We start from the raw sequence: 144,179 nt of genomic DNA on the forward strand, positions 1-144,179 counted from the left end.
AATTGCATACCCATTGCTGGAGACCAGTCCCTCAATGTGCAGTTTCTGTTGTTACTTCTGAAACACTAGTGAGAAATCTGGTCTGCGCTTAAATCAGTGGGGGATGTCCTGGCATCCAGATCTGTCCAGTTCTTGAGCCAGATCTTTATCTCAAAGGGGTTCAAACGCACCACTAAACAGTTCTGAATGCAGTGTAATGTGTTACACAGCACTTTACATTTCTCAATGTCTTGCAATGGAGATGACACATGCTGTAAAGCATTAGGTTTATGTGGTTTTGCCAAGAGGGCAAGGGTGTGCAGAGACATTAATGGAAAGGACGTGTGCTCACCGTACGGGTGTATTCATGGTTGCTTGCTCTCTGGATGAGTTCATCCTTGCCTTCTCCAGAAGAGAGTATGTGCTAAGCATTTCTTCAGGCTAAGTTTTTCACATTACAAATGGTAGTTGGCATTATCTCACCCGACACACAGGTTTCAAGACACAAGCTGTCAGAACAAACTGGAGTGGTTTGTGTCTGGAAGATGAGCACCAGGAAGTATCTGTCTGTTATGGTTTGGTCCCTGAACATGGCTGACAAACCCTTAATCTCAGCATTCCCTACTGACTACCTCAAGTGGTTGTTCTCTGTTCATTGCCTGTTTGAAACTCCTCCGAAGGCATCTTTAGTGGTGCCGTTAGTGGTATGGAGGAGTCGGACTCTTAATTATTATTCTCTGTTAGGCATCTAGGGCTCTAAGATCCTCACTAGTATCCTCCATGCATGTTAAGGCATTTATTCTTGAAAGCAAATGAAAATTTTCTGGGCTCAAGTTTGAAAAAAAAAAACCAACGGAATTTGTATTTTCACTTTTTTTTTTTTTAGTTTAATCTAAAATTACTTAATTTGTTAAGAACATGTCTGTACAGCTCCCTCAGGCACCAGGATAATCATGTATGTTTTAGGTTTGCCATATCTGTGGCTGAGAGGTGCAGGGTAACCCCCAGGCCATCTCCCTCATGAATGGTGTTTGCATTGCCGTAGCACCTCATGGCGTTGTTGCCGCCAGCTCACACATTTCCAGTGTGCTACCAAACTGTCCTCTTCCATGAACCACACCAAACTGACCACAAACTGGGGAGCTTTTCCCCCGTTTTCACACAAACTTATGTTTTCTGACAGTTCTCACTGTAGGCCATTGCTTGGCCTATTCAAAGTGGAACAGTGTGCAAGAAAAGCTTTGAAAAGGGAAGTTGCATGATATGAAGCCTGCAGTTCTCTGGCTTCTCCCCTCCCCGTTGATTGACACACGCACACAGACACACACAAATAAAACAAAACCACCTAATTATCTCCTTTATATGCAGTAACTACCTAGTTTGTGGCCAAACCACAGTGCTGGTGCAGACACACACTAACTCCTGCTGCACAGGCCTGCTTGGCTCCGAGGAGGCTCATTAGCTGGGGCTTGGTGCTGGCTGTGCAGGGCTGGAGAAGCTCGGGGGGCATTGCACCCTGTGCCAGGGCCAACAGAAAGCTCCGCTAGCATGGGCTGCAAAAACAGCCTGTGCTGGAGCTAGGGGGATCCCAGACACCAGATCCATTGGGGAACAGCCAGGAGGTCCTAAGTGGGATCTGGAAACTGTTGACAAAATAATATTTCTGTCTAGAATATCATAAGCATCCTATTACAATGAATAACAGAAAATTGACTTTACTCCCACTATTCTCTCCAGCTCATCTGCCCGATGAGTATTTTAGTTGCAAATTACCAAGGACAGGATCCTTGTCTTCTTCCCTTTCCATTTACTACTCCTTACACTGACCCGTACAGACATGTCACGGCATGTGGCAATTGCCTTCTTTCAGTCAGGTACCAAACCTTTAAGTGTGATCTAGGTTGCAAAATCTGGAGGGAGAGAAACCTCAGATTTACAACTACCTTCACATGCTTCATACAGTTTTTGGGCTATTTTTATGCTCATAACTCACTGAGTCACTTTTTATGGGGAAAAAAAGAAAAAAAACAAAACAAAACAAAACACCAAAAACCTGATTATGCAATTAAAGACAAAGCCACTGAAAATAAGGTCACAATACTACTTTTCCACAAGAACCCCCTGATTGGTGAACAAGGTGGCTGAACGGGATCTGCTTGAAAGAGTCCCATGGGATAAGGCCCTGGAGGGTAGAGGGTCCACGGAAGCTGGTTGATATTCAAGGATCACCTCCTCCAAGTCCAAGAGTGATGCATGCCAAGCAGCAAGAAGTCAGGCAAAAATGCCAGGAGGCCTACATGGATGGACAAGGAGCTCGTGGCAAATCTCAGACACACACACACAAAAAAAAAAGCCTAGAGAAGGCAGAAGCATGGCCAGGTAACCTGGGGAGGAATACTGAGACACTGTCTGTACATGAAGAGGCAAGTTAGGAAAGCCAAAGCCTGACTGAAATTGAATCTGGTGAAGGAGTCAAGGGCAACAGGAATGGCTTCTCTAAGTTTAATTAGGGAAAATGTGGGCCTGCTGCTGAAGGTGGCAGGGGTCCTGGTGACACAGGACATGGCAAAGGCTGACATGCCAAATGCCTTCTTTGCTCAGTCTTTAACAGTAAGACTGGCTTTCAGAAGTCCAAGGACCTGGAGAAGGCTCTTTTCATTTTGTAGTTTGCTGCTAAAAAAGGCTGCAGGTGAGAGAGGAAAAAGGACCTCCAGCTGCTAGTTGAAGTGCTGGCCTTTGAGTATGTACCAGAGAAAATTTGGTTCTCTGCTGCTCGACTTGAGGTACAAGCTAGAAACTTTAGGTTCAGATTTTTTTTTGCAGGCTCGCATCATCTCCCAAAAAATTACAGAAGGAAAACAGTGACGTTTAGTGTATGGCTTTTGTAGCTCAGCCAAACCCTTACAGAATTTGTGTGACAAATGAAAAATACAATGTTGGCCTTAGGGTTGTGTCCTTGCCAAATTTCAAAGATTAACTACATAAATGTGAAGCATGTATGTGTGGCTCAAAGCAAGTCACACAAACCTTCATTCACATAATAGAAATTGTCAAGCTGTCTAAGTATACAGATTGCTGCCAGATTTTCCTTAATTTTTCCTCGTCTTGTGGCAAACTGTAATCCTTAATAATAATGGTTGTTATAATGGTATTAACTATCTCATTTTATCCTAATAGTTCTGAATTACTTTAACTGATGATGTGATTACATTCCATGCAGTCACATCTGTAAATGCACAGATCTTGACTACTTTGGTCAAGGAGCCCTTTAGCAGGGACTATTTCAGAAGTGTTTGTCATGGCTCTAACATTCTTCCTAGCATCACGACAGACGCGGGGTTCCCAATTTCTGTCTAAGCTAGCAGCTCTCTGTTCTTGCTTATCAGTCCTTCCACAAAAACTGCACAGAGATTCCAGTTGTGTGAGTTATGGTAAGGGTCAATCTCATTTGTGTAATAACCAGCCAAGAAGTAGTGATTAAAGTACCTTGTCAGCTAGAGTGCTAGGAAGAACAGCCATTCATGAAAGATCATGTCCCTGCAATTTTTGGCTTTTGAAACGAATCTGTCAGATGTGTTTTATACAAGGTAATGTCAAGCCACTCTTTACCTCCAGCGCTTTCTAGTTCAATACAGTGTTATGCTCCAGGAACACAGGGTGAACTGTGAGTGTTTGAGTGAATACGTACCCAATTAAAAGCAAATTGACAGTCACAGTTCACAGGGAATAATTCCATTTTAAACACCAGGTGTCACTGCAGTATACTCCTGACTGCATACCAAGCTCCTGTTTGCTTAAAGCTTGGCTTTCAAGCACTGTCAAAGACGAGAGGAGAACAAAGATGCTCCTACTTTCTTTTCCCAAGTGCCTGCATGCAGCTACATGGTTAGCCAGAATCTGGGCAAATCATTCAATATTTCAACCAGCCACATTTGTAGTTCTACACAGTAGTCTTCAAAGCTGAAGCTAGCCATTGTAATATAACTATTTTATCGCTAAGAGCAACTGTTTGGAATTAATATGTATATATATGTGTGTGTGTGTATCTGTGCTACAGTTCTCTTGATGAGAATAATGTATGCATTTCTTAGAATAGCCTGTATTGGGTAATGTTCAGGAAGTTAGTTCATTAATAAATTGTATCAAGTTATGTATTTTGCAGTTTTTCTGGTTCGTGAACAAATGTTGACCAAAAGGCAATCTATTTAAACTACCAGTTACTGAATAATTTTGCATGTTTTCCTTATTTTTACAAGTCTTCTATTTGACATATAAGCTTATATCTTTCAATACTAAAATACCTTTTCACAGATTAAAGAGATACTAATTGTCTGCGTGAGTGCAATTTTGCAGGCTCCTAGCTCAGTATAACTAATCCGTGGCTGCACTGTGAATTTTCCAGGAACCTGTTCATCAGTAATAGTTGGTATTAAATGGGTAAAGCTGCTTTTCTCTCATCTGTAATTAAAGATAATGAGGGGAAAGGTGCAACTCATGGAGAATGTGAGTCCCAGCAGGCTATGCACCACTTCATCCTCATGCTCTAGTGTGCAAAGAAGCCTTGCTCCAGTGAAATGCTTCAAAGATGACATTTCCTTGTGTTATTTAGGTGCAGAATACAGACTTGTGTTATGTATTCAGCTGTGGTCCTAGTTCAGCTGCCTCTGAAATGTTTCAGTGTGTTCACAAAGGAGAGTCTTGCCATTGACAGAGCAGTGTTGCAAATGGCGGGGGAACGTTACCTGGAGAGCACCTTTAGCAAAGCAAAAGGAAACAAATTCTATGACAATTTCTGAAAATAACCCATAAAGCTAGTACTTGCAGCTTTTTCTTTAAAAATGCCGAAAGCTGCACAACTTTTAAAGGCTCAGACCAATATTTTTACCTGCATTAAAGAGCACAGTGCCGCTGTATTCATAGGAGTTCCAGCTTTACTCTGCAGTCAATTTAAAATTTGTGCAGTGCATCTTGAATGTTGACAGGATTGTGGCTTTGGGGGGAATAAGGTGCTATATAACGCAAGAAGATTTAAAAGTTCATTTCAGATAATGAAATCAGCACAAAATGCCTGGAACAAATAAAATTCTGTCAAATAATGCAGATTTTAGGACATACAAAAGCAAGTTTCTACAAGGACTAAATAAAACATTTGTTAAGAAAAACAAACTAACAGAAAGGAAGGCACAAATTGAAAAAAAAGGACAAAGCTTCTTTATTGTGTTTTATTCTTTCTGTCTGGCTACTGAATTTATATAGCGTTTTCAATTTTTTGCAGGATTTTTAAATTAAACTAATTTCATTGCAATGTACCATTTCCCATTTGACATCATTTACAAGGATTTCCATTAAATTCAAAAGTTATTTGCAAATATATTAACTGGAGAAAATGGCAAAGCCTATTTCAAAAGCTTTCAGAGAATACAGTACAGAATCTTAGTAATTTTTTCCCCATATAAACAAGTAAATATTAGGATACTACTGTACATAAATAAAAGCTGTATTTTATATTATTGACTTATGTTCTTACTTTTAGATAACTGCCTCATACATTTAAGTAACATTTTCTTTTCTTTTTCTTTTTTTTTTTTTTTTTTGCCCTGACATATTTACATAAAACTTGTCTACATTTACAGTAAATAACCATAATTACCTACTGTGCTTTCAGCAGCCAAAAGCCGAATTGGCTAGAAACATCAGATGAAGATTCTTAGAATAATGGTATGACTAAATTACATCAACTTGTGTATATTACTACAAAATGTTGAAAGGAATTTCATGGCATTTATCAATTTAAAAAATGCAACTTAGTCTTGGATCTGAGCTGCACTCACTGTAGTATAAGCCCTGCAATTACAGCCAAGCTACAATTTATGGAACATACATTCTGCAAAACTACAGTATTTTGGGTCTACAGTGCTGTTAATAAACCATATTGATTTCAGAAAGGTAGCAAGCCAAATAACCAATCGTGTAGCAAACAAGCCTCAGCAGTGCCAGCTTGGAAGTCTGCATGCACTGACTCCAGGTTTATATATTACAGTCACTTCTCTGAACTGCTCTCGCTACCCTACAGATCTGAACCGCACAGTTCCTTCAACTGTATCCACTCCGAGACAGCCAGAGACAGTTCTAATCCTCTCTTTTCAGAAGATCATGCTGGGTTAGAGGATGTTTTGAAGTTCTTCAGTGACCAGAAAATCAAATAGTTGTCCAAAAAACAGAATTTGTTGCTAAAACGTTACTTAGGAGAACATTGCTAGAAAACCTTTTTACTGATAAACATTTTTTTCCATTATAAAACAACGGTTAAAATAAATGAAAGTGTCTGTAATTACAAATACTTATCCACTATGTTCTAAGTAGGCAATGTTCCATGCATACAGCAATTTTGTGCTGAAGCTCCTTCAGCACCCAATTTAAAGTGAATCCTACTGAGGCAGGAGTTAATAACAGCTATTGGAGATAATTATCCATATACCAGACTCTGTATTGTTTGTTGTTCCTATGGAAGTCATATCAATTCACTAACATAAAGAAAGAAAATTCACTCACTGAAAATACAAACAAAAATACGTTAGCACCAACCAAACATGTCCTAAACTTTTAGGGTCTAATCCTGCACTCTTATCTCATGCAAATTATTACTTTTAAATAAGATAACCCCAGTTTTGATTTTTTATTTTTTATTTTTTGCTAAAAAACCTCTGTGGAAGTCCAAATCTGCACGTGAATGATGGTACTTACATTAGTGCACTCACCTTTGCCCATTTGGGGTTTATCATAGAGCAAAAGCATGTATTTATAATTTATTTTCCTTTCATTTATGGTGCACAGAGGCTTGATAAAAGATCAGGAAACCTACATGACAGTGGGGCAAAGAGGGCTTGACCCTTCCTCTCTGGGCTAAGGGAATACTGAGAAGAGTAAACAGTTCCACCCACTCTCTTGTGCAATTCTCTGCTCCTTGTCCCTTGACTGCAATCTCCTCTACAATAAAACCTTTATGACTAGGTAGTCTGTTGAGATGGGTGAAGCACAAATGAAACTTAGCTACTTTTCCTCTGGCCTCTCTTTTCCTAGTTGCTGCAGTAGGCTGTACCTGGTCTGCCCTGACAGTACATGCTCCTCTCTGGGCTGCAGCTGACTCTTGGCACAACCTCAGTCTAGCAACACCAGGCAGACTGAAGAGGAGCAGCTCACACACTTCAAAGCTCAGGGGGTTGGGACTGGGAAGCCAAGGGCCATTCCTAAGTTTGTCGTCGCCACAGAACTGAGACAGGCCCTGAACGAAGGTGGTCCATGTGGAGCCATGAGTGATCCAGATGCTCATTTCAGGTCTGAAATAGTCACACAGGTAGGACGTTCGGAGGAGGCTGGTTACGTGACCATTCTCAAGCAGCCTCAGAGATAAAGACCAAGTTTAGTATCCTCTTCAATGTGAAAAAGGGGGTTCTTGTGCTCTTAAGGATTTTTTACTAATGTAAAAAACAAAACCAAAACCAAACAGTTCATCTCTTACTGTACATCTTTCCATGTCAGCTGAGTGTTTCCAAGCTATGGAACTTTTTGCCTTGAGAGAAAGTGAAGATCTCCACAGAAGTCTGCAAGACAGGATCTGATTTCCCCAAAATGTGTGACTTCAGAGCACAAGTCCAGGCTTCTAAACCCTGTTCAGAACTGTTAAGTGATGCAGTTTCTGTGCCCGCTGGACAGTGGCCAGGTGCTGTATTTCATCAAGGACAAAAAAGAGAACCAAGATGGTGATGGTTGAGCGTGACAGGGAGGAGCAGTTACATAAATAAGAGGATAGTCCAAATCCAACCTATGCTGAAAGTTAAAACATGAACACCTTTTCATAGACATTAGGAAGTCAAAACACCAGTGGTGCCTTTTTTTTTCTTTTTTTTTTTTTTTCTTTTTTTTTTTTTCCCCATAAGTAATAAGATTCATAAGGCTTTAGAACAATACAAGATTAAAATCGCAAAGTTGGTAACATTGTCTTGTAGTGAAAGGGAGGCATCTTGAAAGTTAAACCAAAGCATTTTAAAGTCATGTTTTACATACTTTGTAAATCTAAGCAGGTTGTTGCATTATCTTAATTATGAGAAACAACACAGCTGCCTTCTAAACTGAACAAAGATCTCATTTTATATTTTCAGTAACAAACGTTCTAGTTAAAATTATACAATTGAATTTGCAGAGACAGAAAACTTGCCAGACTGTTATTATAACAATAAATGAACGCAACAAATGAAAGACAAATTTAGAAATGTGTATGGCAAGAGAGTACCACATACGGTAGACAAGTTGCCGTGCAGTAACAGTGAGCATTTTTACCTTTATGGAGACATCTTTACTTTAGGCACTTTGCTGTTGTGGTTGTAGTGACTGTCCTTCTGTCCAGTCTGAGACAGAAGATGTCCAGAAAACAAACCCCACAGCTCAAAAAATCAGAACTAAGCTTTGTGTTGCCTATAGATTGGGCAGGCCAATGGATACATAATACAAGATACTCCATGCATTTGCTATGCAAATTGTGGTGCCATATGAGCAGGTCCAACCAAGTGTAGAGCATGGAGATGTTCTAGTGATTCTGCCTACAACATCTCATCATTTAGAGTCAGGTTAAATATATCTACATTGTGTAGACCCTCTCTTGCTGACCTATGGCTTACATGTAAAGTAAATTTAATCAATGGAACCTTATATCACAATAAGCTTTCAACTTTCTGTTGTCCATAGGAAAAGAACAGTGTCTGGTGTATGTGATACCCTAATGCACTACTGGAAAATTACTACCTAGGCAACTAATTTGTTTAACACCTTTTGTTGAGGATATATGAATGCTGAGCATGGGATCTTTCATATCGACCCAACTACACAGGGTTCTCCCTCCTTGGAGAAAAGGAACACCCTGCTTTTATCTCTGTGATGCTTCATCCATAGCTCTTATTCTCAGCATAATCCTCAACACAATGATAACTGGCTAGCTAGCAGGGGATATAAAAATACTTTTTTTTTTTTCCTTCTCTTTTTTTTCTTTTTTTTTTTTTCTTTTAAGGTTGAGATCTGCTCTGGCAATGTCTTCAGCCATGATCATCCCAAAAGACAGATACAAATGAACTTCAGCACCAGGGTATGAAATCATATTAACAGCAATTATGCTTCCTGCTCCAAGGAAGAGATTTGCCCTTGAGAGTCTTCAGCATGCTACCCCAGGAGCAGCCATCAGGTTGAGCATCTTTTGCATTCGCCCAGTTCTCAACAGACCACACACACCAAGTTGCTTGTGAGGCACATACAAGCCTTATTCAGGCACGTTGCAACCTAAATAAATAACGCTCATCTGAACTAACTGCTAATTAACCAAATATCCTCTTTGGAATTTGGCCCAAATTAAAATGTTTGTTGCAGAAATAGATTTCTTACAGTCATCTTGCAAACAAATGCATATACACAATTGGAGACAGAAGAACGTCCTTGAGGAGCCAAGTGTCTAGCTGCTCTCAAGCCAATGCACTTGGCCTGAATGGCTGCTTCTGAATGCTATCGCCCAACCCAGGCTTGTTACACGTGATGGCTCCATTCTGGCTCTTTGTAGGGTGAAGAAGAAACAGGGAAGCCCTGTCAGACTTTTGCAGTCAGAGCATCACAGTTAACGCTCAGTTCTGTGAAGCAGAAAATGCTAGAGAGAACACTTTATGTCACAACTTTACACGTCAGCTTTCAGAAAGCACATTGAAACCATTTATCCAGCATCTTATAAAAGCACCATTGAAAGGTTGAACAGAGAGCACCGTGTACACAGAATTTTTATCAAGACAACCGAGAGGAGCTGTTCAGGGAGCCATGGAGAAGTACACAGCCCAGAAGAATCCCCACAAGATGGATTCCTCGGAGGCACAATACACGAGGGCTTGGAGAACAAGGCAGCTGACCCTCAGCCAGTCGCTATTGCGGGACAGCCCAGCTTTGGGTGACTGATGCATCTGAATCCCAGCACCCACTCCTCTTTTGCCATTCCCCTCATCCCCCCACCCCGTGCAGCCTGCTACATGTAAGCAAGCCTGTAATTGGTACTAATACAAAGACTGAAGCTACCAATTGTTCACAGCTGACATGGACACAGATCACCACCTCCCTGAATGCTCACTGTTGAAAAACGTAGGTTCTTCAAAAGAAGATTGATCATGCTTATTGCAAAGCTTAGTTATCGTAGCTACAGTACTGGGCTTTCTAGAGGAACTTTGTAAGAGACTATTGCTAAACTGAGGCTAATTGAGGTCCAGTATGTTTGATGTGTCTTTATAAAGCTGCTACCAACTGTTTCCAAAGCTGTTTCCCCTGCAGATAAATGGGGGGAACACTCTTTCTAGTTTTGTGTCAAACGAACAGGATGGAAAAAAGAGTATGGAAGTACTAACTACTTAGTAAAAAGGCACTATAGCTGATCTAGCTGTGGTAACTAGGTACATGCCTGTGTACAAATATCCTTAAAATTTATTTTGCTCTGTGACTGAGCAAGAAATTCTGAGCTCGTCATGGTAGAAAGGGACACTACTGGCTTCAAGATGTGGCTAGAAATCCCATGGGAGATGGATTCAGGTAAGAGATGTCCAAACTGCATTTCCTATTTCTACCAGTTCCCAGAAGGGAATAAGAAAAGACCTTTTCAATAGTGTAGTTACAGAGATGTTGCAGCTGTACGTGGCTTTACTATGGCAATGTGAAGTGCGATCTTCTTATACAGTTGTGCTAACAAATGGAGGTAAAGAAATAAGTCTGTGAAGTTGCCCCAGAGAAGATCATCAGGTAACAAATAATTCATTCTGGATGTTGACATTTATTTACGGGTGTGGTGAAAGAGAAACAAATAGCAGTGATGAGACAAGTAGAAGAGACTCCCCTTTCTTTATAGCAAAAATAATGTATTTGGAGATTGCTGCTGGGAAAGTATTTCCAGTGTATTAGTGAAAAGGAAGCATTGGCAACAGTCGTAAAAGAACAGATCTTACTTCCGGAAAGAGGGAACTAAAACAGAAGCTTATTTTTTTTTGTCAAGTGATGTTAATTACTCATTTAAGAACCTTGGACTGAATTCTAAAATATTCTTCTATAGCATTAGACTGCATAGTGGAGATTGTAGGGGAGTTATCACACTGCCCCCTTCACATGTCCTTGTTCAGGAGGGCAATTCCTTTTTTTTTGGCTCCCAAGAGCCCAGCGTCAGGAGGTCTCAGAGGGTGAGGGCAGGTGCTAACATCACAAGCAGCAATCTGGAATCTGAACGCCTTCCCCACCAGGCTGAGGGTCTGGTGGGCTGGAAGCAGATCCCTGCTGCGATGACTTCAGAGAAGACTGTCATGGTCAAAGCCCCTGAATGTGGCAAGGGACAGAATGGGGATGGCAGCTTGCACTAAACACTCTGTAATAAATACTGGCTGCATTACTGTGTCATCTGTCAAGAGATGGAGGTGGAGAGCTTGAGGAGATGCAGATAAAGCACACATCTCCATCTCGTGACTGACAGAGTGGTAGAAGGAAAAGGTTAAGCTCCTGTTTGTAACATCTGAGATCAATTCACATAAGAAGGAAATAAAACACTGATTTCAGACCCTGTCCACCACTCAAGAATTGTCTTTGCTACAGCAGCTGCTCTGCAGAGGTTGTGAGCAGCCCGAGAGTGGCCGAAACGGGAAGGAACGTGCCAGCACCATGGCACTGCAGGCTGCACACCAGCGCCCGGTGCCAGGCTGTGTGAGACAGACTGAGACAGCAACAAAAAAAAGACAGGGGGGCGGATTTCACTGTGAAAAAGGGAAGTCTGGGGTCCCAACAGGGATCAGAAAGGAAGGAAGGAGCTGAGTCTGACATCCCTTCCTCCAGTCCAGCACTCCTGGTTCTGCTCCGAAAGACAGCAAAGTGCCACCAGGCAGTCCTTCTTCTTCCTTTGGCTCCCTGATCTTGGCATCTTTTAGAGTGATGCTTGATTTTCTTCTTTTGCAGCTTAAAATTTTGCAATCTGGAGTTCAATGTTTTTCTTTGCTATCATTAACTGCTATTATTTTTTGATTTTTAAACTGATCTTGAAATTGCATCTGGTGAACCTGACAAGCCTCATGTTGCTACTGTTTCTCCATAAGCAGTCATCCATGTAATGAGTAAGACAGCCCTTAAGGGATAACTGCATCCTGAGATGTGTTTGGGAACCTCAGGAGTTGTGTATGTCTCCCACTGAGCTGCAGGAGTCAGACTGAGGACGACATACATAAACGAGTACACCTGAGCACGGAGCAGGCAGCAAGCACACAGTTAAACCTCCAGAAATTCTCCAAACTCAGCACAGAAGATCTTGTGATACGTGAGGCATTTTATCTTTGGCCTTAAACAGCATGAAGTAGAAGGAGAGAACAGTCAAAGGTGAACTTCATGAATTCACATTTGAGGGAACACTGCAAGGGGAGGAAGACCAAAGTCAGCTATAAAAAGCACTGCAGCAAAGTGGAAGAAAAGTCTTTGCTGCGGCCGTGAAAGCATGGCAGCACGGTCAAGATAGCTGCAGACTGGTCTGTCTGAGCTGCTTTTCCTTGCAGGAAGAGAGCCCCGGCTCAAGCGTGCTCCACGGCTGCGCGAGGTCAGGCTCCACAAAGCTTCGGTCACTCTGTGGGCAGTTTGCAGGCGAGCACTGCTCCTCAGAGCCATGCTCCTTACAGGCTATGCCCATAAACCAGTACACTTCTTTTAGTTGTAGGTATTTCTAACAAATGTGTGTACCCAGGACTGTGTTTGCCCTATACAGTACCAAGTACCGTTGTGTGCTGGCCAGTGATCTGAGAAGGACTCAATCTGATATATCAAACCTCAGCACCAACTGAGCTGAAGCTAAACCCATTCTGGGCTGCTATGCAATGAGCCAATCTCAGTTTACGTACTGTTTTTGCATTAACTACTCTTCAAGCACATGCCAATATTATGTATGTGAATGTTATCTGAATGCTACCAAGTTTGGACCGTAGTTTGTCCTTGTTTACAAATCACGTGTATGTGTGTATGCATAGGGACACATGCACAGATGTACACATAAGTGTGTACAAAGGCATATAATGAAATGCCTGTTCTCTACTGTTGGACTGTTCTTGTATTATTGTAGTATTCATCATTGCACTATTCTTGAAGAAAACACGAGTATCAGTCCAGTACCTGCTTATTTCATCTACATACTGTACTTTGTTTTCACCAGTAACAGAATAACATGGTATCTTTGGAAAGACAGTGGCTTTCAAACTGCTTGTTGGAGCCCCAGGAACTTTGTGGTCTCCCTCAGCTATGACTCTCCTGCTTCTTTTGGCAGAGGAACAAGGATGACCAGTGGCAATCCCAGAAGAAATCCACTCTCTCTTCTGCCTCTTTTTTGCCTTTTTCTTTCACACAGACTCCATTATTTTAAGCTTAAAAACAGCAAGGCATGGTCCACATCCCTGTTTAAGAAGATTAAAAAAAATATAGCAGTTGTTCATTTACGTACATCTAAAATAGGAAGAAGATTTAAAGGAAAAACAAATAAAACCCAAGGAAAGAATGGGATTCCTCTGGTTACATAAAGCAGTAAGGTAATCTACAAAAACCTCAAAGATTAAAAATATGTTGCAAAAATGAAAAATATCATCCACTCAACACAATACAGAAATTTTCCTATATAATACAATAGATAAACATATTAAAATATTTTAAGTCTTTAAAAAGGGCAAAATTCTTTAAAAGATGACTCAACACTATTATGGTTAGACTAAACATTATGCCAACACATTCATTTGTACAACTTCTTGCAACATGACAGTTGTCTAGTGTGTGTATGTGTAGGTATGTGTGCACACAGGAGGAACACAGTGAGACCACTAAGAGTGTCACTTGCCATTTAAAAGCAGTATTTCACAAATAATTAAATGAAAAACCCTACAAATACCAGTACACATCTCAAATACTGCAAGTCACATTCTACAGCCCCAACATTAAAAAAAAAAAAAAAAGAAAAAAGAAAGAAAAAAGCATACAGAATTAATTCAAGTACCTTTGGGGTAGGTCTGTTGTGAAGTGAAGTAACTGTTATTTGCACTTTAGTTGTAATGACAGTGGAAAGGACACACCGATATCCTGCCTCCATCTCAACCCCACCTGGCTGCAAGGACTCACAGTCCCAGCAGGCTGACTTACAGCACGCTCCCAAAGACGCAGAGGTTAGCACACCTTCCCCAGCCCTGCAAAGTCAGTCTGAGGAGAGGTGTGACGGTCTGTGAGTTGCTCCACGAAGTGGATGCCCGAACTCGAATGAAGAACGATTCTTCAAAAATACGTTGAAGAAAATGACATAAAATAATATTCTAGAATGAAAAGCTAGCTTTGTGTAAAGGCAGTCTTTTTGGTATGGGATCCTATCAGGATGACAAACACAGCACTCCTTCCCAAATTCTGACCATCTTGGAACTAACAATAAAAAGGTAACAATAAAAAATAAGTTTTCCTGTGAGCCTCCATCCACCACCCAGAACAACCCCATGGATATCACACCCAGGCTGAAGCATGCATGGCTTCTTCACAACTTCTATTCTGTACTTAGCTTTGTTCCTCAAAATAAGAAGCGATTCCCTCTTCTTGTCTCACATGTTCCTTTGAAAACACCAGCAGATAAGATAAAGGCTGAAATCTGGCTGCCAGAGTAGTTAAAGTCTGGTGACATCCCTGTGGTGCTGCAAGTCCCCTATGCTCTCATAGTCATTCTCTCCCGAAAGAGCAGTGTGGTTTGTGTTAGGCACAGACAAGGTCCTGTCTTCTTCTTGGCTCACTGCCTGGATAGCTTCATAGTCAGGCTCCAGCTCCCCGTTGGGTCTGTCTGCTGACTGAGGCACAGTGGTAGTACTGAGGGTGTTTTCAAAGTCCTTCACGCTTGCATAGAGGCCACTGCAAACAGACGGGGACCTCTGAGATGCAATTTCTTGAATACACGTGTAAGGAGAATCCAGTGCCTTGATGGCCTGTCCTGGCTTGCTCACTGAAGAGTACATGGCTGAGATCTAGGAAAAGGAGACACCCGCTGAGTGTTTAAGCATGGCATAAAGCTTGGGTGCCAGTTTGTCCCCCTCCCGCCATGAGTATATTGAAAGACAGGACCTTCCAATAAATACATATCCTTTCTTACAAAATTGCTTTTCTTGCATGCATTTATACATTTATTATTTCCTTCAAAAAAAGAATGATGACATTTAGAAAAGTAAAAGTTACTTGAATATAAATCCCTGCAGGCAAATCAGATCCAGGACTGGCTTTGTGAGCAGGAGCTCTTGCAAGCTTTGCTATGGTACTGGAGCCAACTTGGGCTGAATGAGACAGGTATCAAAGTGATGATCAGGTTTAGCTGCTGGAATGCAAAAGGATGCTGCCTGACCTTTGCTCTTTCATTTTAATGGTAGCAGCTACCCTCCAGCTTTTACAGACACTGCAATAGGACAGCAGTTATTTGTTGGTTTTATAGGTGCAACCAAGGAGGGACCAAGACGTGAAGAGAACATTAAAAAACAGGAGGAAAATCAGAAACCAGCAAATAGTCAGTGCTGGCCCTGATATGCAAGGTCTGTTCCTTTGGCTAGCCTGTAACTGAGCTGCACCTCAGTCACTGCCTATCAGAACTGAAGACCAGAGACTGGTTGCTGCAAACACAAGAAGGAGCAGGAATTTCTCTCCTTCTGGCTCCACGTGGGGTGGGGTAGAACAGCGAACCCTCAACAATGGTAGAAAAACCTTCCCAAAAGTAAATTTCTAATGGCACAAATCATATAAACAGTATTCTAGAAAAGCACTCAGAGGAGGTGGTATGCCCAAACCACTGCACAAAGGTGGCCCTTCATGAAGGAGAAGCACACGTCCATGAGTCCCTGTTCTCCTGGCTGGTGCCCAGTGCATCCTGACTCCCTCTGTCAGTCGATGTGCATAACTTCCCTCTCGTGGGCCACAAGGCTGAAATTCTTTGCTTTGCTTCTCTGGTACCTACCATCGTAATTGCCATACAGCTCCTCTGCTACATTTGAAGTCTTTCCCAAGCATGCAAGACCACCATGGATTTGTATCAAATTGCACAGAAGCACTGGATATGGTCACAAGCAATCTTATTTCTGTTTCACTTTTCTATCTCTGTTTCAATCTCCTCAATTTCTTTGACTAACAAACATTTAAAAGGACAGTTTATGTTCCAGTGCTTTCATTGTGCTTCAGAGCCCTGTACACTTTGAATGGGAAAGGTAGGGCACATTTCAAACTTCTTAAGTAGAACTTGGCAATTAAACCAAGGAACTGCCCTAATGATCAGCTAATTGTGGTCTCTCATTATTTTTAGACACATTTTTTTAAGCCTATTGGCCTGACAGAGCCATATGCTAGAATACTTCTATTCAGAAATTTATAAATACTTCTGTTTCACAAATATGACAGTGCAAACTCTGTACAGAAAAACTTCAGCTTTCATTTTCCCTTCAGACAATTTTCACCTTTCTTAGATCCTGCTTAATCATGCAGAGCTTATGCTAATTTCTGCCTGAAAAAAGGTCTCTAGATAGTTATTGAATTTCATGCAAGAAACCTACCTCGTCTTCTGTAAGAGATGGATCTTCCTCCCGAGACTTGTAAGACATCGAACTATGCCTCTGTAAAAAAGGAAGAAAGAAAGAAAAAAAAAAAAGGCTCATTACCAGTCAACAGCGTGGAACCTACAACAAAACCCTCACATTATAATCAATACATTGTATTTTATGGTCATTTGCTCACTAGTTCCATTTTATGGAGCTAATATCCAGCGTACATCTCTGGAGATAACAGCCCTGAGGTTAGTAGAGCTTTTTAATGTATCTGCTCTTGTGCTGACCTAAAAGGGGCAAAAATAATGTAATAGTTAAACCAAACTCTGCTGCACTCTATCCCTACCTTTAAACTTCCAGTGAAGTAAAAAAAGTGTCTGCAGAGGCTTTTGAACAATTAAAAGTGAGGTGCTGTGAAACACTAGCCGGCCTTCTGCTTGATCTTCAGATACAATCCTAGATTACAAAAGAACTGCACTGAACTGGAGCCTTCCTTACGATTACTGTCCTTCCTTCACTGGGCTCTGGAAGCTCTGCAAGGCAGCTATATTCTCCTCCACCACGAAACGTAGCAACTACTCAGAGGTGCACTCACAACCTTCAAAGCCATGCATATGGAAATGACCCACTTCAATGCACCCTGAGAGGGGAACCTAAATTGTCAAAGCATTTGTCTGGATCTGGTTCATGTGTCAAAGTTACTAAAGGATGGAGGGCTTGGTTTCATGTCAAGTCTAACTTCAAGCATGCAAAGCATAAGGCAAAGCATATGGATCATGAAACTTTGGGGAAAACCATTTTACCACTACAAAGAATGTCTTAGGTTCAGCAAGTTTGCCAATGACACCAAGCTGTGTGGTGTGACTGACATGCTGGAGGGAAGGGATGCCATCCAGAGGGACCTGGACAGGCTCCAGAGGTGGGCCTGTGCAAACCTCATGAGGAGCAACAAGGCCAAGTGCAAGGTCCCGCGTCTGGGCTGGGACAATCCCAAGCACAAATACAGGCTGGGTGGAGAATGGATTGAGAGCAGCCCTGAGGAGAAGGACCTGGGGGTGTTGGTGGATGAGAAGCTCAACATGAGCTGGCAATGTGTGCTTGCAGCCCAGAAAGCCAACCGCATCCTGGGCTGCATCAAAAGCACCATGGCCAGCAGGGTGAAGGAGATGATTGTCCTCCTCTGCTCTGCTCTCGTGAGGCCCCACCTGGAGCCCTGCGTTCAGCTCTGGGGCTCCCAGCACAAGAAGGATGTGGGGCTGTTAGAATGAGTCCAGTCGAGGGCCATGAGGATGTTCAGAGGGCTGGAGCACCTCTCCTGTGAAGACAGGCTGAGGGAGCTGGGGTTGTTCAGCCTGGAGAAGAGAAGGCTCTGGGGAGACCTTACAGCGGCCTACCAGTACCTAAAGAGGCCCTGCAGGAAAGCTGGGGAGGGACTCTGTCAAGAGGTGTAGTGATAGGACAAGGGGGAATGGCTTTAAACTAAAGATATCAGGAAGAAGTCCTTCACTCAGAGGGTGGTGAGGCCCTGGCACAGGCTGCCCAGAAGCTGTGGATGCCCCATCCCTGGAAGTGCTCAAGGCCAGGCTGGATGGGGCTTTGAGCAACCTGGTCTAGTGGGAAGTGTCCCTGCCCATGGCAGTGGGTTTGGAAATAGGTGGTCTTTAAGTTCCCTTCCAACCCAAACCATTCTGTGATTCTGTGACTTTTATGGCAGTCAGAACCCTGGCTACCTCACAGCAGACATGCGAGTCCTCCCCACCAGGGCAAGCAGACTTTACTGAACTCCTGCTCCACACTTAGGAGTTTTCTGCAATTTTTCCATTTAAAATATTTCAGACCTCCTCCAGTACAGACCAAGATGGAGAAGTAGAGCTATTTTTAGCAGAGCCAATTAAATATTGCTTCCAGAAACATATGAGATACACAAGAGACTCATTACAACAGATTCCTTCCTACTTTCACTTTTCTTGGTGGTTTAATTCTGAAAAATTCCAAAATTCAGGCTCCTCATGCAGGTCTGAGGAAGACTCTGACCCAAAGCACTCTGATGTCTGCTCCTGGTGGGGCTTCCTTCTGGCCTAACATCTCTCTTACTTCTGTCTCACTGGCTGGAGAATGTACTCTTTAACCTGTGGTTTTCTTACTCACCAATTAAAAAAAAGAAGTTCAAATGCATTTTGGCATAGCCCTTTATTGAATCTGCTATACTACAGGTGCTCAGTTTATTTGTTCTTGTTTGCAGGATATGTTTTGTCTTGAGGAATAAGTTACTAGTGTCAACTTTGGCCAGTAAAACAAATATGTGCTAGAAAAAATCTGCAGTGATGTAATTTTCTCTAATCGGTATGTTTGTGAGCACCATGTGTCAGGATCCCTTCTATCGTTTCCCTATCCAGTATTGAGAAATACCCCCAAGTGCTAACAGACCTGTTCTTGTTTCCCTGGTACGCAGCATTCTTCTAAATGTGGAACCCGTGACACATTGATTTTGAAGGATACAGAAGAAAATACTTGCTCCTAAACAACTTGTACCTAGCAATTTTATAAATTACGTTTGAAGCCTCAACACAAACAGAACATGTCCTTATTTTCTTTCCACTTTCTTTTTGTTCCTCAACAGCACTGGAGTTTTTGCTCGTTGGCTTGGCTGTCGCTCCTGACTCAGGCACCAGAACAAGAACACCATTCTCCTCTGGTGCATTTGCAAGAGGTGCTTTGCCCGTCCTCAGGCTGTGCAAGTCTGAAACCAGATGGGCAGCAGCCAAATGTACACACAGAGAGCATTTCTACCAGTGTTCCCGGGTTTGCTCACTCTGGAAAGGCCTGGGTGAAAAAGAGGATCTGTACTGCCTTTCCTGCTTAAAAAAGAACTAAAGAAAAAGTATTTTGCCTCTCTAGTTTTATTAGAAGAGCTACACCCAAGTTTTTCCAGCTCACAAAGGCCTGTAAGAGGCCTTGTGCTATTAAATTCACCTTTCTTCATCAAAACCTTCCAAAGGCATTTTCTGGGTCACGGTCAATAACCAACTTGGATAACAAATTTTCACCTGTTCATGACATGTCTGGCCCCAGAAGCGATCCATTATCCCTGCACCAACTGCCCAGCAATGCTGCAGTGGGGAACGCTGACCAGGCAACATGCTTCTTCTGCATCCAGCAGGCATTACCCAGGGGCACACCTCTGCTGGTAATGAAACAGTGCCAGGCACAACCAGTGGCACCACAGCTGCTCTTCATGCTGTTAAATTCTGGAGCAGACTCTAGTTTGGCCAACCTTGCTCCTTCCCAAACATGACGGGAAGCAAGAAGAGACACCTATGGAGTCTGTTTAACTAAAAGAGTTACAAATATAAAATACATTTCCATAAACATCTTGTTCTTGGTTGCCACGTCTGAAAAAACAGGCATTGCTGTGCATTGTGTGAAGAAGCAGAATAGAGGGAAGAATTATCATCACCACAACAGAGAAACAATCCCACAACCACCTCCACATACAATGCTGACAATAATGACATTTATATATTCAATCAATTACCATTTCCAACTCTGCTGCAGCTGTAGCTCTCAAGGACAGGACAGGCACACGCCTTGATGCATAATGCATGTACCTAGCAGAGGACTTTGGAACGAGCTGACGCTGCCGAGGCTTAACTCAGGATGCCTTTAGCTCTGAATAAATTTTAATTAGACAAACACCTTTTTTTTTCTGGCACTTAGGGGACTGCATGTGTCATTTCTTGATTAATCCTTCAAAACCTGAACCATTTTAATCAATTCCCAGTCCTTGCAGTCACTGACATTGTATACACGGTGTACTGGGGAGCTACTGAGCAGCAAATGCATTTCCTTTGTAGCAGTGATGGGGAAATACAATGATTTTCTGGAAGTCTTTTCACACCTGGTAGGGAAAATGTCATTAGTACTGAAAGCTGTTTCTCTAAAAGATTAATTAGAAATTACATGTGGCCTGAATTTGGGGGGAGGGAAGCGTTGATGGATTATTATCGACAGACATATCTTAATTTTCTACCTAACAAGCTCATTATTTTTAAGAATGTGCACTGAGGAGCCTGGATGAACAATTTTTAGATTTCGAGTAGCCTTCCCTTTGTTCATATTGATTCTCTAGAGCTTTATAAATTACATGGTTAATCAATTATTTAACAAGGTATTTTTCTGCCCTCTACCTGGATTACTGAAGTACTTCAAACAAGAGAACAAACAGAAGCAAGTAACAATACCTCAGCTTTCCTATGACTTTTCAGGTAAATATTTACATTAAAATGTTGCATCACGCCTAAAGATTTTTGGAAATTTTTGTCAATACCTAATATTATTTCACAACTCAGACTCCAAAATTATATTAACCTGTTAAAATCACAGTTCTTTCCTTCACAATTACAAATTATTTCAACTAGTTCTGAAAAATGTGAACTCAACAATTTGTGACAACTCTGTGCAATAATTCAAAAGTATTCTTGCAATTAATTCTAGTGAAAAACTAAGACTAGTAAAACAACTTGTTGAAAATGTTATCGCTCTGTTTTTCAAGGATTTCACCACTAATTTGTCCTTAGGCTAGGAGAAAGAATAAGCTGTTGAGAAAACATAACTTTTGGCTGTGATTTCACCAGGTAGAAGTTCATTACTTTATTCATGTGTGACAAACAGAATTCAACAAGTATAAAATCTACAGGTTGATAAAGTCTTTGCAGCTTTTATGGCTGGCTTAATGGAGATATTTAGTTTAGTGCTTATTATTTTGTGATCCTTTTTACGTGGGAATTGCTGAATATCAGCTACAAGAGCAAAAGCAGATCTTATGTTTTAAAAGTCTACAATTGCAATCCCTCTCCCTCTTTTTCTGTCCCTATTATCTCCTACAGAGGGAGACCAGATAAGGCTTTGAGCAGTTAAGTTGAAGTGGCCCAACAGAAGAGGCACATCTAAAGCTAAGGCATCTACCAAAAATGCCTCACTCTTTGTTCCACTAATTCAGGTTTTACTAGAAAAAAAACAAGGGCGAGATTTTGAACAATATGTGGTTGTTAACAAAAGCACTGGATACCTATTGTAATTGCTCCTACGAGTATAATATCATTAAATAAAGAAGCAGAGGCTTCCTATGTAATTTCCGGATAATGTTTGAGAAAAGCTTTAAGAACAGCGTGCTGCAAGGATCCTACACATAGGTTCCAACAATATGAATACATGCTTTTACTGAAGAGTAATGCTGTACCATGCATTTTCGTATTTCTGTGTTTTACAGTCTTGCATCAATTTGAGTGTTTATTTTTTTTTCTGTTTCTTGCCATTTTTTAGTTATTCAAAAAATATTCCTCTGCCCTGTGTGTTCTGTAGTGATTATCTGTCTTGTTTGACAAGGACAAGTAGTATTTACCTTCTCTGGTTCACTTGCTCCTTCTGTTCCTTCTCCTTCTTCCACTTCTTTTTCTTGCACATTCTCATTTTCATCAAGAAGTTTCATGGGTACTGGAGGGGGAAGCTCATCTTCTACATCTGGTGTGTTGTCAAGAGGGCTTTCTGAATTAGCACTTTGGCGACTTTTTTTATTTCGGTCTACAGATGCGTATTCTGCCGATTCAATTCTGTACTCAGGATTCTGATCCTGATCTTCAGATGCCATCAGTGAAGCTGCTGACTTTCTGTTGCAGCTTCTTTCCATGTTGGCTGCTGCTCCAACATCTTTGATTTCCTTCACAGTTTCATACAAGCAGTCTTCAACTATGTTCTCTTGAGAGGAGCTGTCTTTTAAGACTTCGTAAGGCCCTTCCATTCCAAGACCTTGATCATTTTCTGCATTCCTAGCTGAGATGATGGTTTCCATGGTATTGTTAGGGGGAATACTGGGTAGTTCCCGGCTCTGGTGACATTTTATGGATTTTCCAAGACTGTCTTGTGGATCTAGCAGATCAGAGACAGATGTTTGTACTTCTTCATAAGGCTGGATACAGGCAGTTGTACTGTCCTCTGAGAGCACTAGAGAAAATTATGAAGAAGTATTTAAAACAACCACATGACTAAAAAAGCTGAATACAATTTGGTATTCTCTACGTTACTCTGTTTTTGTGTCTTATTAAAAAGAATAAATGACAGTAATTCCTGGAAATGTCTAGTAGTCATCATGTTTTCAGTTTAGAAAAAGCTTTCTGTTACAGAGCTTTCTGCACTCCACTGTTAAAATGTCATTCTGACAACATCTTAAATGCTTTGTGCACTCCCAAATCACTTTACAGAGCAACAGTATTCACGATAAGAACAGGTTGGGTGGGTAGGTGCAGGCAGGCACTTAGGTTCAGCTGGCTTGTACTCTATTACGTTGAATGCTTACAGACTGTTCAGTAGTTTCAGATGGGGAATGCTGCTGGGAAGCCTCAAACCAATTACATGTAAAATATCTTGTGAGATTTTCCTCTTTCCACTTCCTTATCCTTTGTAATCAAAAAAGAAGGCTGTCCTGCTTTTTCCTTGCCCAGCCCTCACCTTGTTCAACATGCTGGACAAACTGTCCTCTGAATCACACCTTGCCCAACCTTGTTAAGTCAGCCTCACTGCACGCTGCACCAGGAGGTCCTTACTGGAAGGCTGTGCTGTGCTTCTCCTAGTCTCACACCACATAATGTAGGTTGACAACCTACTAACGAGCCAGCCATATGCACAAAAGAGAAGATTAGACTTCAGAAAGTAGTGTTAGGCAGAACATGTTATTTTAAGTTGCAGAAGTGGGCCACATGTCACTGTCACAAAGAGGGTATCAGGGACTGAAATTTAGGGGACCTTTCATCTTACAGTGCACACGTGTGACATTTACCTGCATTCAGGGATGTATATGTGGGTACATACAAGCATGTTTCAGATAGTAAATGATATGTTACTTTATGAGACACCATTTCTTTGAAAAATCACTTCTGGACAGCTTTACAGTACAGTTCCTATGGTATTCTCTTGGAATAATCTACCTATTCTTCCATTTCCTTTAGTGTGTTTGACATCATGACACCAAGTGCTGCTGAAGCAATCCGTGCCACTGATTTGGTGGTTGTCACATGTATTTCTTTACCTTGGGCACTGGACATGCAGACTCACACAACAGCTCCCCTAGGAGCTGTAACCTGACAGAAAAACACAGGTTGGAATTTCAGGCATGGCATGGTAATCATTGTCTGAATGGGAAACGTGAGGAGAAGAAAGGGAAAACATCTTTCTCCATTCGCTTTGCCTTCTGCATACACCTGGGGAGGAAAAAGTCACATTCAGGGTGTTCTGTTCACTCCCCAGGATGCCTGCAGACTTCCTGAGGAACATCAGGACCAGCCTGAGAAAGCTGGAACATGTTTTCCCTTTCTGGCCTTGGCCCTCAGGGACTTCTGTGCTCTGCAAAGGGCTTGGCATAGACAGGCAGCCACCAACAAAACTCTGGCAGGTTGGTCAAAAAAAAAATAATACGTTTGATGCTGCTCCCATAGCCCTGCCCCTGCTCAAAAGGCTAGCAGAAGCAGCAAAATAACTATTAACAAAAAGGATATTTAAAGCATGTAATAAGAAATTAAAGCAAATTGTTTCCTCTTATGTGAAAGGGTTGCTATGCAAATTGTAAGCCGAGTAGTATCTGACAGTCTGAAAACTGTCTGATAGTTGACAGCATGCCTTTCAGTAGCAGCTTCTGACAGCTGAATGTGTGGTGACTGGTGGCAAGCAGCAATGCTTCCCCCTTCCAGAGGGCTTTTCCCTGCGCACTGAGTCACTCGGAGATGTAAGCGTACCCAAACGCAACAAGTCAATGTACAGGAGCTGCGACAAACTGCAAAAGGAAAGTTTAGAAATTCCTTTGGTTACTTGTCCCTGAGGGGTAAAGATTTAATAGCTTAACCTCCTGCTTCTCAGTGAGGTTGGAGGGGAGCTGGAAGGAGGGGACGCAGTCCCCAGTGCCACAGCGAGCAGTTGGCTCCCAGCAGCGCTGAACCCAGAGCATGTTTTATTTTTAGGTGCAGCTGAGCAAAATATTTTCCAATGATACTTGACTTTCAATGTATGTGAATCACTTTGAGTGCTCAGCAAAGCAAAGACTGAGAAAAAAAGGAAGCGTTGCTCACCCTCGCCATTGCTGAGCGCCCCGTTCTGCTCACTGCTGGGGGGCGGCTCTGTGGCCGAGCTCGTGATGGAGTGGCTGAACACCTCCTTCTCGGAAGGCTGCAACACAAAGCAGTGGGATTTAATCAACACGTGGTCAGAACACACGTTTGCATGAACAGATTCACAATGAATTTCATTTTCATCTCAGGAGAGACTCTGACTCGAATGTATCACTGGCAGGAGGGTAAAATCATGCTGATTATACTCAAGCAGTTATTTATGTGTTTACAGATGTTAAAACAAACAAATGCAAGTATGTCCAGGGTGATCTCCCTTCCAGACTTTATGGTAATAGAAATTACCACAGCTTTAACCAGTGAGAAGACAGCAGCTGAAAAATGGGTGTACTGCACTTGCGCTGCAACCCAAATGAAAGGAAAAGCAGGAGATATGGAGTAACAACAAAAAGTGCAAATTATTGAGATCATCAGAAGTTGTCCTCCTCTTCCTGTTCTGAAACTTTTAAAATTTCCTGTGCTTAACAATCTCTAAGCTCCTGATCTGTCTTCCAATCTGCAGTATTTTGCAAGGGGCCTGATGCAAACCAACCCCGAGAAGACACAAGCTACCAGAAATGAACACTTACCACGTTCATCAGATTTTCATGATCTCCATTCTGATGTTTGGACTTCTTTTCCCTTAATGAAGAGGCAATATAAAATGTTACTACAGATTACACTATTCCGCAAATGCCAATCATTAATAGCTTTTACACACCTGCGGGGAGCAGAACTGTGATTCACCACAATATTACAAATCCCATAATTGAAAGTTATTATGGGGACAGGTAAGGTTTCTGTGTAAGGTCACCAGCAAGATGGGGGGTGCTGAACATATCTGAAGAGGTACAGCAAACACAGGCAACCTTTTTTCTTTAATATAAGATCACAGTAAGATCACATGAAGAAGCAGAAGACACTCACAAAATTCATCTTACTTCCGCTTAGGATACTAGTTATAATTAACAATAACCATGAGCAGTTCAAGAAGGCCTACAAATTACATAGCAGCAGAGGCTTTTCAAGATGAATGCTGCTTCAATGGTACTTTACAGGACTCCCAGTATGGATTGAATTTCCCATTTCTACCATTTTGGAAATATAGCTCTTATTCTGCCAGGCGTCTTCTAGGCAGGACAGACACCTGTATGATCCCACCCTTTGGAGAGGCTGAACTCAGAGTCAGCAGTGTTTGTGACTCGGCCTCTTGCAGCTCCCTTTATTTTTAGCTCTCTTCTCTCTGTGAAGGCCTGACAGATCAGGTCTACCACTGTGGGGTGAGTGCAGGCTGCCCAGCTCCCTCTCAGCAAGGCTGAGCTTCAACGTTTTGGAGGGGCCTTGAAATTTGAATGAACAAAGTCAGTAGAAGTGCCCGTACTTGTGAAATCTCTTGTGGAGAAGAAGATAAGGATAAGGTACAAGTACAAGCCATTTATTAATAGCACTGTCTGATTCTTAATCATTTTGGTCTGGATCAATTCCCTGGTCTCCAGGAACAGCCAAAGCAAAGCTGAAATTCACAGAAATCATTTTCCTTTCCTTTTCACCTATACTTTTCCGTCCTGTTAGCCCACCTCTTTTTCTCGATTAATAACATGTTACAGAAATTTTTACTTCCAGATCTTTCTGCAGAAATGCCTGTTCTCTCAGAAAGCCTGGCGAGACCAACAGCCCAAATGCCGAGTTAGGCAGTCAGAACTACACGTGTGTGCTGGAGGGAGGAAGGCATCCCTGTGAGGAGGGCAACCCGCAGAAAGACCGAGGGGCTGACAGCAGCTGCTGCTTTACCTGCTCCAGCTCACTGCACCGCACACTAAACCAGAGGTGTAGGAACACAGCTGATGCCTTTTCCTCAGCAGGGACCAGCACTAACATGCTGCTCCTGTCCTGCAAACCCCTGAGGACGGCTGGATCTTCGCAGAAGACCTCTGCTGGTCTGGTTCTCCCTCCCAGACGATGCCAAGTTGTGCAGCCCTTCCTCTCCCTTTTCCCTGCTCAGAGCAGCTCTCCTTCATGGTTTGCAAAAAAGCTGTGCCACGTGTGCAGTTTTTCAGAGAGTGAAAGCAAAATTCTTCTGCTTTTATTTCACTATGAGACATTTCCCACTCCTCCGGCTAGTTATAAAGCATCATTTAATACTAGTGCTGGTGTAAAGAAACTATTCAGAACAGATTATTGTCTTTAAAAATGTTTTTAGCTAATTTTTGTGTGTGTGTGTCTATGTGTGTGTGATCTACTACCCAGAAGAATGTACAGAGCCAAGCTATGCCAAAGGGATCCAGCAGTGAGGCACAGGATGGATGGTGCTAGAGCAGAGCTGGCACTGCCACGCGGCATGGCATTGCCATCAATGTCCAAGAAAGCACTCAGCAAGCACTACAGCGTTATTCCTTCACACCAAAAATAAATTCTTAGATTATTCCTCTACAGCATAAGAAACAGTATGAACTGTTTAAATTCAGGTTTGCTCTGAAAACAGATGTGCTGTCAGGCCTGAGATCCCAAATAAATTACCCTGAGGGTAAAAAGCTATCGTAAGCCAACCCACAGACATGCCTGTGGATGCACAAGGCAGGGTAGTGTGAATTAACTTATCCCTCTGAAAACACAGAATGACTACTTTGCATTAACTTACTAGAACGTGGTAATTTATTTCTGTACATAAGTCCTCAGTATTTCTTGCTAACTAGTTACTCGGGAAGCTAATCCACGCAGTACTTGACTTGAGAAGTGTTATTGCTTCCTAAGCTCCCAAGCCATACCTGTTGCAGCTGGAGCAGAGGAAGATGAGGAAGGTGAGGAATAGGAGTGTTGTCACAGCTGCCAGGCTTCCCCACAGGATGATGTGGACCCGTCCACTGCTGAAGAAGCCACCGTCTGGTCCCATGATACTAGCAGGAGCTGGCGTCACTTGGGGATGGAGAGGTTACTCCTTGGAGAAGGCTGGCATCTGTGCTGAACGCAGCTTCTGTTTCTGCAGAAAGAAGAACATCTTTGGAAGTTAGCACAGATTTTGAAGATAATGAATCTGACAACTCCAAATCTGACAGGAGAGGTTTTCAAAACCAGATCTTACAAAAAAAAACCAGTTTTGACTGCAAGACAGCCAGCCAAAGACATTTTCAGATATATTTCTGATGGTGACATAGAACAAACTTTGTCAAGTATTAACACAAGCTGTTATGTATCTACAATCTCAACATGAATAAAATGTAGCACAACATCTCCGTACTCATGAGAAAGTTTATAAATCCATTTCAGGGACCAGAGTAGTCTATTTTGCAATTATATTTGTTAATTTCATTGAAAAGCGAGCTTTGAAAAACAACAAATCTGCAAAGTTAACAAGGCAGAATTACAGCAGGACTTTACCTCCTTCCCTTGTCTCCTGCCTGCATGGGATTTGGTGTTTCAAGTACAATGATAAGTAAGTTAGATAAGATTTTAAAAGGAATACTGCAAAAATCTTTCTCACAGTGGATCAGATCTAATCTTTTAATCTATTTCTATGTGAAATACTTTTTTTTTTCTTAATAGTTGGTCTGAAGAGTAGTAATGTGAGTAGTAATATTGAACTCTTTTTTTTTTTTCTTTTCTCCAACTAAATAGAAGCCTAAGATAACAACTAATGAGAAAAATAGACACGGTGTTTTTTTAGAACTTGAATAAACACAACTTTTGCTACAGCACAGCAGCCCCTGCAGACACTTCCTGGGTTAACAGCATTTACGATCCATAAGTTTTGTTATTCAATATGTTCTAAACTTTTGTACATATTGTTAATATAACATACTGTCGACATATGGCAAAATTAAAAAAAAAAAAGAAAAACCGAGTTATTTTACTACGTAGAAAGTAATGTTTCTGTTCCTGTGTCAAATGGGTTCATTAATTTCTACCATACAGGATCAGACTTCCGGACACCTTCTAAAACGAACCAATTCTTACCAATTTATGCATGGTGAAAACAAATTTTAAGTTATTAATAACATTGCAATAGCTTGAAGAGGTGAGAAACAAACACAGAATTTATTACTTTTTCTGAGTCATTCTAGCCATGTCCAACTTACCCTGGTTTGCATTTGCTGTGGGGAACAGAGAACATAAGGAATAATGTGAAAAAGACCAAAAGATGAAGTTTATGAAAGAATAAAGAAGTTGAAGTTTATGAAAAAATAAAGAAGTTGCTGGTCCTAGAAAGACAGGCTTCAAAGTGTAGCTATTTCTAGTTTGGCCAACTAACTGGAAAGTCAGATAATTTGTAACTTTTCAAAACCCATAAACACAAAGGATGGGGAGGGAGCAGCAGGTGTCACATGCGTTGTCCAAGTGCAGGATGTGTTTTAGTGGTAGTTTTGAGCAGCAGTAAGTGCCCAACAGCTGCCACGGCACAGAACTTGGTGAGGGCAACTGCCTTGGACCAGCACCCAGGGTGGATTTCGCTGACATGCTGAGCAATCTGCTTCTGTGGTTATTTTGTTAAGAGCTTGGAAAAGTAAACATTTAAAAACAATGGAAGACTGCTCTAAAAAATGATACATATTGCAGATGTGAATCTGATACAGTCCCACCTCATCCCTCTTCTAAAGCAAAACTCAGGTTATGGCCACACCGAGTTATAGCCACATCACTGACTGCAGAATGGAGAGACATTAAGAGAATCAGCAATCAGATTTCGTCAGGAGGATCTTGGTGTAATGCCCCAAAAGACCTCTCAGGTTAGGTGCACTGGAATGGATTCCTGTAGAGGTGATGGACTGTCCTTACTTAGAAGGTACCACAAAGCATACCGCACCAGATGCCTTAACTGGCTCCAAACCTTTGGTAGGGGTTTTGAAAAGAGAATACTTGCTTTTCAACTTTTTTTTTTTTTTTTTTAATGAATTTTCAAATACTTTTTCAGACTTGTTAAAATATTTTAAAATTATTATAAAACAGTTTTTTACTTTCATTTTTTTCATCCTTTTGCCTTTTAAACATACTAATACTCTTTCTTCCTTGGGAAGAAGGCCAAAAATGGAAAGGAAAGAAAATAAAAACTGAATAAGAGTTTTTTTCCAGCATTTTTATTGTTTTATTTTTTATTTTTTTAGTTTTCTCAATAATAAGTATATAAATATAGAGAACACAAATGAGAAAAAAAATCCTTTTTTTTTTTTTCAAATATTAGGCAAAAAAGGTTAATGAGAATAGGGATTTCAAAACACGTTTCTGAAAACAAACACATGGTTATTTGTTTTTTTGGAGCAGACATAAAGTTGTCTTGAGTGATATTTACTCTGAAGAGCAATACTGTTCTCCTCTGAAAAGACTAAGTGATATACCAAAAGCTAACACAGCAGGAAAAGTTACTCTACATATAAGGCTGCTGGTCTTTAGATACATACAATATTGAGCTAAGGAAAGCTAAGGTTGCATGCTGTAAAGACACACAGAAAAGTTGCATCCCTTGAAAACTTCAGCCAGTTAGGAAGTTGTGTGATGAGCAGAAGCTTTTTAAGCTGAGCTTAAAAAAGGAGTGAGATCACAGAGGGAGCCAAGGGAGAGATATGTGTGAGTGCCAAGAAGCGCAAGACTGAAGCCAGAAATGAGAAACCCCACCAGGCAGAAACCAAATGGAGGAAAGCAAATGACCAAGGACAGAATCTGTACTTGTTCTGCAGTGAAAGGCCAAGAATGCAGACACCAAAGCTTTGATTGTAAATTGAGAGAAAAAGGTCAGAAATGGTCAAGTGCTGCGGCACTTCTAGCTCCTGGAGGAGTTTGGCATCTGTGCAAAAGGACCTGGAAGCTGCTCAACAGTTCTGCTTTAAGTACAGAACAGCAACAAGTAAATATAAATATAATGTAAACAAAGCATGCCTATATTCACCCTGTGTTGAAGAGAGCACCCTTCTCAGGCAGTGCCATCAGAGGACTCATTCCTACTGTTCAATGCCTCCCAAACTATGAAGCTAAAACAGGTCATTTTCATTCAGGCAGGTGCATTTGACACAGGGGATCTTGTGGAAGCTGGGCAAGCACCCACCAACTACCATGACCAGCCTGGGACAGAAACCTTACAGAGAGGACATTGAAAATACAACGGACTCATCTGCTTCCACTTGGGGAATGCCTGGGAACTAAAAGGTATGGTTAATATAATGGATTTTGGAGCTGCTTCAGAAGCTAGTTTTAGACAGAAACTTACTTGCAATCATGACTATGGGACAACAAGCAGCTAATGTCAAAAATCTCTTAGACACCTGAAATGGTTAACTACTGCTTTTACAATAAAAAAATTATACCGTGCTGCCCTCTGGTGAAGCTTTCTGTTAGGGGAAAGGTATTTGTGCCTGCTGTCCTCACGGCTCTGGCTCCTGTGATGGTGCTTCAGAGGTGAACAAAACCCTGCTGCTAAGGATGCAGCTTTCACAGTCTGTCATCCACCTGGCTCGAAAAAATATCCTGCTACCACCCTGGAAAGACTGCCAGACTTGAATAGCTTAACCTTGCGGGGAGACACCACTGGGACAGAATAATGGTCAGCTGAACTGATTTTTTTTTCAGAATGTGAAGATCTCTGAAGATGAAAATTTCTTTAGCTGCACTCTTTCCAGAAAAAAAGCAAGGGTATCTTTCCTCAGAAATCTCAAGTTACTGTTGACGCTAAACTCTAAAATAAAGAATAATAAAGACAGATTTGGGATGCCTGTATAAGAAAAGTTATTTCATCTAGGGCAATGTGCCAATGATGGCTTGTGCTCAGATTTCAAAATCATTATCAGTTCAGAAAACTAATTCTTACATTATATTGAATAGAATTTCTCCTCCTTGTTGGAACTTTCTCTTGCTTTTTAGACATCAATATTTACCATTAGTGGAATCTATATGACAAATAACACTCATAGCCATTTCTTCAAATTTGCACTTAAATGCACAATTATGTTTGTGGTTTCAGAAAGACAGATATTTCACTACATGACCCACAGTTTTACTTTGAATAATGTGTTATTTTTCCTTACAAGTGCTGTAGGGATAAAGCACAGCTCAGGCATTTCAGAGTGAGGACAGAAGGGTACAACGTGCAAGCAATTTGAGCGCGAGATATACAAAAGAGCGTGGGAAGGCTGCAATTTTTGGGAGCGCGTAGAGTGAGAACTTCAGCTCATGAGGGAGCTGCTGCAAAAGCCTGGATCGAGACCTGAACTCCTTTAAAGCCTGGGGATGGCCAGATCCTGTGCATGCAGACCCGGTGGCGTGGGAGGCACGACAGGAGATGGCGGCACGTCCCCGTGCCCGCTGCCAGGGCTGAGGCTCTCTATGGGCACTTCTCCCACCAACCATCCCCTCGGTGTCCTATCACTGCTTCTGGGCTTTACAACCATTTCATTCATGTCCTGTTACAAACCACGTTAGGCCCATGTTTCCATAGGGAAATGGGTGGGAAAAGCCGATGGCTCTGCGTTTCTGGTTTCCTTAATGAATTATAGATAGAGCCTAGGCAAGGGAAGAAATTGTTCTGACAACTGAATGACTTTGGATGTGAGAACCCAAATGTGAGAGGACAGGAGAGACGCCGGGATGGCTCAGGGATCACAGCTCTCTGTCAGACCAGAGCTGTCAGACCAGGAGCTTCGTGGGTCTGCCCTCTGTGCTGAGCTTCCCTCTCAGGCTGCAAGGCCTCCTCGCACTCTCTTCTCTTGCCTGCTCCTCCCATATCCCATATCCAGTACCTCCAGTTACTATGGTAGCACTGCTAAACTATAAAACAGGTTAGTCATATCATCAGGGTTGGAAGATCCCCTCCACCCTACTAGTGCAGACCTGGGAGGGACTGGGGAGAGTGGGGAAGAGGGCCTTGCAGGTGCGAGTAACATCATGGATGTAGCTCCCTTTATCCTTTAGTGCTGTCTGGAAGTGGCTCCTCAGTGTTTCCTTTCTGCAGCTTGCCACAGCTGGTGGACTCCTGATAGCAAAACTTCACACAACGCCCAAATTTTGGGGTGCCATCAGGGCTGCGTCTGTCCCTGTACCGGCAAAATAATTAGGCCAAACTTTTCACAGGTATCTCCTGCTGCAGATTCTGGCTTGGAGTCTGTCTGCAGAAGGCAGTGAGAGTTGTGCTCAAGATCACATCCACAGTATTAAATTAAACATGCATGGGATAATTGTCATGTATTGGAGCCGATTGGCATGGCACAGTCTGTGTCCATAAGGTTAAACTTACGTCTTCCCCATAAAATGGTGGTTGTCCACCAACCTGCCCACCAGGAGTGGTCCCTGGCCTGAGCTAACTCCTGAGCTGCGTTTGGTATCAGTTTGGGAAAGAGCCATTTGACTGCAGGCAAAAGTACACCTCTGGCTGCTCTAACTTGTTAAAAAATGATCCTTCCTATCTCAGACCAAGAATCTGAATATAGTGGGTCCTTTTGACCTCATGCCCCTGTGATAGAAATCCATCTCTTCTCTCAGCACTCCTCCACCACAGGATGTGCCCACCTTTCTACCCAGCCCAGCTCTTCTCATTAGCTTCCAGTTCCTGTCTGTCTCCTCAGTATCTACTTCTGTTTGCTGCCTGAGGCAATCACCTCAGTTACAAGTGACAAAAACAATGCTAAGATAGCAATGAGCATGCATGGGTACCTAATAAAGTAAGTACAAAGATGTGGAAATGTTATCGAAAAGAGAAAGTTCAGATAATTCACAGGCATTTCTACATTAAAATAGATGAAACTATAGAACAGCCTGAATACGAAAACATTATCCTTGTTTTAATTTGGTGCTAGGTACTTAAGAGTAATTGCACACTATTAAATGCTTCTGGAGACAACAGGCGACAGGACTGCTGTCTACACTAAGGTCCTGCCTGCAGAAACTCTCCTTACACCACCGTGCTACCAGAATCAAGACTGTGAGGCTTCTGCAAATGCACTGTAGAAAAGTTGTATGACCGATCTGTGCTAGTTTTTCTGCACCTGTCTTATGGTGTTTCACCTTCTAGTTGATTATATGTAGAGCCAGTACTGAACTATGCAAACGTTAAGACCAAGATCACGTTTTCCAGTGTCTAACGCATTTCACTTTTGGGGTTGCTGTGCACTAAATCAGAACAAATCCTTCCCTATGACAGATTAACGCTGTCCTAGTGCAGTTGCATTTTGAGATACTTGGCTTGGCAGCACCCATGTAACTGGAACAGTTGAAGACGAAAAGACACGTCTTACTGCAAGCAGTCGGGAACTGCTACAGCAGACCAGATGTGCACATAATTAAGGGCTGGTCCTGAAAGCCTGATGCTGGAAAGAATTACTGACATGGACTACAGCGCTGCTGTAGGCTGTCAGACAAGTCTTTCTGAGGCTGTGCATCGTAAGCCTTCAAAATACATTTCTGCTCTGTGAAACAGCAGAATGATGAGGTCCTGATTTAATCCCCCACTGTATCTACTTTTACAGAAATCACTGCTAGCTTATCAAAGATCTCTGTGTACTCTGTAATGCAAAAACAGACCCCAGACAAAACCGAGCAGTCCCAAACTACCAGTCACTTTTAACCCCCCTTTAAGCATTAACATCCCGCAAAGAGAAACCAAGTCTCTCTGAAACCATCTACCTGTGGCATCACAGAAATCTTTTTAAAAGGCTTGTGTCTCAGTAAATGCTGACCTACACTGCCACCTGCACTCAACTCACCCATGCCATGTCAGACTTCGTCACCTCAAGGTCAACATATTCAAAGTTGAACTGACTTCTACATTTTGCTCTCTATTCCTATTAGAATTTTAGCAATTCACAAACTCAGAGCCATCACCAAATATCTTTTCTTTCCTTACATATTGCTCTCAATTCCATGACCTCCAGGCACAGACCATCATAAAATCTCCCTTCTGCCACTTCCAGTTCTCCATCAGAAACTTGTACCTCTGCCTCAGGTGTATTCCAGCTTGAGCAATATCACGCCATGCTTCCTCGCTTCCCTCTGCCTGGCCTTCCTTCTTCACAGCCTGCCTCCCTTCTGAAGCTCCCGTTTCCCAACCCTCCCTATGCTCCCAGTGGTCCTAATTGCACACAAGCCTGCATCGTAGGCATTTCCTCCTCCTCAGAAAGATGTTCTGGAAAGCGGGAAAAGTCAAGACAGTTATATGAACAATTAAGCACATGAATTCAAGAGCTTGCTTCAAGTCAGCAGAATAGTTTCTATAAAAATGGTGAAGAAGTTTAGAAAAGAAGAGATTTTATTATTCAGAAAACAAGAACGAGGTTTTCTAGCAGACTGTAAAACTGGATTTTCAAAGGAGGGTGAGCATAATTGCATGCGAACGTGACGATGTCCCAGCAAAGAAGAGCCTGCAACCAGGGGTTAATAAATGTGCATAATTACACACCTAACTTGTCACGTAGCTAGCACTGTTATTTGCCACATCCACAAGGTCTTTCTGTGTATAAGCCATACGCTCACAAATCTCTGCTGAAGGTATCTGATGCTATAAATCAGGTCCTACACAAACGTTATTTCAAACTAACAGCCTAGAGCTCACAAATTCATGCCAGGGTGGGTGACAACATTACCCCTATGTCACTGATAAGAGAACTACCCGTTACCAGCCCTGCAAACCCCCAGCACAAGCTGGGACAAACCAGTGCTGCGGACAGAGCTTTCAAGCACAGAGCCCTGGCAGCTGCTGGGGAAGAAACTGATAATGAAGCCTCTGTGAAACAGCTCGCAGGAACTCCACTGCATATTTTCTCCAGGCTTTAGCAGCCAAGTAATGACTGTCTTGAATGCTCCAGCAGAAAAGCTTTATCTGATGAGTGACCATGCCAAAGACTACAGCTTAATTGTAGCATATTATTCTCTTTCCCACACCCCCACACTATCCCATATTGCTTTCTGGCTGCAGTGAGGTAATTAGACCACGATTACTGCATACTTTAGAGCATATAGAAATGAAAGCTGTCTTTGTGAAGTTTTTTCCAGCTCTGACACTATTATTCCTGATAGCTTTGCTTTTCCGGGAACTAGATGTTATTTCTTATTAAACACAGCCTGTTTATAATTGCACTTTGCTGGTTATAATTCTACCATGCCAAGTGCCCTTTTAGCCTTTGCAGTGCAACAACATTCTGTGTGAAGTGGTTCAAGCAGCCCTTTTGCAAACTCAGGTAATAATAATGGAAATGGAATTAACTCGGAAAGTAGGCACACACAGAGACTGCCTCTGCGATCTGACCTAAAAGACCTCTAAACTCCATGGCAGTCTTATCCATTTTTCAAACTGATGTCTCAGTCAGGCCCAGGAAACACAATGGAGAGACAGTACTTTTCCAGAGGCTACCTCCAACTTCCAAAAGACCCTGAACTTTTAAAGATATGGAAGCTCTCAAAGTATGCAGTAGCAAAACACAATGCTCTGATTGTCTGTGATGAAATGCTGCTACAGAAGTGGGATGCTTTTTAAAGAAAGACTACTTCATAAGGGTGGATTTCAACTTATGTGTGTTTGAATCTCTAAAACCAGGCTTCTGCTCACTCAGACACTATCTAAAGGATCCGAGCTGAGAGGTCTCACCTCTGTACTTATCACAGGAGAACATTAGATGTCTTTCAATGACTAGATACTTAACTTTTGCGTTGGTAAAATTTTAGTACATATAATGAGATTAACAATACCTAAAGTGAGAAATTTTAAAAATGCCTTGTATCAAAATGTCTGGGTATTAGAGCCTTTTAATGCATCTTGAGTGAGATCCCCCCAAAATGAAGTACACCAAAATCATTCCAGTTTTGAAAAACCTAAACAAAATAATTTTTAAACTAAAAAGCCCACATTACTGAGTGCCAACACTAGCATATAGTTTAAAACTTGGAAAGAAAGGAGTGTTCCAGGGAAGTCAAGGTGAAGTCCATGGAGGTAAAGCACAAATTCCATAAGAAGGGCTTGTTATGTTTAAGATTAAATAATCTCAAAGAAAAAGGAATTAGTGAGAATTGAGCTGTGTAATATTCTGCAATATTAGAAGTAGCAGTCAGTCATTTAGCTTAGTGACAGACAAATTTAAAGAAAAAAAAAGCGTTCACGTTGTCGTGCATTTTGTAAAGTTGAAGATCTACTTCAGGTTCGAATTTCTTGTTCTTCACTCCATTCAGTAAAGTGACTTTTCAGCTTAGCATTTGCATTTCATTAGAAATGCCAGCTTTCCTCTTAATTATTCAGCGCACATATGCAAGACCTTCTGCATTGCTACAGATCATGAAGAGTTTATGTTGTATCTAGATAAGGCCAATGCAGCACACTAGAGAATCTTTGTGTAAATAACTTCTTTCTCGTGAAAAAAAAGCCCAAGACAGAGAAGGATTAGATGGCTGTTGAAGAGACCTTTGGCAGAGATGAGAACAGATCCCAGATACCTGGTGTCCCCAGCCAGTGCCATATTTACATCATTTTTCTTTCCTCCCTCAGGTTGGAAACACAGGTCTGCTGTTGTACTATTTCATTGCAATTTCTCTCCAAGATGGGCACAGTGATATCATTCTGTTGCTCCTACTGGAAATGGTGGGTGGGCAAAGAGCTGGGGCAAATGCAAACAATGACTTGCCTGTGATATTCCAGCACATCCTGTGGCATCCCCTCCACACCAAGGCACACACAGCATCCCATTTGCCAGCCGGAGCAGCGTGGGGTAATGAGATAAAACCAATCAAACTAATTCCTTCCCCAACACTCGCTTCCTGGCATTTTTTTCTCCAGCTTTCCTGCTCTGAAGAGTAAAATATAAAACTCTGGACTTGATCCCAATGGACTGAGGCAATAAAAGCTAATCTGCAATCCTATGGGAATGATCCATGAGCAGGGTTCCCTCCACGCACACCCAAACCCCTCACTCCCTCCTCCACAGCAAATACGATTATAAGATCTAATGAGCTGCAACTAATGCAATTCTGAACGTCTTCACAGCTAATGAAAAACAGGTCTTCTCCTTCGAGGTTTAATTGAGATGTTTGGTTCGTACACTATGGAAAAGAATCACCCCATAAAGCTAGGCATGAATACTGCACTTATGTATCCAGCAAAGAGAGTTTACATTTTTCATCTCTTTCTCCTGATGGCTGGATATTTGATGGAGATCTGTGCAGGAAAATATCTGTGACGGGAAATGGACTTCATGAAAGAAAACTTCTCATGTCATTTCAAGGAAAACCTCTAGTCTGAATGTTATCTATTAACCACCACTTCGCACTATGAACTTGGAATAAACAGAGCATTTCCTCAACAAGAATAACTCATAATCCCTAATAAAAATACACCTCTTGCTTCTTAAGAAAGAATCAGAAGACAGAATTGGGCCTGTAGCTTGCAAACTTCAATTTGCTCATTCACAATCAACTGACTAAAAAAAAATATCCTTTTTTTTCACCCTTTCCTCTAGTCTGCTCTTTCTGCTGCCTGTTGGCATCAATTTTTCTGCAATTTAAGAATCACTGATGCTGTGAGACTTCCCCTGCCTCTGTGCTTTCCCCTGTTACTATTATTAGCACAACTTTAGCTGGAAGACCTACGATATGTGTAGCACTGCAGAGATAAAGATAAGTACATCAATCCCACTGCACAAAGTTCTACCACTACTTTGAGCGAAGAACTGCCAAAGCATTATGACAGACAAGCAATTGCTGGTAGGCGAGACATGCGGAGCATCACATCACTTCCCACAATCAATAACCGCCTGCCTTTTCTTCTTCCATTTTTCGGTTTTGTGTTGACCCAATCGTTACTTTTTTCCCCCAAAGAAATTGGTCTTGTTAAGGCTTTGAGGGCGAAGAACAAGACGGGAATTTGATGAAAACCAAGATCGGATACAGGATAACTGTTCTCCAGGGAGAGGAGAGAAAGTCAAAACAGAGCCGACCAGAAGAAGAATAGTCTTACACTGGTGATATACGAGGGGAAAAGCAGCTTGAAAGGTGTGTGTGGCTGGCCAGCAGTATCCACCTCTTATTTAGAGCCTTTCAGCTGTGCAGATGTGACCACGGCACGAACACACACATGCAGCTGTACCTGCATCCACCTGCACACATGCCACAAAGGCAGCCGCTGCCTCTGCTCCCACACGACCAGGAAACGACTTCACCAAGCAGTGTTTCATCTGCTTTATCCTTGTTCTGTGCCATGCTCAGGCCTTCTGTAATGCCCCCCTGAATATGGCTTATTTTAATGGATAATCTAACACTAATGGTGAACAAACGTCTCTCCATTCTTTTCCATTGCTTAGGGAGAAAATTTTATTGTAAAGTAATCAGATTCTGCAAATGGAAAACAGTTTAATGGGACAGTTTTGAAAAGAAAGTGTTCACCGATCAAGAGGGTGACCGCGAGTTATTGAAAGCTGAAACACTTACAGGTTAACTTGATGGCAGCAACAGTAAATTAACTTCTGCTTTTGTCGAAAGATTTTCTTGACTACGACGAGCATCTGGCTAACTGCCTGAAAAGCAGAGGTCGTGCAGCTCTCTATTTGCTTCGATGCAGTATCTAGTTGGTGTGCTACTTTCAGAAAAACAACTGTGACATCCTTTTAGAGAGCTCTTTTTGGATTTTCAGCTGACAAGTAACACACAACCATAGACCTTAGTTTGGAGCAGTCACTACACTACTTGCCTTTCTATTTCAATGAGTTATTCAACCAACAAGAGAAACACAAGCCTAAGTTTGGCTGAAAGAAAGCAAAAACAACAGAAAGACTCCACTCACTTTATCCCAGTTTCACAAGCCTAAAAATAGCAGAAGGGAGCTAATGGATTTTATGTGGACAAGAATGAGAACCCAGATTGGTGAGGGGGAATTTATTCTTAGAAAAATCCCTCATTCTGGAATTGTTACACACAAGCATGTGCTGACCCAAATAGATCATGGCTCCTATCATTCCCTAGTGCATTCAAACAGATAAAATGCTGATGTGCACCAAAAATGTTTTGGGAAAACAGCAAGCAAAATCTGCATGGAAACTGCCAGAAAAAGAAAAAGCACAGCAGCTGGTGCACAAATGCTAACAGGCAAAGACAGCACTGCTGGCAAACACAGGTGAAGTGAAAGCAAGGAAAAGACTAAATGATGATGAAAAATTCAAAGGTCTGCCCGAATGGGTGAAGAAAATAAGCCAGTTACCATGGAATACGTACTGCTGTCTCGGAAAGATAGCCATTTGAGCCGCTTCAGGATGCCCAGTTTATTTCAGTATGCTGGTGCTGCCTAGCCTCAGGGACACTGGTTTTCCCCTGATACAGCCTTCTGGCTTGGCTTGGCAGACACTTTGGTGGAGATGGACAACTTGATGCAGGAATGGCAGGAGATGGTTGCCCTTCTGGCGCGGCAGCTGGAAGCCAGCCGACATAGCCTACAGCATTTAAAGCAGCTTTCTGTGCCCTGCCTCTAGGCAGATGAAGCCTGCCTCTCGATACCTGCCTTGGGGTGACCTCCATTGCTCTGCAGCCTCTGCTGACAGCACTGGCTCGTGGCACACGCAGAGGCTTCGGGCGCTACTGAGAACTCCCCATGACACCCACAGCACCTGGATGTGGCTGGCAGAGATGGCACAGGACCTACAGGGAATGCTCGTGCTTCCCAAATAGTGATTGAAGACATGGAAAAACATCCCAGGGCATCCCAAATGCTTCTGGGTGGGCAGCTGAGGGAGGCCTTGGTCTCTGCTACAGTGAGGCTAGAAGGTGCCTGCAGGCACTTCCCAAAATTTGGGAGTCTTAATTTGCAGTTGAATCTCATACCAGTATACATAAGTGTTAAACAGATACAAACATCTTCCTCTATAATCATTTACTACACAAGTGCTGAATACTATTAGCACTAAATCCTTGTTAGAAAGCAATAAGGATTTATGTAGGGATGAAACATTTCAGTCCAGTATCAAAAGAACTATTTTCTGCAAGCAGAACAATGCCAGAGCATCACAGTCCTTCCAGCTGGCAAAACCAAAAGGGAATAACCAGATTTTCCAAAATGTTCAGTACCACAGACCCTATAATGTTTAATTATCTGATGATGTTTAGGACTCAGAGTAGAGAAGAGAAGAAGCAAATAAAACCACATGAATCTGGCCATCCTCTGAATATTTAAGACCCATCTGTGGAGCATCAATGTGTGTGCCCATCCCAATATTGTGTTAAACATCCCCATGCAGCTACAGAATACGTGTGTAAGCATAGGATTAACAACTGTCAAAAGAATTCAGAAACAAAACAAAACAATACAAAGCAAAAACCAAAACACATTCTTCTCCCTTTGTGAACCTTTTAAAATGAAGTATTCATTTCCCTGCAATTTTTCCTCACTAAAATTTTATGTTACTGTAAAGAGATAGGTACGCAGGGAACTTCTGGCCCAATTCTGTTCTCATATAAAAGCTGAAAACAGAAAGTGGTGCCATCTCTGGAAGTAAGTGCAACTGCAGGTTTCTTTTAATTTAAAGCACCATTAACATAAGTATCCACATGCTAAAATATTAAAACTGCAATAGAGGCTATTATTTGCTCAACCAATTTAAATCAAAATAAAATAAATAATAAACCTTTTTATTATTCAATTAGAGAGACCAGAAAAAAAAAAATACAATGTTACAAGAAAAAGCAGACACCTTAGAAAATAATACAAAAGTATTCCTGCTGCAACTGAGGTCTCAGGAATTTCAAAATTTTAAGCCAAGTCATGGAGTTATTTTGTAGGCTGTTCTGCCTTTGTCTTCATTACTGGTGTGCTGCTATGAAAAAATATCCAGATACCCTGTGGTTAGTGCTAAGCATTAGTTACTATCTTGTGAAAGCAAGTTGAAACTTAAATGTCAGCCTTCAGTGTAAATCTGCTGAGATTTAGTCTCTTCCTAGAGTAAATCTATTATACCTCTGTAAATAGATAGGATATAATTAAAGTAGGAGCTCGGCAGAGTTTAAAATAGGAATTGCCACTGTATTAACAGGCTTATGGGCAATGTTACTTAGAAGTATTTGTTTTAAAGTCTCAGCAGGCTCATCCTGATGCCTACGGTGTAAAGCCATCTGCTGAACAGACAGAATCGATCTCTGAGTTTGTCCTGCTTGGTTTGTAAATTTACCTACTGTGACTAAGTACATAACTCATTATTAAAAACAGTCAGACCTGATCTTTCCTGAGGGTAAACTAATGCTTCTCATCATCCTTTTGAAAAAAAAAAAAAAAGCATGCAGGAGATAAGGAATAGGTAAGGCATTTAAATGAGACATTATTTGAAAGGTTTACTCCCATGGCCTGACTAAACATGCAAATGTGGACTCCCAATCAACTTTGTAAGAGAATTATAATTCATAATTGGCATTTCTAAAGCATTTTCACAAAGCTGTGTAAATATTGACTAATTAGCCACACAAGAAGCCTGTGGGGTAGGTGAGTAAGTACACCAACCCTCTTCCGTAACTGAGCAATTTACTGGCCTCTCCTGCAGAGGGGACTGAGCAGGCGGGGAGGTTTCCAGCCCCATACCCTTTGCCAGCCCACGTTGCTCTGACCTCTGATGTGTCACCTGCTCCTCTGCTCTGAAGATTGGATGAGATCAGCTCTATTTTAGCAGAGCTCTGAAAATAGTGGGCAAACCTCAGTTCATCATCCAGAAGTCCCATTAAAAAAACACCTTGTTATTCAAATGTCAAAATAAAACCCGAGGATTTGATCTAACTACATACATTATTTACCTGATGATGGTCACCTATTCTACTTGAGGAACACTCAAACAATGTAGTGCACAATTATGGCCTACTCCCAGAAACAAAGTATGAGTAGGATACTTTTAACTAAATTTTAGAAATAGACCTCTACATGTGTGCACTAAGACACTCCTTTACTTAAAAATCAGTGAACTCTTCCTCAGCAAGGTTCAATAAGGACACATGCAAAGTCCTGCAAATGGGTCGGAGCAATCCCTAGTACACGTATAGGCTGGGCGGTGAGTGGATTAAGAGCAGTACTGCAGAGAAGTACCTGGGAATACCAGTGGGTGAAAGGCTCGACATGAGCTGTCAATGTGTGCTTGCAGCCCGGAAAGCCAACCGCATCCTGGGCTGCATCAAAAGCAGCATGGCCAGCAGGGCGAGGGAGGGGATTCTCCCCCTCTGCTTCCCTCGTGAGCCCCCACCTGGAGTGCTGCATTCAGTGCTGTGGTCCCCAGCATAAAAAAAGACCAGGACCTATTAGAACGGATCCAGAGGAAGGCCACAAAGATGATCAGAGGGCTGGAGCACCTCTCCTATGAAGAAATGCTGGGACCTGTGTTTGTTTAGCCTAGAGAAGGGAAAGGGGCCTACAGGAAAGATGGAGAGGGGCTCTTTGTCAGTGAGTGTGGTGACAGGCCAAGGAGTAATTGCTTTAAAATAAGAGGAAGTAGGTTTAGATTAGATATAAGGACAAAATTTTTTACTGTGAGGGTAGTGAGATAGGTTGCCCAGAGTGGCTGTAGATGCCCCATCCCCGAAGTGTGGCCTTGAGGTCAGACTGGGACAACCTCGTCTAGTGGGAGGTGTCCTGGCCCATGGCAGGGGTGTTGGAACTAAACGGTCCCTTCCAACCTAAGCTATCCTGTGACTCTAACCACCAAGTACCCTCAATGAAGAGTGAAGGAAGTGTGAAAGTCCTGTTGGAGCCTCCAAGAGGCCTTACCCTTCATCATGTAATAAAACACTGAAGTCAAAGTTAATGTCATTAGCCTAGAGGAAGGGTCTAAAAACAGACTGAAGATCCTTGGAGGACACATCATCGAGAAAGTCACTGAAGACTGCTTCCATCAAATCCAGCTCTTCAAATTAACTGCCCCTTAAGAAAGGAATAATTACTCACTAGTGTCTCAGGTTTTCTGGTTTAAAAGATCAAGCACTAATGATGGCTTTATTCCAGAGTTTTGTTAATAATTGCCATGTTCAGGGGTGACAAACAGCTATTTTCCAAACAATAGCATTATCACAAGCTTACAATGTATACAACGTACACAATACGACTCATTTTTGTTTGGTGTAATCCTGCTTTGTCTATTGAAGCCATTGGTTATATGTTGTGTCTCATTTCAGCTACAATCTCTTTAGAACAAAGATTGTGACCCTGTGATTTTGTAAAGCCTCATTCACAGTTAAAATAGCATATAAATTAAATAAATAAGAAGAAATCAAACTGCAGGAATTTATTCTCCTTATATCAGGAATTCATAAGTGAGGATGAAAATATTTTTAAATGGATTTTGTTATGATAATATCTTCCAGAGATCTGGTTATCTTCTGTTGTTTAGATACTGGGAAATGCCTTTGAATTTAAGTGTGGCAACAATCTAGGTAAAAACAGTAACAGGGAAAAGCAAATTAAGCTGTTGACTGGTTGAGTACTAAATCCAGTGTTATTCCACACTGAAGCTCATTCTTCAGCCTGGTTCATGTGTAACTGCTGGTAAAATACCAACATGTTAATGCTTTTTAACTATGGCCTTAGTTATCTACTCTGAGCAAGGCTAGACAAAACAAGCAGTAGAAATAGAGCAGAACTGGATGCCCTAGTGAGCAAATTTCTTCAAGAAACCCCCAAACCAAAGGAGTACAGATTAAGTGACTCAATATGATAAAAGGGCAAAAAGGGCCTCTGTACTCAGAAGGTTTATACTGACAGGAAGAACGGAGAAGCAGTGCAATGAAAATTACAAACATTTTCTACAAAGTTTGGCTCCCTTTCTTTTTAAGCCCGAATAACTGGTGGATCATGTCAATGAAAGAAGGCACTCCAGGCCACTTGCCCCTGCTCTCACGCTGCCCCTCAGCTTATGCCACCTGAAAGGTGTGTGAGATCACCTGCTGTGGGCCCGGGCTAACTCCTGAGGGCTGGTGGCTTTGGCACAGACACAGTCCCCAAGCCAGGCTGTTCCATGGCTGCTCAGTGGCTTGGGCCACTGTGGGGCCAGGAGCCTGGCTACAGCCAGAAACGTGCCATCAGTAGTAATATGGTAGAGCGATAAGCCAAGGCTAATCTCCGATGAAGTTCCATATGACATTCTTTTTTTTGTGCATGCATCTTTATGCTCTTCAGGACTTTGAGAGAGAAAAAAAAAAAAAAAACAGTTTTTATCTCTGTATAGAAATACACTCATGAAAACAAGTGTTCAGCCTGCTCTGAGGCTTTGACAAGTAGCTCAAAGGACCTCAGGAGACTGTCGAGCTCTTGCACCTGCAGCTGGAGAGTAGTGAAAAGACACAGATACTTTGGTCTTTAAGAATAAAGCTTGAAGACTAGGTAAGTGCCTCTTTTCATGTACACTGGTGTTCACCTACAGCATGTAAAATGCAGCAATACTGGTAAAATGAGCTGATAAATTACCCTAGGTAGCCTTCTGCCCCTAGAGACCAGCAACTTCACACACCTGTAAGGCTCCCCATGCCCACAGCAAGTAATAATGGATTCCCCATCCTTCAAGCCAGCAGGCCTAACGGGACACTTCAAACTCATCGTTTTTCTCATCATGCCTTTCTTTTTGCTTAACTACACTAAAACCTGTAAAGGGAACAGCATGTGACATCAACTCTGTGCAATAGGCTGGAAAAATCACCCATTTGCACAGCGTTAATAATGTCCTAAAATGGGCATTCACCCTCGAAAGGCATTAGCATGTAACAGCAGCTGCTCATCCTCTGAGCACAGATGAATGTTGGAAAGAGGTGCTGAGAGGCTTTGTCCTAGAATTACATGTCACTGTTTAAAATGTGATGTGAGAAAATTATTTTAATTGCCTATACCAGTTTGGGACTGAAACGGTCCTGCTCGCTAGCTTGGTAGTAGAGGTGCAAACTTTTTTCTTTAGTCAGAGTGTTGTTTGAGAAGAACATGTACATACCTGAAAGTCTGGAAAGCCTCACCATGAAATATATAGCCCCAATAACATAGCTTTGTGAAATACTAGCTACTAATGATAGTGTTTAACCATGTCTCACGTACGAAGATCTGATTTCTTGCAAGCATTAGTAATGAAAGAGCACAAACTGTTATTTCTGAGATAAATGTTCCAGTTCAAATGTCACAGACCACATCAAAGGCATTCACAGTTGATTCTGGGATTTAAAGAGGGGGAAAAAGAAAAGACTTACGCTGCCATAGGAAGGTTGGTGGTGATCACAGTGCTAATGACCACGAGAGAAAGATGAGATTTTTTAAAGCATCATTATCTAGTGGCCTTGAGTGCTAATCAAAACAAGGACTATAATGCCTACTTTAATGGGGTTTGTCTCAGTAATGTTCCTAAATGGAATAAACTACATTAAACCCAGACAAGCTATGAAGAGAGATAAATGGCAAAACAATACACCGAAAACCTAAAGATTCCTTTAATCTGCTATTAACTGAGTTACCATCCATGGCATTCACAGTTAAATGCAGTTTTATAATCCATTTGTTGAATTGGACAACTAAAACAGAAATGTTGCTGTTCTCCTGCTTAAAACAACTGATTAAATAAGGCCCAAATTAACCTCCAGAACTGCTGGTTTGGTGAATACTATAACATAACAGACTGCATATCTACCTTTTTACTTCTTTAAGGAAAGCAGCTCCCCTGGAGTTTTTTCCTGAAGTAAATAGAGGGAATTTTCCCTCACCTAGGGAGTCCTGCAGATCAGCTGAGCTTCAGCACACGGCAGGGAGGATGCTCCAACAGATTGAGGACCTCACACACTCCCCTAAAGGCCACGGCTGGCCCCTGCAGCTCCAATGTGGCAGGGATAGACACAAACGGACCTCAGCAGGCTTTGGATCACCCTCTGAATGTTTATGGGAAGGGACACTGAATGCCAGGAAGATTAATGCATCACCATTTACCTCCTCCTTCTTGTGCCTTTGGCCTTGCTCATCTCTCCTCTGCATATGCTGGCCCAACACATAGCCATGCTCACTTTCTTGACCTTGATATCCTGGAAGATGAATTACATTTGAACTCCTCAATGGGGATTTAATGGGTTTTCTATTGTATCTACTTTGCTGTACCTCTTACACTGAGTTGGGAGGATCCTCAACAGCTGAGAAGGAATGCAGACTATAAGATTTTTATCAGATGTATTCTTGCCATAAGAGGTGACAATTTACAGATAAAATGAGAGTCAAGGCATAGAGGTGTTGACACTTTTATGTTCATTTAGAGGCAAGACTGAATTGATGCTAAAGGTCCCATGTTGTGAAGATGGATTAGCTCTTTGTCCATGCTGTACACAAAATATAGGATCATGCACCTTATCTTGATGAAGCTTTCAATAAGGATCTTTAAAAACTGGAGCTGTAGCTTAGAAAACATATAATTTATTCTATTCACCCCAGTATTCCATAGGAAAAAAAAATCCTATGGTTTGTATTGCTTTTGTAAAATGGTTGCTCTCCTGCACTCAAGGGACTGTGAAAGGTCAGTGGTGTTGAATATACATGATTTATAAAGTACTCTCGGATGAGAGGTGCTGTGTAAATGTAAAATATTATTAGAGCATACTCTGCTTAATTGACATACACTGAAATGGAATTGGCTGCGCCACAAGAGCAGAGCTAAGAAACTAATTTAGTCTGATGACAGTGGCTTGTCTACAGCTAGTGACAGTCTACGGCAGCTTAAATATAAATTCATCTCACAGAGAGACTTACCTAATGCTGAAAGTTATTGCTGTTCACCTGGACCAGGTCATACGCAGATTTAAATTTGAAGACTGTGCTCCACCCAGTCTTTCCATTAGAAATGAGTAGGTAGGCAAAGATCAGAGACTACTCCGCACCACAGTGTGGCTTCTGTTGTGTGGCAGCTCCTGTGCAGCCCAGCCACCCTCCCTAGAAATGCCACCTTGCAAAAGCCAGTTCTCAGGTGTATGCCAGAGATGCTTGGGATGCCATGGTCTTCACGTGCCTCAGAAATGTGGCCTCAGATGGCACTTTCAGACTCAGAATACACATCTTATTTATCCCTGGTTTTCATGGAGGCTACCAAGTTCCACCTAGAGATTTGATCCTTGAGATTTGTTCACTTACTTGTATATCCAAAAAGGCTTCCTAAAAACGCAGTCTCGTAACTGAGTGAGAGTGAGCTGGACTGGACTAGCGGTCCCACTGCTCCTCACTCACAGAGTTTCTGGCTTGGAAGAGAAATATAAATTATCCTTTCATGCACTTTTTGGGACTGATTCCAGCTCCTCTCTTTCTTCTGACCACAACAGTCTATCCTTTAACACTGCAATACATAATCGGTTTGAAGCAGATTTTAAAATGTTTTAACAGCTGACATTATTACTCCATTTTACCATAAATGGAAAAATGCCCATTCCCCTTCCCAAACAAAGATGTAGATTGCAGATCATATTCTGAATTCTTTTTAAAGCCTAGGCCAAAAGATCTCACCAGCACAATCTGTTCCCCTTCACGTTACTATTTCCACTCTCACAGATTCTTTTATCTAATTCCTTTCCTCCCTGAAGTTTACAGTGTCATTCCAAAGATTTTTCAGCTGCATTTCTCCTCCCTCCTCTTAAATTCTCTCCCTCTCATCAACCATCTAAAGTCCTTTTTCAAATAGCACTATTTTCTTTCAGAAGAGCAATGCTATGAATCCAGTACTACAAACTAATCTGTTATTACCTTTTCCCCCATGCTAAAACAAGCAGTTTTTTTATTATTTTAATTAAAAAAAAAAAAAAGAAGGGAAAAGAAAAAAAAAGAAAAGAAAAGCTTGTGAGTTTTCCATCCCTAAAGGGAAAATAGAATTTCCTTTTTCTGAATGTATCAATGCTTTCCCATGAAAATTGATATATCTGTCTGAGTGGTAAAGAAGATTTGGTTTATCTACATCTGAGAGAATAGTTACATGATGTTATTGCATAAAATGATTGATTTGCAGGCAACAGAAGTTTTATTTAAGAATAATGTCTAAGTTAGTCTCATCTACACAAAACAATTTGCATCTTCACAAAAAAAAATACTCTATACTCAAAATAATTCCTCTCTTTACTGATGACTTAGACTATTTGGCTTCTTCTGCTCTCTCTGGATAATTTTTACTCTTAATAGATCTGCTCCTTTGGCTACAGCAGCAATGGCAGACGATGCCATTTAGGCTACACTGATCATGATTTATCTGTGCTCCCACTATAAGCATTTATCACGGGGGACTGCTTTTCCCTTTTGTCTTTTCATTGTGTTTCGATAGTTCCTTCCCTAACAAGGAGAATGACAAAACGCAATATAGGTTTTTAAACTAGGGAATGACATTTTTAGCTGAGATCTATGTGCAAATGTTTGTTTCCAGCTGTTTGAGCAAAGTAGCAGCACATCCAAGATAGATGTATACATATTAACCCTTTTTTGTAATATAAGAAAAAAATATCTTAAAAAAATAAATCTCTCAGCTATGAAAAAAAGCCAAGAAAAGCTTACTTGCTTGGATGTTTACATAGACCTGTGCCTACAGAAATAATATCTACCTAATTTCTCATAAGCAATGGAGTCTAGTCAAATCCTCTGTGCCATTTCACCCTCTTTTGATATTAACAATCCACAGGCTAGAAGGCAAAGCCAAAGAAATCACCTCCAGACATTTCTCCTGCTTAGGAATTTGAGGAATGGGTGATGACCATGTAGGGTCTCTACTTCTTCGCATTTACTACATGATAAAGTTGAGTAGTATCTGGAGGATTCTGTGATCTCTGCTATACCACTATTTTTCAGGACCTAACTCAGCACTGGAAGTTAAACCATGTCTGGTTTCTTATCACATACCAATTGACCATCTTGTCCATGATAAAGATAAAAAGCCACAAGACTGTTTCTTTATATACTCCAGGTCTCCACATTCAAGCAATCGCACCAAGTGTTTATAGTTCATTTTCCAGCATGTCCCTAAATTTCTCAATGGCATGATTTTCAATATCACTTGCAATATTGTCATGTCGCAATTGCTCACATCTACTTTTGTGACTCGGACACAAGTGCCATCCTTAAAGCCCTGTCCCCAAGCACTTAAGAAACCAGTGTAGGTAGAGCTAATGAGCAATCTCTGAGCTTCCTAACAACTCTGCTTTCCTTTGAATCCACCAACCAAAAAAACTCCACAACAAATGTGTGAATGAAATGAGGCACTTCTTACTTGTCTATCTATCTTTGTTGCTTCTAATCCTTGGAAACTTCTGAATTAACTCCATTGGCATGGTGAAAATAAGTCACAGCCAGAGGCATGGAGATATGCAGAGCATACTTACGGTTTAAGCTCTCCTCCAGAGTCCTCAGCCTCCCTGTAGCACGCATCAGCCCTCCCATGACCTCAGATCCCCATCAATCACTAAAGTCCTTCCTTCTCAAGCTAATGCAGCAGCAACTTCCGATCATCTTGTGTCAGGCACATTTGTGTTTGCAATTCATTTCACACTATGCAATTCATTAAGCACTCTATTTTGATTACCATAATGTGTGAATGCAATTTTGTATCTCCTCTATACAGGGTCACTTTTATGTCAGCTCTTTTTTGACTGTGACAGTCTTTTCCCATACTGAAGGCAAAACAGTGTTTACATTCAGTTAGTTAAAATATTTACATTGCACATTCAAATGATGCGCTTTCTCAGTGACAGGGCTCTCTGTGGTATTTCCTCCTGTACCTACTCTGCAGCGGAAACAGATGATTAAGATAAATATTCTGGGTGTCTCTAAACAAGCAGATTAGGGGAAAAAAGCAGCACAGCTATACTATGCCAACATGCCTGGCCTTTGCAGTACCCATGCTAGCCATGTTGTCTGTCTAGCACTGCATGAAAGCCTGTCTTACAGGACCCACATTTAGAAGAGCTACACATTTTCCAGTCATTGCATCTCAAACAGATTCTCCGTTCATTGGTCATTCACTTGCTCGCTCGGTGCACAAGGTGGGTTGAAGCGTGACGCGTGTCGGTGCTGGGAGAGGAGGTAAGAACGGGGCTCCGACCATAGGATCGCTTGTAGGAGGCACACAGAGAGGACAGGGGCTGCTGCCGAGTGAGACAGTGAAGACCCACCACCCTCTTGTTTGGTAGCACTAAAGGAAGCCAAATTCTCCCCAAAAGAAGAAGACAATCAATGCTATATGACCCTATGGAACTGAGGAGAGAATCTGGAAATGAAGTAAATATGGAGTTGAGCAGGAAAAGCAACGCTACAGCTGGCAGGGGAAGGACAAAGTGGTGGCATTCCTAGGAGTCAGGAAACACACCAGACTCTCTTCTTTTAATATAAATGAATAAAATACTGCAACTGATGTGTAGAGACCTGCTGCACAAAGAGGTGCACCAAAGGCCTACGTGGCCTTCTCCCCAAAGGGGCTGCTTGAGGCTCGCAGGACAAAAAATAAAAAAAAGGTATGCACGACAGTAAACTTTGGTATCATTTAAGGCACATTATCATATAGACAATAAACAGTTAATTTTGATCACATGCTTGTCACTATCAAACACATGCAAATCCTTCTGAAAGCAAAACAGATGCACAGTGAATTAATTCCTCACATGGAAACTCGGCAGCAATGCAAAATTAGAAAGAAAGATTATAATTCCCGACCCTCGGTGGGTGTGCGCCTTACCTTACAACAATGCCCACGCGGGTCTGCATACGGGATGTCCCAGGCAGGGAGCAAAAGCTTCTGTGCTGAAAAAAAAGATGGTGCTCTGGTTAAGAAGTTACTGCAAAGGCCGTGCCTGTGCTGACGTCCATCACAAACTGCTGCATCTTTTTGTTTACAGAAACATATACAATAGATGAAAGTCGACTATGTAAGGAAAAGCTATCTATTTTAAATTGACCCTGCCTTAGTGTCATGTACTCCAGAGGAAATGGGTTATAAATGCCGCCGTATAAATGAGGCATGCAGCATTCAGCAAATGAACTTTAAGCAGGATAGTTTGATGTGTGGGAGACAAATTTGTTTCACTTTTTCCAACTAATAGAGAACGAGACCATGTAACTGTTTGCCAATCAAAACATAGCAGTGAAATAAACTGTAAAGTAAAGCAACAGGCTCTACACCATCCTAACCCAGTGTATTCACGGTAATAACTGACCAATTCTAATTTAACTGAAAACTGTATTTATCCACATACATTTTTATTTCCTGACATGAGTGCCTACAGCAAAGCATCTGCTGAATAATGGGTGTGAATTGCAGCCAATTTAATCATTCTGGTTCCATTTCTTGGCTTCTGCAGATGAGCTCCAGTTTGGGATCCCCACCCTTGCTCGTCCCCAAGAAGTCCAAGATCATTCAGCATCTAATCTCAGGCTCCACTCCTCCCTCTCCTGGGGGTAACAACAGACGAATGTGGTTTCCTCAAGACTTCCTCACCTGCTGGCCCACTCAGACAATTATCCAGCGGTTGCACAGCTGGATAATTTGGCCAGCCACCCAGCCAGTGCCACTGGTTTTGGCAGACGGATGCCGAGGGTGATCGGCACCAGCTGCTGCTGTCACTAGTGGGATGTTTTCCAGAGTTTCTCATTCAAGGCAATGCGTTTGTTGCTTGAAACAGTTGCTCCCTGAAGATTAAGGCCAAGCAGCAGCACAAGAGCCGTGTGTGTCCCCTGGGGCTGGTACATGCCACCAGGCGAACAGGAGGCACCAGCTACGCCCTTCCAAATCCCAGGCGATCAAAAGAGCTGCCACAGACATGCTGGAAAAAAAGAGCAGAGCCCTGCAGTGTGCAGATGACACTCTCCTCCTCTCTGATCCCCCCTTATAAAAATCTCCCCCCAGAATCCCAGTATCTTTCAAACACTGCTTGTGACAGTGATCACTGCAAACCTGGAACTGTATCAGGGACCTGCAGTGCTCATGCTTTGTGCCTGCAGGCACATCAGCCGGGGCACACACCATGAGCAGCAGCTACTGGGTGCTCACCTCTACCACCACGCTTATTATCATCCCCAAACAGCAGTGCAAACTCTCAAGAATATAGTTAACGACTGTAAGGAACAAACAGCAATAAGGACAGCAAGAAAGACCTTGAGAGTTGCTCAGACAAAATATATCTTCGTTTTAAAAATAGAAAAATAACAACAACAGCAACAAAAAAAAAAAACACTAAAAATATCATTGAAGTAGTAAGGACGCAGGAGAAATAACTGCACACCAGCACAAAATCTGTTTGGCACAGTCTGCCTACTCTTAGTTATTCCAAAGCGGCTGAAAAAAATAAATGCATTTTTCTTTCTGCTGAGGTGTGTGGAACAAATGTTAACTTTTTTCCCACTGCACGGAACAGTTTATGCACCCCGCGTACCTGCAGGGGTGAGGAACTGCTAATAGGAAGAAGTATTTACCTTGCCTAATGGCTGTATGTTAATGTATTTCTATTAGCAAAACCCGTTTAACATTGCATATGTATAGTAGCTTCTGGCTTAGAAAGTAAGAAAGAAAGCACGAGACAAAACGGTCTTTTCTCTCTCTGATGGGAGCACAGATTTTTCTTGCTGATTGTAATGCAAACCAAACCCTCACACAGGGATCAGACAAACTCCAAACACCCCCAGCACGACAGCCACGGAGCTGCTCTCCTACAGAGCACCGCGGACTCCAAACTTCTCCTGCGCTGTGTCACATGCGTTTTAATTAATAACCAGACAGCGGCAATCACCGCCGTGCTACCACAGGGATAAAAGCATTACCTCCGCGTCCAGGCCCCCGTTTCTGCCGTGCGGAGGACATCAGGAGGAGCTGTCAGCAGCCCGGGTAATGCAGCTCCAGGAGCTCCAGCCCTGACCTCCTTCCCTTTGCGATTCTGCATGCGCGGCCGGACCTCCACCTTGGCGGCTGCCAGCCCGAGGCAGCCCACGCACAAAGCCGCCTCTGTCCGCCCTGGCAGCGGGCGCTATCACAAAGACATCCTAAAGCACAGCCATGCACTTTTCCTTTCCTTCTTCTCACTTATTCCGATGAGAGGAGATGGGGAAAGGAGCAGTGTATTTTTGATCAGCCGAAGCCTCGCTGCGTGACGAGGAGCTGGTGGCTGGAGGGGAGGTGAAGGCCGTGGCAGCCGCTCCCCGCTTCGCCTCACACGTTTTTTGTCTCGGGGCCGTGGGTGGCTGCGTGAGCAAGCATCCGAAGCAGGGGAGGAGTCACCCCAAGTGCAACTCTCGACTCGAAGCCTTGGCTGTGACGAAGCGGCAGGCTGGTGACACAGCAGTGCCAGCGCTACAAAGGCCACCCACCTGCCCAAACCTCCGCTCGAGGCCGCGGGACGCAGCGGCGACGCTGTGCTGCCACGGGGCTCCGAAGCCACGCACACCCCACAGGTCCTGGCCAGGCTGGCCGGTCACCTCCTCCACGTGACAATGCCATTTTCCTGCTCGAGAAGGCACTGCACTTTCCTCACCGAAAAATTGTGCGATGAGGCAACAGGTCGCCCTCCCGGCAGATGTTTGCAGCTGTCAGTATGCAGAGAGGAAGGTGGCAGCATTTCTAAGAGGCAAACCTTTCACAATTACATGCTTATATATTTTTTTTTTCCCTCTTAAAAGACCATGTGTGTGCACTGCATACATTTCACATAACTCCAAGTTTGTTTTCTTTTCTATCAGAAAATGAGAAGTTATCTCGCCTTGCCTGCAGAGAAGTGAGCGGCGATCCCTGCTGAGACCAACTGGAATTTCACAGTTTAACTCAAATGTTCCCAAGCCAAGCTACACGATACATGGTAGCCGTTCCACATTTCTTCACATTAATTATAATTCAGACCTTAAAATACTGCAACTGAACACCGCAGTAAGCAATGAACGGTTTTCTTCTAGTGACAAACAGCAAGAGACACGCAGTCCTTGGGTCCAGCGCAACTCTGAACTCATTCCAGGTCCCTGATGAACCATCACAGCATTACAATGATTTCCCACGCAATTAGTATTAATTGTGACTCGCAGGCAGTCCCACAAGGGCCCCCTCTCGCCCTTTTACCAGTCCTACCAGGTCAGCCTGAGAGCCACCAGCACACATCACTGGTGCACCAGCTCCAAGGGCTCCTTCTTGCAGTTAAATTTTGGGGAACTGGCCAGGGCTGCCTTCAGTAACCATCACAGATACACCACTTCCAATCACTGCATGTGAGTTTCCAACATGAGACATTTCTAGATGGAAATTTGTAACTATTTTCTAAAAACAACTTGATTGTTTGAAAGCATTTTGCTGTGGCCAAAACTCCAACATCCTTTTTCAGGAAAACTGAGTGGCGGTGGATACTGCTCATCTTGTACTCAAAATTAAACTAAGAACAGAAAGTTGTAAATGAGCAACCCCCTCTTCGAATTTTGCTCTTTAATAACCTCTTTAAAAAAGTTTATTTTCTTTTTATCTACTAATAAGATCAAGATATTTGTTAGCATCTTGCCAAATGGACTAAAGCAAGATCAAGGTTGCTTTGTTCCAGCAGAATCAGATGACTCTGTGGCAATAAACAAAATGAGATGTTCTTTGACTGAACATCGTAAATATCTAAAACGTATTTCAGAGTAGCACATGCATTTAGCTTCCAGGTCAGTATCCCAGCTGATGGATCTCAAACATGATCTCTTTCTGCCCTGTAGAACTCTTTAAGTAATCTCAAAAATCCATATATTTCTATCCTTTAAAACAAAGTGCTGAGGCAGTTTAGAGTCAAAAGGACACCCTAAAACAGAGAACTGCATGGAGGCCAGCTGACAAATGCAATTCAATAAATATTAGTGGATGTAATGTCTAATGCTAAAATACATTAGGAAATGCTTGTTGCTAGCAGCAAGTAGAATTACCCCAACTAAAACAGGTCAGGTATAATCAAGAACAATGTCCTGTAGGCCAGCTTTATTCCCCCTCCACTTTCTGTTTCTCACAACTTTCTAGTCCACATGAATCTGTGCTCCTCAGCATTGCTCTCCCCATGGCATTTTCCTCCTTCACTGTGTGACATTTGGGAACCACCACATAGTGTCACCAGGCTGCCTAATGCCAAGTGTCTACTACATGGTATGCTTTGGCTTGGAGGCAGCCGAGAACATGATGACAGTTACTGCTCTTGGAAAGTCTCGAGTATGGAGCAGAAGAGTGCTACAGACTGCCTGTGCCATCTCATGTCACCTCTACCAATTCAGCTGTCTGCAGCTCTAGACTTTGCTTAAGGGTTCATGTATTTAGTGTGGATAAATCTAGGTATGAAAACAGAAATGCACAGTATTTACATTTGGAAGAAAACATAAGCTACGTATATGTAAATGATAAATCTCTGCCTATGACAGATTATTAATTTATTTCCTTGTAGATCCTTCTTTTTCTGGGTCTTTCTGATCCATTTGGTTTTGATTGTTTAAAAGCTTTATTGTCTTCTTTTTCCACATCTATGGCATGCAAAGATAAGGTGATTATTTTTTAGAATCACATGAAGAATGAGCACTTTCAGACTATTCTCACTGTTATTTTCAAGTACAGGCAACTTCATTTTCATTGGTGTAAATCAATTTCAGTAATTCTCTCAATTTCTAAAATCTTTGGATATATACCATCCATCTGAGATCAGAATCCTCCTCACCTCTATCTCACACATCCTTAGCTCTCAAAGAGCATAACACAAAGGTATTGCTCAGAGCAGTTTAGGTGACAAAAGAGTTCTGTCATTCAGTGGAGGAATGGATTAAAGAACTACAGAAAGAAAGCTTCAGAGAATATCTTTTCTGTAAAAATGTGCATGCTTTTGCATGAAGATTAGGTGCAGTATGTGTCTTGGAGGTGTGGAATGACTATATTTCTCTGGACACTGTTACTCCAAAAATCTGGTTTGATCACAGGCTTTTGCAACTCTCTCTCTCTGCAAATCTGCAACTAAGAGACAGAGGGATACAATATTCAGTTTTCAGGAAACATAAGAGCGGTAATTTACTTCTCCAAGAAAGTATGCCAGGACTCAGTCACTGATATTCTAATACCCTATCAAATTCAATCTTTACAAATACAAAGCAAACATCTTTAAGCAAATTATGAACATGTCTATCCATAGAGATGGAAATTGTACAATTTACAATTGTAAATTACTTCTCTAATTGGTGCTACTTTAAATCTTCAACTAGTCAAAGAAAGATGTGTTCAGCCTGCATCAGGTGCTAATGAAGCCTTAAGTCTAGATAGAGATCTTAGTTAAATTAAAGTTAGCTGTTGAAATCCATTTTGATAACACTGCATATTCTAGATTTTCGTAAATGACAGATTTTCCAGTCAAACTTTTGACTGCTGCTCCTTCCTGCATTAACTTTTTAAGAGAGTTACTCTCACTGACAGCTGTATCTGGAGCATGGCATGGCACTGGTAGATGCATCCCATCACGTCCTTCCACCGCCTAAGCCCAGTGCTGCACTGCATGCGGTTCTCTCCGTGAGCTGGAAATCCAGGGATTAAACAAAGAATTACACTGCAATCAAGCATCTGGGAGTGCATCACCTTTTGCTCTGGCTTGTTGGTCCTGAGAGGTATTTGTGTATCTCTGACACGTGCTGAAGGCAGGCATGCTCTGGACTGCATGCTCTCTCTGCTGAAGATGACTGCATTTCACATTGAGCTACCTATCTCACCGAATTACCTTGCTTTGACACAGATCATTTGGGTCTACAGTCAAAGGCTCCACTGAAGGCTCCTGACTACCTCAGGTGAAGACATCACCTACACAAATCGCGTAAAAGATTTATGGTCGTTTGGATTTTAACTTGGGATACCTACCATATGTCTCAAGCCCCTTCTTCCAGAAGTCAAGTCAAGGTCCTATGAAGATTAAAGTGTACCAATTCAATCTAAGTTCAGTATTTTGTACTACAAGAATGCAAATAATTTTCTTAAATCTTTTAATGGAAATTGGATTATAGCAATTACAAATTACTGTACATTCGGGGAAGCTTTATTTTTTTTTTAAAGAACACTTTTTTTTCTTTTTTTTTCCTTTTCAAATTTCTTTCTTCTCTGTTGTAATCTCTCAGGTTAGCACTGATAAAGGAACTGAAACTTTCACCTCAGCTGGTTCTAGTACGGCTGTCTTTATCAAGCTTTTGATCTTGTCTCTTTGGCTTCCATTTGTGGTAACCGGAATTTCCAGCTGTCTTTTCAGCCAACTACTTGATAGAGTTAGGATTGCTTAGTCCAGACAACATTGAGTTATTCAGTCTGAAACCGGTCAAGGCTAAATACTTCTAGATGGTTTCCTAATGCTATTCATTAGGATAGGGGTAGCTACAAATGGGCTTCCTTCAGCTTCAGCTTGCCTTCTATTCTTCCTTGCAGCTTGCTCATTTTAATTAAAAATGAAGGGAAAAAAAAATCACATCACTGGAATTTCATTTTCCACTCCTCATAGTCTTCAAATGTATACTCTCTATTAGGCCCAACAATTCTGCAACAAGACCTCTATAGACCATTGCATTTAACAGCAGCAATGACCAGGAATTTTCTTTTTCCTTTGTTAATTCTCTGCTGCATCCTCCCACTTTCCCTATTTTCCAGTCCTTAATTAAATTTCAGGTCAAAGCTCCTTCAGACTTATGACATTCAAATGTTTTTATATTTGGTTAAAAATAGTGCAAATGCATTATCTGGTATTGTCATAACTAACCAGGAGAAACTTTCCAAAATTATTTGGATATATGGACAAGATTTGATTAGCTAAATCAAATTGCTAAACTACAAGTGCACAAGGGAATCATATATTTATTTTTAAATGTCAAATCTAATTAAAGTGTGCTCAAAATAATTGGCCTGGCTATGGGACATTAGCTGACAGAGGTTTTGGAAATGGAAGTGATACCAAGGTAATAGGCAAAATAGCCACCAGAAAATATAAATCTATATATCAGTCAAGGATTTGGGATTATAAATGTTATAGGGAGATAAAGAATGATATCCTCCTGTCATTTATTGACAAGCTGTGAGAGAGCAGCTGAGAAAAAGGATACCTGTGCCACTGCCTCGCCACCAGCCTGGACTGTGCTGCGTCCCACCTCCCAGAGCTGACTTGTATTTTTGATCCTGTCCGACCTGTTTGAACTATCCCAGCTTTGCTTCCAGGAATGGTGGCATCACACTCAGCAAAAGCATAGCTGATAAAACTGTTTGCATTCAGCAGATTGCGTTATATGAAAACTATTTGTTAAAATGTAAAAATTAAAATCTCTGTAACAAGTAACTATTTCAAGTATTTGCACAAACTATACAAGTCCTTCACCAGACCTACTGCTCTGCAGAAACTTTTGGAAGCTCATTTAAGAACTGAATCTGTGCTAAAAATCTCTAAAATGTGTTTACTCGTTAAAGAATGGATCTACTAAAGTAAAGGAAAGAAAGGGGGAAAAGAAAAAGAAACCATCCTTAGTAACTTTGATTTAATCAGAGTGGATTGAGATAGTGTTTAATATAGGAAGACTCATTTCAGAAAAAACAGGATAGGATGCAGACCACCAGCTACTAGTGCTTAGTCTCTTTGATTATCCTTCAGAAGTGAAAATCAGTTTACAAAGCAGGAAAAACAAGATGAACAACCTTAATCCACACCAAAGACACATAAAAGGCTGACTAATTACGCCAAGCACCTCTTTATGCAAGGAAGCTCTCTGTAATGTTCTCCAAAGCACCCACAGGACCAAGCAGAAGGAGCTGCTGCCTGCACACCTGCTCCATGTGGCGCTGGCCTGAAATGTAGGAATACTGCCCAGTGTTTGACCTATGTTATGGGCATGAAAGGAAGAAAAACAAAACAAAAGAAAACAAAACAACAGCCTAACAAAGCACCTCAGATTCACATAGCTCCCGAAGCAGATGAACAGATGAGTAAGAACTGGGATTTCCAGCTTCTGTGTCTTTATTGTTGTCTCGGGATGTTATGCTCCTTTTTTTTTTTTTTTTTTTTTTTTGTTTGGACTGCACACTACCTGTTAGAAAACAGACCTGTTTGGCTATTTATTGTTGTATTGTCCTTAAGCACTTTGTTCTCCCTTGGGCGTACTCACCACAGATGGATTGGCGCATACATGGAAGCTTCGCCCAAACTTGGTTCAAGATGCTGGGTTGAGATAATTTAGAGATTAATAGCAACTGAAAAGGAAACTTAAAAAAGCAAATCTGACAAGTGTCTGATAAAGGCAGGCGTACGCCAGGCTGCTGAAAAACAGTACCCTGTTCTTTAAACTCCATGGAGCCTCTGAAATTAGCACTTGTCAGAGTGAGGACCAGTCAGCCAGAGGTGCCTCTGACCAACAGGACAGCGCTCCGAGAGCTCACTTTTTGGTAAACTGAGTGGAGAAGCTATAAATATACATAAACTATTTAGTGAAGTTTCAGGTCAGAAGTTTTTTCATCCACACTTCAGAAAGCTACCGAAGCAGAATATTCCACCCCTTTTCCACCTGCTTCCAGGAGACATCACCTTGGTCCCAGCGGATGGCTTTGGCATCCTCCTGCTGTTTGTGTGCCCCTGCCTACTGCCTTCAGCTCCTGTGCGTGGGAGCTGGCAGGCAGAGCAGACTGACGGACACATAGAGGGCAGCATCACTGCTCCAAGCAGTGCTCGGACAAGGAGGACAACCCAAGACGTTTGTACATCTCCCTTTTCAGAAAATCTCCCCTTAAATCACTCCTTCAGTGGGAACAGAACCAGATGCTTAAGGAGTCCTGTAAGGCCAGGTGGATTGCAAGATTTTTTTTCATCTCTGAATGCAACTTCTGTCAGTTTTACATAAGTTGCTAACACAGCCAAGGGGTTAGCAGGAGCCTGTTCAACTCCTCCAGACTCTGAACTGTACAAAATACACTGGACAAGAGAGTTAACAATATTGCTTATGGACTGGGAGACTAACTGGGCTGGGAGAGACACAAGCATAAAATCCTGAAACAGAGATCAGAGATGGGAGTCGCTTAAATGAGCAATCTTTGCCAGAATATGTAATGGCACATCACAGAAGATCACGTTAGCCTACCTGCAAAAAAAAAACCCACACTTAACCAAATCCTGAAATTCTTGTTCAGTATTTGCATTAAACTCATGGGAATCACATGGGCTTCAGTATGCCTTTTCTCCCACACCAAAGCAGATGGGACAGATAGGGATGCGAGACAAACGCTTTCCATTAAGCCTGAGGGGAGATGAAGAAGCAAAGAAGCCCCCACGTGCACACACACCCATACGCAGAGCTCCCGCTCCGCAGGTGTGGAGCAAGCAGTGTCTTCCTCCAGAGATGGACTCAGGGACAGAGGTGGCCCAGTTTCGGAGCTGTTAGCTACTGCAACACTGAAAGTGGCTTTGTATATATAGCTTTCATGCTACTCAAATTCATCTTCCTGAGCTTGTTGCCCTCCTCACAGTTGTTAACAAATTTCCTTACATTTTTTTTCTCCTTTTTCACACACGCTCCTCCATCCCCGAGGAAGGCGCCGGAGCAGCTGCAGCCAGCTGTGCACTTTGGCCCAGGGCCTCTACCTGCTGCCCCCGAGAAATCGGCGGCAGCCCTGTGATGATGGAGATGGAGGCTACCCTACATGAGGCAAGCAGGAGGAATATTTCATTTGCAGTCGGTGGGGCCGAGGAAAAAAACAGTTATTAAAGTATTCACTTGTACCCTCCCTGGCTTTACTTTTACTGTCTGAGGAAGGGAAAGATAAAATATTAATTCTCCTTTTCCATCATTTTTAAAATCAGATGTTTAAGGTGGCTGTTAACAGCCTCTCTGTACTAGGGACCTGAAGTCACGGTCAGTCAAAGCCTGAATCTTTGCTCACACAAGTCTACGACGAACACCAGGTTGGAAGGCTTCCCTTGGCCCACCAATTCCTGCTCTCTTAAGTGTGAAGCACCACAGCCTATAATCCTGTTCATACAGCAGAGTTTTGTTCCATGAAAAATGGTTAATAAAGTTCAGAAAATTGTCTCTCTCTTTTTTTTTTTTTTAAAAAAAAAAAAACTTTCCTAATTTTATAGGACAGCAAGAAGTTAAGTTCAACTAAGGGAGGGTTATCTTACAAGCGGAGGCCCCTCAAAACTAAAACACAGACATGAAGAATGTGAAATACAGACACAGATCTTTTCCAAGAGATCCTATTAGCAAAGAGATACATGCGTGCTGGAAGACACTTTCAATAATTACAGGTCTTGTGCAAACTCAGAAATCTCTCTGTCTCTTTTTATGAAGCTTCTATTTTTTTCTTTCCTTTTTATTTCTTCCTTTTTTTTTTTTTAAAAGTTGTCTTTCCATTTATTCCAAATCCTGATAAAACAAACTCATTTTACTTGTGTTTCATGAGCTCATGACCAATAAAAGCTGCAAGCAAAAAAAAAAAAAGTGAATATGTTAGGCAGTCATTTAGATATTTGCTCTTTTAAACAGGAGGCCATTCTTTGCATGAATTTAATGTCAGCAAGCATAGGAGGTGTCAAATGCTTTGGCCTTTATGTTGTTTCTCAGTGATATAATTGCCAATAGCTCCTGTTTTTTAAAGAGAAGAATACTTATTGTGCTATTTGTGTTTTTTTTGTGTGCTTTTTTTTTTTTTTAATAACAATCCTTAACACAGGGGAGGGCATAAAACAATTTGCAGCTAAAGCTACGTTTCCAAACAAATAACCCTTTAACTGAAAGCACAAAACCACTCTTAACAGGCAGACAGACAGACCAGAGTGGGTAAGGTCTGCTCTTAGCAGTGACCCACCACCTCTTTTCCTCCCCACGCCGGCAGCTCCATCTCTCCCCTACCGAAAGCGTTATCCATGTGCATGTGTGCAGCTAAAACCCAAAATTATACCCTGTTCTCGGCATAGTTTTTCTGAATACAGACATACCTTCATAGGAACCGTTTATCTTTTACATTTCTGTTTTTAGATTTATCATTTCCATTCAGTCAAGCTCCCTTGTTTTGTCTTCTTATTTTGGCCCTAACCTTTTGAGAGCTCACACATGACTCTTTTGACTCAGCACCATCTTGCTGATCTCAACTCTTGCATTAACAAGATGACAAAAACGGACGCCCTACCCCACCACACAACTTTAAGTTCTCACTATTTGTGTCTGGGATGAACACACGAAAATGAAACCAAACAGAATGGCACACAGGAAACATGAAAGGTGACTGACACTGCAGAGACCTTGTCTTCTCTGTTTTCCCGACTCTGCAGTAAAGGAGACACACTCCCGAATGCCAAAAACTAGTGAGGAAGTTTGCTTAGAGAACCATTGCCTTAAAAAAGTCTTGTAATAAACTATTTGGTAGCGTTAAACATTTGTCTCCCAAACTCATAATTCTCTACTGAAAGTAGATAATGTGAGGTGAAGTATTGGAAAGTGAGGTGGCTTAACTTTATACACAGTCGGCTGGGCATTCTCTACAGGACCAGTACATGGACCTGCAAACAGAGCTTTTGGAAGCTGAAATAAGCAGCAGGCAGAACCCCGCACAACAGGTTCCCATTGCAACCCCACAAATAGCATCCTCACATAAAATGGCCATAGCAATAAACGGGAATGAACGGGAAGATGCATTCCTGGAGGCTTGTACAGAGAACAGCCATGGCACTGGGGCAGCAATGCCAGCTGAGAGATTTTGGTCCCCACGGCTAGGTGTTACCCAGCCACTGGACCACAACATCACTTCTCCATCGTCAGCGCAGAAGCATTGCCTGCAGGCTTGGACTCTCTGAAGTGCCGCAGGAGGGTTTGGCAAGGAGAAAGATGCGTCTTCAAGCCTCTGGAAAGATGGAGGCAAATCCTGATAAGTAGGTTAGATGGATGCACGTGCTGAAATGACAAGCAGTGAGGTCAATGTGCTTGGTGGCTAGGGTGGTTGGCCACATGGGATCCATCAGGCTGGAGCTTTCTGTCCAGCAAACATCCAGACAGTTTAGGAAAAAGTGCACTGAAAGAAGATTTAGCATCTCTCCACTGGAACAAAACTTCAGAAAGCTCAAGATAACCCTGCACCAGTTTCCCTTCTCCAGTGAGACACAGCTTCTGTCTGGTAAGTGCTCAGGAGCTTCACAGGCTGAAAGTTTGGCATTCACTCAAGGAACCTCTGTCGGAAATGTTAAAACGGTGGTGTGGTTAGTTCGAATAATCTCATTCATGGCTCTAACTTCTGAAAAGAGCATCGACAGCCTGAGTGTCCTTCTGAAGCACCAGCACCAAAGGGAAAACACCCTTTAACTTTTGCACCAAATGCACTTGGTGGTTTCACACAACCATCCACACTGGTCTGCTGGAAGAAAAGCAGTCTCTCTGGGGCTGCTGCAGCCCTGCGGCTCTGTGGACATGTGGTGGCACTGCCACTGTCCCCAGTGGTGCTTGGGGAGCCAGGCTTGGCAGGCAGTCAGGGCTGACCGGAGGAGACAAGCCAGGAAATACAGTGAAACCAAGAAAAGTTTGTTCCTCAATTTTCCTCCACACAAGAACCTCAACTTTTGTGACAAATTCTTTGCTTTTCACTTTTTCACCCCCTATCCTGAGCATGTGTACATTAAAACGTTTCAGTGTGAGCAGAACCGTGCTATATCAGTATTCATCTAGGAGATGCTGGAGAAAGTTTTTTGTTTTTTTTTTTTTTTTTTTTCCCCAGCACTATTACAGTTAATTGGAAACATCTGCTACAAATATCTGTATGCCAGAAGCATCCCAATATACCAGGCAGTCTCTGCAGAAATACCCACTCTGTCCTTTCTGGATAGGTTTCGCCAACGGCATCTTTATTGTCAAAGAAAAGACACCATAAGACTAATAGGCCAAATGCAGAGTTTAAATTGTCTCTGCTCATATTCACACAAAGTAGTAACATATGCTGTGCTGTCACAGCTGTGAAAGACATTTTCACATCCTCATTCAGATTTTAACTGCTTTCTTGCGGTGAAGCAGGTCAAGGAGCTTTGGGAACACTGCTCTCTGATACCCAGTAGCATCCTTAACCTAATACACGGTTGCAGTGAGAATATTCAAGTACATGCAATTAACATTTTATATTTTAATTTAGATTAGTGTCAATATATTACGTTAACATAAGTACGTGATTTAATGCAATGTGAATGTTAGATGTTTATATAAGTATTTATGTAAATAAAGGATAATTATTTGAATGTCCACTGGAAAAAAGTTCCTGTGGGATAGAATGCAGCTTAAGTATGAAGCATTTGTAAATCTCAATAAATACATTCGGTGAGACAAACTGAAAATCTGGGCTTGAATTTACAAACATAGGATCTTTAAATAGGTTGTCAAAGATGATGAAAAAATTTAGTTCAGACTGGACTTCCTAAATATTATTAGCCCTCTGTCTGACTGTTGTAAAGAAATTTCTTTTTAATAGACTGAAATATGAAACATGACCATTTTTAACACAAGGAATCTCCAACAATTGTGACTAATGAAAGAAAATCACCATGTCAAATTATTATTTTTAGGGGGAAAAAAAAATGAACTCAGACATTCATAGTAAGGAGTGAAGTGTGATTTTAATCTAATCTTTAATGAAGTCAGTCCAAACCAGATGATGTCTTTACTACAGAGCTTGTTCACAACAGCTGGAGATTTCTCTGTAACTGTAGTAGAGAGCATGATGGAAAAACTTGTTTAAAAAGGTAAAGAGTCATAACTTACAACCTCCAAACACATCTTTGCAGCAGATGCTCTTCCCTTAGATGCCAGACTAGGAAACTTTATTCAGAGAAGAAAAAAAAAAAAAAGCTGAGAAATTGAGCCAGATTTTTTTTAAATAGATTATTATGGGTAAAATTTTCATGCAGATGGTCATTATGAATTCTTATCTCAAACAAGGAGATTAGAAACAGATTTCCCTTTTAAATGAAGATCAGCAATCAATTTTCTGTAATGTAATCTTCTTAGAACCTTCCCCCGCCCCACGGATAATATCAGGCATATAATATCTGGATATTTGGCAGAATTGTGATGTTGATAGTAATAACGTGAAAATAATAAAATAGGTACTCTGACTGAAAGAGCATGTATTTCTTTATTCCCCGAAACAAAAAGAATAGTTTCCATAATATAACTGCAACAATATGTGAATTTTGGGGCAAGTTTTCTTCATCTTGAGTAGTGGGTTTAGGAGGACCATCATCACTTTCATCTCTCATCACTTTCATCTCTTTCATCACTTTCATCTCACACTAGTTTGTTTTTCTTTCTGCTCTTCTTAAGAATATGCAGTTACTTTATTCCCTAAGTAGGATACTCATTTTATTTTACCCTTGTGATGATCACTTCTGCTAAATTCAAGAGACATTAAGTGAATAAACCCATGACCTCAGTGTTCAACTTGAAGTTCAATACTGGTTAAGTAGCGCTCTTGAACCCTCACCATAATGCCATACAAAAATTAATACAATTGCTCTACAATTTTAAGGCATCAGTAACCAGAAAAATTATACAGTGAAGTGCATAGTTATCAAGCACATACATAGGTCCTTATGCCATGAAAAATAAAATGTCAGATACCTGTCTATGACTCTAACTTTTGCTCAACTGAGCTATAAAGCAGATTTATCTTGGGGAAGTGGTGGGCTTGGTTGGCAGTGCCACAGCTTCCTCTGCCTGTGTGGGGAAACCCCTGATCAAACTTCCATGTGTACTGTAGAAATGCAGAAGCTGTACTCACGCACAAGTGGAAGATGTGCCATTTCCACTGGTATTAAACAGAACTAGATGAAGGAAAGAGGGAAAAACTGTGCAATCTTGTTTGTGGCATTGAGTCATTCTTGATTCTCAAGTTTGTTGGCTTGCCACACTGTATGTCTGACACAAAAGGCAAACTCGCTCTCAAGGCAGAGTAAATCAGCAAGTAAAATTCTCAGAAAAACACTGAAGTCTGTCCAATAATTTCCTAAAAATGCATATTACACCTGCTTCAGCCACGAAATCTTAATTAATGTGTTTAATATATTTGGAACAAATAGTCACGTCAAGCATAAAAAATGTAAGCATGGAAATTGGGTGAGAATAATCTCAAAAAAAAAAAAAAGAAGCAGATGCTTTTGCTGCTTATTACACAGGATACAACTCAAGTAATGATAACCATTGTTATGGCTGAACCAAAAAGAAAGCTTTGCATGCTTTAAGTGGAATAAATTGTCATCTCTATTCTTCTCTTGTTTGCCAGTTAAAGAAACATGAGCTTTAACATATGAATGGACAAAACAAATTGCTGGATTTTCTGTGAAATCTTAATTATATATTATTTTCAAGGTTAGGGAGAACAGAGATTATGACACATGCTTTCTTCTGAAATCCACAGAGCAGCACAATGCTCAAAGGACTACACATGGTAATGCAAGATGAGGAGTGATGAGAATGGAAAAGAAAAGGCATCTGAAGGGCCTGATCTGCACCCTGCAAACATGACCCCCATCTGCTGGTAGGGCTGCAGGGCAACCCTGGGGCCGAGCAAGCAACACGCCATGTCCTCCTTTCACACTCAAGCTCCTTGTGTCACTTGTCTGAGATCCTCCCCCAGAATCACTATCAAAACAGCACAAAAGCCATGTTTCGCGCAGAGCACTGAGTACACAACTAAATATGCAGGTGTCCTACTAGGCCTCTGTTGGCAGCGCAGTACTCACCTGCACTGCGACTGGTGCCAAAGATAACTTGACTGAAGAGCTGAATTAAGAGCTTCTGCCTGTCTTTTGGAAGGCACCATGTCAACATGGGACGTGGCACTCAACCGCACAACAAAAACAGGGCTTGGCTCTCTCTCATCTCCTGCGTCTTCTTAGCTACCTAAACCTCACTCCAATTCCAAATCTTATTGTAACTGCCAGGAACCATCCTGTCTAACACCCATCTGTGTGATTTCAATCCAGCTTCCACAGCTGGTGGAATCTTTCTTCTTGAAGACTCTCAAAAGCTGCCTGGACATGGTCCTGGGCAACCTGCTGGAGATGTTCCTGTTTGAGTAGGGGGGTTGGACCAGATGACCTCCAGAGGTCCCTTCCAGCCTCAACCATATGGTGATTCTGTGAAACTGCTGAAATTTTCCTCACAGCATGGGTGGTCTTCCAAGAAGTAAACCTATCTGCTCTAGGAAGGGTGATTTTCTATTTCTCTGCAGGCAGGTCAATATTTAGGCTGTGCTCCTGCACAGTGATCACTCATTATCAAAGAGGAAGAAGAAACTCAGCACATTCCCACAAAACCAAAGCACCTTGAAAAAACAGATGCATCTGACAACTGTCCCATCATGAGTTGTCCAACTCATTGTTCCCATTTTCTGCTTTGTTGCAGCTACATGCCCAAGAACACATCTCCTATGCCGCCCATAGTGTGCAGACACGTTACACCACAGGGGAATGCTCTGAACATGTGGAAGCAGCTAGCAATTTAATTAAAACATTCACACACACACAGGCACGTGCACATCTTATTTCTCAAGAGAAACACCTTAAATAAACATACCAGCACACAGAATTGCATGAAGACTCCCATATCCCTTCTATAAATTGAAGAATCATCATCTTAGAGATGATCTTTATTTTTACGTCTGCTACAGCAGGAAAAGGCTGTTCACAAGCCTTGCAGATTATCAGGGACTGTCTTCTATTTCCTGGCCCGGCTTCACCCCTGGATCGTTTGCTTCCTTTTATGTCATTTAACCTAAATAGTTCTTTTCCCTCCTTGGTGTTTACTCTCCTCCTGGACATTGACTCTCCTAGAGAGAGCAGCATCTCTGCCCTTGTTTTATTAGTTGAACAAACCAAGCTTTTACTGTGCCTTCTGGTTCAACATGCAATCCATTGTTCCCCAGGCTGTCCTGAGAGCCCTACTGCGAACGTCTTCCAGTTTGAACATGTCCTCCGTCTTTAATGTGCATAGTACATGCTATTCTTACTGTGCTTTGTCAACACTTTAAAATATGTTGTTAATACTTTCTGTTCCCTGCTAGAAATACCTCACCCACTATCCTTTTGTCATACATTTATCTTATTATAAGGAGCAGCATACAGGTAGCTTGATTCTAGACAGGATCCCAGACCTAGAATAAGTCTTAGATCTAGGATCCTGGTCCTAGGTGAGCTAATATAGCTGTGTTTACTTTTTCATGGTTTTCAATTGATGAGCTTCTAGCTCCCAGACTAAATTCAGATGCTTACTCCCCAAAAGCATGACCTTTCACTTTGCACAATTACATTTCATCCCAAGTCCATTACTCCAACTTGGAAGAAAATCTAATCCTCGTATGATGTTATGATTCTGTTCTGAAATGTCAGTGACTCTTACCTTTGAGTCATCTGCTAATCCATAAGCGCACTGCTTTTTATTTGTGCCAATGACAGGAAGATATTCGAAGTGTTTCATCTCCTTTGAGAAACTTAATTAATAGCCTCCCCTTGGCCCAACACTCCCCCTTCAGGACTATTTATTCATTATTTATTCCTCTTTATTCAATTTTCTACCTACTTAAATTTTCTTCTGTAAATCTACTTCTCTTACCATACTGGTAATTCTCCCTATGAGTACCATATTCAAGTTCTTTATCAAAGTTGAGATGGATTACGTCTATCGCCTTTCCTCAGCAACAGAACTGAAGAAGATGAAACAGCTACCCTTGGCACAATATATTTAATGATTTTTTATCTCATTACCCACTTGCTTCCATGACTTTATTATTTTCTTCAAAATTCGCCCTAAAATGTTACATACTCTAGAGGTTGGCTTAACAGGCTGTTATTTGCCAAATCAACTTCCCCTAGCTCTATCTCATAATTTGAAACATAAATTTTATATTTCTCATTCTCATTGCACATTGCAGAATTTCTAAGAAATATATTGAACAATCTCATATATCAATAAATATCTTTTCAGGCAGGAGCAGAAATGTTTTTAAAGGTAGAATTTGATGACTTCTGAAATATTGCTAGTCTCTGAAAAAGAACTGCTGGATATTATGTTTCTCTATCTTGTCCCTGAAACTGCATTACTGTTCTTAATGTCATACTGCTCTGGCTTTTTTTTTTTTTTTTTTTTTTAAGCTAAAATAGCAAACATGATTCCTCTTTAAAAAGGCCTTCCACATGAAACCTAAAATCAGATACCTCCCCATAACTTAATCACAAATGTTAAAAAGGTCAAGATTCTCTTCACCCCCAAAGTAATTGTACAGTTCTCAATAACAAATTTAATTTCTCTCATTTGGAGCAAACATGTATAATGCAAATGTTATTCAGAAACTACTACATTTTGGAATTAAACACATTTTTTTGCAGCTACTGTTTTAAACATCAGTTTGGAAATTAAGCAAAGTCTTGTCTCATTGACATATCCTTGCATAAACATTAACTTCAACAAATGAGTTTAAGTGTTTTCAGCCACCAACTGTGGCACTCAGCTGTATCTTCCACTTTACACTAGCCCACGACCTAATTAGCAGCACTGCAAATAGTCTAGGTATCTACTTATATCATGCACAAAGATGTAATTAGAAGCGTGTGTATACACAGATATGGATGAAGAAAAGAGAGAACAAATATACAGCTCCAACTGGTATCTTTATTAACTCATTCTCAGTAGCAGTATCATACACAGAGTTAGTATGAGGTTAATGTATACCACACACTGTGACCTTTCTGACTGAATTTAATTGCATCTCTACCAAGGATAAAGAAAAATTATAAGGCACATGCTGATTGATTTTCTTGCTTGCAGACCACAAGAGCTCATTTTAACAAAACCTTGCCATTAGATTTATAATACAACTGAAAAAGTGTTTCAAATAATATACACTGTAATCTAATTTTTGAAACAATTATACCAAAGAGTCTCCATCATAAGCCACAAAAATCTCCATTTACCTCTTCTGTAAACCCTCTCTATTGCATACAGCATTATTCTTCAATTGTTACCATGCTTAAAATGTGTGCAACACTGTCAGAGTCTTGCTGCCAAGCATTAAAGAGCACTTTTAGGCATTCTACTCCTGTAATCTTCAGGGACTACAAGTCAGGGGAAAAGCAAAGTAAAAAGAAAAGACAGGTCATCATGAATCTAAATGCAAAGTAATCTCATAATAGACACTTCCACTATACATGCACAACATACTCAGGTTCCACAAGAATTTTGCTGTCCTTAATTTAGTAAATCTGAGACCACTGTCTTCATGAACATACCACTGCACTGTGAGCTGTTGTGAAATTGTAAATTTTACCAGAATATTTTATACAGTGCAATTGCTGTATAAAGTATGATATACCTCTTTATAGGGGCTTTATTCTAAGCTTAGTTTCTTTTCTTTTAGGCCAACTTAGATTTTTTTTGCTCATTTTTCATTATTATTTTAAATACATTTTTTGTGCTATTTTCAGATATTGACTAGTGACATCATACTCTACACTAAAAATACCCATGGGGATCTTTGAGATAAGTGTTTGTTTAAAGCAGATCCCACTCGCAAAGGATGAAAGTAACAGCCAACCAACCACGCTGGGGTTTCACATTTTTTTTTAAAGGAAACACATTTTGTCATTAATGTATATGTTTTTTATGTATTGCACTCATCATCGTGGCCAGAATGACTCATCTCCATTAACGCACTGAGCAGCACTGTGCACAGCTGAACAATCGGTTGGATCAGTTGTGTTTAGAGGAATGGAAATTTGGATGACTCCCAAATTATGGTAGACCTAAGGTACCATTTGCCATCAAATCATTTGTATCAGAAATGACTTTAAATGACAACATTAAAATTAAATTTGTCCCATGTTTAACATGCCCATTAAAAAGAAATCCTTAAATGCCATTCACTGAAGCTCAGATGTGGATAGTCAAAATGATAATGTGGTTGGCCACAGCCCACCTCAGCAATATCCCTGACTTGTACAATCTGCAACATCTGTGACATCAAGGCTGAACCTACCCACTCAAGAAAAGAGAAAATCACTTTTACAGCTACCCCATTTCCACAAGTCTCTGATGCAAAGGTACTGGGAGTGTCATCAGGACGCCCAGAAAACAAAACTCATAAGCAACAGCAGGCTGGGATGAACCTGGAGTTGGAGGGTTTTCACAGACTTTTGAGCAAGCAGTCAGCTTTAACAAAGTAATCTCTTAAGAGCCACTGTAAACCCAAATTCACAATTTCTCATTTAATTCATCAGAATGCAAGCTCACTGAACAACTCCATTAAGGCAAAGACAGAATTAGCCTCATCACACATGCAGCAACATATGTCTCTTTCAACATGCACTGCAAAACAGATATGGAATGGAAAACAGATGACTTAGCTTCCTATTCTGTCTACTGGTAAAGAAAACATTCGCAAAACCTGCATATCCTCATGTAAATTACTCTGCTGCAAAGATAAATATCAAAGGTATGTGAAATGATAGATAAGTATCAAAAACATCTTAAAAGAATGGAGCGGAACTAAAAACACCTACCAAATCTCCAAAGATTAAAAAATAAACAACAGTTTATTTGTGTTCCCAGAAAAGCCTCAAGCCAAACATTAGCATTTTCTTTTGGAGGCAACTTTCTGCATACTGAGAGCAAGCTTAAATAAACTGCTGCCTTTTCTTCTTAGAATATTCGGGCAGTCTGCACATTTTTTCTTTAAGAAAATAAACATGAAAACCAATACAGGAAGAACTTCACACAGAAGAAGTACAAAAGAAATTCAAATACTTCATTATAATTATAAATGAGATCTTGGCCAGGAAGACAGACATGTGAACCGCTGCCAGGTGGGAGTGTTGGCTAGCCATCCTTCAGGAGCACCAGCCACAGAAATTCGCCCTTGTCACCTTGTTCTGGAGATCTCCTTTCTGCACCCTTCATGAATTTTGCTTTGCATTTTTTTTATTTTTTTTTTATTTTTTATTTTTTTATTTTTTTACTCTTCTTTCTCAGTGCTGTCTTAGCCTGTCCCCTGCTACATTCCAGGGCTCTTCTTCTGTATCTCTAAAACCTCAGATGAGGGCTTGTTGGTATAGAACATAAGAGGTTCTGGGGCTCCAGTTTGCTTCCAGCTGCAGTAATTCTTTCTAGTTAGTAAAGCCAGGATGAAAAGCACTGCTGCTTTCTTGCTAGATAGTAAACATTCCTCTTCCACTGGGCACACAAATTATCTTCTGTTATTTGTGAAGACAACTGACTAATGTTCTTGTTTACTTCTATGAACATATTTATACCATTCCTCAACTAGCCCAGGGAACTGTGCTAAAGGTGCTGCAGCTAACATATGGCAAATAGGAGGAAAAGCCTGAACGTTGGAGAGTAGCACACTGCCTTTTACCTTGAGAAACACAGAAATAGTCACTCTGAAGTCTAAATTTGGGCAAAGAAGGCAGCAGCAAAATAGGTATCAGACAATAACTATCTTCGGTGAACATCATTCATCAACTCAGAGGAAACGTGGTTTTCCGCCTCCAGGGACGGGTGCAACATGTACTCATTAATGGCTGTTTATACAGATCAACACTTCTGCTGTATTAATTTTTTCCCCCCTTAGATGAGGTATTTCATGATCAAAGTATAGAAATCAACACTGCCAAAGCAGCATTATTTGAGCAGTCAAGTTAAGCACATGCACATTTGAAGGATCAGATCTTAATGAGTTTTTTTGGTTGTTTTTTGGCATGAATACAGCAAACACTTCAACACAAATATAACTCTGCCCATGCAAAGTGAAGGGCTCTGCTCATGTAATTAGCATCTACAAGCACAAGTATGTTTATAATAAATTAACAAATCATTAAAAATTTATTAGATTATTTCATAAATAGACTAATTAGTTCTGAATTTCTTAGCTGCTGTCTTAAACCACATGACCAATATATAATCTGTTACCCTTCATTTAACAGTTTTCATTGCAATGAATCCTGTGAATACGACACAACCTCATTAAAACCAACAGATTGTTGGTCAAACCTTTGCACATGGTGCCTAAAATTCAGTTCATCCAAGTGAAAACCTCTGTACTGCCATTCCAGTCAATAAGGCTGTAGACGTATCTTTAACTTGGTCATCACAATCTAACTCACATCACAACCTCAATGGACATCAACATACACCTCAGAAAAAAAGGCAGCCTGCTAAATCATAGCGTCCCTCTGAAAATGAGATCACGTCCTGTGATCACCAAGGTTAGTTTAAATTACAAAAGTTGGGTCTAAATTTATCAAATTTGGTTTGAAAGTAGTGAAAATTTCAAAGTCTTCAAATACAATTTCAAGTACATCACTTTCCGAGAAAGTTGGTGTTAGAAATATTTTCCAGGTGTAGCTTAAGATTTCCAGATGAATACAGAAAACAGGAGAAAGTGAGAGACCTGTTCCTGACCAAAAGCTGCTAATTGCCCATATTAAACACCATTTATCCAGGACATGCCAGATGAAACTGGATATTGAGTTCTTGGTGCTACAGGAAAATGCCTGAACAAAATACATTTGTTTGCTCTAGAAGAATTTTTCTCTCTATTGTTTTATGAATGTTTTCAAAAGGCCCAGTTTCACTTTTGTATGAAAAAAAAGCAATTTTCAAATCTAGCACTCTGGAAAAAAATTTTTTTTTTTTGACCAGTCATAGACAAAAACAACCAGGCTTCCAGGGCATGCACAACAGAAAACCTAATATGAAGTTTTCATAATATCTACATAAATGCTTACCTAGGTATCTACTTCAAACCCCTATTACTGTCTGTCCATATCTCAGATTTGTTCTTACTTTTTCTGTGCATTTTCTACATTCAGAACTATTAAACTTACTTATGGCATCAATAAGCTATATGAGGAACAAGGCAACTGACATGGCAAAATCAAGCTGAACACAAAAGATCTCTAATACATACTGTAATATTGTCAGAAACCAACAGAGACCACAGAAGCATCACGGAGGTAATAAAGGCAATAAATTGAAGCTATATGAGTATCTGTTTTTATTTTCAGAACACTTCCTGAAATTATGAGACCAATGTAGCTTTGTTTTTCACACATCACTTCTACATCTTGTCAGAAGGCAGCGCACAAACACTGAAATCAATGTTCTCTTGCTAGCCAGGACTAACAGATTTAAGCTAATTGTAACCACCTACATAAAAATGCTCCTTAGTATTCTTCCACAGAACTTTACTGAGGATGAAGTTGTGAACAAACAGATAAATAAAAACACTTAAAAAATAAATATCCTAATATATTTATTAGTATAATACAAATAAATATAAATATAAATAAATAAATAAATATAAAAGCTTATAGCACACTTTTAGCATATCATAAAGATGTCTGACTACTTCTAGCAGATTTGATCCTGCTGTCATGCAACAGCTCCTCATTCAAACAAGTGACCTCAGCAGAACTGAGATGGAATGGGGATCACTCAGTTCATAAACAGTCTCTCATATTTTTCATACTCTACTTTCAGACCAGACTGTGTGAAATACCAAGTCTCTGCAGCTCCGGCTAATGGGATGAGAGTTATCAAATGTCCACACTTCTCAGCTGAGGGCAGGACGTTGGAATACCAGCTCCCGACAAAACCCTGCTGATGCTGGTGGGGCAATACTCAACTTCATCTTCGTTCCCCAAGGAATGCCCAACAGTGACATAACAGAAAGACAACTGGTCAGTGTACTGCCTCCAGACAAGGACGAAACTATGAGAAGAGAAAGCTTTAGACAATGCTTGTTCTTTTTCTGTTGTTTGCCATTTCTTTCAACAGAAGGCACTAGGCCCCTGCAAGCATCAAGTGATGAGCACGCTGCTCGTCCTGGCTTCGTGCTTAGCTAAACTAACAAGAAACTAACAAGAAAAAAAAAAAAAAAAAAAAAAGAAAATATGACACCTGTTTCAATATTTTTTGATATTTGACATTTTTCAATATGTGGCAACCTTTTCAGTGTCGTTACATTTGGCTTTGAAGCAGAATTACATTGTTTCAGCTCTACATACCAATAAGATCCTCATTATCTGAATTTCATCAAGACCTTTATACTTTTAGTGTGCATAGAGAGGACGACATTACTGAAGAAGGACTGTCTGAAACAATATTCAGTTCTGTCACTCCCACACAGACCCACACATTGCTGCTGAGGTTAACTGTTCAAACCACAGTGCCGTGACTTAGCCAGCTCAATACAGCATGGAGACCAACAACTAACTTGAAGATGACTCCTGTTGACAACGACAGCAGTATGTAGTTAAAGTGCACCAATGCAACGTTCAAGGACGGAGTACAGAGAACGAACCCGGTAATAATCACAAGCACACCTGCAAAGCAGAAATCATTTTCTGATGTGTGGATATGTGTGAAGAGTTCAAGTTAATTTAGCACACAGAATGCAAGACCCCATATTCTCCCTTGCATAACTTGCCTTATGAGGTTATAATGATTTATTTTATTTCTATTGAATCTATGATTTGCTTTCCTTCACCTCCCCTTCTCCATTTACGTTTGGTTAATATGCAAAGGTAATGCATTTTATTGAAGAAATAAGGAAGGTCTGCATTAAGTCATGTCTGCTTCAGAACTCAGTTGACTCCCCACCAGCTGGAATCTATTATTTGATTAAAAATTTTGTGCCAGCTGCCATGCAGCACGTTTCACTACCCTGATTCCTGGTGGAATTATATCCATATTAAAAATGTAGTCTAGCATGAATCAGCCTCTTGTCAATATTAATGCATACTTGGAAAATGAAAGCATTTAAAAAAGCAATTCAACCCTCCTAGAACTGGCCAACTCAACCTCTAATGCAGAAGGTGCTCAGTGGGGAAGAATTTCAAATTTCACATATTGCAAGGTAGTAGCGTCATAAGGCAATGTCCTAATTATACCCCCAGGTTTGTTTTTCATAGTGATTTCTCTTACCATAAAAACAAACCAAACTTTCCTTCCAACAGAACCAGTCCTGAAATAAAGATGGTTGCTGAGTTTTAAGATTTAAAAGCAAAAGATCTTGTATTTCACTCACATGGTGAAGTATTTATTAGTGGAGGGTAATTATTAGGGAATTTGCCCAGAGCAAAAAAAAATAATTCATAGTTCAAGCCTACTACTGCTAATTTAGTTAGAACGAGAGACTATGTCAGGCAAAAAGCCCATTTAATTCAAGGGGGATTTCTGCCTGGTGTGGACTGCGGGAATATGTGCCAAGAATATATGCTGTGAATAAGTACTGAAAATGTTGCTCAGTTTCTTGCAGTGCAAGAATATCAAAAGCTTTAAGGCAATCACTTGCAAAGGCATGCTTAAAGAGCCTCTAAATAGGAAACACAGTGATGGCATATTGATAGGACTGTTTTTTCTCCATCATCTTTTCCAGCTACCTCAAAGCAAGTCGCAGACTACAGTTTCACTATCTCTAAAAAAAGAGTCCATCAGCAGCTCTGAAGAAAGTTTATATTCAATGCTAGGTTTGCAGTTTGCTTTGTTCAATGGACATACAATAAAAAGTTCTGATAGCTTCAGATAGCTATAGTCTTTTAATACACAAGAGATAGTCTCTTAACACACAATATAAGAACATGCAGAGATAAGGCTGAAAGCCCAAGCCCACATCATTTCCTGGTCATGTCGGGTAAACAGTGCTAAATACTTTCCTTAGAAAAACTGAAGAAGTAATACATGGATATTAAACTGATTAACATTAGTCAATCTAAACTCCCAAGTAGCAGTTAAGTTATACAATGTACAGAATAACTGGAAGATAATATAGGAAGTTTTAATCACAGAACTGAGCATAATTGGATGGTCGAGTCACTACGGAGACAGCTGGTACAACCACATGGTTGCTTAAACCGAACTGACGGTCTGAGCCCAGCTGAGAGTCACCCAGCACCCACACCATGGAAAATGTCATCGTAATGGGCAACTTTGCTGACGGTGTCTGCAGAGAGGCAAGTCCCCAACAGTGGAGTCCCACCGGCACTGAACCCCTCTTCAACTATACACAAGGATCTACAAATGTCGACACACATGGCAGTTCAGACTCTCTGAGAAGAAGACAAACAAGAAGAAATTAACTTTGCTACGTCTTAGAGATCTCCCTCTCAAATACATTTGAATTCAGTTTTGAAGAGCCTGAACTATGACTTCAGATTTTATGGTGTTAAATGATTTGTGTTTCCAGAGCCACTTTATGACTTCCTCAATAAGCGAGAAATATATTACTTCATGTGCTTTCAGAGCTTTGTACATTTTGACTTTTCCCCCAATTACCTCTTTCACACCAGTAAAGAGTGCTGTACTGTAGCCCTATCTGTGTTTCTTCAAGTGCCAATTAGAAATGCATTACACACACAGAGATGAAAATCCTGCACATACAGACATGCAACGTGACAAATAGCAGACATGTTAAGTAATGTTTATGCACTTTTCCTGTTCACTAACTTTCCTGGTAGCATAAGCCAGCAACCCCAGTTCACCCTCATCCAATAACTTAACCTGCCAAGGTTACATTCTCTATTTCTGTTGCAAAAAATGGAGACATTTTCCATGTCAAAGATGTACCCAGACCTAGAACAGCACCTGCTTTGCAGAGAGAAAGCATCAGCTTGTCTAAAGACATCATGAAGACAAAACACCACTGAAAAGGAAATTTAGCATTTTCCTTGCTATACGCTACTTGTCTCAAAAGTGTCACAGACAATGACATTTAAAATAATGAAGTTCAAGTCCACCAAAAAAGCCATACCTTTAGAGACAGTGTGATTTCAGAAAGGGAACACCGTAAAATTTTGTGTAATAAGAGTACAACACCCCGATTTGCCAGCAGAGACATCAAAAAATAGGTTCAATGTCAATTACAGTATTCCTACCCTAAATGGTAACTAAAACTGTATCCCCCCCCAACCTTTACTGGCATGTATTGTGTGTAGGCCCTACATTTCAATAAAAGGAAGCAAAGGCATTTAACAGCACATTAGAGAGTTTTTATAAGATATGCGATCTGCAGGAAACCTATTGTCCCTCAATAAACATTTGTCGACTAAATGTGTTATTACCATTAATATAACAGTTATTGAAATGATAAAAGATACTGAAGTTTAACTTACATTTTAATAAAACTACTGAGTAGCAACAGCAGTGAGGTATTTTATATTAAAAAAATCTTTCATATTTTTGTATTATTATTATTGTTATTTGAAACCTCCCATTTCTGGTGTTCCCCAGTGCCACCACCCATCCACCTCCTGTGTCTCAGCCCTGCTCACAAATGGAAGAAAGGAAGCAAAGGAGGGTCCCTGTTCAGCCCACCATCCACCATGCACCTGCAGAGGCCCCAAGCAGTCTTCAGTCCCCAGCCTGCCCACCTCGCCCCCCTAGCTCATGTTGCCTTTGTTCCATAATCTGGAAGGCATAAAATGAACGTGGCAGGAGACCTGACATTGAAGAAGGGAAGGGTTATGACTGAACTCATGACACAGGTTCAGTGCCTCCTTCTGTCACAGAGCTCCCCTGGATGCTTGCAAAAACACCAGGCAAACATCCCATCTACACTCAACCCTCCCATTTCCCAAGTCCCTGACCTGCAGCAGTCTTGAGCATGCACCTGCAAATGGACGTGCTGGGAGATCTGACTTGGGAGAGCTGACACTGAATAAAGAAAAATGCCACTAGCCCTTAAGAAAAAAGATAGTCTGTACTTCAGCTCAGACATTCAAAATTAATAGAAATATTTTTGGAACATTTCTTATTAAAGACATATGTCTTCATTTTTCATGTTTGCTATATGATAATAGCATTCCTTTTCCTCACACAGTGCTGTGAAAAAGCCTCTGGAAGTAGCAAAGCACTGAGCCATCACAGTTATTTTCTCTTGGATACGTTACAGTACTATCTAGGAGTCACCGGACAGGATATAGGCATGCTGTAGGCTGTACTGAGAGAGAACAAAAAGATGGTTCTTGTCTCTGTGGGTCACATTCAAACATAAAACAAAGGATAATAAATGGATATGGATGGTTCACAAGGAAGCAGGAGGAAACAAAGAGGCAGCATCAGTGAACACAAGAGGCAGTGGCTGTAACTCATCACTAACCTACTTTTTTTTTTTTTCCTAGGGATTATGGCAGAGGAGATATTAAGAAGGGATTTAAAAGGAGAAAATTAGGTTAAGTGTGTTGACGTCTGCTCAGAGCTCATCCTTAACTTAGTAACAGCAAAGAATAAAGCACACAGATGCTGGTTTGAACACATGGTAAGTCAGTGATGAAGCTGGTATCACAAGAGAACTGGAGGGACTTATGGATAGATGTGCCAGAAGGCACATATGATATGAAATCAGGATGCTTCTTCCTATTATTATTGTAAGAGAGAGTGATGAATTTTACTGAAATGCTCACAAGAAAATGAAAACTACATCACATTTGAGTAAAGTAAGAGCTAAACAGGCTTTATGGGGACCATGCTTGGCAGTGGACAGAGAAGTGGCATTGTTTCATGACCACCGGCATCCCTATGAAACATGAAAGAAACGTGACTTATAGTTCACAATTGTTTTTTAAAACCCAGGATACCATTAGCTAAGTTGTTTGTTTTCATGAGTACTATCTTCTAATGACTCCTAAAATATCTGTTTGCAAGAGCCAGAAACTTCCGTGCTCCATGACTGTTTTGGTCTTTTTAGACATTTATTTATTTACCTATGTTCTACCTGCTATTTAATTCTTTTGGAAAATATTTCAAATAATATTTTTTCCATTTTCTCCTTAGCTCAGCCATTTTGCAAAGTTAAGAAACTCGTGGAATCTGGGGGCAGTCTGAGCTTAGTAACAAATCTGGGTCTTAAAAAAGTTTGACTTTCAGGAGATAACAATCTCAACTGTAATGTTGCCTTTTATCTAATTAACCTGTGAAATCAGACTAGTGTCTGATGACCTCCCAAAACATCTGTTGTTTTGTTTGAGGCAAGGTATTTCAACAAAAACATGTTGATATTTGGTAAATTATTGTTCAGAGGAAAAAAAAAAGGTAAAAGTAGAAAAATGCAGAAGACATCTTCTTTCCATCTACAAAGTTTTTAATGGTAGTTTCCAGATAATTACTTGACATTTAAAGTTCCAACAAAACATCAGAAGAAAGCAATTTCAGGAACACTTCACAAAAACGAGGAAAGCCTTTTCACTGTACTATAATTAGATAAACCTTACCAACAAAATATGGATCACCTCTAGTTATTTTGCTTAGTACTCTTCCACAAGGAAAGCTGGTAGGTGACAAATTAGCTTGCTACCATGCCGTTGTCCTGTACACTGGAAGAGCGCACTGAGGACCAGCATGCTGAGAACAAGAAAACTGCACCCGGTCCAGCCTGGTCGGTCTTCTGAGGTGGGCAATCCAGCAGAGCAGCCAGCAGCAAATAGCTCAGGCATTGAGAGAGTCATTGCTTTACATCTCCACTGACTTGTATGGAGATGCTGCACTCCCATGAGGACCTGGCAGCTCATAAATAACTAAATGTGCATGTTTCAGCCCGGCCGGTGTTGAATTCCTCCCTGCAACTGGGTGCCCAAGCTCCCCTCAGACTACGGCACCTTGGAAGGCTCCTATAGGATGAAGCTTATCATACAAGCTTCCCAACTAGGTTAAATGGACCATGTCCTAAAAGTAGCTACTTCTCTCTGACGACTACAGGGAGACCTCGGGTGACCAGCTTCGCTGCAGACATCCTCCGTCTGAGTGTCCTGAAGAGCACTCCAGGCTGGTGAGGCAGAAAATGTACGTATTCATGTTGTAGTTCTGGGGCTGTGTATTCGTCTGCTCTCAAAAGCAAAAAGTTATGCTCCTGACAGCTGTAATGACAGAACTAAATTAAGAAAATAGAGTTCAGAGAGGCAAAGAGACGTGGTTGAGCTTTGGATGAACAAACCTTATTAACTGACCAGCTATCATCTATCTAAGCAGATTAAAAGAATTATTATTACAGCTCTAGTTTAACGGTTTGGAAAACTGACATTTAAAGTTGCTGCCTAACATTCAGATATTCTTAATGCTGTGCAGTAAATTTGGTTTTTGAAACCTACTTGTAAATACATGGTAACTCTTGCAAGCTAATAGCAGCGTTCAAAAGTATTGGCAAGAGCAAATCAAAACATATGCCTTTTTCAGAAACAAATTATTTTTGTGACTTCATGTTTTTATCAGATAGCAACCATAAAAAATGTGCCCATTGCAACAAGAGCCCAGAAGAAAGTCATTTCTATTACAATTTCTTCAGATCAAGTTAAATGAAATAAGATTTCCAAATCCACAAAATACAGTCATATGAAAACACTGTAGCATCTCTTCATACGCCAAAACACTGCATGTGAAAGTTCAGATATTTGATTTCCTAGAAGATACCACTAAAGTATCATATATTTTCGTTCTTTTTAAGGCCATACCACTTCCTGGAAAAAATAAAAATAAAAAAAGAAAGCGTGCATGCTTCAGGCAGTCCTACATATTCTAGCTGGACAGAGATTACGCTGTCCCAGTTGAGTGATTTAAAATTTCATTTATTGCGATGTTTTGTGATTGAAGAGGTCAAAGCCTCCCCAGGGGAAAACTATAAGGTGGTCTGCAAACCAATTTAAGGAACACACATTAATTTCTTAGCTTCAGAAGGTTAATATGTGCCCTGGTTTCACTTTAAATAATGCCACCCTTGTATTAACCAAGGGAAAGACAGTAACTTTCAAGTCTATAGAGCGGAAAGGTTTTTTGTTGTTATTGTTTCTGTTTTTTATATTTCCCCTCCCCTCTCAAAATATGCAAAACAAATTTCAGAACTCCCAAACCTATATATCAAAGTACCTTCAGGTTCAATGCCAAATACTAGAGAGTCAAAAAATGCCAGAACAAATTTAGTTCAGCTCCCTTGAGCTTACGCATTAAGATGAAATATTTAATTACATGATGACGTGCAATTTTTTCATTACCTGTGTTCTAAATAAAAACAAACAAATTCTGTAATGACCTGATTTGACAAGATATTCAGATCTCTATCTCATTTCAAATATATGACCTCAGTAATTAAAATTACACAAGCATTTACCTTGCAGAGAGACATATACAGTCAGGTAAGAATTTTCTTAAGAATTTGCATGAGTTTGATCTTTTCTTTTTCAGTGGGCAAAACATTTCTGGAGATAAAATGCATCTTCCACCAGCAAATACTGCTGGACACTATGCTGCAATCTAATTCTGAATGAACAAAATCAACAGAAATTTCGTTTTGCCTTATTTTTTTCAAACAGGTCTATCACAACAATCAGCTTATAAAAATATTTCGACTCCCATTCTAAAAATACCAGCTATTTATTATTTTAATCTGCTGTACAGACATCAGTCTAATACTCAATTAGAATAAGTGGTTCTGAATCATGCGTATTTTGGGAATTTCTGACTCTCTGAACAATGCTGGGGTTTTAAATATTTATTGATAAAAATATTGTATTTCTAACAGAAATCTACATACAAACTAGCAAATTAGGAGAGTGGCAATCCTGCTTTATGACTTAGAGGTGTCTGGGCTTGGATATCTGCCTTCTCTGCCTACTTCCACCTTGGCTCGGATAATTGGAATAAAGATGAATGAAAATTTAGGCCTGCAGTTTTAATAGTAACTATTTGTTATTTAAATTTCCTTTTCTGCACTGAATGATTGCAAGAATGTGTGCTCAGAATTAAAAGGCTGCTCTTTAGCATCAGCACATTGATTTCTTGGGGTCCTTGCAAAGCTTTTCACATTGTTTCTGGACTAGAGATATACACCCCTCTAACTGCCTGTCAGACATCATTTCTGCTTTATGAATAAATAATACGATGCCCAAGGGAAGCGTTGGTCTAAGACAAAAAATCAATATGTGTCTAGCATGTGTTAGGCCGTTGTGCAGCTGAAGTCTGTCTCAAATATGTGGAGTAATTTTAATAACAAAACAAATGCTCTCTAAACTGAGCTTAAAGGAGGGTTATTAAGAAAGCACTGCCACTATTTTGCTGTGTATCCTATTTGAAGAATAATAATATTGCCCTCTTAAAATGCAAATAGATATTCTTATTGCAAAGTATTTGGCAACTACTTATCTACAAATTTCTAATATCCATGTTACAGAAGTATGGCAGCAACTGATTTTTAACTTTGTTCCTCTTGGAGCAGTTTTGGTATGCATCTGTGTAATAAAGCCATCTGCTACTACAACTGCCTTAATTTATATTTTAAAAATATCGTCTTCCAGAAATGCTTTCTATTTTTATGGAGGGCCTGGGATCAAAAGTGAAACAAAAGCAGGATAGATTAATCATTCATGCAGCTCCCTAATCGCCTTAGTCATTCCTGCAGTGTAAGCCTATTTCCACACCCAGCACTGGTTGCAGCTCCAGCATATCCACCACCATAGTCACAGTGATGCAAACCCATCGCAGGAACACCTGAACCACTCCACCTTTTCAGTACGGGTCAAAATAAGACAACGTTGCCTACTGTCACAAGGGAGGTCTTGAATTCATTTATACTACAGCTGAGAAGAGCTGCAGTCTCACAGCTCCTCATCTCCCCAAAACGTCTCCTTCCTGCTCTGTTTCTCACCAATGCCAGCCTCAAGCATGAAACCTGTGAGGAAATGGCTGGGGTGTTTTGTAAAAGGGGTACAAACCTCTGGTGCTTTTTCTGAGCAGCTTTGAGGTTCAGCAACTCAGCAACCCAAACAAAAGAGGCAAAGGCAAGACAGTGAGCTGTTATCAGATGCATGAACAATCTCTGAGACCACTGACTCCAAGCCAACAGTGTCTAGCCCAGGGACATTGCCCTCAAAGGTCTTTTTCCCCTCCGTCGCTGTGCAGACCTTTCAGTGCAGATCCTCCCTCTGGGAGCATGCTGACAAGGCAGCTCCTCCTGCCACATTCACATAATGAAAAGCACAAACTTCATGTATTTATGACCTTTTCAGGTTGAGGAGCTGCAGCTGAGCGCCCTGGCCTGGGGGTGGTTAGTGCTGCAGGAGAGCTGGCCATCTGGAAGTGCAATCTAAAGAAAGCAGAGGGAAAACCTGATGTCTTGGGGAAAGAAACCTACAGATATGCAGAAGCTACAGCTGAGGTGTTCTGAGGCTCACACTGAAGGACAACATAGCGGAGCCCATCAGCGTCAGCACACATACAAAACACTTCTTTTACCAAATCAAAGAAAGCGAAATGCTAAAGACATGGAGAGGTGGCTTTCCAGAAAAAAAAATATAAAAGAAAAATCAAGGAAAAAGGAGAAAGCTCAGGCTGAAGCTCGAGTGTATTTTTATTGATGTTGAATATGTGTAAACCCCAAACCACTGGTAGTGCTGGTGGACTGTTTGTGTTTAAACGTTATTAGGGAAGTAAGCGGGAACAGAACTGAGAAATGAGCAGTTATTCCCAAATTACTTCAAACACAGGAAGGCTCCAAATTCTGAGCACCAAACCAGCACATCCTGTGCACTGAAGGGGCTCTGAGGGGCCTGTGTGTCCTGCCTCTCTAATGGCGGGCAGAGCTGGGGTCCCCCCGTCCTGATGAACAATGTCATGTTAGCAAGCCCTCTCTGACCTGCAACCAGCCAGCACCCTGTCCTTCAGACACACACCTCCTGCACCCATCACACCAAGGCTGGACCTGAAAGCCCAATGCAGAGACACAGGAATGTGGCATACCACAGTGAAACCTGTGCACTGCCACCACGCGCCTCAAAGAAGGCCTTCACCTCCTGTCCCCCACACATGATCCTGTGATTCTGTATGTGCAGGCGTGGTGCTGAGGGACATGATTTAGTGATGGGACTTGGTAGGTCAAGTTGACGGTTGGACTTGATGATCTTGAAGGTCTTTTCCATGATTCTGTGATTCTGTATTTCCACCAGCCCCTGGCTGACAGGACCACGTGGCTTAGGACACTCGACCAAGGCACACTTGACTCGTACTTCCTTATGCATGGGGCAGCCCCTTCCCTACTGGCAGAAAGCAGTGTAATTTTGGTGATGGTTGCACCAAAACTATCCCAGACTCGTGAGGGTTGTAGAGCAGATTTTTTCACTCGGGTCGCTGCTGATCGCAATGAAGAATAACGGGGTTATGCAAAGCAAGCACACTTCAGCAGAGCAGAAGCAGGCAGTGACGTACACCCCATGCCACCAACACGTGTGTCACATAGCATGAAATCACACCAACACATGGTATGGGAAAAGGACACTGAAACAAGGAAGGGTTTTAAGCTGCAGGACACATCTGAGGAGGAAGCTGTCACCTGAACTGTGAAATTCGTTTAGGCAATTTCTGATGAAAAAAAATACATTCCCTCTTAAAAGTATAAAACCTATGATTTGTACAATTATTTACCTTTAACTATGCCTGGGAAAAAAATTTAAATGCATCTTCTTACAAATAAGAACACATTTTCAGTTAATGTTCTGAGCATTTTTCCAGAAATAATAAGAAAACTTGTTTTCTAGGTCAGCAAATTAAGCAGTATTGTGAGCTAGTTCAAAGGGCAGCCCAGTGAGTACCCAGAAGACTATTTCAAGATCCTGCAAGGGATCTCCTAGTCTGGAGGCAGGAGATTTTGGCAACATCAAGGAAAACCTGAATTAAAGACGAGGCCCAGTTTTGCTGCAGTCCTCTTGTGTACAATATGCAGTATGTGAAAACTACTGCCAGATGCCCAACTTCTTTTCCCTTCTGTTTTGGAAGTCATGTTTAGAAGATGACATAATTAAACTATCAAATACAGAATGAGCAGCAAGTTTGAAGCTGTGATATTTGATTATATATGTAGACATGAAAACATTGTATGACTCATATTGTCAAAAAATACTTTAATGCTATTTTAAATGATCAGTTATGCTTCCTGGAAGTGACACTGGCTGTAACCTCTCTACCTCAGTGTTGTAGAGCCATACCCACCCAAGGGGAGGAACCCCTCAGCAAAATAACCAGACCCTTCTGTGCAGGCATTGCAGCATCCTGGGGTGTGGTTTCACACTGAGAAACCCTCAGCAGTGTAACCGGTTGAAAGAAGTCTTCAATCTACCCACCTCCCTTATTGCTAGCCACACTTGCCTTCCTGACCTCAATCTGAACACACTTCCTTCAGCCACTCTCTAAACTACACTCGCCAGTTGACCCAGGGCTGGTTGGTTGTTTTTAACACAGCCAAAAATCCCACACTGCCAGGGTGCAGTTTGATGCTATTTCTCCAGCAATAAAGCTGGCTGAAAAGATCCTGTCTTTACCACTCAGCCTCACTTGAGGCAAAACAGCTGCTTCTGCGTTGCACTACAAATGGGAGCAGAGAAGTAAATCCAGATTTTTAAAAGACCCTGAAACCCCACCAAAATAAATCTTTTTTTTTTTTTTTTCAGCTCCAAGATTCTCAACTGTTTTGACCCAGCAGGAAAAACCACTGGACCTACAGCTGTACTCAGATGATGTAGTCTGGCTGTTTAATGCTGATGGAGTATTACACAGCATGATAACCTGTTCACAATTTCTGATTTCCTGTGCAAGAGCTCAGCATGTCCAAGTCCTTTAGAAATGCAGCAGAGCCATCGACGCAGCCTTATTGCAAACAGAATTTCCAAAATGATGAATGATTCGACAGGAAAGAGAAAGACCCCTCACCTTGCAGAGGTGTTTCATTTCAAGATCACAGAGAACAGGAGTTTGGAACTAAAACACTTCATCTCCGACAGATTAAAGACAACTATCACAATGCTCTGGCTTCCACAAGGTATTAGAAGCATGGGTAATATTAAATTGACTTTATATGGATTTTACCTTTAAGGTGTCTGGCCAGGTTTGTTGATTTCTATGTTCATTTTAAAGGCAATTACTACCAAGAAACAGTATTTCCATCAATTATACACCAATTATATTTATGTATTTCACGTGGGCACAAGATCTGGGACTGAAGTATCTCTGCACTATGTGTGAATAATAAAAAGAGACTCAGAGAGGGGCTTGGAGTATATTCACACAAACTCATTCACTGTAGCTTAGGAGATACCAAGTCAAACAAGTTGTGTAACCCAGTATGCTACCACAGGTGTGCTCTCAGCTTTTGCTTCACAAAATCAGTTAAACCATTAAGCTTGTCTCAGTTAATGAGCTTTCCTATAGGAGAAGCTAGGAACATGCACAAGGTCAGTCAGCATGATGTGGTTACCTTGAAAGTTTTTCACTTGTGGTCTTATCAACATGCTGAAAGTGAGGAATACCAGGTTGGTATGCCCTAAAATAGCATTAATTCCCTGGAAAGTTTCAAGGCTATCTTTGTGCTAAGAAAGGGACTTGCAGTGTCCACAGTATTTCTCAACTGAATCACAAAGTGAGTGCATTGCATACTACAAAATGAACTGCACAGGTTAACACCTTATATTCAGAAAGAACTGAACACCCCATTCATTACTGGTCTGCCCTAATACAACTGCTTGAGAAAAATCTCTCAAACTACAAATACGGGTGATCACTCAGCTGACTGGCTGATAAAGTCAAAATAGCTAACACTAGGATTCGAAAACACACTTCAACACTTCACTAGCTTAAAAAACAACAACCCACCATCACCAAGAAAATCTAATTCTATGTAAAGAAGGTAGCTCCTAGTCTAGTGACAAGCCTGCAGGTCACTAAGCAGCTGCCTGTCCTTCTCCTACCAAAATAAAAGATTTCCTCTTTTCCTGAATTCAGTTTGGTTCCAAAAAATAAAAAAATAAAAACATAGGGAAAGTGCAAATGACTGCCAAAGCTTTGGAAAACAGCTCATTCTCTCAAGATCTATTTGTTACCTTGCCGTTTTGAATAACCAGAAGCAGAGGTTTAGCCGTACCGCCACTAGATTCATCTTTTGGTCCAGTGCCACATTATCACTTACTAGAAACAGCCACACAACAAAGTTTGGGATACTTTTTCAAAAACTGCAGTTTTTGAAAAATCAACATCTGCTAGATGTTGGGAGATCTTAATTATTTAAATGGCAATGCAGTATAAAATTGATTTTGTTCAAATCTCATCAGAGCTCCAGAAATGAATAAAAGCAGCACCCTATATACTGAAGACTTGATCTCACTGGTCTCCGTGCAGTGGTACCAGATACAAATGGCAGATCGCATGCCCAGACTAACTTCTTAACTACTGTAATCTTCTCTGTACCTTCTGACATCCTGCTTTGTAACTTGACTGTGAAATACAAACTCCCAACTGTCTATTTTGTTATTTATTTTCTGTCCATACAGACGGAGACCTCATTAGCTATGCTTTCAGAACAGGCTTTGAAACAAGCAAATGCAATGTATAGATCTGTGGCATCTACAGCAAACACAGCAGCAGCAGCAGCTTTTAAGAACTTGGCAAAGTGAGCAAAGATGACAATTTCTGATAGGCACCTGTTGGTTTCCTTAATCAAAACAGACCTACCAAGCAAACCTCCCAGCACCAGAGACAGATAATGAGGTAACGAAAGGCTTTCTAAATAAGCATGAAAATAAACATATCCAGCTGATTTCACCTTTTTCAGCTGGGCTGGAAGTACTGCTTCTGAAGACATGGAAAGAACTGCATTTTCAGAATGTATCATATCTTTATTTTACATACACACGCTTACATCTTACCCAGCAAATTATGGGTCATGAAGCTGTAAGCAACAGCTTCCGTAAAAGCTATTTGTAGTATCACTGCTACCCAGTGTGATTGCTTAGCACCGGCATGCTCATAAATTGCAGGTGTCTTCATAAAGTTGAACTAAAGCCAAGCTGACCACCACAGGAAACAAAAAGCAGACGCATAAATAATTACCTTGGAGTCTGTGTAGGGCTTGATATTCTGGCGATATACGGTATTGACAAACGTTTCCTCCTAGGCAAAAAAAGGAAAGAAAATTTCACAGCTCTGAACATGAGCTCAATTATGCCACACTACGAGAAAATAACAGAGAATATACATTACCTCCCGTTTCTTCAAGTTTAAAATCATATAGAGAAAAATACTTTTAGAAAGAGTTTTCCTTCCTGTACTTAAAATGCCCCAGTATAACTAATATAGTTTTTAAACTCATTATTTTTGTTTGTTTAGTATCTTCTGACTTTCAAAGATCTTATGAAGAATTTAGGCTGAGAATTTTGAATTTTTTATTCTCTCATCTATATATTGTTTCCAATAGTACGGATTTCATGGACCAGATCAGAATGAAAGGCTCATATACATAAAGTTAGGGTAGTTTATACCCACGCAGTGACAGTACCCTTAGAGAGGCTTCTGAAAAAACAAACAAACAAACAAACAAAAAAAAAAACCCTAGCTTGGTTTGTAAATTGATATAGAAGAAAATACCTTCTTTTCCCTGGATGCTTATTCCAAATGTAAGGGGTCTTACACCTTTAACTTTGTAGGGAACTGGTTTGCTGTAGTATTGAAAGACCAGTTTAAACCAAAGTTGGAGCACACCTTCAGCAGTTGGCTGCTATAACTCATTTGAACGACTTTCCAAACTAGATTAGCTAAAGCAATGGTCCAACTTCTCAAATAAATAAAGCTATACAGTGCTAACCAGTAGGATTAGGAATTCTAATTACTGCCAAAGTAAGTGGAAATAGATTTAAAACAGGCTAGGTCTGAAGGAATATGCCATTTTTTCTACACCACTAATTTTCAGAAGAGACTCATGTTTCTAAAGCAGCTTAAGAAATCAGGGATCCTGTCAGGCTATCTGCCTGCCCAGACCACAGAAGGATATGCTGATTCAATTACTTTCTTTTGACATAAGCCCAAATTACAATTAGTGTAAGCACATATTACAACTCAAACCCTTTGCACAAAGAAATAATTTCTTTTTTTGCAAGCATTAACCAGCTGTTTTGCTAGTTCAGGCCTCCCCATTACTGGTGTAGTCTACTAAAAATAATGCAGTGCAAGCTACTACAGAACTGTTGCTTGGTTACATTCCCAATTATCACAATGCTGGCCTTACTCACTCAGTGTCAAGGTCAAAGCAATTGTTTCTTTGCTTTAATGATGAAGTATCCTGTTTATAAAAATCTTATCTGCTTCCTACTTGGTAAAATATTGCACATTTCAGTCAATCATTGGTGCCTAGTCCTGCAGAAAGACAAAGTGTGAGAAAATGACCTGCAGCATTAATTTTTGCCCTTAACACAGATTTTTTCTCCAACTCCACCCAAAATGTCAACTGCCTCACAATGACACAGGCATCAATGTTACCAACATTTCTTTCCTTCTTTGCCAGGTAAATGTGGCAGAAATGCATTAACTGTGTATGTATGCTAATTCTTGCCCCATCCAATCACAAGATAAGCAAAGTGGCAATTTTTAATTAGCATGCATCTCTAGCCAGTGCTGTAGGGAAAGCTAAAGCAAGCAGGAATTTCCACATTGGTTTTAAATGTGCAAAGTTTTTGGTCCTTCTTTGCCTCTGAGGGCAGGTGTCTAGCTGCAAGGACTGCGGTGTTCCCCAGGCTACTCCACGCTGCTGAATATTTCATAGCCCCTGAGAAACACAGCTGTAATCAACGTGCCAATAATGAAATGGGCGACGATAATACAGCAGAGGTAAAGTGCGCCATTAGAAAGCATCATTGCTTTGGCTGCTACTGCAGGATAGCTGTAACAATTTATCATATTATTTGATAAAATAATAATGCTATCAGCTATGAAATCAAAATGAATGTTATACCAAAAAAAAAATAAATCAGAAAGTGTCTCAGGGGGCCAACATGAATAGCAAAGAGAAAAAATCAGGATGAGTGCCAAAGCAAACGCATTCAAGACAGAAACTCCACTAAATGTATTAATCACCAATGCCAATTACATACAGGCACATCAGGAGTACTAATAGAAAACTAAGTTTAATGAAGTTAAAAGGAAAGGCTTTATAAATAGTGCCACAGAAGAAGCAAACAAAAAAGTTAAAAGGTAGTAAACATTTTTATTTTAATTAAAGTTTGTAGAATAATCAGCTGATGCCCCTACTTCTTTGTAACCTCAGATGGTTACAGAATCAGGTCCGTATTGCTTGGTGCTGGTCAGTAGTGAGAGACAGTGAAAGAAAGACCAACATCAAGATGACCATAATGGCATTTCCTGGAGATAATGTCATGAGCTATGATTAAGGATCTCACATTGAAAAGCATGATGGCCCAAGAGGTGAAACAAAGTGGGTGGATATCAGGATGTACCCGTGAATTGTGCAGGGAAGCTTCACAGAGAGTAATTCTTCCTGTCACTTAAGAAAATCCCCCCAAAACCTGACTGTTCCTAACACATAAGCCACCCTAGGTTTCTGAGGAAGGAAGCTCAGACTGCCCATAGAAATGTAAACTAATGTCACAGATAAGGCTATAGTAGGTAGGTGGTGAAAGCAGGAAGGTCATCCATCAAGAGCCACGTGGGTGGACAGCGAGGAATACTCCATAAGCATCCTTATCCCCAAAGATGACCTATACACATCTTTATTAATTTGGATTGATGTGTGGCTCAGACCACTAATTCTCTACCCCAAACTACAATGATGAGCATGGGTAAGCTAGAAAAGGCACGGTCTGGCTGTAGGAAACAACTCCAGAGCAAGGGGAGTAGTGACTGAGGACAATGTGGGCAGAAGAGGGTTGAGGCTGCCTTCCCCAGCACACATTTCCCCAAACATCAGAGAAAACCCCTGCTGAACCACGGCCCCCATGGCTGCATAGTCTTTTCACATTCCCCTGCCAAGCAGTCACTGACACCCACAGCTCCTTTCTGACATTTAAATGGCCTGCAATTAAGTGAAGGCTGATGTTGGCTCCCTTACTTGCTCGTACTCACAAGACTAAGCTGAATGTTATTCACTGAAATTTAAGAAAGGTTTGGATGCGAGACTGCTGGTAGGTTCACTTGCAACACTGCGTGTTGCAAGGAGAAATCTTGACAGACGTGAGAAAGTGCTCAATGGGATGCTGCAGACATGACTGAAAAGAGAAAGCTAACAATAGTGGGGGGGAAAAATACTACACTATTTGAGAAAGAACCTCTATGTTAAGGAAATGTCAGCCTAATCATCTTTTATGTGTTTTAAGAAGTATTTCATAGAAACTTCAAGAACCCAAACACTTTTGTAAAAGAAACATATACTGCTATATATTAATGAAGATGATAAACATATTCTCTTCCTTCAGTCCCTTTGTACTCAGTATGTTCTTTATATGCATACTCTGTATTTTCATTTCTTTCCTCACCAGCAACAGACAGGCAAGGTGGACAGGTTTAATACTGCCAAAAGAAAATCTGGCATACACATGTTCAGCGCAGCAGGGGGAAAATCAGCTTTCTCTAACATCCCAGAAACATCACCTGTCACTTTGAAAGAAAGGGGTGTCTCAGGGTGATACTGCACTGGAGTCATTCCCATGCTTTGATAATCAAAGGACTCCTCCTAGTGTTATATTCCATCTGCCAGAGAAGAGATCACACAGATAGACCTTCCAGCCAGATGGAGTCACCAGAAATTCTATTCATCTATCAGAAAGCTCAGACACAACTGAGATGCTTTCATTCATATTTTCCTGCTCTCTCTCCTGCAAATACTCAAAGATAAGTTGCTCAGACAAACTCAGAGTTGGACTTCAAATGTCACAGACAAATCTTATGCAGCTCATTTTTTCTTTAATTTTTTCCCCAGCATGAAATAATTATTTTTATTAACTCACTGGGGATCGCGCCTTCCTTTTAGTATCTAGGCGAAAGTACAACATGACAGACAGACCCTGGACAATATAAGGCTGGTGGAACTGCTCTCTTAATTGCCTCATTAAACATCCAGAAATCTATTTCAGCAGTTGCAAATTTTGTGCAGTATTGACAGCTGTCTTCTGGATGTCAGTGTCCCAATCTGACCCTTCTATAAAATGGGACGGCCATGGTGATACAGGCTCCTGTAATTTGTGAGGTGCCTTTGATTTACATATATAGAAATACATATATGTATATAGAACTAATTCTAATGGAAGGATTATACATATATAGACATACATGTGCAGTCCTAACATCAAGGGTTCCCCAAACAATGCCCAACTCGAAAGTGGGGCTCTCATTTCCAAACTGACTCTTCCGAGATGCCAAGGCAGGCAGCAGTTCACTGCTCACCCAGCTCTTTCTCCTTGGATAACTGACTCTGCTGGGAGCCTTGCAAAATTTGCAGCATCATATTAAATCTTCTAAGCCTACGTATTTGCCAACATGTTGAGAAAAGGACTTGGAAGATGGTAACAGCATTTCCTGATGATAAGTAACAGAGGTGAGGCTGGCAGCAGCACTGCTTACTAAAGCTGTCTGGCACTTCTCTCTTTCAGAGCCATTTTCAACTGTTTAAAAAATGCAGCCTCGTGCTAAATTTTCATTAAAACAATGCTTGTGTTTGCGAAAATAAAGCCAAAGAAAAATGTCTTTCCTTGCCCAAGTTAAAAGGTCTTGGCATCCTTTTCCTTTGAGAAGCTCCAGTATCTCTGCTCTTTGAAGTAGGGACTTGACATGAACCAAGAAAAAGCTTTTTGTCAGAGAGATGCTTTTTATTGCACTCAGAAATGGAAGAGGCGTAATACTGTGAAAACAGGAACAGTAAAGAAACAGAAAAGTAAGGAAAAGGGGAAAATCGGGACTAAGAGATGTGAGGGGAAGATAATGGATGAGAAATACCAAGGAAATTTGGCTGCAGAGGCAGGGAGAAAAGCAGGGCAAAGGAGGGCAAGAAAGTATGGAGGAAGGAGGGTGAGAGAGTCAGTCAGTCCAGGCAAAAGCTAAGCAGAAAAAAAAAAATGTGTGAAAAGGGAGATTGGGAACCATTTGGATGAGAACAGGGTGAACTGAGATTCATCCAGCTGGTACAAGGGGAATCTGGCTGTGCCTTAGCAGAGGCAGGAGGACACAGGGCAAAGGAGGCAGCAACCTCCTTTGAGACCTGAGAGGCTGGTGGCAACAAAGAGTCTAGAGAAAGCCAGGAGAGTAATGTAAGTCCATTTGGGGAAAAAGAGAAAACATACAGATTGATAAAATAGGAAGAGTGGCTGCAGAGGGAAGTACACTCGGGAGAGTTGTAAGAGTGAGATGAGGCAAGAATAAGGCTGAGGAAAAGATGAGCGACACAGGAGTGGAAAGAAACACGTGTCTAGTCAAAATGAGGTCAAAAAAGATCATCTTTTGTCAGAAATATCAAGAAGAGCCTGTACCACTAAAGCATATTCACCTTCACAGCCAAGTCCATGAAGGAGTGCAGGTATGCAGCCATAGGACATTTTGGGGACAGCTGGTCTAGAGCATTTCTTCTGCTTTACCTCATCTCTCAGCATTGCTGGCACCAATAGCAGAAAACAGTAGAATAATAAGTGATATGAATGATATGATATTGTAGTACAGTTCTTCACAACTATGAAATGCTAATGCTTTGTTCCTGTTAATGACGCTATACTAATTGACATTAGCTGTGGATTTTGTTCAAACTGTCTTTTTTTTAGACATGCCAGAGGCTTGAGGGTCTGCCATAGAGCATCCTTCCTGCCCAGGGAAAACCAGGCAGGCCTCATCTCTAGGTGCTGTCCCTACACAAACCACACTGCACTGGGGTGAGAGAGAAAAGAAAAGGGCGGGGACACATTTCCCAGTCTCATCCTGATGGGTCACAGGTCTGGCATCCCCAGCTCTGAGTGCTCCTGGGTCCACTGGTGTAAGTGTGCCCTTAATTATTGCCATGGTAACTGGTAAGTACACAACCACCCGCCCTCACGCTGTATTCTTTCTGTGCATTTTAATTCATGGAACTGGCACACAGAGCCCAGGAAAAATGACTGTGAGGTTTATTTATTTACTGAAGAAGCGAAAGCAGTGGTGCTGCTGATGGCTGCTGCTAGAGTTATAGATGCATCAGTGTAAAATACTGCACTGAAAACCCTTCCCATGACCCAGCACTGAAGCAGTTTTTAAAGCAACTCAGCAATACACTTAGATGTCAACAGCAGCCTCTTCAGCTACTGGAAAAAATAGGGGGGGAGGGGGGGGGGAAGAGATCTCACCACTGTCTGATGCAGTAGTTTCAATAAAGTCTAATTTCATATAATAAAGCTTAATTTCATGTAATTGGCTAGAGCAAATTCAAGGAGAGATCCTGGAGGGTGGGGGGAAAGACAGGAAAGGCCAGAGAACAAGCAGCAGCCTTCCAGTCTGCCAAAAACATAAAAGCTGATTTCCTTGTGTTCCACCTCCTCCCTTCACTACCCATTAATGAGGTTTCTCTGGCCAAATCAAAGCTTCAGGCACCATCTTTCAGTCCTCACCCTGGCTAGAGAAGTCCAACTGTTACAGACACTGAAACTCATCATACAAATAAGTGCCTGGCAAGAGTTTACTCTATGCACCTTGGAAAAAGCACAGGAGAACGTTGAACCTCACTGCTTACTCAGAGCACAGACCAGCCTGAAACAGATACTTTTAATAGCAGCATCTCATTTTTCTGTTTTCAGAATAAATCAAACTGAATAAGCTCACAAAGGCTTTCTCCCAGGACTCCCCCTGTATCCTGCAGAGTGTTCTCCAACAGCGTGTGATCTGGTTCACGCCTCTGGAGTCGAACAACCAAGTGGTGTTATGGTCTCATATCCAAAGGCCTTCCTGCAGCAGCACCACAGCAAACTCATGCCACTCATTGCCTTGGGGCTGCATCACTTACTTCTGAAACAGAGAATCCCATTTCAAAAGCTTTGGCGAATTTAAGAGTGTTTTATATCAACTAGGGATTAGATGATTTCCTGCAGACTCAGGAATATTGTTGCTGCGGCTTCTACCACTTCTTTTTTCCTTCATCTAACAACTGACTCGCTACCCTCAACTGCTCCTTTGCCTACACAGTCCCAATGTGATGGAAATAAGGATGAAAGACTAAAGCTCTCTGTGTCCCTCTGAGTAAACCTCCCATACCCAATGTATTTCAGAAGAAAATATATACTGGAAAGAACTCCCTCCAACAGGGGGGAGTTTTGGGGTTGCAAATTGTTCCTCTAAAAGTAAGATACAGCAAGGTGTAACTAACAAAATGGCTAGTGGCACAATAGCCAACGTGCTCCCTTGCTCATTATTCAAGACCCAACTGCGAGGCACCAAGGGTACATGGTATATTTAAGGATATTATCCAAACACCCTTCTCTTTACCTTCCTCTTAATGGCATAAGTTGTCTGTGGAATACAAGCACAGCAGACTATCATCGCATGCTACGATCTCAGCAGAGTTGCCTTTAATCAAGCAGCACAGCTCGAAAAGGCATCTCACTAAGAAAGTACCCTGCACCTCAGCCACAGAGAGCTTGCTCCAGGAAATCTGCAGATGAAGCTGAAAAATGTAGCAATTTAAGAGGAGCAAAATTGGACAGGAAGAACACTCACCTTTTATCTGAAAATGATTCACGAGACACCCCTACAAAATGTCAGACAACAGCAAAGCAGTTCATCCACTATTGATAACCCAGCATTCCCAAGCCATCAATAGCCATTTGAGTACTCTTAAAGTAGATTTAGCTTCATCTTCATTATTTTCTGTATTGAAAGACCAGGGACATATTCATGGATGTTTACGAAATGGCAAGCGAGCAAAGTATTGTATGTTTTATTACACTACCAAAGAAAAATCTCGTTCAGACACAGCTAGTGTATAATTTCTGTCTCTCTAAAAGCTGGAAGGCAATCATTAGCATGCTGGATCTGGCAAGTTCATATTATCTATCTGGTAATTACAGAAAGATGAAGAAGCCTTCAAAATATACCCTCAAATTTCTGCATTTACTACACACCTGATCAAAATACTACCGCCATTACCTAAATTAGCACATCTTTCCCATAAACCATTACTCAGAACACATTAACATTAATATAAAATGCATCAAATAATTATGATGGGCCGTACCCACTACATTTTATCTACCCTTCTGACTTCAGAAATAAAAGCTGTACAATGACAACCTGAATGAAGGAAAATACTTTGTTGACAGTGATGACAAGCTAGGTTTCACGGTAATTTGCTAGCCATTACTAGCCCAAATGAACACTACAATACAGCTCCAGTTTTTCAAAAATGTATACCATCAGTCAATGCTATTCACACCGCAGCAGTGTCAACATGCTAGAAACACACCAAAAGATAATCCCGGCCTCCAGAGATTGCTGTATAAAAGGATAGAAAGATGAGAGACAAGGGAGATGTTAGGACATACATATGTATACATATACAACATAATTGGGATGACTGGCCTGTGTCTCATTATCTCATTTATTCATGCTTCAGGTAAAGCACAGACATCGAGGTTAGAGGAAGACCACAGAAGCCGGGGTAAGATGGCTATCCAAGGAGCTGGAAGAACAGAAAGAAAGCAAACTGAACAAGGATAGAGAGACCACGAATGAAGAGGTTCAGACAAAAACAGTACTTAGGGGTTAAAAAACAAAACAAAACAAACAAAAAACAAAGCACAAAACCAACACTCAAAGCTGTACAAATGCAGAGCTAAACCAGTGGGATCAGGGTCATATTATTTAGTTTCTGGATTACCCAGACTCAGAGTTTGGCTACACCAGGGCAGCACAACAGAAACACAGGGCCATCTCCAGCCCAGCGAGTGCAGCAGCTTCGCAGAGAGCCAGCTGCATTATTATGGGGAGAGTGACACACGGACCAGGATCCTCCCTAGTGCCAGGCCCAGCCCAGACACGTTCCCTGGCCGACAGCAGGCCGCAGGAGCACCTTGACTTGCTGGGACAGATCAAGTAAAGCTGGAGTTGGACCGAACCTGCGCCAAACTACCAGGGGGTTGTCACACTGGGTTCCCCTGAAAACCCTCGTCTCTCTTCCGGTCAGCCTCTTCCCTCGTTACCTGAACAGCGGAGAACCCAAGTCCTGCAGTTTCCCACAGCAAAGACTCAATGAGAGTTTGTGCCCAAGGTTAGAGAGAAGCTTCTAACCAAAACCAGGAAAAACCAATGGAGTCAATCGCAGGTGAAGAGCACTTCTGAGCTGTTGATCAAGGCAGTCCCCAGGCTTGCTGTCAGAACAAGATTCGTCCACTGCCTAGTTACGTGTACCACAGCTTTCCTCATCACAGCTCCTGCTCAGGACTTCTACCACCAGCTTCATCTTTGATGAGTGTTACACCTAAAACCTATGGCTTCCAAGGCAGTCTGAAAAAGAATTCAGCTCAGGCTCACCACATTGTTGAATGGTGCCTTTTCTCCTAGGGATTAAATGCAGCTTACAGTGCACTCCTTCTACTGAAGGGCACCATGTTGCTGCCTGGACAACAGGGACCCTTATCTCCCTGGCTTACACACCATTTTAATTGCACGGGAGCCGGCTGCCTGGTCAGGGCTAGTGGAGATAAGGTGAGGAGCATCCCTGAAGCCATTTGGGCAGGAGCCGGAGGCAGCCTCAGTGGGGACCCCTTCCCGACCCTCACCCAGTGCTTTATTTAAGTGAAGCCTTAGGATAAGACAAGGATACAAAGACTACAGCAAAAGCACCTAAGTGCATGCATCCTGCTCAGTGCTAATTCTTGAAACTACAGCTACAAACAAATAGATTCAATTACCGAGGTAGATGCTAACCCAGTTCAAGAGGATTGGTACATATGGTATAACAAGATGCTGGAGCCTCAGCCTGATCACATTTACATGAAGAAATCATTTTATGCAAATCTCCTATCCTGCATGGCCTTCACTTGTGGATAAGAGAAACAGTGGTGTGCAGAGATTCACGATGCATGTCGGATGGGCAATATAAGGTAAATCATACCATTCAGTTATACAAGACATATAACTTGGGGAGAAAGTGTGTAGCTTCAAAGTCATACATTATTTATAAATAATACAGCCATCTCATGAATATCCAAAAGGCTAACCACCCATTTTTTCCATTATTTTTCTCCAGTTTCACAAATCAGGGGAGAAGCTAAAGATGAGCATTTACCAAGAGCTAGTTTTTGGAAAGGATGGACTTGCACAGTGATGTTAGTTATAGGCTGCACGAGCTGACCACAGCAGGATGGCTGTGCCCACCTGTGTGAGAGAAAAGGATAAGGCAAAGAAAGCCAGCTGGAGTGTGCCAAGGAGAGAAACTACTCCCCAGGGAGCTCTCAGCCTCCCAGGACCATCACCGCTCTTCAAAATCACTTCTTCCTTTTTGTCTTTTTTTTTTTTTTTTTTGGAATGTGAAATCCAAAAAGGGCAGCGCAGATTCACAAATCCCAGCTGCAGCATCTTGGCACGTGGCATGCTTTCTGTCAGCAACGCCGCCTCTTCGGAGCACGGGCTATGCTCTGTGCAGCACAGGGAAACATCTCCATGCCCAGCTTGCCAGTTTCTCCCAGCACTTCTGTTTCTATATGTCAGCAAGATGACACCTTCTCATCCTTGTCACTCAGCATAGCACCTTCCCAAATTCCCCTGTGATGAACAATTAAACTATCTTTTCATTCTTCTCATGTCCTCTCTGCGGCACGGTGATCCTGCATGCCCACCAGTGCTCTTACAGCTACCCACCTCCTGATATCTATGCAGTTTATCATTTACTTTTATGTTGCAGACTCTCTGCTCTTCAAAGTCCTTTTTAGATCTTGGTGTTCAGCTTGTATTTGACTCAACTCAGCCTGGCTGCTTTCTGTTGGATTCGTTAGGGGCAGATACCCATATGCTCAAGAATAGCTTTGTAGTCTGAACTCCTAACATTTGTGCTTTCAGCTGACCACTGTTTCTGCTTGCTTATATTCAGATGTAGATGCCTTATGTGACTTTTACAACATGTTCAAGCAGCCTCCCATGCTGACTCTGAGGGTCTGAGGAAATGAATTTTCTCCCTCCTGACTTTAATCCTATTTTTAACTGGTCTCCTGTTATTTGTGTGTGGGAAAGGTACCTCAGTGTCTAAAAAGCCCTAAAAGTTAAAAGATAGATATGCACACACTGTAACTTGGACCATTTCTGAAACTCTTTGAAGTCTTGGTGTGCATTTTCATTGTGTAGCGAATGGGAAATTTTCCTAAAGGATACATGAGCATAATTTGAGTTCACTGCTCATACCACACATGCAGGAATGAAGCAAATCAAACATACAACAGAAAAAAAAATCTGATAAAATTTCTTATTAGCTTCAGATATTAGCTCTTATCAATTCAGAGTATACTTCTTATCAATTTGCTGCAATAGAAAGAGGGAAACATCAGAATACTTCTCAGTGTTAGGAATGTACCATTTCTACATGAATGAAACTAAAAGTAAATATACCTCATACAATAAAGAGCAAATGTAGCACCAAGTGTCATTTTATACATGCAACCACCTCTCTGCACCGAGGAGTTTGTATGCATAATCCCTTTAAAACCATAATAGGGTATCAACATACAAATTACCATGTTTTTAAAATCCACATATTCTTCAGTTATCAAGGACATCTCCTCAACAGCTATTGTTGAAGTACATTTGGCCTGACAACTTTTGCAGCCTTTTCTTTTAACAACGTGATTTGTTTTTTAACCATTCTAAACATGTGAAAATGACTTAAAATGCTGTATGAATTCCAATCCTGCCAAGTGTTTTTTCTTCCCACACCACAGGCTACAGGTACCAAAACCAAAAAATGAAATCTGTTTTCTGCAGGAAGAAATATCTGTTCCTCCTTTGGTTAAACTTGTTCCTACCAAAGTTTGCATCCACTTCTCAGTTCAAATCTTGAAAAAAAAAATAAAAATTCACCCATTATGCATCTCACAAAGGTCTTAGCCACAGTATCACATATGCAGTCATTTCTCTTTGGAAGTTTCTGATATTGCAGGTACATACAGAATTTAAATGGCTCTCGTGCATGCCTGTAACTTGGGGGGGACTTAGTAAAGGCTTAGATTTCATCCTTTTCTAAAATGGCAGCTCTCCTTCTCCTTCAGGAAAATCAAACAACTTACGTTAAGACTGCTCCTTTTCCACCTCAAACAACTTCATCCCTGACCTGGAAAGTCTCCCAGTCACCAAGGATCATGCTTGAGCAATACTATTTACACTGAGAAGGCAGCACCAATATATCTGTGAAGTCTCTTTGCCAACTTTGAAAATCCCAAATAAGAAACAAATTAATATGAAAAATGTTTCAGTCTTTATTCTTCAAATAGAGAGTCAGGGGATAAAAACAAATTGGACATCAATAGTCAAAGGGTAACTCCACTGCCATTGCCCGATGGACAACGACAAAAGCTGTGCCTGCAATTAATACAAAATTAGCTTGCAAAACAAAATGAGAAAGCTAAGGTCACTGATAACGTCTCTGTTTCTTCCACTTTCATAAAAAGCTGCACATTTTGCGTGTTGTTTGCAAGCTGCTGTTAGCTCTGTCAGAAGGAAGAAACAAACTCAGTGGCACACCTTTGTGTTTCACAACAAAAACGCTCTTTGTAGGTCTGTGTTGATAAAAGTCTCCTGCCTTGCATCTTGGCTATGATACTGTTTATGGGCTATCAGCACGACAGCCAAGCTCACCACCTAGTTTGTTATTCCATGGAGACAAACGTGGCACAATGCTGGCTACAAATGATGCACAAACACAGCTAGTAAAAAATGGGCTTTTGAGAAAAAGCAATACTTAGAAAAAGCCATACAAGGGACTTGCACAATAAACATTTACAGACTCAAGTCACTGCTAAGAATGAGGTTTCTGCTTATTTTTCACATACATGGTCACAACAGGGATGAAAAACCTGCTCTTTTGTATACATCCTGCAGGAACAGAAGAAAATGACAACCTGCTTCCCTGCTGAACAACCAACCCAATGCACACACATGAGATTTTTCTGTTTTGAAAACCAAGGGAGAAAAAACAGGAATGAACTGAGAAGCAGATAAGAGGTAGAAACGATATATTAGTATCCTTTTCTGGGTGAGAGTGGAGAATCATTTCAAAGTTTTTAAGGAACAAACTAGGGAACCGTTATTTAAGAGCAGGCGCTCTAAAAAAAGTCTGTCTGCACAGAAGATGGCCCAGAGGTGGTCCTACCACTCATCCAGCACAGCTGCTTGTGAAAGGAGTTGGTACGGCCACACAATCACGGGATGCCTGAGGTTGGAAGGAACCTCTGGAGATCATCTGCTCCCAGCCCTCTGTTCAAGCAGGGACACCTGGAGTGAGTGGGTTGCCTTGGACCATGCCCATGCAGCTTCTGATGATCTGCAGGGAGATATATACAAATTCTTCACAACCCCCCCTGGGCAGCCTGTGCTCAGTCACCCGTACAGTACAGAACTGCCTCCTGATGTTCAGAGGGAACCTCCTGTGTTCCAGTTTGTGCCCATTGCCTCCTGTCCTGTCACTGGGATCCACTGAAAAGAGCTTGGCTCTGACCTCTACGCACCCCCCCTTCAGGTATTTATAGACATCGATGAGATTTCCCTGGGCCTCCTCTTCTCCAGGCTGAACAGTCCCAGCTCTCTCTGCTTCTCCTCATATCTGAGGTGCTCCATCCCTTTATCATCTTCGTGGCCCTTCGCTGGGCTCTCTCCAGTATGCCCGTGTGTTTCCTGTACTGGGGAGCTGGACCCCGCACTCCAGGTGTGGCCTCACCAGAGCTGAGCATAGAGAGGGGAAGGATCTCCTCGCTCAACCTGCTGGCAATGCTTTGCCTAATGCAGCCAGGATACCAATTCATTGCCTCAAGTGCACACTGCTGACTTGCACTCAACATGCTGCCCACCAGGACCACCAGGTCCTTTTCTGCAGAGCTGCTTCCCAGCTGTGTGGCCCCCAACACATCTGGGCGCCTGCAGTTGTTCCTCCCCAAGTACAAGACTTGGCACTTCCCCTTGTTCCCAGTCATTCCCATGTTTAAATTTTGGATGTGGGACAGCTCGTGGCTACTGTCTGTAATGCAGCTGAAGCTGACATCCCCTGGACACAGCACTGACCAGCCAGGGCCAGCCACAGGCACAAGTGGCTCACCAGAAGCCAGGCACCTCTGTCAGAATATAAACTACCTCTAGTCCTAAATCCCATGTTAGCTACATCCACCTCCAAGAACTGCCTGCAGCATCAGCATCCCCTAATTGAGTTTGGTACACACCAAATTGCCAGGCTACGCTTTTGGAAGTTAACCCCTTACTGTATCAAACCCCCAGCACTGCCAGAGCTGAGGGACAAAAATCCATTAGAGAGGATGACGTAGAAGGGTAAGGAAAAAGCAAGTTTGCAGCATGTGCCTTCAGCACCCTTCTGCTTTTAGACTGAAACACCAGCTGCAGGGAGAGGAAGCAGTACTGCACTTCTCCCCGCCACAGAAACCTCACTCTTTAAAGAACAGTTGACTTAAAATAAATGAATTTTTTGCAAGAGCTTGCTCCTACCTGCATAAAATCATCCTGATACAGACACACACCACAGGTGCTGCAGTACTAATAAAACCAGGTGACTAGGTGTTTAAAAGGTATTAATCTCTCAGTTCTGGTCATTTACCCACAACTATCTTCACACTTATTTTTTTCTGAATTCAATCTTTCTGAGTGTCAGTTACTGATGAACTGCAGGGTGTATGATTTTTATTAAATGATGAAAACTAACATTTCAGAGTTACACCTCAGAAAACTGATTATTATCTATTGACAGATAGCTTAAACACAGAAATTAGTTGTTGTTGTTGTTGATGTTTTTTAATTAATTCTATTAGTCTAGACTCCAGTGAAAGGAAGTCTTTCCTGTTTAAGCTGTTACTGTTTCTTAATCGTCAGTGTAATTAAGTATACAAGCTCAAAATTAATATAGAAAAGACTACTGCTCTGCGGAGCAGAGGATGCATCTTTCTGCATGGAACACAGCAGCTGCGAAGCCTTGGAAGTTCTTGTTCCTATGGAATCACAGCACTGCAAAATATAATTTCTGCCCTGTTCAGAAAACCAAATGAAAACAAGTTTTCAGAAAATGTTAGTATATGTATATCCCGAATAAAATATTCTTGGTTGCTGATTAAAACTGACAACTCCTGGTAATTTTACCACTGTCCAATGTCAGTAATTCCCACAGCTGGTGGAATCAAAGTGACAAAAATCAACCAAGCGTTTCCAGGTTCCTGGACAGCCAAGCATGAGATCCACGTCTGCAGGGCTGTGGTTCCCCAGGGTGACTCTACCCAGCTCCTCGGGCCACCTCACTCCTGCATCGAGCCACATCCTGCACTGCTGGATGGCTCCAGCACTTCCCGGCCCTGTGCTCCATGTATGGCAATGAAACCCTAAGTCACCTCCCCAGGACCTGCCCTACCCTGCCAGCATCTCTGACACTGCTGGAAACCAGGTGGCCAGGCAGGTGAGGCCTCCCTCCTTTGTTGGTTGCCCAGATAAGAGTTTGGGGGTCCCATCACACGTTTCACAGCCTGGGCCTCTCCTGTCAGCCCACCCCAGCTGTCTCTGGAGGCTGCTGACTGAACCTGCTGATGTTAACGTGCCTGTCAAGAACAAACTGCACCACGTTACGTGCACACGCTGTGCCTGAACGCTGAAGATATGGTAAACACATAAATGCTCAGCTATTGGCTGCCTGCTTTGCTGAGTAAATAATTTAGCTAATTTCCTTATAACTATCTCTTTTTTTTTTTTTTTTTGGGGGGGGGGGTGGGTTGGGGAGGGGATGGGAATCAATCCTTTGCTTCTAGGCTAGTTTGCTTTCTCCAGCACTTCTCTGTTTGTAAACAAAACTGCTCAGGAAGATGCTAACAGAGTCACCTGGAAACCAACATCCATCAGTTCATACTGGTTACAGCCTGCACCATAATTTACTCACGTAACCAGATACAGACATCACTTTTTTCCACACAACTTATTTGACTGTTAACACTAATCAACTTCTGGAGTGTGTGCTGCTCAGAAACAAGATGGACTTGTTAAATAAAATTAGAGGAGTCACAAGTGAGGAAGGGCTGCAGGGTTCCCTCACACATTAAAATACACAGCTGATGCTGAAATGTAAATCAAGAGTATGAAGTGATATCTTAAGAACGGAAAGAAAAATTAATTCTTGCTTTCACTTCAGCCAATAAAATTGACTGGAGCCACAATTTAAAAGATTTGACAGATTGCCAACCAAGACACCCTGGAAAAATGAACTGCTGTACCATACCTCTACATAATTAGCACAAAAATGTTTTCCAATACATTGGCAAATTTCATGTCATTAATTGACAGAATATTTTTTTCCAAATCGTCTACACTGGCAACACTAAGAGGTGCTTATATAAACGCATCACATTTGACTACCAAGGACATAGCTAAAAGAAGAGAGAAAACAAGAAGGAATGAAAATCACATCAAAAAGTCAAACTGCATGAATAGATAACACTTTAAGTACAGACTCATTATAGGAGGACTATAGGCAACCATTTACCTAAGGTCCATATGCATAATGTCACATGCCACTACTCCCTTGTGTGATGAATTAATCCCCGCAGAAAAGCTCTGTGACAAGTCACATCACAAGAGTCATGAAATGGAGGTCACTGTACCAGCCAACAAATGACACATTAAAAAAAGGAAAGAAAAAAAAAAGCAGAAAATGTTCTTTTTACTTTCCACTTAACTATCAACATGAGGGATTTATTTTACTAATCCGTGGCTGGCAGTGTCAGGGCTACTTGGAGCTGCAGAGGCAGAGAGAAATATCCAATTTTCAACCCCCCTCTAGCTACATCAAGGTAAGAAAGAAGAGCACTTCTGTCACTTCTGAGCTGATTACGACAACACAGCCTACATTAGGCCAATACTATACAGGCTTCCTCCTGTAACTAGGACAGCCAATTAAGATGGCCAAGATAGTACTAAACATACCTTTCTGTGGCATGCTTGTTTGTAGTTTATTTTGCCTGTCCCATTACAAAGTTACATCCCTACGTGAGCAGCATGACAGGGAGGGCCTGCCCAAATCTGGGCATATTCAGACTGTTTAAGCATTAGGTCGCTGTTCTGGGGAAGTGTTCTTTCTTACAGAAACATGATAAGAATAAGGCAACAGTTTGACAGTACCTCAAAGTGTGAGGCAGAATACACAGATCCAGTTTGGCCTTTATCTATTTTCCTCTTCTTTTTCCTTAGGCAAGCAGATCTATAAAGCCTCTCATCTAATGCATTAGATTAATAAATGATAAAGCTACAAACAGCAATGCCCCAACCTTCCATGATGTGGGCTCAATTATTTTGCATTTAACAAGAATAAAGGAAAATGAAATTAATTTAATCTCTGTAATTGCCAAAATGAATTACACAATCTTGCCTATTATAACAGATAAAAACAATACATCTACATTTACCAAATCACTGTAAGAAACGTAATTTTTACTCTGAACAGTTTTGGTTTTTTTTTGTGTGTGTGATGTATTAATTACCATCCTTGGAAATGTATCTGCCAAATGCTGCAGCAGAAGTCATGGGGACTTTTGTCCAGAACTAGGCTCTGGATCAGAGCTACTTTTAAACTAAGCTCAATGACAGCATTTCAAAGGAAAGAAAAATTATGTTTAGGAATGTGCTTGATGAATATTCCTGATTAAAGCACTGTGGAACTACGGGTTTTCTTATGGCATGCTCTAATAGTCCGAACACTGGTCCACACACACTACTATAAGGAAAAGTAGCAATTATTTATTAAGAAGAAACTTTTACAGGCTGTGTAATTTGCTAGGATGCCACCCTCAAAACTGAGCAAGTTCCTCCCACCTCTCCCTTATTCTCCGGTCTCTTAAAACAATGTCGCTGGGTGACAGGGAGCAGCAGCATGGTGCAGGCACCAGTGCTCCTACACAGCCCTCATTCCTAAATCTGTGCCACTCTCCATGTCTCTTCCCAAATCCTGGATGTCTGACCTCCTCAAACCAGGGTCCTTAATTCACATTAATTCTCCCCACCATGGTACAATCCACAGGACTTCAGATCACCTTTCTCTGCATACCCTTTCTGCTTTGTGAGTTACTGCAGGTGAGTAACAAGGATGCTCAGCGTCATCCCGGGTAAGGTTTCTGCACAGCCCTGCCCCGTGTCCTTTCATACATGTCTTGAAATAGCCTGCCTGAAGCAACCTAGGACTTGCTTTGCCAATTTTGGCGGCCGTACCCTGGTGGTGGCTCACAGCCATGTGACAACAAGCATACCCAGGTCTTTCTCTCCTTCAGTCACTTCCAAATGATGAGCCTCTAATCCCTTTGGCTTCAGCTGTAAAATTCCCATTGACTGATAATGGATTTTCCACTGATGTAGAATCAGGCACGTTGACTACACCACTACGAATTAACAGAAGAGAGCTCTGTTAATCCTTTATAAGCAAGCTTAATCTTTTGGTTTACAGAAGAAGGAGTGAAAGCCTCCTTTTCTCCAGTATCAGGCAGAACGTGACTATTCCAGATTCTTTTTTCTTGTTTTATTTGATTGAAACCAGTATTGTTTTTGGAAGACACAAATTCAGATAACACCACAGATGCACACTTCTGCCAGGCAAAAATGGAAGTGTTTGAGCTATGACTCCTGTCTGAAGCTGAAAGCTGGAATCAGCACTCTGGGAGTTGTGTTTACTCCACAGAACGTGCTGTCATACTGAAACAGCAGACTGACAAAGCCTTTACAGTGTTCACTTTTCAATTAAACAAGACTAATATCTGAAACCTCACATTAAAATAGCTGTAAGATTTGTTAGGGTTCTCTTAATTATGTGATTTGAACATTTCCTGTACATTAGCACTAGTTAGGGCTATTAAACTGCAAGCAAATATTAGCACCATTAAAGACTGCTACAGACCTTGGCTAATAACTCTGAAGCAATCAAGTCATCAGAAAGATGAACTTATCTTACATTAAGACACTTTTTCCATTAAAACGAGATTTTGTTAGATCAAATCAAATACACTTTATTAGATCTGTGGGTAGCAGAAAGGCTTTCATTTTTCACAAGAAAGGAAATTCATCATTATGCTTCAACGTCTGGTAAACAGGAGTTCAATCATGCAAACCCTTACTCCACTGAGAAACCACTGCTCACAAAGCAAAGACTTGCTCCACTGCAGTCAACAGTCTGAGCAAGGATACTTAACAGCAGTAAAATCTTGAAAGATCAAGCCCAAATATCACAGTTATAATTGGTACTGCACATCAAATAGCCCTTAATTTGATGTCCTATCCTGCAGGGCACTAGATGCAAACATTTCATTGATTTGGTAATTCATCATAAGCACTGCTCCTATGATAGGATGAAAAGAAGTCTTAAATACAACAGCTAAGTGGTTCTTCTAAAACACTGAAATGCCACATTTCTCCACAGGACAATAAAATGTTTATCTGTTGTCATGCATTTCATTTCCCCTGTTTAGGTGGGTGACCTTTTGAAAGGAGCACTGGAGGCTGACGTACACCTTCATTAAAGCAGTGCCTCTTTCTTCCCCTGCGTCTACAAGAACAATGAGCGCAGGAGGGACGAGGTGAGCAATCCAAGGAGTAATGAAGAGATTTTGTTTCAGAGGGTTATCAATTATTTATGAGTAAATCCCCAGATGAACACATCCAAAGCTGAACAGTTTTTAATACGTTTCACTTCTGTACACATGACACAACGCAACCAGACACGGGCTAAATTGGATGTCTGACTATTCGTGGTGTCAAATGGTGAGCTGAATCTGGACATCAGTAAATCACTGATATGTTTTTAAAGTACAAGAATCTGCTAGATTTAAAGCTATTTCACAACATTCCTCCAACTCAAAGAAATCATTCTTTATATTGCCTCCTACTCATCAACATCTCAGCAAAGAAAAAGGTCATCCTGAACAATTTCTGTAATTATGCTAACATAGTTGTCTAAACAGTCTAATTTTCAAGATCTTATAAACGTATCACCCAGCTTTGAATGGAATTTTATTCCAGAGTTGAATGAAATGGAGCTGAATTTTTCCTGGTCAGAAAGAAAACACCAAGCTATGGTCTTTTTCTCCCAAACAGGGTTTATCATTTTCAAAACAAAGCATTTTCCTTTACATATTTTAAATTGCACTTTTTAAATTTTTGAAGATCCAAAGATTCATTTTGTGATACGGAATATACAAACATTGTGTGGTGGTCTTCCTCATGAAGCAAGGACAATGGAACCAAATGTTTATATTTGCCTAGCATGCTTTCCACAGTAAGCTGATAATCTATTTTAAAATGATGTGATTGAAAACAGTCATCCTGGAAGTCTAGAAATGAAAATCAAACCTTCTGTCACACCTTCAGATTGTTCTTGATCTGTTCTTTCAAAACCCCTTTCCCGCAAGTTCCAACCAACATGGTACTGCCAATGTCACCAACACTGCCACTGTCATACCTCAGTGGGTGTCACCATGGGTGTCAAGGTGGCCCTGAGGCCACCTTTAGTGAGCTATTGAGAGCAGCTCAGAGGAGAAGGACCTGGGGGTGTTGGTTGACAAGAAACTCAGCATGAGCTGGCAATGTGCACTTGCAGCCCAGAAAGCCAACTGCATCCTGGGCTGCATTAAAAGGAGCGTGGCCAGCAGAGTGAGGGAGGGGATTCTGCCCTTCTGCTCCACTCTCATGAGACCCCACCTCAAGTGCTGCGCTCAGCTCTGGGGACCCCAGCACAAGGAGGACATGGACCTATTACAGCAAATCCAGAGGAGGGCCATGAGGATGATCAGAGGGCTGGAGCACCTCTCCTGTGAAGACAGGCTGAGGGAGTTGGGGTTGTTCAGCCTCGAGAAGAGAAGGCTCTGGGGAGACTTTACAGTGGCCTTCCAGTACCTACAGGGGGCCTACAGGAAAGCTGGGGAGGGACTCTGTGTCAGGGAGTGCAGTGATAGGACAAGGGGGAGTGGCTTTAAACTAAAAGAGGGGGGACTTAGATATAAGGAAGAAATTCTTCACTCAGAGGGTGGTGAGGCACTGGCACAGGTTGCCTGGAGAAGCTGTGGATGCCCCATCCCTGGAATTGTCCAGGGCCAGGCTGGATGGGGCTTTGGGCAACCTGGTCTAGTGAGAGGTGTCCCTGCCCATGGCAGGGGGTTGGAATCAAAAGATCTTAAAGGTCCCTTCCAACCCATATGATACTGTGATTCAGCTACTTCATGAAGCGAGGCTTCAGGCACAGCCAGGACATGCCCTGCAGAACGAGCCTCCCCAGCACGTTAGCGTAACTCCAAGCCACCGCTTGCCACCTGCAGCTGCCTTGCAGGAGGCCGCGCAGACGCCATGTTGAGGGGACGGATGACAGTTGTTCCCTGAGGGGACATTGCCCTGTGGTGCAGCTGGGCGGCTGCTGAGGGGGAGACATGTAGGAACTCTGCTGGTTCCTCCAGCTAGCGAAGGGTCACCTGCAAACTGCCTTCCAAAGGGATGAGTCTGGGGACAGGCTCATCAAAAAACACATTTTAGAATAAGCATTTTCTGCCTTTTTCATAGAACTGCAGGAGAAGAGCTGGGTCTCCCACATGCTCTCTGCCCCCTCCCATTTAGGCCAGCACTCCCCTCAGCACCTCCACGACTCCAGGAATAAATTCTACTCCTGTCTTACCCTGGCTAGACTAAACTGCTCCAGTATCACAAAGAAAGCCACTTAGAAATCCATTTTAGATTTGTTTGCAGTACTTTAAGGGGTTTGTTATGTATTTGGATGAAAGGAGCACATTAAGTACATCTATATTTACCTCATTACAGTGTGGCTCTTTAAGTTAGATGAAAAGATTTACCCTGGCCAAGCTAGTTTGTTTATCGACATCAGCTAAGATATGTTTTCAAAGGCTCACCCTCATCATGTTTACATGAAAGCAGACAGATTTTTTAAAGAGTACCACATTCTGAGAACTGGAAAATGACAAAAACAAACAAACAAACAAACAAAAAACCACAACCTTTTGCGAGAACTACAAAATCAATGATCAGCACAGGAACAATTCCTACCATTTCCAATTACTTATAACAGAGGAAAAAACAAAAACAAACAAACAAAAAAAACCTTTCCCATCTGAACTATTCATTCTTACCCTGCAGACTTATCAACAGCCACAAACTGTAAGTGGATGATCAATCACCATGCACCTAGCTTAGATAATGGTGACTTGCATGCTTCTTTCCCTGGAACACCGAAAGTTAGAAGTTAACCACATCTGAAGCACAAGACTTTAAGCAAATGTAGTCTCCCAAGTATCTAAATTTTAAATCTGTATTTAAACAAGGACAATTAAAGGTTTTTCACAGGTTGCACTGAAGAAGAGCTCTTGGTTACTGCCAGCAAAGCATTTGGAAACACAGCACAACCAATACACTACCCACTGACCAAGCCCAGCTGTACAAGTCCTGGTTATCTCCAACAGGACCCGAAACATGACTTTGTACTCACATGGCTTTAATATTGAAATTTTATCCTTGAGCTATGTAAATATTTAAATGGCATTTATGGACAGTATCTTTCCTCATGAGTTGATACTTTCCCACGGAAGACTTCCAGAGCAATTAACAATGCTGATCTTTATCCTCCACACTGACTGTTCATTCATCCTTTCTAAAACGAATACTGCTTACATACGACCCAAGAGGGCTGTAACAAGGCAGTATTTATCTGCCCTAATAATCTACCATCACTGTTTTAATTAAACCTTGGTTATACCACACACATGAAGTGAGGAAACGCCTCCTGTCATTCATTTTCACCTGACAACCTGGCTGCTTAGTGCCCTTTTGCAGAAACTCCCCCCCCACCTTCTCCCATGCACCCAGCATCCCCAAACTGCGGCGCTGAATCAGGCTCCTTCCCATAGAGGGGTATGTTGCTTGTCAGATTTGACTGATGCTGCTGGCTCCGGTGCCACAGTTTGCCCAAGTAACTGTGGAGACAGTGTTGTAAAATAAAATGCTTTCCCACTGAAGACAAGCAGGGTGAAACTACAGAGGGGTTTTCTGCTTCTGCCCTCGAATAAGTTGCTGAACAGCTGTGGGTTCCTGCTGACCCTGGTCCATGAGCAGTTTGCACAACACAGCGCTGCCTGCCCGGCACACAGGGCTTCCTCACCCAGGGACCAGGCAAGCAGTACGTGGCACGTGCCCTGAGAGACCTGCAGCGAAGCCCTGGAACACACCAATTCAGAGCATGAGAGATACGAGGGTGGAGATGGGGGAACAGCAACTAAGTGGGTCTCAACTCCCTTCAGTAAATTTGCACCTGAACCTTCAGACTTAAGCCTTCAGGCTTAAGCTTCCTGCCGCATGCAGCAGGTTTCTACAGGGCCTGCACAAGTCCTCACGAATATGCAGTGGATTCAAAGTCTAGAGTTTACTACCAGCAGTACTACAGAAATGAGTGTGTGCTGCTTGCCCTTTCCATGTTTTAGTCAGCATAAGCCATATCTGATGATACGAACGCTTACAAACGTGCGTTTTGCCTGAGGAAGAAGCCGTCCCAAACCTCCTCCCTCACCAGAACAGACGTTTGTGGCATTGTTATACACAATATACAGGCTGCAATGGATAGCACCAAGACAGCTCCTGTATCCTTGGATTGCAAACACCCCAATTTGCAAGGGGGTTATCCCAGCAGAGCCGCAGCTGGGCAGAGGGGTCCTGGGGCTGAGCTACCGGCACCGCAGCAAACTGCTCCCACCTGGATCACAACACCTGCTGGGTTCAAAACACCCGGAAGCAGTGGCATTGCTGCAGCATCATGCTGTTTTGAATGATTTATTGTTTCAATTAAACGTTAAACAACGTCTTCCAGTCTACTTGGTCCATTACTCTTATTCTTGCATCGTATTTTGCAGTTACAAATGATACAGCGCTGGAACTACTGTGAAAAAGCCCCTGCGTTTTCCACCTCTGTCCCCACTGGAAGGATAAGGACTATATGTGTCCTGTTCCAGCCACTGAACTCTCCAGCACTTCACCATCAGCATCAATGAGCTGATAAACGGATTTAACTCCTTTGTCTGTCAATGAAGTCAGCACTGCCCCAGGAAAGTGTTCGTTAACTAAATGCCACTGCACAGCCAGCAAGGAAAACTCAATGCATTTCTTGTGAATTCCTCAGCATAGTGCTTCTTAAAATATAAATTACTTCTAGATTATCAAGCATTTCTTATTTAGGATTGAAGTCCAGTTGCTGCTTTCTGATCAATATAACTTTAATAATAGGATAGGTTTAGAGAGTAAGTTATCTAGTAGCAGTAGTCATTTGCATACAATACATGATCTAAAGGCAGATTCAAGTGCCTGGCAATGAGGTTTTTGAGGAGTGCTGTGCCTTAAAATGCAATAGATTACCTCCTTTGTTCCTCATTAAGTGACATTTCATAAAAGGAACTTAATAAGAGATAGATGAGCTCGTCGAGTGTCACATCCCACAACCTTTACTCATATAAGCAACGTGCTGCCTTCAGATCAGCTTCTCATTCAAAAGTTGCAGATCCTCATTGCTGACCTGAATATTGATTTTATGTTAATAAAATTCTGTGTTGAAATACCGGTTAAAGATAGAACTGCTCTTGTACTTCAGGCCTGCAAGATGCCACGCATATTGTACTCGCTTTTTTTTTTTTTTTTTTTTTTTGACAAGAGCAAAAACCTCTCACCCCTTACATGAGATGCGCTACAGGCTGCAGAATTTGGCCCTTGTTAAATAAGCTCACAGCTGAATAAATCACTTTTCCAGTAAGGGGAGGCACTTTTGCTATAACGAAGCTGTACCCCTCACACACAGGAATGTTTATCAGGATAACATTTTTAAAGATGTAAAATCTGAAACCCTGCAGTTTCTGCTTCTGTATCATCTAAAGGAAACAAACACAATAACAAAGTACTTCCATTTACGTACTAGGTATCTTAAGCAGAGCTTGTTTTTGCAAATTCTCTTAATAGACGTGACTTCAATCATAATTTACCTGCAACACAGACTTTCAACAGGATGAAGTAAGACTTGCTTCTGGTTTCACACAGCACGCTTATTTTTTGAAGTTTCATTTAATAAAATGAGAACTCTGGATAAAAGTTAATCGAGCCTGTCTGGCAGGAAGGGGAAAAATCTCTTCTGCCAGAATTTTCTCTCTGCTCTCTCTCACTGTCACTTTCCCTGCGTTTGTTGCTTAATGGCTCCGTATTATTTCAAAGCCCGCTCCTTTTACAAACGCAATCAACTCAAGCATTCAGCACCACAGATGATATATGACTCTGCTTAAACCCAAATCTCGGCGGGGCAGATTAGAAAGAAAGGTTAAAGAGCTCTATCACTCAGAGCGTTATAGTTCAGGCACCTACGAATCACTGCGGCGCTCTCTTCAGCTAATTGGGGCCATTAGCGCATGGCACACCGGGGCAGCCCAACTTTCGGCAGCGAGCTCCTTTTGCCCCTAGCACCTCCAAAAGCGGCCCCAGCTTTACCCCGGTCGCCTCCTCCTGTGTTTCCAGAGTTCCCAAGCGGAGGAGCAGAGCCGGAGGGCTCTGTCAGCCGACCCAAAACCCAGCCGAACGAAGCCCGCAAGCGCCGCGCATCCCGGCGGCCGGGCACCCGCACAACGCCGTGCCCGCAGCCGCGGGGCCGCATCCTGCGGGAACTCGCCCCCAAATGGCCGCCGAGCCCGGACAGGGGAGGGGGGCGGCCTCCCCGAGCCCCCCGCGCCTCCCCGAGCCCCCCGCAGCCCCGACTCACCGGGAGGCGCCGGCCCCGCGGATGCCGCCTGCAGCCCGCGGAGCGCTGCCCGCAGGGGCCGGGCAGCGGCGACGGAGGAGGAGCAGCAGCAAGTTGCGGCGCGGTGCTCTCCCCTCCCTCCTCCTCCTCCTCCTCCTCCTCCTCCTCCGCCCGCCGGGAGGGTCGGGGGGGGCCGGAGCGCGGCCCGCGGAGAGTGCGCATGTCCCCGCGGTGGGCAGCCTGGAAGGGAAGGAGAGGAGGAATTTTATTCTTCTTATTATTTATGATTATAATTTTTTTATTTTTTATTATGACGATGATTATTTTGCTTTTCCGCTCCGCGAGCGTGGCTGGTAAGGACAGGTGTTAGGACAAAAAGGACCTCCGGGTAGGTCATGGGCGGGGGTTTTAGTGTTGGAAGCAGGTATCGAAGTGGAAGGGGTCGCCGCGTTTTTCACCGTGCAGAGAAGTGCAAGGACCGAGTGCAGGGCGCTCTGAGAGCAACGGCAGGAAAGGCTGCAGAGGCAGAATGCTTTAACTTAGATCTCGGGGGAATTTTTAGGGAAATTGCACAATTACTATACGTTTCCACCCACATGCGGGACTGACCTAACACCCAGCGAGTTTCTTACTTCCCGAGAACAAGTTCAAATCCCCTATTCCATTCTGCAGTAATGTGTATCTGACATGCGGCTGGCTCAAGGTCTGAGCCTGCATCCGCATTTGATGCTTGCCAAACAAGGACTTACCTGTGAAGGAAGGTGGTTTCTGTTTGGTGGGTTTGGTTTGCTCTTTTTGTAAAAACAAACAAACAAACAAACAAAACCCCAACAATATAAATACAGCATGGCCATCAGCCTCTAAATTGCTTTTTTTTCTTTTTTTTTTTTTCCTGAGCCTCCTTTATGCTCTTTGTCCAACAACTCCTGTCCTCACAAGACAACATCATCCATGCTTGAAGAGCACAGCCCAGTTTATCCATGTGGCCCCCGCCACAAAATGCATACTATTCTGTCACATAGTCTGTCAGCTCATGTAACATCCAGCTGGTTATTGTCATTTTATCAATCTGGTGTTGTTTTTCTTCTCTGTTCCTCACATGCCACTGTACTACCCAACACGTTGTAGCTGACCTAATGATGGTTTTCTTCGACGTTGTTGCCTGATTTCCGTTGCCTGTCCTTTTCGCACAGAGTTCCCATCAAATCTGTTGGTAACAAGCACGCTTTGTGACACCCCTCACATCTGCATCCACTTCCCACGCGGCGACTCTGCGATGAACCCAGCTATCAGAATGACTTTAACTCTTTCCTAGCCAATTGTGTTGGTTTCTTGTCATCCTAGTCAATGAAAATTTGCACATCTGGAGTCAGCCACTTCATCAAATTCATTTTTCTACCTCTGTCCTCCCTCATTCTGCACCAGTGGTTCCCCAACTCTACACAAGGATCATGGATGTCCCATAAAGTCCTGGTAGGTCATCATTGACACTTAGTGCCTTCACAGTGTTTTCAGTTTAAAGTGTGAAATCACACTGTGATTTGTAGGAAATGTTGGAGACTAGTGTATAGGTCCAGAAAGACTGGGAACCAATGTTCTAGCAGCTGCCCCCCTTCAGCTGCATCTTTTGGCCCAGTTTGATGTCATCAGCAGAAAGCAATTTCCCTCAAGCATTCACAAGGGATACACAAAACATGCCGGTACACTGAAACCAGTAGAAACATTACAACTCTCTTAACCTGATGTTGATATTGCCAGTCCTTCAGATACTTCTTTTGTTTAAATTTAATTAGTTCCTTCTAAAATATAAGCTAACCTTTATAAGCTAAACATAAGCTAAATCAAAACCATATACTAGCTGTTGGACAAGAGTCACTACATACAGTATAAAAAAGGGTATTACCATAATAATTTTTATTCTCGTCTTAACCTATGCTCCTGTTCTCCTGTTCAAATACAAACAAAGCTGACGATGGTTCCTAAGGAAGATAGGATAGGATAGGATAGGATAGGATAGGATAGCTCAGTTGGAAGGGACCTACAAACATCATCAAGTCCAAGGGCAGCTCTCCTTTGCCTCTGCTTTTCTTCTCGCCCACCTCCTCTCTCCCCTTTGTCCTTCAAATCCAAATTTGGTTTAATTTATCTTTCCCTGTATTTAGGAATAAAACAGTTATTATATGCTTCTCTTTCAAACAATAATCGAGGAAAGTGGAGTTTGCTCATTAACTAACCTTTATTTGCAACCCTATTCAGCACACAGGAAAAGATCAGCAAGGAAAGGAGAGATGCAGAGAATGAAGGAAAGGAGGTAACCTGTGGTCTCTTGACAAATGGGAAAGACCAGCCATGGAGTCAAAACAGAATGAGTGTCCCCATGTGTGTGAAGGCAATGGATGGCTGGCAGAGATGGCGGAAAAGGGACTGCACAGGCAAGAGGAAAAGATGGAGTCCTTCAAAAAGGCTGGCAAAAATCAAGCACTCTTAGACACGATTAATTCTACACTCCGCAAGAGTGAAACTATTCCCTCTTGTCATTTCTGTGACAGGCTTTCCCAAAGGCCCCGATCACTGTTAGAGCTCCATTATGTGAGGCCTTGTGCTGATACATAAATGACGTGGTCCCCACCACAAGGGCCTTACAGTTTAGCTTAAGCCAAAATGCAACAAAGGAATGTAAAAAATAGCATAAGGGAGCAGGAGAGGAAGGGCAGCTGAAAGCTTGCATTGCAACCTATGTTACACTACTTCACAATTATATCTGAATAATATGTGAGTAATGTACATGCATATCAGTGACCCACTCTTCTCAATCACTTCTGTTGATTTTTTGCACATTAAAAATACCAGAAAAATCAAGTACCCGATTTAACCTTTAGCCCAAAAGGCTGCTGTTGGTAGTAGTCAGCTGTGAAGGGCTGCAAGTTAACACAATAAGCAAAGGCATGGGAGTTGAAGGAGGTCACAGCCCTTGGCTTGTAACATTTTGACAGAGAGCAGCAGCAAGGTGCAGCTGGACGTGCGCTGCCTTCACCACCTTCCCGGGCTGGAGCAGCCCGTTCAGTCCCTTGCTCAGCTCTCCACTGCCCCATGTTGTGCCAGTGCAACTCTTTGTAAGTGAGATGAATGGAGAAGTTATTTCCAGCCGGATCAGTTCAGTTTCAGTTTCATGGGATGGAGCACACTAAGCCAGCAGTGCACCTCTGCCAGGACAAGGAGGCCCTGTTCCCAGCCATACAATCCCATAATTTCTCTTTTTTCGGCTCTGATGTCTGAATTCCTTCACTTAATGCCGTTCACTAACCGAGTGGAAACGTGACCCAGGAAGAAACAGGTGCACAGTTTTCTGCTGGGTCTGTGCATTGAATCAGCTCACAGGCAAGTCAAACAAGCTCCAGAGCCACTGCAACCGAGGTCAGGTCTCTGTGGCTGGGAGGAGGTCTGGCTTAGAGGAGAAGGAAAAGGAGAAGGAACAAAACTTTCCCACTATGGCAAGAGCAAGCCTTCAGATGTGCTTAGGTGCTCATAAGTGCAGCATTAGAGGGCAATTTACATGTTAACCCAAAAATGTGCAAACTCTGCCAGAGCAGGCAGCTCTGCAGTTGGCTGCAGTCCCTAAATTAATTCCTATTTTATGTAATATATAGCATGGTCTTAATTCCACATCTCTTATTCATGTAGAAATACTCATTAAAGGAGTTTTAATAAGTAATTGGGGAAAACTCTGAGTTCTCAGCCTGCAGGGTTCTGTGGTTTGGGGAAAGTGAAGATCTTTTGAAGATGCATTGAGATATCCCCTAATTACGATTTGTATATAGTATAAGCAAACCTATTATAACAAGGATGCAACACCAAACTACACAAATGTAAATTTCCTCTGGGTGACTAATAAAGAGAAGTGCTGTTAAAATGAGCCCTTCTAGTATCCCTCACCCAAGCCACTTTGTGTGATATAGCATGAACTATATGCTTTGAGACCGGGGAGAGGCTCATCCTCCACACTCTCCTTCCACATTGACAAACATGTTGAATGGGCTGATGCGTGTTTTTTTCTTCATCCCCATCCTGCCTCACTTCCAGCCTCTCATCCACCCACTCCATCTAACATGGACTTTGTCATTACTTAACAGAGCGTATTACGTGATTGCCCTGACCTGCCCCCAAAGATAAAAACTACCCCTCTGTCTGTACATTGCTGGCTTGGTTTTCAAAAGGTCTGAGCAGTTCTAGTTCTTTAAGGGGCAAAAGGACCTGAGGATACAAGCACCTCTGGAAACCAAGACACTGTGGATAGGAAGAGGACTCTAAAGAGGTATGGGGGTTGGTAGGAAAGCATTGCTTCCATTCAAGGAGCACATCAGTAAGAAACTGCCACTGGCAAGAGGACATTAAATAATCTAATAGAAGTTTCTTACAGTCCAAAAAACCCTGTGAGAGCCTGAGTGACTACTGCATCTCTGAAATCAATGACAAATCACATTATGGCTGAGGCGTGTAAAATAGCTCTGTCAGAGAAACGGCCCCTGGCGTGGCCGATTTATCTGAGACAATCATTGTTAGTTCTGCACCCTGGTTAATGCTGGGTCCTTGTGGGCAAGCGAGCAATTTTCTTACAAAAGCACTGGGCCAAGGTTTTCTCCAAAGGAGAGGAATTCATTAAACTGACAAAGTAATTCCTCATGACGCCAGCAATGGGGAAGCCCACTTCCACATGCAGTTTGCTTCTCTTCAGTGGTTACACAAGGAGAAGAACAAAGTAGCTGCTGTCTCTGCCCCATAGCACCTGGACCCGAGATCAGACTTAGCAAACGATCAGCCTTCCCACTGCAGGTGAGCTCTGAAAGCCTGGCTGTGAATATGGACCCACTTTGCTGAGCTTTGAGTGCCTCGCTGCCCTGACTCCACTGTAATTACTCTTCAGCAGCACAACTACAAGAGATCAGAGCGAGGTCCACTGCACATATGCCCAGCAGTTTTCCACAAACAGGTTTCCACCCAGGAATCCTATTGTCATGAGTCATTAGAGTTTTGGGCTCATCAATTCTGGTGACACAATCCAGCAGTTTATTTTCAGAGGGAGTGAGCAGGTGTCCGTGACAGTATTTCAGCTGACAGTGCTTTGGTATTGCTACTCAGGAGCAATTTGTTACTCTTCTTATCCTGACTCATTACTGGAAAATATTGTTGGTTTTATGGCTTTATTTTTTAGCATTAGGGATAGCCTGTCTGGGACAAAAGAAAATGTTTGCTCCCTTAACCTGACTTCTGTGTATCAGACATTCAGTATGATGATAGAGGACTGGAAAAGTTACATTCATGATACATCTCCAACATCAATTGTAGATGATGGTTGGGAAAGAGAACAAAACTAACAAATTAAAACTAATGGCTGTAACTGACTGAGAAAATATTTTGGTTTAGAAAATTTCATCAATACCCTTTTTTTTTCCACAAGTATTAGTAATCTGTATATAAATTATTCAGTCAGAAAATTCATTGTTAATATTAAAAATGGCAATCTATATATACAAACTACACAAACTACTTTCCTTTTTTTTTAATACCTACCTTAAATAAAATCTTGAAGACCGCTGTAATATAATGCTTCATGAATATTTTTTAAACTACCACTCAAGAACACTCATAGCGTTCATTTTCTAGGAGAAGCAGTATAGCAAGTGAGCTTGACCAAACTCCATCTGAATCTAATTACTAGGAAGGCAGGCAGACTTCTAATGGCAGTTACAAGCATCATGCTTGAATCTACAAATTGCTTAGTCTATCTGAGCTCCCTGTCTCTGTACTGAAAATGTGATAACTACACAATTGCAGTTTGCTGCAGCAAAGTTCAAGACATATTGCTGGCTTTTGAGAATCAAGGAGCAATATGAACAAAGTTGCACTGCATCATGTGTAAAGACGCTGAAGTAACCACTAAAAACACACTGAAAAAAGAAACATCAAGAAATCCAAGCCATTACCATAGCAGAGTCCATTAAAAATGTCTAGCCAGAATGAAGAGAGAGCATTTGGAAACAAATCAAAACCTGCCTGAGGAATTGAGTAAAAAAAGATTTTCTGAATTCACTAGTGCACATTTCAATTAATAGCCCACCTGCCAAGTGTAATGAACCTGAACACATTGTGGCCATTAATGCTCAAAAGTAGTTTTTTTTGGCCAAACAAAAAAAAAAAAAGAGAGAGAGAGAAAGATTATTGAAAGGAAAAATAGTACTATTGCCATTCTGTCACACATTTAGGTAAAAGGTTGAATCTTGTGAAGGCTAGAAAAATTTCTTTGCCTTAGGCTAAGAGTGATTAATTATTACTCACAAAACACCAGAAAAATGCAGAGAGCAGGAAAGCTCTGCCTGGAAAGTGCTAAAGTCATGGTCCAGGGAAGCAGCTGTGGTGATGCAGGAGGTGAATTACATTTCTCAAGGTGCAAATTATCCTGTGCTAGGATCAGCGTATAGCGGATGAGACACTGCTGCCCATTCCCACCCCCAGCAGAAATACAGGTCCTGCCTCCCCAGCCTTGGGTGGATTTGTGGTCTGGGTGAGGGTCTCCAGCCTAGCAGGGCTCGGGTCCAGGAGTGGAAGGAGCTGGGCTGAATGCTCAGTTTGAATGACAAATGCTCCACCTTGTGAATTCTTTTCACAGCTGGCTGCATTGAGGAAGAGGTTTGAAGGATTACAGCCTAAAGCAGTTGACCTTTCTAACCTCCTTCACCAGCAAGCTGGAGGTCAAATTAAAGGATCAGAGTAAAAGGGCATGCTAAATGCAGCAGCTGAAGGATGGGGTTGTGGCTTTCTGTGCAGTGAGAAGTGCTATCATGAGGGTTACAGGTGGCACAAATGACCGCAGGGCCCCAGCATCTTCAAAGGAGCAGCCCACGGGTGGGTAGGTGACCCCATCCTGATGTACCTGGAGGTCCAGCCCCCCTATGGACTTCTAACTTTTACTCCTGTAATAGTTTTTGTTTCAGGCTTCTACCATGGTGTTTGGGTTGTCACACAATCAGAAGAGAAGCCTGGAAGACCTGAAAGCAAATTAATAAATCTATTTTCAACCTTGAAAATGATTTATATGGCTATGTATATCTCCCCTCTCTGTTGGTATCTTGCAAGTAAGAAAAAAGGATTTTACAAATAACCTTGAAGTTCGGTTTTAATACAGCCATCATAATTAATTAAAACTGCAGAAATTAATTTTGAGCTAAATGTGTACTTCAGGTGCCCCAAGACAGGGATGTGTTTAAAATGAGGGGCAAACAAAATCCATTACACAGAGAAAAATTACAGACAGAATAAAATTAAAACAAGACATTATCTGAAATGCAAAAATGTAATATGTGTGTTTTAAAATAAGTTAGATGAAAGATTTTTCCACTTTCTTTTCCCACCTTTTCAAATCTTATGGAAAGAAAAATGCCTCAGGCAAACTCAGGAAATATTTCCTTTTTGATAAAAAGGCCTTTCTGTTTCAAAGGATATCTCCTTAGTTATATAGCTACACCTATTTCAAATTCAGAGGGAATCAAGCTTTTGATTTAGTACAGTGTTAATGTTAGGAAAGACATTTAATCCTCAATTTTCTGAAGACTCTTTAAACTCCTGGCAGCCACTACCCTATATCACTCTGCAACATTCACTCACAGAAGTCTGTTCCTTTTTCTGTTCCTTTTTTTTTTTCTTTTTTTTAACAAGACAAGTATAAAAGAAAACAAGCCAAATTAATGTCTTCATTGGAAGCACTAGCTCACTTCCAAGGGACCTGTTACAGGGGTCAGTTGTCCCGCTGGACACAAACCTTCTGTTTCCTGGGATACAAACTCTTTTTTGACATTTTCAGATGCTTTTCTTCCAGTTGTTATAAACTTTAGGCTGCCTAGTTGGCTCCTGCTTTTGCAATCTTGATGCCTCCACTTGAGTTGTCCCCTTTGGCACTTCTGCAGTATGTCAGGTGGGTTTTTCAGCACCAGTGAGAGCTGGTCTCCCTGTCTCCAATGTACGTGGCAGGGTAGTAGAGGGCTGCTCATAAAACCAGGTGAACTGGTTAGCATCTGCTGTGGTTGTTCATTTGTTTCATCTGCCTAGCACCACTCCTCTGGTGGACACACTCCGTCAGCCTGCACTGTGCTGTGCACATCACTTTTTGAACTATCATAATGTTTATATTAGTTATCCTCCAGCATTTCTTAAAAAAACACAGACTATTTTAAATATTGCTATCATTTCCTTGACCTGGTGACCAGTTCTGAAAGAAACTATATGCAATATTGTTCTGAAGAAAAAAGTTCTGAAGAAACAATTTGCAATATACCACATATCCTTCAGCAGAACAGTTAATTTGCTGACTTTGTCCTTTTTTCTTTCACCGGTTCCTTTTTCTTGACTTCCCCTCTGGCTATACAGTATAACCCCACCACAGAAATACCAGTGTAATTACTGGGCAAGACAAATCAATGTGGATTTCGAGATGCCTGGGAGTGATGTACATGCCCTCTTTTCTAGGGCAGCCTTGTACAGCCGGGGCTGGAAAGCAGAAACATGCTCTCTAATAACCCCACCAGATCCTCAAAAGGGCTAAAGCAGTGCAGCAGATCGTTTTACCATTGTAGTGCTAGTGATACAGCAGATAGAGCATCAGCCAGAGCTCCTGCTATAAAATAACATACTTCAGGAGTTTGTAATGTCACTACCAAAATTGTTGTTCCACTTTACACTGAGGCTGATACTGTCAAATCAGAAGCAAATCTTTAAAGAACCTAAGATAATAACCTGGTAGGTTTTAATTTATGAGAAGTCTTACTTGTGTTTAAGATAGTGATTAAGGATTTGCTCCCTGTAAGCTCAAGCTTTTCTGTCTGCTGTTATCACATGTGGCCATCCTTTCATCTTTTTTTTCAGGATGCCAATGTTGTGTGTCCATACCACACTGGGCAGCTTTAATTTACCATGTGTCCCACTCCAGATATACGAGTGCAAACAGCAGCAGAAGGAGCAGGACACACCAGTCCTGGGCTCTCACCACCTCGCTCCCAGGCTGGTCAATATTCCTACAGGGATTTTATGCAGACAGTGCTAGTGGTGTGTGAGGACTGTGGAGAAAGCTGGTGTTATCTCAGCATCAGGAATTACTGAGATAGACAGTGCTGGGTAGTGTGCAGCTGGCAATTCTACATAAACATAAGCCTGTTTTTAGTAACGCTACTATTTTGCTTGAATTAAAAATAAGGGTGAAATAAAAGCTAGAAAATCTACTGGTAACTTTCTTACAAAAAAGAGAAGAGCAGAAGAACAAAGGCATCAAAGATGATGAGATCTCTGGGGACAGAGCCTGCCCTTGGAGACAAATTCCTGAAGGGCATTTTAGTAGGGGCTCGCTGTTTGTGTGCTCCTGTTACAGAAACGAGAATTGTTTTCCCAATGGTAAGATTCCAAATTCAGCTGTGTGACTTACCTTTGTATTATTTGCTGTTTCAGAAAGATGCTCTGTTCCAGCAAAACATCACAATTTTATGGTGCTGAAATGCCAGAAGGATTTGGAGTGACTTTCACCAAGCCACCTGAAAAGTAGGTCAGTGGCTATACATTTTAAAGGAACTGCAGTACTACAACAGAAACTGAGTTAATCCTGATGTATATGATGAATGTACCCCCTAACACCCTAACCTCACTGCAGGGGAGAGTCTGAACATAAATCTATCTTCACTAATCTTTTCGCAGCTGATTATTTCCAAAGGGAAAGGCCTCATGGCATTTTCTTTTTCATTAAATACCATGGAGAAAAATTGGTTGAGTTTGTTTGTTCAAACAGAGACATCTAAATCCAGACTTAGCCTGTAAACTCTCAGGAAGGGAGAGTAAGATTTCATGGAAACAGAAGGATACATATTAAAACTTAGTTTGAATTCATTTAATTCTGGAATTACTCTTCACAATGTAAATCTGCAATTAGCTACATTCACATGAAAGACAGACCTCTCGCAGTGATGGTTCAGCTAATGTGTAGGTTTAGGTCTCTGCAGCTCCATGCAGTCGCCATTAAAACCCTGCAGGAAAGCCCTGGCGTATTCTAACTTACTGAGTTTCCCCAGAACAGCTCTTCCCTGCTGTATTTCATTTCAGCCTTGGTTTGTTGCTTTTAAATAGCTATTTTTAAAATTCTGAAATCTCCTTTTAGCTGGCAGGCAGAAAACGTAGGCAGCAGACAGAAGGATGTGTAGGGAAAAGGAGGAAAGGAGGTAAAGCAAATCTGAAGTACGTTAGAACAAATTTGAACATCACTTTTAAAAACAGTATTAAAACACTTCTGTACAGAGCAGACACCAGGGGACAGAGCAGGCATAAACACGCTAAATAAACTTACACATATTGCATGGAGGAGCTCTCAGAACAATTCCTATTGGAGTATAAACCCTTGGATTAACATGATAAAAAAAAAAAGACAAATTATCTTTCAGTAAAGAAAAATAAAAATAGAAACATCTGAGTGACTGTGGCTTGCCTAAGATGGGGACTGATGGGGAGATCAGGGATTGTGCAAAGGATTTAGGTGGCCTCCTGGGTGATGGGTGACCATGAGCTCCCTGTGGGACATGTGGGGTCAGAGGACTGATGGGAGGCTTGGAGAAGCAGGAAATCCCCAAGAAGAAATATTGCAGTGTCAGACCCATTACTTGAATAGCATCCAGATTTGGAGGCTGCACTTCAGAAAGGCTATGGAAAATGTAAGCAGCAACCAATGCTGCTACTGGTGCTGGTTGGGCAATCATCAGAACAGGCAGGGGAGAGGGCAGCGATGGTCTGATGGCCCTCAAGACATTTTGTCCTGATGAGGAGGGGACTGTGCTGGTGAGGAGCAGCTTCAGTGCAAATCAGGAGACTCTGCTATGAAGTAGAGGCACAAGCATGAGGACAAAAGCTGTTCTCCAAGGTTTTTCTTTTGGTGAGAAAGATAAAAACATCTGCAGAAAAATCTAATTAGCCTGTAAATGAGGAGATTCTGAAGTGGTCTGTCACAGTCTGTAAATGACACGGTTCTGAAAACAAAGTCCCAAAGATTCAGTGGGATGAAGCTGGGGCTGGGTAAGTTCAAGCTAAAAATAAAATCTAGATCTCAACCAGTGCAACAGCTTATGAGAGGATGTGGTTAGCTTCTCTCTTGCATTAAATCTTTGAACCAGTATTGTAATTCCTCTAAAAATGCTCTCATTCAGTCAACAGATAGGCGTTCAACGGGCATTCCCAGGGTAAAGGGTAAAATTGGAGGGAGTTATGCAGACGCCTGCAATGATGCACCCTGGATTTAAAATCTGTGACTCTACAATAACCACCCTTGAGCAATATGTGATTAGAAGGGTTGAAAGTGTGCTAATTAATACAGAAAAGTTAATCAAAGTGGGCTGGTAAATCAGACAACCATAAAGGACAAAACATAGAAACAAGTTAATTTTCAGTGCTAGGAAAATAGGTAGGAAAAAGAAAGTGCTTCCAGAAAGCAAAATTTCTCCTTCAGAACAGCCTTGTGTAGAATGATTAATTCATTGTAAGCTTTTTGTGGTTAATGCATTTTTAAATGTCCCTCACTTGTGCACAGGTGCATCAGGGACAAAAGGTCCACATAGCACAGGACTGTGAAGGAATAGACTCGCCACGAGGCTGTGTATTTTGAGCACAAAGGGTTTCACACTGAGAGCAGAGACAGGACTTGGGTCCTCCTCCTGTGCAGAAAGATGATTTCTCTGAACGGTGGATGTCTGCTTCCGTGAGACACAGCTGAGCAGCTCCAGCTTTGCCCAGCTGAGAAAGGCTACAGACGAACTTGCTGTAGGAAAGTAAACCTCAGCATCATGAAGATGCTTGTGAAATCCTTTTGGGATTTCACCCCCAGTGTCTTAACACGTCTGGTTAATTGTCAAGTGCCAAGTCTACATTCATCAATTAAATGAGAATCATTACAAACTGTCTCACCCATTGTCACAGAGGCAAAGGTTCCTTTCAACTCTAATAAATTAAATTAAATTGGCTCAAACCCTGCAACCACAGACAGATTGGCTTTGTGTTGAGAGGCATTACTTTGATTGACACCTGTCTGGCTGACCGGGAATGGTTACCGGAATGAATGGCATCAGACAAAGGGGTTTTGTGTGTTACAGGGGGGATTTTGCATGTACAGTCACACCATCAGCTGTCAGATGCAGAGCCTGGGAGAAGCAGCAACCAGTCACACGGCATTACCGGCTTTAGGTTAGAATAGAGGAGTCTGCTCCCAGATACATATGCAGCTAGATGTGTGTAAATATTATTGCTGTTGTTGTTTCATTCATCTCTATTTGAGGTATTAGGCAGGAATAAATACATATCTGCATATAACTGCAACTCATTAAGAAAGTGTATCTCACATACCAGATTTTCTCCACATTTCTTCCCAGTTAGCAGACATCCCAGTCAGTGACCTCAAAAAACTACAGTTTGCCTTTGTTGCCAGGAAGCTGATCTAGCTGATCTTTACCTTGTCTGTGTGTTTTTAAAAGCATGGGCTTTTTTTCTTTTCACTGTAACAGTTGTCTGCTCACCAGTACAGACGTGACACCCAAACTTCCCATTTTTTAATGGTTTCATCAGATCTCTGTGTGCAAATGCAAGCCATTGCATGCTATCACTGGTAATTCACTTTGGCTAAACCTTGTCTACATTGAATATATTCTGAGCAACTGCTGCAAACTTGCGTTCAGTATGAGGAAGCTGTATTGCCACACTGACTGTCACAGTCAGAAAGAAAGCAGGCACTTGAATGTGAAATAAGTGTTTGGCTCACAGTGGCTCAGGATAGGCACCCACAGTTTTGCTTCACAGCCGGTGTAAATTGAGGTGGTTTTCCTCCCACCTGAGGATCTGGCACATGGGGTTTCTGAGAAGAATGGGAAAAGCTTGGAAGATGATGTACCGATATTTTTTTTAATTTACTGATCTATTTTAGAGGTGCCCTTTTCTAACACGTTGCGTATTTGAATTACACAGCTGCAGCTCCTTCAAAATGCGGTTAAACAGGCTGCAATTTTGCAAACATTTAAAATTGAGAATAAATAGCAAGGGAACTAAATAGCTATGTTTATATGCAAATCAATATCCTAGCTGTACAAGAAAGGCTTAATATTCTGACTTGCTCTTATGAATTTAGGTACAAAAGAATTTAAAGTGGTAATACCAAAAATGGATTGCTGAGGAGGAATATAACAATAATTTCTTCATGCAAATGTAACTGATTGTCAGCTAAATACATTTGGTTCTGAGACTTCTGGGCTAGGTCTTGTTGGATGCCTCCTTTTGAGAAACGTTCAGTTGAGTTTAATTGCAGCATTATTTTCTGATCTCTGTTACTCGAATCCTCAGTCTAGAAGGAGCAGCGTCGCCTCTGTCTTCCTTCCTCTTGGTGCTTTTGGTATGATTCGCACAGCAGAAACACAGGTGGGTGTAACCACAAACAAACTTATCCAGTGAGGCAATGGAAGTAGTGTCTGCACAGGCACTTTCATCGAGGTTGGTGGCAGGCGGAGGGTGACAGCTGATAATCTTGCACTTCAGAACATGGTGCTTGTGGTTTTTCTCAGCACTCAGAAGATAAGGGCTCTTTCTAATCCATTTTCCTTTCTCCTCTCAGTCATTTGAGCACAGCAGATTCTTGTCATTTGCTGCTGACTTGTCCATGTGCTATAGGCTGTTTATATTAGCCAGTCACATACAACAGTGAAGTGATTTGTATAGCAAAGCAGTTGGTGATGAAGATCCAGCATCTGTACCCTCTGAGGAAGCTGTAGTTTTACAAGGTTTGCAATACAATTATGTAATGGCATCAGAAGTTTGCATCTTTCAGGGAGTGTTTCTGGACCGGTTCTAATCTGGTCCTACGGTTTGAATGCCTGTTTCTGTTTGAAGTATATCAGGTTTCTCCTGTTTTTGTTACATCCAAAAGGGCTTCATCTCTTGCCCTCCAAGACCACTCCATGATGAAAATGAAACCATGGCTGGTAGAGTATGATCAGGAGACTCACTTCAAAAGCAGAGTTGTGATCTGAACTGAAATGCTAATGTAGACATGTAGACACCGTCATTTCTGAAATGCAGATCTTGCTAGTAGAACTGTGGGGAGGGTTGTTTCTAAAAGACTGAAAAAAGTTTTAGTCTAAAAAGTTTAGTTTGGGTCTAAAAAAAATAAAGTTATGGAGATGAAGAAGGTACAATAGTTGATCTATGAATGAAAATGAAGAGGTAAATCTAGCAAGTGTAATACCAAAATCCACAGTTCTTTCTCACAGGATGGGCCTTCCCAGGAACCAGGCTCCCTCTTGCTTATAAAAGGAGAGCAGCCAAAAAGCAGTTCCTGCTTTTTCTAGAATTGGGATATAATCCAGCGAGCCAACAGTAACTAAACTGCAGTACCAAAACCTTCTTGCAGCGATGGAAGCAGAAGAACGCTGTGATCCCAGCCTGGGCCTGGGTCTGTAAGATACTGTCACTCCATGAGGTGTGCTTAAAGCCCTCTGCTGCCGCTGCTCGTTGTTTATAGGGAATTCAAGCTGATGGCACTGCTTGGCCTCTGGGGGAGATTACACTAGAGGTCAAAAAAGTGAATTCATCGAACCTCTTCTAAAGAACAGAATCAGTGGACGCACCAAAAATCTAAAATGTTAACAGTAAACTCTGCTTTTGGGAAGGTCTCCGAGATGTACCAGAGTGTGATGAGTCAACAAATGTGAACAGCTCATACTGTTGACATATTCTACATAGACTTTAATAAGCTATTTAAATGACTGTTTCACCAGAAGCTCCTAAAACCAAATCTATTATGGTATCTAAAAGGTTGGTTCTCATCTGGATAAATTCCTGTTTCAAAGTTAACAAATGAAGGGTATGAACGAAAGGTCTTTTTTCACATAAGGGAAGGTCACCCCAGGGAGACAGAGCCCTGAAAAGAACCCACGAGAGCTTGTTCTGTTCAACATATTCATAACTGAACTGAGGGCAAGGTAGCACTGTGAGATGAACCTAAGTTATTCATGTAGGAAAAGAAAAGGCCAAGTCTGAATAGATACAGACAGATTCATGAAACTGAGTGAGCCAGGTAACAAACCAGAAGATGAAATTCAATGTAGGTAAATGCAAAGTGATGAACATGGGAAAAAACAGCTCTGACTTTATATATGCAATGATGGCTTCTGACTGAGTTGAACCACAAAGGAATGAGATTTTAAAATAAATAATTCTCTGAAAATATCAGCTCAACACAGAGTACTGATAAAAAACAAGTTTAATGCTAGACATTGCACAGGGAAAGGAATAAAGAACAAGTCAGAAATTATTAGTACACGGAATATTAATTCACAGTTTGAATGCTGTATGCAGTTTTGATCTCCCTATCCCAATAAGTAGAAGGTAGAACTGAAATAGGTGTACAGAGGGAGAAAAGGAAGATAAAGAAAAGAAAGAAAGAAACATCTGAGGGGAAACAGTGGAATCTACAGATTCAAGAGTTACACAGAAAAAGTGAATAGAGAATGATTGTTCTCTGTCTCTCTGAATATAAGAAGTAAGAGGCAAAAAATGCAACTAACAGGCAGCAAATTTAAGGCTAATGGGATGAAATATTTTTCACGCAGGGTCCAGTTTAAGCTATGAAATGCCTTGCCACAGGGTACGTTGGATGCTAAAAATTTCCATGGATTAAAAAAGCAACTCAGATAAACTAATGGAAGAATAATCTATTGAGTGCTATTAAATACATGCTACATATTAAGTACCTACCATTGAGTGCATTTAATAGGCTATTAAATACCACCTCCAGCTAAGGAAGTCCCTGAGCCACAACTCACTGGAAGCTGGGAGAGACTATCAGAGAAATAGCACTACGTGCTTGTCCTTTTCTCATGCCCTTCCTTTGGCATTTGCTACTGGTCTCAGCTAGAGAGAAGAAATTGGGTTAGATGGATAGACCTTTGATCTGACTCAGCTTGGTTACTCTTAGGTCCTGAGTGATGTCTGGAAGATACTACATTCATATTTTACTTTCCAGGCTGAAAGATGGCAAACCCAGCAAAGATAAAAGTGTCCTGGGTCCGACATGCACCTCACCAAGAAGAAGCCATGCTCTAGTGGTTGGTAAGCTTTTGGACCTGTATACTCTGACAAGAGCACGTATTTTGGCATCTCTGAGTTAGGAAGCTTTTCTTTTTTTCTTTTTATTTTTTTTCGGGGGTAGTTCACTGCCATTTTCACCTTCACAGACTACACCATAGATAGAAATACTGAAAGATATGTTTTTCTAATTATATTAGCAAAGGTATGGCTGTCCCACAGATGAAATTGTGCACTGACATAGTAACTAATTTCTCACATATTCAGTCTGAGCCTTCAAGGATGAAAGAACAGCTCCTGAAAGTGCCACCACCTATACGCAAAGAGATGATCAAATTTTATTTATTTATTTATTTATTTGATTTTCAGTATCTAGCATGCTCAGCACATTGCCATTCAATTCTACGTTCCAGCTGTCATTCATAAATTACTTCAGCTATATTCCCTCCTTTAATGATAGGAGCACACTCCTTAACAAAGCTGGCTGTCAAAACAGTGTATTTTGAATCAATTAATTGTATGTGTACATCTAGACCCACTATAAAATATGTGTGGAATAATTGTCTACTGGAGTAGAGTTTATGCTTAACACCCAAAGTAATTAAAACTACATGAGGACAATTTTAACAGTGTACTTTATCATTGGGACTTATTTTCCCATCATACCCTCCAGAGGGCAATTTGATGACCTTGTAAACAATTAATCTTGTATGAATGAACAATGAAAGCATTTTCAGCAGTCCAGAGATTTCATTTCCTTAGCAAACACATTGGTACATAGCAACAGCAGTGTTAGTACCAGTGCCACCAATGTGGTGTAGGAGGCTCCGGTTGGTAGAGGAGCAGAGGAATTCTGTTCCTTTTGCTCTCCAGAGAGCCCCAGCCTGCTCTGATCTGGCCATCTGAACCGAGGACCAGAAGTGGTGAGCTGTGCCATGCAACAAGGGTTGCTACCAGACACCCACGTTATGAAGATTAATGGACACAAGTCAGGACAACGATGTGCTGTGGATGGAAGTTTTGTTGCACGTCCAGTGACACAGCTGCAGTATCGTGTGGTGTTGGTGGAGGTATTTCAGCATGCTATAAATCTGCCAGAGGTGTAAAGCTGTATGCAGGAACCTGATCCTCCACAGAATTCGGATGACTGTGTAGCAGTGCTTCCACTGTGATAAGGGAAGTCTCTTGTACTGCAGCCAGAGCACAGAGGCTTTGGTCCTGGGTTGTCTAACCTCGACCAAAACCTGTCCTGGCTTTGGGGTAGCAAATCCCAGTACCCTCATTCAAGTTTCTCCCATTCCTGTCATTGTTACAGAAGCATTGCAGGGAGGAAAAGAGGGAACAGGTCCCTAGAGAGCCTGGGATAAACACAGCCATAATAACAGGGAAAAAGTCCTTGGAGAGAGTTGTGCACAAATTCACACATTTTATCCCTGAAGGTGGATACTGGAAACTGTTGAGTATTATGAGAAGAGGAAGATTGGTGACCATTTTTGAATTTCAAGACAAAATGAGCACAGATATACAGAAATACAATCTTTGTCATGGGAATGTAATTACCCAATATAATTATCTTTTCAATAGCAGAAGTTCACAAAGTTATAATGGGCAAATGTTTATTAAAAAGTAGACGCCTGAATTCATGCATCTAAATAAATGACTTGTTCCTAGAATTCCTGGGTGCACAACTCTTCAGACAGCCAGACCATGGACCTTCACTTTTAAAAGTTTTGTCTAACTGTACTCCAGATAATTAAAAAAGAAAAAAAAAAAAAAAAAAAAAGCAGAGCAATGCACAAATCTGCTGAAGCAGCATTTGTAACAGGGCTTTTTGCTGCTACAGCAGCAGTTAGCAGGAGTTGAGTGAGCTTAACCCAGTTTGGCAGTGCATCTCTGAACAGTGACTGCAATGCAGGCGTATTCAGAAGGAACAGGAGAGGAAGGAGTGGCTGTGCATGATGAAGAGAAGTTAGGGTCTATCCCATGTGCCAGAGATTTGCTGTGGTGCTAGGCAATTGCTTAAAAAGCAGTATTTTCTGAGCTGTCTCCCAAATAAGTTCCTCAATTTAAGTGCTGCAGGCAGATGGGTTTTCTGTCCCTTTATGAGCTGGGAAGCAGCAGAGTGGCTCTGGCTGGGTAGAGCTCGTACCCACCAGCTACACCTGATTCAGCCTGGAGAGGGGCCAAGCTGAAGTGATAACTGAGGGCGAGGGAGATGGGGAAGACAGAGTGCCATGCGTTGAGAAGGCAGATTTGTGCGTCTGGCCAGATCTCTGCAGGTTTCACTGCTGGTTTTTAATTGGCTGTGCAAAGGAGTGCCCCTTTTGGAAAGGCTTGAAGGAGGCCTAGGGTGGTCTTAGTCTGCCCTTAAGATATTCAACAAGTTTAAAGTGCCTGCCTTGTAAACCAGCATAAATGAGCAAAACAGAACAGGGAACCTAAGCCCTTCCTCACCATCCCTGCTGATGAGAGCACAGAGGTCAAAAACCAACTGCCTTTTCTCTGAAAAAGAACTGGGCAAGACAGAGAATTCTATGGGTTTTTGTAAGTATGAAAAAAACAACCCCAGGCTGATTTATATTGTTAAAATTTTAATGTGCACAAATATAAGATCAGGGTGCTTTCTAGTTGTGAAGACTTTTTGTGTTTTTTAGGTCAAAACCCCCACAGATTTGTTTGGAATAACGAAACAGAAAAGCAAAGATCTGGAAGTTAATTATTTCTTTATGAGTTCTTGTTAATTAATTCTTAATTAAAATGCAGCACAAAAAGTTTGCTCTGTACTCACGTCATTTATTTACTGAAGGCTGTTTGACTAGTTGAACAGGGTAGAGCAAAAAAACATTTATATAGTCACAGTTTTGTAACTCCTTATGTTCGACATGCCTTGGTAAGATCACTGTACCTTATCCAAACGATATGAAACCAGTTGTTCATTGTCTTTTGGAAGATGGAGTTTCCTTTTCTTTAAAGAGAACAATTCAGAGCAGCATTGTAATTTATATATAAAAGCCAGATATTTTCTGCATGGATCATTGTATTTAGATGCAAATGTAACCTTTGGATCTTGCTTCATTACAAACATGTACAGTGTAGTGCTTCTGAAAGGATATTGCTGATTTCTGCAATATTCAATTGATATAATATGAATTAAAAAGACAACCCTACAACACTTCAGCTAGTATTGTGGTATTATGGGCATTTAAACCCGTTGCTAGATGTCTTCTTTTGAATTCAGCTTGTATGCACCACTGAGTCCCTAGATTGGACAAATCCACAAAACGTGTCTTTATCAGAGGCGTACTATTCACTTTGTGTAGATGTCTTTGATTCATAGCAGAAATTGATTTCTGAGTTATTCAGAATAGTAAAGCTCAGTCTCTTTGCCAGTTAATTGCTACACTAGCTTATGCTTCACGCCATACGGAAACACTCTTTTAAATATGCAAAGAAAAAAAGCTAAAAATAAATCACAGCTGCTGTTAGATAGGGGTCTAAAGATACAGCCAAGGCAGAAAAAAAAAAAAAAAAAAAAAAAAAAAAAAGAACTGTCTTGGTTTAAATACAGCTAAACCGCTTTTAATATTGAGAAGTTCTTTTTCTGTTCTCCAATCAATATTCATTAATAGTGTCCAGAACAGAGAACTTTAAATATAAAGCACTGAGATAACAGCAGTAATTACAACATACAGTTTCATAGCTGTAATATTTTCCTGCTCCTGGTTACATTAATGACTGTAGTAATAATTTGTATTTGGCTTATAAGGATCAATTTATATCAGCTCGTTTCTTATTGATATGTTCAATTTAAATTCAAACCAATATCTTAATTTACAACAACATAAAGCTTCTGAAGGTGGAAATGACTTTTATCTTTGCAGCAGTAATTGCTCCTGACCAGTAATGATAGCTTGACCTCATCCATACATGAAGATCAAGTGTGTATATCAAACCCTGACATGTTATCACCGATTTCCTACAACCAACAAAGTACAAATCTGAGAAACACTTTACTGTATTGTATGTGTCCAGATCAGATCTATGATGAAAATCTCATTTATTGCGCAGTCCCAGTTACTCTGCATAACACCTACCTCACCAAAAAAAAGCAATTTTTTCTTGTTCCTGACTTTCTTTCAGTGGGTACACACAGCACAGATGAGTCAGTGAGCAAGGGGAGAGTAAAGAGGGGCAGCAGCAAGTTTCAGATTATAGAAAAATGCATGCAATTTCATTGCTGGTTCAGCCTGGTAATAATAGTACAGACTCTCATGTAATACCTGCTCTGGCTCTTCCCTAAATTGATAACAAAACTTAGATTAGCAGTAGCCTCTATCCAGTGAAATTACATGGCTGAATGCAACCAATAGAAACTTCTAAACCTCCAGTTTTACGCAAGTTCAAGATTTTTGCGTGTTTGGAGAGGTCTTCAAAGTAAAATTGCCTGCTTCTGTCAGAAAAAAGTGAGAAAAAGGACAACCCAATACAGGAGACAGGCCTAAGCATGCTAGGCCTAGCTAGCCAAGTAGCTGGGTTACAGACTCAAAGGACTCACGTACAAAAAAATGGCAGGTGTGTCACAGAAATGATAAAAGATTGCTGGTTGTTGAAGTCCTCCAGGGTGCACATCTGATTGTCAAAGGAGGAAGCTGAAGCAGAAGTGCATGAAAAACTTTGCTGTCCTCAGCATCGGGCTCGCCTCGCGCTGAGGAGCAGGATGAGGTGCTTGGCTGGTGGTGTCTCCCCTGTGAGCAGGCACCCGTGACCAAAGCTGGCTGCCTCAAAACCTTTCATGCTTTCAGCCAGACTGCAGGGAGTGAAATGTCAGGCTAGCCTCTGTGCTGTATTCCTCCTTACTTAGAAAGTACTTCCCCGGTTCTAAGCCCAGGACTTGTCCCTCAGACAAAAGAGGCAAAGCACCACACGTGGGACAGCTGAACTCTTGATGTTTGTTTGGGGCTGCACCTGCTGGGGCCCGAACATGGTCTGAGCCTGTTGCTGTCACCGGCTGTGCCCTGCTGTCCTTGCTGGGCGCAGGGCCAGTGTCACATCGGTGCGGCACTGCCTGCCATCCCCTCTGTCACCACAGGCCCAGCTCCCCAGCAGTGTCCTTCCCCCCTTTCTCAGCAGGGCCGCACAGGCCTCCATGCTCCACAAAGGCTGGTGTTGCCACCCATGTCAGACAGTTTCAATAAACACGACACTGATACTATCACTAGAGCTCCTCGCATCCTTCCCAGCCAGAACTGGCATCAGCTGCCAACTGCGATGGTTGCTCATTTAAGATCCGTACTAGTACCAGAAAATGAATGATAAAAGTCTTGCTCTGGCAGGCATCAAGCAGAGCTAGAAAGCATATGTGCAGTTTGTTCCAGAGACTCCTCCACAACTAGAGCAAATGGTTTTATTCTGCCTTTGAGATTTTTTTTTTCATTCAAGGCACTGTGCAAACCATGACAAATGAGCCACTCCTTAACAAACAATTTGTATCAATTAATGATACTTCACTTCATACTGACAAGCCTCAGGACTTCACTGGTTATATGATGTTTTTCACTTATGCCTCTGGACATATTCAGTCTTTTCCGATGGGGAGAGATGACCACTGAGACAGATGTTTTTTCCCATCTGCAGTCTCCTCACTCCTGTCCCTTTCTACCACTAGCAGACCTGACTTCAGTAATCAAGGGCAGCAAATTAAAAATTTCTCCTCAATTACACAAATACAGATGCAAATGAGGGATATGAAAGCTGGAAGAAGATCCCTAGAGGATAGCAGCAGCTGGGGCAGGCCATGATGTGGAGACCATCCAGAGGGAGTGTGGAGACAGCTAATGCAGGCAGCAGCCTCTCTGGACACTCCATGCTCCCAGCTCTCGGGGACTGGGATGTACATAAGCCCAGATAGCTGTTTCTTCTCTGTAGGACAAAAGGGCTGCACTGGATATATGGATTGCCAGGCCCTGGTCCCTGCCCTCGCAAGCAATCACCTCTTACAATTCTTTTTCTGAACTTAATGAGCACTGCCTGATAATCTCTTCATTTATGCTGTCCTTGAACAGCTGTTTCAGAGAGCACAATTATAGAAAACGGGGGCACTTTCTGTTTCCTAGCCTAAATGTATTTATATGTAGCATGCAAAACATTGGATTGTGCCAACACTGTCCTTTCTCTGAAGTGTTCCTACACCACTGCCATGGTACAATTATAAGTAAAAAGTGTATCCCCCCTTTTACTCCTCCCCACTTGTTTGAGCAAGTGAAGGGCTGCCAGCCCTCTCTCATAACACAGACCGCCCCTTCCCCACCCTCTGCTACCTGTTGCGCTCACTCTTATGATGAACTACCAGCCCGGTAGGCAGGGCTCTTCATAAGGTCTCATCACTGCAAATACTTCCTAGAATCTCATTTGCTTTTCATATGATTGCCTCCAAAGGTGGTTCACAGTCATTCTTTGGTTAGTTGGCAAACACATGCCTCTCTCTCTGTCAACAACAAGGTCCTTGTTTTCATGAGTTTGATTTTTGTTTTCCTCAAATATATAGTTTTTGGTTTTATTGAAATTCATTCCATCTCCACTGCTGTGGTGCTGAAGTTCATCTGGTAATTCGAACAGGATATCCAAGCCTCCTCTCATTTTATGGTACTGTCCAGCTTCATAGCATTAGCAAATTTCATCAACATTGCTGCTACTTATTGTGCTAAAATCATGGATGGAAATGTTAAGGAAGATGGGTTGTAAGACTGGAGAATTTCCACTATTAACATCTCCCTGATTTCATGTTTTGCAGTCATTGCTACTCCCTTGCTCTGCAGACCCAAGATAACAAGTACTGACAGAAGAGCTTGTGCACACAGAGCAGTATCTTCGTGGAGCTGTGCGAAGAAGGCAGCACCAGCACAGGCAGATTACAACTGGGATCCAGCAGGTGGTGACTGTTACAAGCCAGTGTCAAATCATTCTGATGCCAACCAGCAAATCATTGGTATAGAATCATAGAGTAGTTTGGGTTGGAAGGGACCTTGAAGATCACTTACTTCCAACCCCCCTGCCATGGGCAGGGTCACCTCCCTCTAGATCAGGTTGTCCAAAGCCCCATCCAACCTGGCCTTGAACGCTTTCAGGGAGGGTGCATCCATCTCTGGATGCCCCATATAGTGGTGGTGGGAGCTTGTGCCATGATTAACAATGTATTGTGACTGCAAAACAGATGATTTTCTTGTTGCCTCTGAAGTGATACCCAGCTTGAGGAGAGCACAGTTCCAAAGTGTCACTGGTGGCATCCATAAATGTTCCTTTCCCACATACACAGTGATTGCACTGTAGAGACTCTGTGGACACATCAGTGTGAAAGAAAAATACTGAAATACTGAAGATGGTTTATTTGATGAGGAGGGCAAATTCGGCTGCTCTCGTGTTAGCAGAATCATGTGTGCCCAGCATGCCTACAAGTATCTATTCTAGTAAACTGTTAGGCCGATCCATGAGACTGGCCCACCACAGCTAGCAAGCTTCGTGAGTAATTCCTGGGCATGGTTAGAGACCTGTAGGTGGTTTGCATGCAGCAGCCCTGTTTTAGAGGATGAGACAATTTATTAGCATAGGTGCAAGCTATTCAATGCCAGTTGGCCTCAGCACCTGGGAGTCCTCCTAGGCACGTCTAATTTATTATTGTAGACAGAGCCTTTGTGCATACTGCTGTGGGATACCTTGGCAATGTTCATAGTGCTGTGTGGCCCAAATCAATTTGAATATGAAAGCATCTTTTCTCCTTTCTGAAATATGAGTATGTGCTGTTATTTCAGGAGAGTTCAGTGTGCCCTCTACCAGCCTGGCTGATGAGGCCGTCTCCTGCTATGCGAGCACCTGGCAGGAGATGGCTCAGTTGTGCACTGAACTGCTGCATAATGTAAGCAGGACCAGTTTTAGGCAAACTGAAAGCAAAATGGCACTGTCTGTAACCCAGCTGAGGTGCCAGGCAGCCTGGTGTTCTTCAAAGTCATGGGGCAGGAGGTAAATGGCACAACAATTACACAGATAATGCAAAGAGCTTTTGCCGGCGTGGGCTCAGGACACCATCAGTTCGCAGGTCTGGCACAGACAGCTAAAAACCTCATCTGTCATCATTGGGAGCGGTCCAAAAGAGGCAGGCATGGAAAGGGCTTTGTGCGCTCGGAGCTTTGTGTGGCAAGCGGCGGTGCATGGGGAAACAGGGTGAGGAAATGCAGCGCCGTTGCTTTGTCGTGTCGATGCCAACTGGCAACTGCCTCATGTCATTTTGAAATCCATTGAAAGTTTGGATGAGCCTTTCTGTTCTTTGTGTTTCCTTCAGTGCTTATCCACCAGTGAGCTGTGGAACTAAGGTCTTTATTGCAGCAGGTAATGGATGTTTAAAAAATAACAAAAATAGCTTTGGTAAGAACCAAGCAGTGAGTAAATAAGGATTGTGAATGGCAGCAAAACGCCTGCCATGCTGTGTGTGGAGAGGACCCCATCCCCACACCGTATCACTTCCCCAGTGACGGGGTTACATGGTACTGGTATTTCTGCCTTTCTCCCCAGGCAGAGGAGGAAGGGACCCAAACCTGTGCCAGCACCGATGTCCTGACTGACCCCTGTCCACCACAGTGTTTCCTGACTCCAGCAGTGCAGAAATGGTGCTGGAGCTGGGGCTATGGAGAGATCAGCTGCCCCATCCCCCCTGCCCCTGCACCCTCACTGTCCAGCTTCACTTGTGGCACTCTAGTATCTCCTTACCTTCTCTGGCCATCACGAACCTGTCCCTGTCTCCTCTAGCTCCTTGCTCATGGAAGTGGCCAAGCTCACACTCAGCCTGCACATCCTTGCAGTTTCTTTTTCTTCCTCCTTTCCCCTGCTGGGCGAAGTTCCTTTCTCCAAAGCTTTCAGTGGCTGCTGAAGTCCAGAAAAAAGTGCAAGTCCTGACACACAATGAGTGAAACACAATATTTTCTCTGTCCAAGGAAAGTAATGAAAGAAAATACCTTTTCATGTTCTTTCCCATAGCAAGGTCACAGTTAGATACCTCTGACAGTTCACTAAGCCTTTGTTTCTTCTTTCAATGTGCATCTACGAGAAGCGTTTGCCTCCTAGGTTATTAGCTTGCAGAAACAATAGCAATGGCTTGAGATTTCAGTTATTGTTATAAAAATCAAGGAAATAATTTTTAGCTTGGCAGACGGCCAGGGCAAAATTCAAACATGACCTTTTTTACCAGTTATGGTCTTTATACCATAGTCTATCTATGTTAATTTACTGCAGCTGCTAAATTGGAGCAGGCACTATTTTCTCAGCTCTCAAACAAAACTGTTTCTGTTCTAAGAAGCCTTTTGTCACTTGGTGATGGAGCAACAAGTCAATGGCTGGAGAAGGACTGCAAGTTACAGGAGGGAGTAAGAATTGCAGTGACTCCTTTGAGTTCAAAATCACCAGGCTTCAACAACCAAGACTGAAAAAAATGTAGGCAAAAAATCAGGATGCTGAGCTGTAATACAGAAGCCTCTTCATCACAGATCTGTCTTCCCATTTCATGCCCTGCTCAGGGAGCACATGGAGAGACCAGGTAACACTCCAGTGGCTTTTCAAGTCAACACAACCAACTGAGTTCATAGCAGAGACCTCCAGACACTGCCTGGATGCTAGTACCAGTGTTAAAGTGTCCTAAACTCAGCTTGAATACTTACAAAGCACTATTCAGTTAAAGGCTAGTAGAAAAAGTTCCTAGCTGCAGGCTTTGATTTTTGCTTTCCTTCCACTAGGATCCCATGTTAGTGATGACAGAGAAACACCTAGCTTCTTCCCTTGACTGAGACAAAAGCAAGCCTACAGCAAGTAGTATCAATCAAAATAGTGTCAATCACCTGTTATGAGATTGCATGGAATATTTCTCCGGGCAGCATGAGCTTGGATGAAGCTGTGACTCCAGTGCTGATGATGCTCCCTCTCTGGTTTGTTCTTAAGGTTTTCCCAAATGTTCCTGCAAATGCTTGTTTGCGTGCCCACTTCCAGGATCTGCCCCAGGGCAGGGGTCCAGGGCAGGGGTCTGATCCTGCTTCCTCTGCTTTCAGAATTTTCTCCAAGGCTGCTGCCAGTTTTATAGTGCTCTAAAAATCCATCTGGTAAGCTATAATAGCCATCAAATACAGCTGTGGAGCGCATGTTTGTCAAATTTGTATTAAGAAAACAGAAGAGAGAAAGAAGAAAATCATTGGTGCCTTAGCTTGCAGCCAGTGTCCAAAACACTAATCTGGAACAAAGTTTATGTTTATGAACACTTGCTGCAGTGCAGTGTGGGCAAAAGGCAAACAGAGGCTTGTGTTATCACTATCAATAATCCAGCATTAACAGAGATGTTTAAATCACAACACTTTAACCAGGATTTTAGGTCTATTTTCCTATATAGCAACCCTCTGTTTTGCAGCCCTTCTTGCCCTACCACATCCTTGCAGTAAGGTGTGGTGCTTTGGGGAAGGTTTGTGTGTCTGAGTGTGTCTGTGTGTCTGTGTGTCTGAGAAGAGTGTCTGAGCCTCTTGCTGCCATCGGCGGGAGGCAGGGGGACTGCTTGCGTGAGGTGCGAGCAGGTGGACGACCTGGTCCGCATGGTGGCGGAACTCAAGGAGGAGGTGCAGAGGTTGAGGGATATCAGGGAGTGCGAGCGGGAGATAGACTGGTGGAGTGACTCCCTGCAGGACCGGAGGGAGAGGGACCAGGGTGAGATGCCCCAAAGGGGGGTGGACCCCCTGCCCTGTTGCCATCGGGCAGAGGGAGGGGACCTGCGAGTTGAGGAGGAATGGAGACAGGTCCCTTCTCGACCTCGCAGGAGATGCCCTCCCCTTCCGGCGCTGCCTTCCCAGGTGCCCTTGAACAATAGGTTTGAGGCCCTGGAGCTTGAGAGACCGGTGGGTGAGGACGAGGTAGGAAGCCTACCCAGGAGGATGCCTGAGGTCAGGAAGTTGGCTCCACGCCTCAGGACTGCCTCCACCAAGAAAGAGAGAAGGGTGATTGTTGTGGGCGACTCCCTCCTCAGGGGAACGGAGGGCCCTATTTGTCGGCCTGACCCCACGCATAGGGAAGTCTGCTGCCTCCCTGGGGCCAGGGTCAGAGACGTTACCAGGAAGCTTCCAAACCTGGTTCGCCCCTCTGACTATTACCCGCTTTTGATAGTCCAGGCTGGCAGTGATGATCTTGAAAAGAGAAGCCTGAAGGCTATCAAACAGGACTATAGGGGGCTGGGACGATTGGTGGAGGGAGCGGGAGTGCAGGTGGTGTTTTCATCTATCCCTACGGGGGAAGGGAGAGGCACGGAGAGGACATGGAAAGCTCACGTGGTTAATAGGTGGCTCAGAGGCTGGTGCCAGCACAGAAATTTTGGTTTTTTTCACCATGGGGAGCTTTACTCGGCACCTGGCCTGATGGCCCCAGACGGGTCCCTATCTCCAAGGGGAAAACGGATCCTAGGCCAGGAGCTGGCGGGGCTCATAGAGAGAGCTTTAAACTAGGCAAGAAGGGGGACGGGGCTCAAAGAAGGCTTGTTGGAGCCGTGCCGGGGGAAACAATGGCTAGGCTGGGGAAGAAGGCGATGGCCCAGCTGAAGTGCATCTACACTAATGCACGCAGCATGGGTAACAAACAGGAGGAGCTGGAAGCCATCGTGCAGCAGGAAGGCTACGACTTGGTTGCCATCACGGAGACATGGTGGGACCGCTCCCACGACTGGAGTGCTGCAATGCCTGGCTATCGGCTCTTCAGGAGGGACAGGCAGCACAGAAGGGGTGGTGGCGTGGCTCTCTACATTAGAGAATCTTTTGATGTTGTGGAACTCCAGGCTGGGAATGATAAGGTTGAATCCCTGTGGGTTAGGATCCGCGGGAAGGCCGGCAAGGCTAGCGTCCTGGTCGGGGTCTGTTATAGACCGCCGAACCAGGATGAGGAGACGGATGAGGAGTTTTATAGGCAACTGACAGAAGTTGCAAAATCGTCGGCGCTTGTCCTTGTGGGGGACTTCAACTTCCCGGATATATCCTGGAAACACAACACGGCACAGAGAAAGCAGTCTAGGAGGTTTCTGGAGAGTGTGGGAGATAGCTTCCTGATGCAGCTGGTCAATGAACCTACCAGGGGTGGTGCCCCGCTAGACCTTCTCTTCACAAACAGAGAAGGACTGGTGGGAGATGTGGTGGTCGGAAACCATCTTGGACAGAGTGACCACGAAATGGTAGAGTTCTCTATTGTTGGCGAGGCCAGGAAGGGGACCAGTAAAACTGCTGTATTGGACTTCTGGAGGGCTGACTTTGAGCTGCTCAGGACGCTGGTTGGCCGAGTCCCTTGGGAGGCGGTTCTGAAGGGCAGAGGAGTCCAGGAAGGCTGGGCGCTCCTCAAGAAGGAAATCTTAACGGCACAGGAGTGGTCAGTCCCCACGTGCCCAAAGACGAGCCGGTGTGGAAGAAGACCGGCCTGGCTCAACAGAGAGTTGCGGCTTGTGCTTAGCAGGAAAAAGAGGGTTTATAATCTTTGGAAAAAAGGGCAGGCCACTGAGGAGGACTACAAGGATGTAGCGAGGCTGTGCAGGGAGAAAATTAGAAAGGCCAAAGCTCATCTGG

The 144,179-nt window shown here is 42.0% G+C and overlaps 1 protein-coding gene across 5 annotated transcripts; it reads right to left on the reverse strand.

Moving 5' to 3' along the window:
* Nucleotides 1-5,505: 5,505 nt before the first annotated feature.
* On the reverse strand, nt 5,506-115,568 carry PAG1 (phosphoprotein membrane anchor with glycosphingolipid microdomains 1). 5 transcript variants are annotated; one of them, XM_040546146.1, is made up of 10 exons: nt 115,444-115,524; nt 111,794-111,884; nt 89,541-89,600; nt 51,364-51,428; nt 27,517-27,728; nt 25,342-25,393; nt 24,716-24,812; nt 22,003-22,601; nt 16,611-16,670; nt 5,506-15,047 (listed from the first exon to the last, which is right to left on the reverse strand). In XM_040546146.1, exons 5-10 carry the CDS (start codon nt 27,639-27,641, stop codon nt 14,697-14,699), a joined length of 1,284 nt encoding a protein of 427 aa, XP_040402080.1. In that variant the 5' UTR covers nt 27,642-27,728; nt 51,364-51,428; nt 89,541-89,600; nt 111,794-111,884; nt 115,444-115,524; the 3' UTR covers nt 5,506-14,696. The 5 variants fall into 5 exon arrangements, with proteins under 5 accessions (XP_040402080.1, XP_040402079.1, XP_040402078.1 ...); XM_040546145.1 differs by lacking the exon at nt 111,794-111,884 and having other exon boundaries at nt 115,444-115,568; XM_040546144.1 differs by lacking the exon at nt 111,794-111,884 and having other exon boundaries at nt 51,364-51,423; nt 115,444-115,551.
* Nucleotides 115,569-144,179: the final 28,611 nt, after the last annotated feature.

The sequence above is a fragment of the Cygnus olor genome, chromosome 2 (assembly GCF_009769625.2).
Source record: "Cygnus olor isolate bCygOlo1 chromosome 2, bCygOlo1.pri.v2, whole genome shotgun sequence".
In the NCBI taxonomy this organism is placed as follows: domain Eukaryota; kingdom Metazoa; phylum Chordata; class Aves; order Anseriformes; family Anatidae; genus Cygnus; species Cygnus olor.

What these genes read in the sequence shown, in the direction of transcription:
- PAG1 (XM_040546145.1), bottom strand. Translation starts at nt 27,641, where the DNA reads ATGGGACCAGACGGTGGCTTCTTCAGCAGTGGACGGGTCCACATCATC. An exon ending in CTCTGCTCCAGCTGCAACAG is followed by an intron (nt 25,394 to 27,516) that starts GTATGGCTTGGG and finishes CTCTTCATTAAG; the next exon opens with GGAAAAGAAGTCCAAACATC. An exon ending in CATCTCTTACAGAAGACGAG is followed by an intron (nt 15,048 to 16,610) that starts GTAGGTTTCTTG and finishes TCCTTTTCCTAG; the next exon opens with ATCTCAGCCATGTACTCTTC.